Genomic DNA, 127,650 nt, shown 5'->3' with positions numbered 1-127,650 from the left:
GAAACGTGGGCGTGGCAGTGTCAAACAACAGGAATAACTTGGGAAACTCGTGATAGAGCAGTCAATGAGTTAAACAAAGAAATATCTGTCCGTCCGTCACCCTCAGCATTCCGGTGATGTCACTATCATTAAATGCACTCTGATATTAATTACAAGGCGTGCTCTGCTGACGCATAAGTGTGCCAGCAGGGCGGGGCAAAGAGAGGGGGCAAAGGGTGACGTCATAATATCGAGTCATACAGTATATAAGGGCCACGAGAGGGGGCGTCTATGCCCATAGCAAATCAGAACGGGCATAAACGGGCACATGTCCGAAAATCTTGGGGATTGGTGGATTGGTGTGTCTCACACGACATTTCAGCTAACCAGACTATAAAAGGGCCAATTTGCATTATTGGTCAACTTTCATGTGATGCTATAATATATTACTAGAAAGCGGGAAAAGCGGACACTAACCTCCATCCGTACGAGTAACGGGTAAGGAGCGGGTAAGGACCTAGTCCATATCGATCCGGAGATCCCTCTGTGTGTGTCTTTTTTAGTCTGTATGAGCTACACGAAAGGTTAAAATAGTAATTGCATCCATTAGCTCTTAGCTTTACTGGAAAAAAAACAGTAAGACATGTCTTATGGTCCTTCAAGCACCAACATGGGTCCTATTCCGTCCATCTGCCCCCATGCAGCTAAACTTACCAATGCACAGCATCACCTCAGTGGAGTTGCCAGTAACGATGGCATGGTCATCATTAATGCAGGGCCAAAGGTGTGCCCTGAGACCCACACAGATGGAAAAGCTAAAACCATGCAGTTGCCTATGAACGGATCAGCCCACGTTACTGGAGAACAAGATGGCTTCATGGTTACAAACGGATCATCCCACATGAACGAGGACAAACGTCAGAATGAGATGGAAAAAGGAAACGTGGCCATTGATGGTAGGGTGTGGATCCGCCCTGACTTGCCTAGCAGATGCACGTGGCGACTAGGCATGCCCATTTCTGAGTCACCCCATAGCCATCCAGTACGTACCAAAGCACCCAGTATCCTTCCCAACATCCTCAGCAGGATCGGAGACACACCGATGATCCGCATGAATAAGATCAACAAAGCCTTCGGACTCAAGTGCGAGCTTTTGGCCAAGTGCGAATACTTCAACGCCGGAGGAAGTGTGAAAGACAGGGTTGCCTTGCGGATGGTTGAGGACGCTGAGAGAGCTGGCACCCTCAAACCAGGGGACACCATCATTGAACCCACCTCCGGTAACACAGGCATCGGCCTGGCCCTTGCAGCCGCAGTCAAAGGCTATCGCTGCATCATCGTCATGCCCGAGAAGATGAGCACGGAGAAGGTGGACGTACTGAGAGCTCTTGGGGCGGAGATCGTGCGCACCCCTACTGCGGCAAGCTTTGATTCGGCGGAATCCCACGTGGGCGTGGCTTGGCGTCTGAAGAACGAGATCCCCAACTCACACATCCTCGACCAGTACCGTAACCCCGGCAACCCCCTGGCTCACTATGACACTACGGCCGAGGAAATTCTGGAACAATGTGACGGTAAAGTGGACATGTTGGTGGCTGGGGCTGGCACAGGGGGCACCATCACTGGCATTGCCCGCAAGCTGAAGGAGAGATGCGCCAACGTCAGGATCGTGGGAGTAGACCCCGAGGGCTCAATCCTGGCTCAACCGGAAGAGCTGAACAAGACGGATAAGACTCAGTATGAAGTGGAGGGCATCGGATACGACTTCATTCCCACGGTGCTGGATAGATCCGTGGTGGACCAGTGGTACAAGTCAAATGACGAGGAATCCTTCGCCATGTCACGCATGCTGATCAGGGAGGAGGGACTTCTGTGCGGCGGCAGCTCTGGCACCGCCATGGCGGCGGCCGTACGAGTGGCACAGGAGCTGAAGGAGGGGCAGCGCTGCGTGGTCATCCTGCCAGACTCCATCCGCAACTACATGTCCAAGTTCCTGAGTGACACGTGGATGCGTGAGAAAGGTTTCCTCAGCCCAGGTGACTCTAAAGGCCAGTCCTGACCCCAGTGCAACTGGCCTTTTGACCGTTGCAGTGGTCTGCATTGCGCCTGGTCACATGCTGGCACATGCCGTTGCATTGCATCGCAAGTGATTGTTCAATCGCAAGCATTTCTTTGCAGAAGCTATCAAACGTTTAACCATTCTGAGCGTGTACAACTCATACAGGGAAGAGGGAACACCCAATGTTAGCCCACTGTCAGCAAGTCGGAGGTGAATAGTGTCCAAGTACTGCTCTATCTATTCAACTGTCTTCAGCACAGTTGGCTTGGATTATGCTGAGGTGCGCGCTCACATCTAGAGTACACACCCATATTTGGAAATGTTGTATAACTGTTGGGGGGAGGGGGGCTTAACCAATCCTCACACCACTCTTCCATTGAACTCAATGGGGTTTTGGGTTTACAGAAAAGGTTACAGAAAGAAATTCATTGAATTCAATGGGCCTTTTGGGTCAGAAAAGGTTACAGGAAGAATCCAGTGCATTATCTGCTAAAATCTACTTCTAAAATTTCGCCATTTAAAATGTAGCTAAAATAATGTATTTATGCAGAATGTTTAATTATACATCATGCAAGTCTATTGAAAGTGGCTACAGAGCTAAACCTGTTCTAGGTCCTCATATGAATACATAAAAAACTAGACTGCACTCTGTCGAGGTGCCAACTTGCAACTTGTGCACTCGTGACCATATTATGGCCTACTTGTGCGCAAGCAGAACGCGCAAGTACTTCTTTAGGTGCTGTTTAATGCTGTCTGTCTGTATGTGGGTGGGCCAGTTGGCACCTCGGCGCCTTGTTATTTATATCAGGTTGTACTTGTTGGTGGTGACATTACCGAGAACGGTGCTCCCTCATTGGCTAAAGGCCCTGCCTTTGTACTGTCGACCGGATACAGACGCCAGTCACGGCACCAAAAGTAATACTTGGGCGCTACACTGGCGCAAAAATTATAATAATTTAAAGAAAATCACACCTCGTGTGAAGTGAGCCATGCTATTTATGTTGTGATGTCATAGTGATAAAATGTCCATCCTCAATCGTGATTGGACAAACAACATTCTGGTTTCAGAATGTAGGCCAGATCTAGGCCAAATGTAAGCCAGGTTTCAGAGCCTACAGCTGGCCAGGAGGGGTGCTATTCATGAGTTAAGCGTTTGTTAAGCGTCCCTCTAACCAATCACAACGTGTCGTGCAAAGCTTGGTCAATGGCGTACAAGAAACTTTGAGCCCTTGACATTTGACCGGACAACAAACAGTTTGTAAAAGGATGTAGGCCTGATGTATTTATTTATAAGTTAATGTCATTAAGCGTCCTGCTAAATTTACACTTCAATTTACATTTTTGAATGTACTGTATTTTCCCATTGGGCCCTCCACCAAACAAAGTAGCTCCTGTTCCAGGAGCACCGCTTAAAAATAAACATTTCTATGTGCATGAAATGACAAAAAGATGAATTCACCTGCTTGCCAGGTGAGATTGAGAGATAAAACAATTACAAATAAACACCATAAAAAGATTATACACACATTAAAACTCCCCAAAAAGGTATTACACATGATTCTAGGACAAGCAGGGGATTTATTTTACTTGTGTCAGCAAAGCGCGCAAGTAGGGTGATCGGTGCTGCCAGTATCCGGCCCCCATTAGCCAATGAGGGAGAAGCATTGGCAAAAACCAGCGTTGGCACCAATTATCCAATTGGCTAATTGGTGCCACATACAGACAGCACTCATCACCCTACTTGCGCACTCTGCTTGCGCACAAGTAGGCCATACATGGCTACGAGCACACGTTGTCACCTCAACAGATTGCAGTCTAGTTGTTATGGCGTTAAATGGCCATCTTGGATTAGCGTTAGCGTTAGAAGGAGTTCTACTTAACGTTAGTAATCATCCGGTCCAGGCTGGTCCACAGATAACAAATAGAATACAATTACAACAAATGCTAATCACCAAAACAAAGGTTGCTGTGGCGAGTTGAAAGCTTACTCTACTTAGTGACGCACTCTGGGCCCCCCACCACACGCCTAAAATACATTTCCCTGGGGCGAAATGAAAAATAATCTACCGGATGGGCTAACCCTCTACAATAATGTAGAGGGTTAGTCCAAATATCACTGAAACCTACCTCACTCGAATTGGAAACTTTGAACCCACAGCCATGAAACGTGATTACACACTCATGCTGAACATCTTTAACACTATGACTTGACCTCTGACCTTTAGATCTCCCACCATTTTGAATTATATGAAAAACAGATGATAATCTATTTCCTCCTGGGATTTTGGTGCAATGTGCGCAATACATAGCCTAGTTCCAGACCCTGAATCGCTAGCCACACCCCTTTAAAATGTTTTGGCGATTCAGGGGTCTAGAAGTGCTCTCATTGAAGAGTCCTCCCTCGGTTGAAAATCCGTACGGCGAATCAGCGTTGTGAATCAGTGTCTTGTGATCAGCGTGGGTGGGGGTTTCCCAGAACTCATGTGTGTTTCCAAGTACACCAGCGCTGCCGCCGTACCGTACCGCGCATCGCGTCGCGATAAAATGCGGTAAATTGCGGTAAAATGTGATCGTATCGATCTCGCTATGAAACACCAGTAGCAGGCATGTTATGTTGTGTTTGATTACTAGTTCGTAGTGCTCCTATTCTGACTGTTTCTTTGGTTAGCAAGTAGCACTAGCAAGCAACAGGCTAGCCACTAGCCAGCCACACTATGTCATGTGTTGGTCTGTGAACCAATCGCTGAAGACTGCCTCTTTTTGGCAACGCCCATCCCTGCAATCGCCTTGGGGGAAAGCACTTTCAGACTGAATAATGAAGTGAAACGAAATGTCAATTCAGGCTGAGTGTCAGGCTACGCAATACATGCAGACTCAAAATATTTTGAAATGTTGGAATACGGTAGAGGGTTATTCCAAATGTCACTGAAACCAGTCTTATTCCAATTGTCAAAAGGGGGGGGCGATATAGCAATCGTTTGAAATCCTTATATGGGAATAAGTCATGCCTCTTTTGGCTTAAAGCCATGCAACTTGCTTAAACGTGTGGCTTGACTCATAAGGAACACATCTGTCTCTTTGATCAGTAAGCTCTGCCCTTAGATTTCCACCATTTTGAGCAGCTTGAAAAACACTTAACCTTGTTTTTCTCCTGGCATTTTTGAGTGATTTGGTTAATGGAATTTTCTATTGACAGAGCTGTTGAGGGTGGTGAAAATATTTTCTATTCTAGCCAAAAAGTGTATTTTAGACGTGAGGTGCGGGCCCGGGCGGCTCCGAGTGTTGCCACTAAGGAAAGTAGGTCCGGGAGCTTGTGTGGCAGCTGTGCTTCTTTCAGTGCCATCTTTTTGTTTTGTTTTGTTTTGATTTGTTACTGCAAACAGATTTTAATAGATTTGCTGTTTGCAGAAATTACATTGGCCTGATAAGCTTCTTTTAAATATAATAATGATTGCGAACGTAGGTTGCATTTATTATGAAAACCTGCAGCTCCTGCATGTGTGTGAGTCACGACTCATGTCACGCTCCATAGACAGTCTCATGTGGTCTATGACGTCAGACATCTATGCTATCAGATGTCAGTCATCTCCATATTTGGGAAATTTGCTATGAAAACCTGCAGCTCCTGTGTGTGCGTCAGTCACGCTCCATACATGTCTTGCAAATCAAGACTGCTGACTATTATCTCTTGGATCTCCATATGAAGATCACGACACTGACCTCATCAAGCCAAACATGGAAACGACTGGATCATCATCACCTAGATCTCCATATATGGAGCTGGCCAATACCTCTACATCTGACCTCACGGACTCCAGATATGGATATAGCTGACCTGTTCTGACAACACAATGATGACTCGTATATTATTATTATTCTATAATTTATTTTGTTCCCTCGGTTGTCCCCTGGTGAATAGATCCATACTTAGAGCTGAAGTACAGTTGATTCACCTGCCATCGTACCTGGTACCTGATAACCTTTTGACTCCAAACACTGGCCCTGAAGCCGCCGTTTTACTTCTATGGATGAGCGGCATTCAGCGCTTGATCCAAGTCTTCAACGATGTCTGCCTCATCCTCCAGTCCCACAGACAGACGGATCAGCGTGTCGCAGATCCCCAGGGCAATTCTCTCTGCCTCTGGCACTGACGTGTGGGTCATAAGAGCCGGATGTTCCGCTAGACTCTCGTAACCACCAAGGCTCTCAGCGACCGCAAACAACTTGAGGTTGTTGAGGAAGAGGGTTGCATGCTCCAGCGTCCCCTTGATATAGATGGTGATCATTCCAGGGCAGCCCGTGCACTGTTGCTTCACCAGCTCGTGCTGAGGGTGCGAAGGCAGCCCCGGGAAGAGGACGCGGTCCACCCGCGGGTCCGCTTCCAGGAACTTGGCGGCAGCCATGGCGTTCTTGAAGTGGCGCTCCATCCTCAGGTGGAGCGTCTTCAGTCCTCGATTGACCAGGTAGCAGTCGAACGGAGAGGGCACTGCTCCCAGCGCGTTCTGTAGAAATTTCAGCCGCTCGTACAGATCCTCCCGGATAACCGATACCAGGCCCATGATCACGTCGCTGTGACCGTTCATGTACTTGGTGGCCGAATACATGCAGACGTCGGCTCCCAAAGCCAGTGGGCGCTGGAAGTACGCAGACATGAAGGTGTTGTCCACCACAACGACAATGCCCTCGTTGTGTTCGTGAACCAATTCGGCGCAGGCCTTGATGTCGACAACCTTCATGGTGGGATTTGTGGGGGTCTCGATCCACACCAGCTTGGTGTTGGGCTTGAGGGCGGCCTTGAGCTGCTCGGGTTTTGTGCAATCGGCGAAACCCACCTCCAGGACAAGAACGGCGATCTTTTGGAAGTAACGGTTGGTGCCTCCATACACGTCGTCCATGCACACGATGCCGTCTCCGGACTTTAGCAAGTGAGTGATGGTCATTGTGGCCGCCAGCCCAGAGGCCAGAGCGAGGCAGTGTTTGGCTCCGTCCAGGGCTGCCACAGACGTCTCCAGACAGTTTCTTGTCGGGTTTCCACTCCGACTGTATTCGAATCCAGCATGTTTTCCCGGTCCAAGCTGCTTGAACGTGGTGGAGAGGGAGATTGGCGGCACCACAGCCATGGATTTCCATTGCTCTGGCTCTTGACCAACGTGGATCGCCTCTGTCGCGAACGACTTGAAAGGCGTCTGAAAGCCGGCAAACACGTCGGCCTGCTCGCTCTGTTGTTGTTTATGTGTCAAGGAAGCCATAGCGTGTTTTAAATCCACCCGGATCCCTGGGAGTGCAGGATATGTATTTTGTACCGCTTTATGAAATCTAACATGGTGAAATTGGAGGAGTTATATAGGGGGGCAACATGCACTGATGTCAGACACAACATAAACCGTTGCCGAGCAACACTGACATTTTGTCCGCGGGCCCTGATAGCCTATGCCCATATATGGACGATGTAAGTGTGAGGCCTAGTTACAGTAAAGAACATAAGAACACATGGTCAGTATCATGTATCATGTATCTTGACAGCAGTGCTTAATTTGTAAATGAATAGGTGCCGGAGCTCTAATGGTTTCTCTTGCACACGCATTTGCGCGCGTGCTCGTGATTTGTGCGTGTGAAAAAAAAGTATTTTTTTTCTTCATGTTTTTTATTGGTTTTCTACAGTTTATTTTTTACAAAACCTCTCCACACACTGTGGACATTGTGGAGACAAATCACATCAGAGCCTAAATGGCCCACGCACACGCACAGTGGCCATGCCAGCATGACAGATTGCTTGTTTACCAACATTGATACTACAGTATATGTGCCGGATCTGTTCTGTTCCAGAACATATCCCCAAAACCAAAAGCACCCCTATACTTTTCCCGGTAATGACGGGCACGGTGGCGAGCCAACGTGACTTACACAAATAGATGAATTAGCTACATTACTTAGCTGATTTCTCATGAATTCATCATCCATTCTTCCACTTCATAATGTCGCTCACCAGCTAAATAAGCCTGGGTTTCTGAGGCTACTAACCAGCTGACCTGCTGAGTCTAACACAGCCTAAGCATTATATTTTGGATTGACTGTTTGAACATAATTATAAATAAACAAATGTGTGGGCCATCTTACAAATACAGTATTTAATTACAGACGTTACCATTTGCGCATTTGGTGAATGGTTTCTCAATAATCTGTTGCGTTTGAGAACACATTTCCTCACAAAAACAAACAAGCATGCAGCACAAAAATATGTACTAAGTTCAGATTTGTCTTTCATAGCGTAAAGTAATATATTGTAGTCTACTCACAAGTAAAAAATAAAAATAAGCTTTTTTTTTGTTGCTTATGTCAGCAGAAAACTACCTATAGGCATAGTCTTTCTGATGATTATTGTGCCTTGTTGTGCTGTATGTTATTTTGTAGTATATTGCTCCCAGTGTTTCCTGTCTGCTTGTTTGCTGTTACCTGCCTTGTCTCACCTCCCCGTATTAGTGTAACCCTAGTCACCTGTGCTCGTTTGCCTGTTAGCCTATCCCAGTGTTGGTTGTATGTTTGAGTTCACCTGTGTCTAGTTAGTCCTTGTCTATATATATGGCCCGTGTGTGTAGTTACCTTGACAGATTGTCATTCATTGTTTGTGTGTGTTCTTGTTCTGTGTTCTGGCTGCAAGCCATCCTGTCCTTGTTTTGCTTTCCCAGTTTCATGGGAAGTTTGTGTTCGAGAATTTAGATTCCTTTATTGTCCAAAGGGGGGGAAATCAGTTGCCCAGAGGCAGCACAGCAGTTTTAAAGAGGTGGTGCAATAGTTTTGTACTTTTTCTGTTTTTCATGTGTCTAGGAGGTTGAAAGTACTTCATTAGACCCCCTTATGTGTTTGCCAGACCCATGAAATGGGTAGGCCTACATAAGCAAATGTCGGTCTGTCCGGGTTTTCTATATAAAGGGTATATATGATGATGACATGATGATGACATGCCTACAAAAGGCATGATGTCATAAATGATGATGACAGACAGGGGGTTGGCAGAACCGGGGTCTGGCACAACCAGGTTGACCTGGTCTAGTTTTTTTTAGAAATGATGTATTCTCTTAGTATTTGTTTGTTTTCTCTTGGAGGCTGCACCTTGTTGTGAAAAGTGTCAGTTAAAAAACACAGATAAGATGACATCACAGAATCAACTCCTCCCCTATTTACCATTCATCCAACACTGTGGGGTGTGGCTATATCAGCTGGGTCACCACCCACCATGCCATCCATGCATACTTAATGAACTGGGGGTGTGTCCACATAAAAACCCAATTCTAACTCTTTCTGTATACTTTTTTAGAGTATAATCATAACACCTGATAATCATGTTTTATGGGGATGGGGGGGGGTGGGGGGGGGGGGGGGAATCATGGCACCACCTCTTTAAGGTTACAAGTTACAGTTAAGTAATAAAAAGACAAAGTAGCCTACTGAAAAAAGGAAGAACAAAAAAAGAATGTATACATAAAGTGTAAAAAAATCACAAAACAATATAAAAAGAAAATCATTCAACGCTCATAAGTGTCATGTCACACACAAATAGCAATACTAAAAGCACAACAGCACACAGTTTTGTTGTACTGCATTTGGGTCCTCTGAACTGCACGCATCCTGACAGCACTGGGAACTGATTTCCGTCTAAACCATTTATATATTAACTAGACTGCACTCTGTCGAGGTACTAACTTGCTCCTTGCACACTCATATATGCCATATATGACCTACTTGTGCGCCAGCAGAGTGCAGAGTATATTCTCTTCATTCTTACGTGACCAAAATCTCCTGCAGTTTTCAGGAGATTTTGATGACGTCATTGGCTGTCTATCTATTGACCAGCTTTGCAAGCTGGTAAAAAATACACAGACAGGCATACATACATCTCTATATATGGGCATAAAAGGGACACAGTTAAATCGCCACGGCAACTCCAGCTCAATATAGCGCAGTGTTGGGCAGTGTGCTTTCATTACGTCAGAGATGTGATGTAAGATATCACGTGTGGAGGAGACTTCAGGACAATTCCAAATATGATTTATCACTCTCTAATCTTCTCATTAATATAGGGAATCTATTTCTGATATTAGGTTAGCTTCAGCTAACAGTTGAATAAACAGTTGTCAAATAAGAACATATTAAAACAAGGCTTAATCGAAGATTAAATACATTATTTAGGACAATATTTCGGGGCTTAAAAGTAATATTTTCATTTTAACCGGCAACAGTAAAGGGGTCTCCTTTGACATGATGGCCGGTCTTTCCAGTTACGCTGTCCGCATGGCCCGTCTCAGTGGGCGCATTTTCGGGGATGTGGTGCGTCCGACTGACCCCAGGTCCATGAAGGTGGTGCAGCTGTTCAAGGAGCCCCCACTGGCCCAAAGGAAGGAGGTGTACGACTGGTACCCCCAGCACAGGATCTACTACGCCATGACCCAGAAGCTGAGGTTCATGGGACTGTTCAGAGACGAACACGAGGACTTCAAGGAGGAGATGCGTCGCTTGAAAAAGCTGAGAGGCAAAGGGAAGCCCAAGAAGGGCGAAGGAAAGCGAGCTTCTAAGAAGACATTTGAAGTGTAGTACGCTAAGGGCGAGAAGCGACCTTGCCCTTTGGGGAAAGGTCGCGCACATGGATTAGTATAACTCTGAAGAACCGTGTCGCTTGAGTGTCCTTCCGTAACCTCTGTGATGTCAGTGTGATGTCAGCGAGTTGTGACATCACTTCCTGTACGGGGCGGCTACACAAAATGTGGATAACACTATATATGGAGATAGTCCAGTCCATCATGTCATATGGGACTACCGTCATAGACAGTAGCCAAAAGAGAAGGATACACAAGACTAAGAAAGACAAAAAAAGGAGAAGGAGGATAAAGATACCAAAAGGAGAGAGAAGAAAGGGTGGATGAGGTACAATGTGTCTCAGAAAAGAAAAGGAGGTGGCCTAAACATGGAGAGTAAGAGTCTTACTTTGGCTACAGTGTGTGCAGCCACTTCTTAAAGACTATTAATGGGATCAACCTTGACCCAAAAAATTCACAGACCTAGTTGGTTGTTTAAGTTGGGCAAAATGTGGCCATATTTTCCCAAATATGGAGATGACATCATAGATGTTTGATGTCATAGACCACACGAAACTGACACAATATGTCCAAATATGGTCATTCCCAGTTATGGGCTTAATATTGATGACATCAGGGATCTCCATATACAGTATGGGCATGCACGCGACAAGGACGGAATTCATTTTCAAGTGTGCCAAAATTGCTTCAAACAAGTGGTTTGCCGTTGTGCTGCGGTGGAAGTATTTTGATATACGTCGGACTCTGCCCAGAAGCCAGGAGACCGTCGGTAGTTTGCCTAGCCATATGAGGACCAGTGTGGCTCTCATAAACTGCTCTCGTCCTTAGTACATGCAATAGAATCTCCCGATCCTCGCTAATATAACGTGCCAGCTTATAGTTACATAGGACTCTGTTCCGATTGAAGTCCATGCATCACATGTACTAGCTACACGACTGGCTTTACTCATTGATTTCATTATCACGGCTTTGGTTTCCTTGTAGAGTGAGGGTATTTCAGTATCAGTAAAGGTAGCTCTTGTCGGCAGGGGAAACAAGGGAAAATCCTATTAGAACTGAATTAGCATATAAGTATTAGGCCTATTTTGGTATCGGTCAGCACGCTGTGCAGCTACCCTTTCCCTTTCCTCCGCTCTTTGCTGCTCCTGCATGTGCCTCTCCTCCTCATGGTCCCTTGGTCCCTCAGGAACTCCAGGACATCTTCCTGGGTTCTCCTCCTCTTGGGGGGCTGTTGTTTCCCGGCTTCCCCTTTGTCAAGAGGAGAAGGGGTAGAGGTGGCTGCGCCACCTGAAGTGGCAGTGAGGCTGGATGCCACCGCCAGGGGGGCATTCACTGAGTGCTGCCCACACAGGGCAGCATCCATCTCATCGTACCACTTCCAGGTGGCTGCGGTGACGCTGCCTGTCGGTGGCTCTCTCAGCTCCTGAGAATAAGGTTCTGATTACTACTCTGAAAATGACTGTTTACATTGCCAAATAACACTTTTATTCAAGGAGTGCTGCATCTTTGTTGTAGTTCAGATTACCTCGTCTTTCAGGTTGTTCCATTTTTTGCCAGCCTATTTGGCTGACATGGACAGGCCAGAAGTCTTTATAAAGTCCCTGAGAGAGAAATAATTAATGATGGACACTGCCCAAATCTGACACCAACCACTGTGCAGATATATAAGGAATGATAGAAGCACACAATACTCACTCCCATCCGTGCATGTACGTGTGCTTCTTTCCTGTAATTCCTTTTCTTCCATTTAGGACCCACCAGTTGATGAGGGTCTGGGTTTCCTCATCTGTCTCTTGATTAATATTGAAATGGTGTAAATGCACATTAAATGCACATTAGTAGCAATAACAATGATAGGCAAATTGGACCAAAGGAACTCAAAGGCGGCAGAGAGGTACCACTTTAAAGATGGATACTACCGGTATACAGTATAATGTTATGAATCCTAACTTTACACTCAGTGCCTCAGCCAAACCGATTTCTCAACTTTGAGACAAAAATGCTGCATATATATCCTAACTTAGGATATCATTTGGAACTCTCGTTATAATACACCACAGACATATACAAGCCAACGGTTATTTACAAAAGCACTAATCAATGTAGTACATGAGCACCACAGGTCTGGTGGCATACCATAATGTTACGGTACCATCGCCTATGTAGGCTCTATCCTAATGAAACGACCAGATTTGCAATTTTAACAACCCTATTCTTAAAATACTTAAGGGAGTAGTTCACCCCCAAAATGACCTTTTCTCTATTGATTACTCATGCCATGGAGAGTAGAGTTCAATAATATTTTTTGTTTTTTGTCACATTCCTAAGACAAAAATGTGATAACAATAAATTTACCCCCATTCATTCCGGATGGTGACCCGTTTCGAAACGGGTCACCATCCGGAATCAATGGGGGTAAATTTACTCAAATCAAATTTTTGTCTTAGGAATGTGACAAAAAACAAAAAATATTATTGAACTCTACTCTCCATGGCATGAGTAATCAATATGTAACACCCGTCCCAGGTAGCTATGAGGTTTCTTGTGTAGTAGTACACTGGGCGGGGCCTGAGTTCGTTTTAATGAACTAGCGCGTCTACCTGTAGTCTAACTTATTAACTATTGAATTGGGTACTTAAGTAATTTTAATTCAACCGGCTGTGCCTCCATATAAACTTAGAGCATCAAATACTCCTCAAAAGTACTGTATGTAACTCTTGCTTTTAAACACCTTTTAAATTACTTATTTCCCAACATGAATTAAATAGTACCAAACATGAATTCTCTGTGAGCTAGTATGACACAACAAGGTTACTTTAAATATATAACTACCCAACGTAGGCAGGAATATTTATTACACAGAAAAGCAATAATAAAATAGTAGGACTCTCAATGCAGTATGACAAATAAAATAAAAAGGATTGCGAATGTGGATACAAATATCAACAGGTCACACAATAATGGGCCCCACTCACACTCTCACACACACACCTGACTGCAACGTGTAAGTCCTTTAGTGACCCTAACTGAACGCTCGTTGCAGGCCTGAGTCGTGGCTTGGGTGCGTTGAGGCCTACAAACTGTAGTGGCCGCTTCACTTGATCTCACAAGCAGAAAATAAAATGCACGTGCTCAATGTACAGTACTCACAACGCCATGGTTACGTAGGAGGTTACGTTTGGTGAGGGGTTACTGCATGATGGGGGGAATGCAGCAGAGGGAACAGCAACACAGGTCAGTGTCCAGAAGAATCAGTCCAGGAGAATCAGTCCAGAAGAAGAAACAGTAGGGACCTCACTCTACAGCTGGGCAAAGTGTTCCACGCTCACTTGCCAGTGTCCTGAAGCAAATACATCAGCTAAGCCACAAGTCCAAAATACTACATCATGAAGAGATAGTGGTAGCTTGTACTTAATCCAATGACTTAAAATGCCAAGCTATGCATTTACAACACAATACAAAGCTCTTTGATGTTGTGAAAGTGCAAATGGCTAATCACAATTTGCAAACACATTAACTGTTACACTCCAACATTTAGTTACAGCAACAGAAACAATACACAGGCATATATTTACCTCTTGCAGATCAATAATGTTCACACCAACAGGATAACTGGTCGTCAACCAAGGTTACAAACATTTATGTCTTGACACAGGCTTCACAGAACAAACTGTGACTTCACACTCTGGCTGTCTGGGTTGGAATGACTGATTAGAGAGAAAAGGACTGATCTAGTACACCTGTTCCCCTAGCAGCTAGCAGGATCTGAGAACCCACCCTTCAAACTGGAACTGGACTCATGATTGGCTGTCAATTAAGCACGAACAAATCAAAAACAAAAGAAACACAAGATTGACACATGCTGCTGCTCACAAGCTAGGCTGTGAGACTGCAACCATGTGCTGGGCATGTACACTTCAAACAAACTATGCCCTTCTGCATACATTATGAGGTTTTAACTCAAAAGACCATGAATTAGTTTCCCATTTTTTATACATGAAATCCTTCCATGTATTTCACCTTATTTTAACCCCATTCAAACAATATGAACTCAGTCTTTTTAATACAACGTTTTAAATGTTTTAATCCATTTATTTATTGCATGAATTAAAGCCAGTAGCCTAAATTAAATGGTGAATGAGATTTAGCCAGGGCTACAAATAGAAAAAAAGTCATTTTGGGGGTGAACTACTCCTTTAAAGCAAGAATTTCACAGCACAATAGCAGAAGTAATTCTTTCCAAACATACAAATGTGTTGTTGTTGTTGTTGCTGTCTGCCATTGTTGTTTTCTCACCTCTCGCTCAGTTCGCTGTAGCCTATGATGTATGCGCTAGATGCGTAAGAATGAACACAACCAGATGCTCTCATTTATGTGAAAGGCATTTATGTGAAAGGCATTGTGGGTAATTTGCTGTGAAAATGTCCGTGCAAGTCTGGTCCAGAGCAGACTTGGTAAAGTGGGATGATCAAGTCTACATCCGGGTATTTGGCCTCTACTTGCTCAGATGCAGACTTGAGGATTGGAAATAAATTTGGCACGGACTGATGACGTTTACAAGTTCGCGAGGATGGGAGTACAGTCTGCATATTCATAATGGGCCAATGACAACATGCCTCTCTGACACAGTCTGAAGTGGCTTCCTTTTAAAGGCCCCAATGCAAGCAGGTGCAAATCACAATTGCACTCAGGTGTGCAGGAAAGACCCCCCCTTATCAGTCAAGACCCCTCCCACCAGTCCAGAGCCCCTCCCACCTAGGACTGGGCAAGAGGGGATTTTGTACAGTTATCATAGAAATTAATAGAATGATCCTTGATTCGCTCCTTCACAATTCCATCAAATTGTGTTTTGCCAATGGCCTCCACAGATTGACTGTGGCTACCACTTCAACAGGCATGATGACTTTGGTGTCAAGCACATTCAAGTCGTTACTGTCTTCTCAGGGCCGGAGTGGGCCTGTCTAGGCCATAGGGACCCATACACCCTTCCAGGCCACCCTACCCAAACACTAGGCAACATGAAAACACATGAACGCGCCTGCCACCCGCACTCACACACATGTGACAGCCTTACAGAGTTTCAGTTCTGTTTGGTTGAGATGTTTCTTGTAAAACAAAACACATAAAAAACTAATATACTACCCACTGTAGGCCTACAGAAGTAGTCACTACAACACTCGCTTCTGTGCAGACAGTGCAGTATGTCACAGGAGCAATCATATGAAGACAACAGTTACAGCATTTTTCCTTTCCACATGGGCTAAGTAATCACTGAAAATCATTATTCCATATATACCAACAGTCACACTAGAAAGTGTTCTATATGGTATGCAATTAAATAAAAATATAGTATTATTTTGTCAGCAAAGCATTTAGATGTCAGCTTACTATATCAATATTATATGCAAACGCCAATGTTCAATGTAAAACTGTACAATCTAGTACTGTACTGTATTATCACTGAGTAGAGCTCTGCATGCACCTCTCCCCAGAATAATCTTATATTCAGTTAGAATCATCACTATCTGCTAGTAGTTCCATTCTGCTAGTAGTGCTATGGAACCTCCTATTCAGTTAGGAAGACATTGTGGAATAATTACTGGAACTAACAGGCACTGGCCTCCACCCTACAAACAACACCACATAGCTAGCTTACAGATTGTCTGTTTCAACAGCACAGCAGCTTCACATGTTTCTCTATCCCACAGACATCAATCAATCAGGTAGCCACATGTATCACAGTCAAGCTCAAACTATATATAAAATGACAACAATAGTGTAGAATATGCCTGAAGATGGTGTATGAAACTCCAACTCAGTACAATGTTTCCCATTTCTTAACTTCTGTCCATACATTAGCATAATCACTTAGTAGTGTGGTCTCAGGGATAGATAGCACCTTAACTCTGCAGCCGCACAGAGGCGCTCCAACACAAAATTGCACCAGTTATTTTAGAGTTGTGCATATTAGTATCCACCAAATGTTTCCTCCAAACCCTCAAGTGTAACTTGAGAGTCATTACAGACAGCAATTTGTGTTCATGCTATTAAAATGGTCTAACTTTGTTAGGGTACAAAATGGAACAAATTGTGTTCTTAATAATCCTAATAATGGCAATGAATTTATCTGGCCTAATGCTCCCCTAGGGATCCACATGCATGTTGAGAAACTTGAGAAGAACCAGTGTTTATATTGAAACAACTTACTTGTTGCTGCATCATTCTTACTAGAAGACTGCATGCTGAAGCTTTGAACATTTCAGTCAGTATAACATTTCCCCCCATCCTTCTCTCCCTTCAGCTCCATGTTTTCTCTTTTTCTTTGTGGGGCTATGCGGCTGGGGTTGGTGTCCATAATTTAACTATTTATTTATTTATTTTGTCGCCTTCTTCTCTCTGCTGTCTGGCCACTATCCTCAGTCAGACGTGTGTTTGTGTGCTGCCTTCCTTAGCCGGTCCGTCTGTCTGTGAGCACGCTTGTGGTAGGGCCTGGCCAGAAAGCTAAACTAACCAATCACGCATTGATTCTTCTAAAAAAGAAGTTGATTGCTGTCCTTTTTGACCAATCCCTTGGGGAGAAAACACACGTTGCTTTTCTGTTTAGAGAGGGGAGGGGGCGAGTAGCTGTCAGCACAGGCCAGCTGTGGTGTCAAGTTACACAGGCAGGGCTGCTGTATGAAGCCCTGCTGCTGCTGGCTATGTGGCCTGCGCAAAGGGGATCTTTTTATTTTTTTCAGGAGGCACCAGGCCAGTTTTTGCGTGGCGGCGGCGCAGTCCACCGGGAATCGTCCCCCTACTCCCTACTGTCAATCCGGGCCTGTGTCTTCTGAGAATGGATTCCCCAGCTTTTTGAACGTACTGATTGCATTATTGAGATCTGATGCTAAGGCTTTCTAGATACTAGGTAACTGCTCATGGAGGCGGACATCTGTCTCTGAAACTGGTCCTCAAACTCACTCAGGATCCTGGCTATTTTGGGACCAGCCACCAACCACCGGCGAAGAGCCCCCTCCACGATTCCGCCATCACCTTTCACAATAGTGTTCTGCTGTTCATGTATCTGATTGTGTGCCAAAGCAGAGTACTTGCGCGATGACTTCTGAGTTCCCCTTGACAAATTCACGATGAGTATCTAGGCATAGGGAATCATTTGATCGTTCAAGTTCCTGAAGGTCTGTTACATGCACTGTCAACCTTCTTGCGTAATGGTAGTGGTCCATGGCGAACATCCACTGAATGATGGCAGTAACTACCCACATAAAGCGGGTAGTTGGCTTTCCGTTGTGATCTTATGAATGCCAAGAGGAGACACTCCAACTGCAGGACCTTATTCCAGTAACACAACTGGGGGTGGTCTGTATCCATCTTATGGCACCAAAGATAGTGTGTTCTGGTGCTGTCCTTAGTTTGTAGCCCAATCTGGTTTTTGACCGAGGAGCACAGCTTTTTGCAAAGATCCACTGCCCTTTGTGCTTCCTCTCTGTTGCAGAAATTCAGTATGGCCTTCTGAGCTGAGGTGTCTGGGAAACCCTTAAGTGCCGTAACGGCGATGAATCTCTCTGCCTCCTCCTGGGAAACGTTCTGCTCAACCACAGTTCTAAACTCCTTCAGCTGGGGACCAACAGCCCACATCATACGGTTGGTAGTGGAAATAAGACTTTGTCCTTTATTCATGAATGCATTGAAGGAACCTGAAAGCTCTTCGGCGGAAACTGAAGGCCCTTGGGAAGTAAATATTCAATTGCACGTTTCCTGGTAGTCTTCATATGCCTTTCGCTGCAGAGTATACAGTGCTTAGGGACTTGATTATTAGGGTGTGTGTGCGCACACGTGTGTGTGTGTGTGTGTGTGTGTGTGTGTGTGTGTGTGTGTGTGTGTGTGTGTGTGTGTGTGTGTGTGTGTGTGTGTGTGTGCATGCATGTGTCTGTGTGTGTGTGTGTGTGTGTGTGTGTGTGTGTGTGTGTGTGTGTGCGTGCGTGCGTGCGTGCGTGCGTGCGTGCGTTTGATTGAAGAATTTATTAGGAGTTTGCAATAGAAAAAAAGTACAGTTTCATGACAGTACAAATCACTGGTACAAGGTCAACTAAAAGGAGATCCTAGAAAGCCGAGGCTTATTTCCACAGGAACCACACTTTAAGTATTTCATATAACATTGAAAGACAGACGGATAGAACATAGTACTTTATCTAGGATAATATCAGTTTCAAAAGCATAATGCGCGCACGTGTGTGTGTGTGTGTGTGTGTGTGTGTGTGTGTGTGTGTGTGTGTGTGTGTGTGTGTGTGTGTGTGTGTGTGTGTTGTGTGTGTGTGTGTGTGTGTTGTGTGTGTGTGTGTGTGTGTGATAAACTTTTAAACTTATAAACTTTGAAAGTAAATGGTCTAATACTGGGCGGACGTAAAGTAGTGGACCACCAGACTGAGACATGCTGGGGGTGAAAATAATTTATGTGATATATATTGTGTACATCATATTTACTGAACCGATTGACTTTGTGGAGTTGTTTTTGTCTGATGATTTGATCCAGCACTTGGTCGATCAGACTAACTTGTATGCCAATCAATCAGTGCCTTCAAACTATCCATGATAGTGAGAGTCTGCTGCTAAACCCACATTCCAGAACCCATGCATGGCATGATGTAGCATGATGGCATGATGTCAGTAGGAGAAATGAAAAAAAATAAAAATGGGTAGGCCTATCGTTCACAAGCCGGTACTTTCAATGTATTGGGTTCCCTAACCCTTGGTCTACAGATGAACCATTCACTACTCCCCATTTCAATAAAACCATGTGCCGCCCGTAACAGATATCAAATCATTTGGAGATTTCTTCATTTCACAGATAATCAGTCAACTGAGTGAAGCAATACTACTGACAGGCTTCAAAAAGTCTGCCCAGTGTTGGACCATTTACTTAAAATGTCAGGAAATGTTTCAGCCTTAATGCAAACATTTCCATCAATGAAGGAGTCTACAGTATGTGTGGAAGAATCAACTCAACTGTGGCGTGGGTGCCTGAGATTCAATGTTTATAAACCCCGAAAACCAATGAAGTACGACATCAAATCAATCAAATCCTGTGTGACTCCGAAACAGGGTATTTTGTAATATAATCGGCCAGATATTTATAGCCGTTAATATTGAATTATTAGTGTTTTGGTGCCCAGGTATCCACAGTTAAACCGGTCCCTAGCCACGGTCTAAGAGAAAAAATCTATAATTAAATGGCGATTCTCTGGTCGAAATCGAAAAAAACAAACACATTTTTTTGGGGGGTTTCATTTTATTAAGGGAATCAAAAGAATGAAAGATACACAGATCTTGCTCACCCTGTTGGTTTAAAAATAATGACAAAATATAAGACATATTTGCAATCAAGTATAACAACGGCTCTTTTGTGCTGAATAATCTCCTGCCAAACACTATCCCAAAGTTCATAGAATTGGATCCTATTGTCATGTCATGTAATGGAGGATCTAAACAACTTTATGTATGTACTTACAGTACATACTGATACAATTTAGTTATGATTATATTTTTGAACCAAATCTTTTCTCTGCTGTAAAGTGCAGCAGTGCATGAGCATTTAATTTACATTGCAGCTCATTATTGTAAATGATTGCATAAAGAATATTATAAATGAATGCATGCTATGATTGCAACTCAAACTGTCTCATAATAGAAATGAGTATATGATTTATACTGAATTAAAATACAACCCTTTTCCACACACATTTAAATGGTAACATTAAAAAGCTATTTTAATTACCTCACTGATTCTGTCTTTGTGTGACATATTCACTGACACACAAATATTTCTGTCAGTCTCTCAGCCTCTAAAATTTGAATCAATGAAGGGTCACAAACTAGAAAGCACACACACAAATATGGAATCAGCCTAGGCTAACCGGTTAGCATTTTTGACTAAATCACACATCTGTGAAAGGGTCCCAGTCATTGATCATTGTGCTACTACATTACACTGGAAGATTGGACAGCTATGTGTTTCCTCTTCTCTCCACCAGGGGGCAGCAATGACTGGCTGCATTTCTGAAAACACAAACGTTCAGTTAGATTCAGAATAACACATTGTCCTGTCAAACCAATAAGAATCACATTGTAAACTGTGTGTGGAAATTAAACCAGTTCAATTTTGAATTGATTGGATTGCCAATCTCAAACAGATTAACTCAGTTGTCTATCTGACTGACAACAACTGTCTGCAATGTTGAGATCATAATCTCACAACAAGTACACAGAAAGAACCTGGTGTGTTCAAATTTATTTGGCCACGTTTTCTTTTTTAAACAAATCATTCTAGTCTGATCTCTTTTTCAGGACTCGACCTGAGACGTTTGGGAACGACTGCTGTACAGTGTAGGCTATATGTGATTCCCCATGGTTCTACTCTTAAGTCCAAACTACTGCAGATGCCCACTCCTTCACTGTTATTGTTAAATCACAGGTTTACAGGCGTTAAAACTGTCTGACAACTTATGATTACGTTGTTATAATGCCTTTATGTCGTATTTGACCTGTAGGCCTATCACATTTTGTTATTAACCTGCTGTAGCCTAGGGGATATGTCTCACTTAAAGGGGAAGACCACCCATTTTCAATATTGAATTATGCCATTAATATACCTTAGAGGAGTTGTGTGGAAATAAAAACAAAGTTCCCCCCCCTTCTGTGTTGCCCAGAACTGGAGGATTGATTTTGGGGTTTGTATTGTAAATTACAATGTGTGATGTCATCAAGTTGTACTTTACAATACAAACCCCAAAATCAATCCTCCAGTTCTAGGCAACACAGAAGAGGGGGAACTTTTTTTTTTATTTCCACACAACTCCTCTAAGGTATATTAATGACATAGTTCAATATTGAAAATGGGTGGTCTTCCCCTTTAAGCCTAAAAGAAAGAGAAAAATAATCAGGATATAGGCTTATATTGCAGGATTTAGAACCGTTGAAGCAAGGTTGAGAAATAACTGTGTGTTCATATTTGATTATGCACTTGAACTTGAATTCTTGTTGGAATGGATAGCATCCTCTTTTAGTAGGCTACAGAGAAGTACAACTCCTGTAGTTCTCCTTTCACTTTTGATTAGATCAACGATACTATGGTTCCTTATCATAGTTTAATGTTTAATAAAGAGTGTGCCATATCATTATTTCATGTGCTGCTGCTTGAGCTGTCTGTCAGCCAGTGTTGTAAAGTAAAGTACTTTTGAGGTACTTTTACTTTAATGGAGTATTTCCAATTCTCCATAGGAATACTTTTACTTCTACTCCACTACATCTCAAGGCAAATATTGGATTTTTACTCCACTACATTCACGTGACAACTTTAGTTACTAGTTACTTTGCACATTTAAAAAATACATTAACCACTTTAGCCCTATTGTATACCTTACAAGCTCACAACGCGTCGCATCGCGACACGTTGTGAGCTTGTAGATCTGCTATTTTCAAAAATGTTGTACTTTTACTTTTGGTACTTTAAGTAGCTTTTGATGGCAATACTTTTGTACATTTTGTACATTCCGGACTTTTACTTGTAACGGAGCATTTCTAGATTGCAGGATTGATACTTTTACTTAAGTAAAACATCTGAGTACTTTTTCCACCACTGCTGTCAGCCCAGTAGTGTCCACTTTGGTGTGAGGGGACACATAGACGTCAAAGGGGGCTTGAGCCCCGCCCTTTTACTCGTCTGTAAAAAGTGCCCTCTCTCTCTGGACCGTGAATGCAGCTTTTTACTATGGTGAAACAAATGTAAATGCCCCCCTCTCCATGTCATACCCGAAGGCAGCAATCAATTGCCTTTAGCCAACTCTCATGAACTTGATTGAACATGAATTGCCTGCCCCGTCCACATATCAAGTGAAGGCTTTATTATACGTAGTTGAGCGTGGCGTCGTGCACTGAAAATAGGCAATCTACAAGCTCACAACGCAGTGCAGTGCGACATGTGAGCTTGTAGATCGGCTATTTTCACTACTTTTTTCACTGCCCTTTATAGAATTTCAGTCCCTGCCTTTAACATTCTCTGCACGTCCCTGGTAGCAACAGAACTAACAGAACATGGTCCGGTCTAGCTTGCTGTGTGCTCGTGTTAAGAGCTTCAGCGATCAGCATGTGTGTGTGTCTGTGTGTCCAGGGTTTCCTGCAGGAAAAAGTCTTGACCAGGGGGGATCTGATGGAGCACGCGCAAAGACATTTTTTGATAATTAATTAATTAATTCAAGTCATTAATTCACGTAGTTTTTAATATTAATTCTTATTTTTGCCCTATAAAAAAACACATGAATGTGCCCATGATGAAGGAAAAAACTGGCTACATGCTATCATTTATCATCCACATTTATTCAACATTGAATAAATACGTTTTTCACAGGACAGTGTAACTTCTTTTTTTCCCCCAGGTTAATCAACCAGCACTCGTGCCATATAAAGTCTACAGCACAGTAAAAAAAGAGAAAAAAAATAAACATTGGTGTAAAGTAGGGGTCAAACTAGGGGGTTTTAATTATTCTGAATCCATTGCAAGCAATTGTTTTGCATGAAAAACATTCCTTGGGCAAGAAATGGCCCCTCAAAATGATGGTTTAGTGATGAGTCATCAATTTTCACAGTCTTTTGGGGTCCGTTTTTAGCCCAAGGAATGTTTTTCATGCAAAACAAATGCTTGCAATGGATTCAGAATAATTAAAAACCCCTAGTTTGACCCCTCACATCCCACTTAAAGCAGATTTTCAAAACTTTGCCCCGATGGGATTCCTTGGGACTTTTTTTCCCTCACTAAGGACATAATGAGGATACAGAATCAGTTGAGTTTGCTACTATTGCAATTTGTTTTAGGTTTAGCCTAATTTTGGCCTAAAATTACTGGACTAAAGCTTGTTGTGAGCTTGACCTTTACTAACAGCGTACTTCTACATTGCAGTATTGATACTTTTACTTAAAAACATTTGAGTACTTTTTCCACCACTGCTTCGCTTCACCCCCACTCCACCCATCACGTCCTGACAGCCAATCAGCGTTGAGAGGTTGTCCGGAGACATTGAAATGTTTTTTAATGTTGATTCCAAAGTGAGTCGGGACATGATTTTTACCAACGCGGACCTGCTGAAGTGCCCCAGGGGGGCTCCGTAGTGAAGCGATAAGCGACTAGGATAGAAGAAATAGCGAACGGATGAACGCAGCGTGTTCTCATCTTGCATCGCGTCCGAACGGACACACGAGTGTCACTGTTGTTAGTTAGCATGTTGGCTAATAAGCTCCATGTATGTGTATGACAACGTGAGGTCTCTTTGCAAAGAATGGCTATGCACTGCGCGACTACGCGTACGCACCCATAACACACTGAAGTGCAGGCAGACAGCGCAGCACATGAGAATAAAAAAGAACAACTATGTAATGTAACACAAATGGTGTTAATGTGCGCTGATATGAAGCGCTGCGAGACAGCTAGGAGGAGCATTCCTGAACACATTCAAGAGCCGTGTCGCGTGTCGCGTGCCTGGCCTGTAAAGCGCTGCAGGAAACCCTGGTGTCTATGTGTGTCTCTCTGTGTCTCTGTGTGTGTGTGTGTGTGTGTGTGTGTGTGTGTGTGTGTGTGTGTGTGTGTGTGTGTGTGTGTGTGTGTGTGAGAGAGAGAGAGAGAGAGAGAGAAAGGAGGGAAGTGAATGTGGATGTGTGGGTCTGTCAGCCAGTGTTGTAAAGTAAAGTACTTTTGAGGTACTTTTACTTTAATGGAGTATTTCCAATTCTCCATAGGAATACTTTTACTTCTACTCCACTACATCTCAAGGCAAATATTGGATTTTTACTCCACTACATTCACGTGACAACTTTAGTTACTAGTTACTTTGCACATTTAAAAAATACATTAACCACTTTAGCCCTATTGTATACCTTACAAGCTCACAACGCGTCGCATCGCGACACGTTGTGAGCTTGTAGATCTGCTATTTTCAAAAATGTTGTACTTTTACTTTTGGTACTTTAAGTAGCTTTTGATGGCAATACTTTTGTACATTTTGTACATTCCGGACTTTTACTTGTAACGGAGCATTTCTAGATTGCAGGATTGATACTTTTACTTAAGTAAAACATCTGAGTACTTTTTCCACCACTGCTGTCAGCCCAGTAGTGTCCACTTTGGTGTGAGGGGACACATAGACGTCAAAGGGGGCTTGAGCCCCGCCCTTTTACTCGTCTGTAAAAAGTGCCCTCTCTCTCTGGACCGTGAATGCAGCTTTTTACTATGGTGAAACAAATGTAAATGCCCCCCTCTCCATGTCATACCCGAAGGCAGCAATCAATTGCCTTTAGCCAACTCTCATGAACTTGATTGAACATGAATTGCCTGCCCCGTCCACATATCAAGTGAAGGCTTTATTATACGTAGTTGAGCGTGGCGTCGTGCACTGAAAATAGGCAATCTACAAGCTCACAACGCAGTGCAGTGCGACATGTGAGCTTGTAGATCGGCTATTTTCACTACTTTTTTCACTGCCCTTTATAGAATTTCAGTCCCTGCCTTTAACATTCTCTGCACGTCCCTGGTAGCAACAGAACTAACAGAACATGGTCCGGTCTAGCTTGCTGTGTGCTCGTGTTAAGAGCTTCAGCGATCAGCATGTGTGTGTGTCTGTGTGTCCAGGGTTTCCTGCAGGAAAAAGTCTTGACCAGGGGGGATCTGATGGAGCACGCGCAAAGACATTTTTTGATAATTAATTAATTAATTCAAGTCATTAATTCACGTAGTTTTTAATATTAATTCTTATTTTTGCCCTATAAAAAAACACATGAATGTGCCCATGATGAAGGAAAAAACTGGCTACATGCTATCATTTATCATCCACATTTATTCAACATTGAATAAATACGTTTTTCACAGGACAGTGTAACTTCTTTTTTTCCCCCAGGTTAATCAACCAGCACTCGTGCCATATAAAGTCTACAGCACAGTAAAAAAAGAGAAAAAAAATAAACATTGGTGTAAAGTAGGGGTCAAACTAGGGGGTTTTAATTATTCTGAATCCATTGCAAGCAATTGTTTTGCATGAAAAACATTCCTTGGGCAAGAAATGGCCCCTCAAAATGATGGTTTAGTGATGAGTCATCAATTTTCACAGTCTTTTGGGGTCCGTTTTTAGCCCAAGGAATGTTTTTCATGCAAAACAAATGCTTGCAATGGATTCAGAATAATTAAAAACCCCTAGTTTGACCCCTCACATCCCACTTAAAGCAGATTTTCAAAACTTTGCCCCGATGGGATTCCTTGGGACTTTTTTTCCCTCACTAAGGACATAATGAGGATACAGAATCAGTTGAGTTTGCTACTATTGCAATTTGTTTTAGGTTTAGCCTAATTTTGGCCTAAAATTACTGGACTAAAGCTTGTTGTGAGCTTGACCTTTACTAACAGCGTACTTCTACATTGCAGTATTGATACTTTTACTTAAAAACATTTGAGTACTTTTTCCACCACTGCTTCGCTTCACCCCCACTCCACCCATCACGTCCTGACAGCCAATCAGCGTTGAGAGGTTGTCCGGAGACATTGAAATGTTTTTTAATGTTGATTCCAAAGTGAGTCGGGACATGATTTTTACCAACGCGGACCTGCTGAAGTGCCCCAGGGGGGCTCCGTAGTGAAGCGATAAGCGACTAGGATAGAAGAAATAGCGAACGGATGAACGCAGCGTGTTCTCATCTTGCATCGCGTCCGAACGGACACACGAGTGTCACTGTTGTTAGTTAGCATGTTGGCTAATAAGCTCCATGTATGTGTATGACAACGTGAGGTCTCTTTGCAAAGAATGGCTATGCACTGCGCGACTACGCGTACGCACCCATAACACACTGAAGTGCAGGCAGACAGCGCAGCACATGAGAATAAAAAAGAACAACTATGTAATGTAACACAAATGGTGTTAATGTGCGCTGATATGAAGCGCTGCGAGACAGCTAGGAGGAGCATTCCTGAACACATTCAAGAGCCGTGTCGCGTGTCGCGTGCCTGGCCTGTAAAGCGCTGCAGGAAACCCTGGTGTCTATGTGTGTCTCTCTGTGTCTCTGTGTGTGTGTGTGTGTGTGTGTGTGTGTGTGTGTGTGTGTGTGTGTGTGTGTGTGTGTGTGTGTGTGAGAGAGAGAGAGAGAGAGAGAGAAAGGAGGGAAGTGAATGTGGATGTGTGGGAGGAATCTAAAGATTCTCACCTTCACAGATCCTCGTTTGTCGTCGGCACCAGAACACGTCCTGATAGAAGAGATTAAAAAAGTATTAAATCGGTTATGATCAAAACGGAGGAAGAGACAGACAGACAGACAGTTCCATTATCTCTGATCCAGAGTCACTTCAGTGCCTTGCTGAACAGTTTGGGTCTAAACTCAACCTAACATCACCTCTATCTAATCAAACTCAACCTAGCAGTGGAGGTCGGTCAGGGCTAGCAAAGTACTCTATGAAGGTCCTAACCCTAACCCTGATGAAGAAATTTATATTTAATAATATATATTTATTTTTCATTCATTTATTTTGCTGCTTTCATTCTCTCTCTCACTCAGTCAGGCTGGACACACTGCTTCCACTAGGGGCGCACGTCTAAGAAAGCAATTCGTTTTTTTAACCAGTCAGGTGTTTTCTTGTGAACCCTCTGAACCTCCTTTAGAGTGCCTGCTGCCTTTGATTGGCTTTGAAGTGAATGGTTGTTGGGCACTGTATTGTTATTGGCTGGTTCTTTAACCAATCACAGCCCTCCTGGGCGCATTTTTTCAGATAGGGTCACCTTCTAGAGTGTTCCCATCTCTGAGAAGAAACATTGTCCAATCAGAGAAGGGAACTGCTGATATTCACCTCCCAGTCCTGGGAGGAAACCAATCAGAAAAGTGAATTGCTTCCTGCTTCACTTGTTGTTATAGTTTGAGCTGAGCAGAGCTTGAGAGCTAACATTTATACATTTACTCACAACAATTCACAAATAAAGAAACGAAAAATGGCGGAAGGAGGAGAAGAAACAGATATGGATTTACTGGACAATTTGTCAAACTTTTTTCGAGGACGTTTGGACACTTGAGCGAGTCGAGCGACCGTGGTTGTTAATCAGGAAACCTACCGGAGTGTCTGGCTAACACACCACCGGAGATTCGGGTAAGAGAAACAACACTCACGCTGTGTGTGCGCATTATGGAATATAACGTTTCAACACAAGATTTTGGGGCAAGACTTGTGCTGTCATTAATCTAGGCTAGTTGTCTTGATATTTTTTAATGCTGTTTTGGAAAAACATCAAAGTGTTTGTAGTGTGAAGTGGAGCTTCTCACTCACTGCGTTCTGCGCTCAGCAGTGGGTGGGTGTGTGTGCGTGCGTGCGTGCGTGCAGACTGCAAGTGTATAACTCTAGTCCCAGAAGCTTGGCTGGTATGTGATGAAGCCTGTTGAATCATGTGTGTATATCAACATATATTTTGCTTGCTTTCGTGTTGCTATATGAATGGCTGTTTGTGACTGAGTTTATTGTATTGGGCTCTGCTACTGGTGCAGGCAGCAGCACTCTGTAAGGCGCAATAAGTGTCAGATCGTGGCTACGCGAGGGCGTGTGCACGTGCGCGGGCGTGTGCACGTGCGCGGGCGTGTGCACGTGCGCGGGCGTGTGCACGCGCGTGCATATGCGCAGCAGCCATGGCGAAGGCCCGGGTATTGAACCCACGGTCCGCCACTGCAACCTAGCATCAACCTCAGTTTAATTACTTGCGCCAGCAGAGTGGGAAAGTACTGCGTTGGGTGTATGTGTCGCATCGTGTTTGTGTTTACGCCCGTAGTCAATCAGCAACCAGCATTCCTGGTGGTCACCATCAACAGCCAATGAGGGACCAGCATTATTGGTGACGTCACCATCAAAAGTGCGACCTGATATCTGTTTCCGCGAGAATTTACAGTAGAATTATCTGTGGGACACTTCCGGAGAACAGCAGACGTACAAGCTCACGTCGCGTCACAGATGCAACCTTGTGAGCTTGTAGATCACTCTCGGCTGCGACGCCGGAAAATGCCGCACAACTTCTGCGCAATGCACGATGGGGCGTTGGAAAGTTGTGGATAAATAACAAGGCACGCTCTGCTGGCACACAAGTAGGCCATACGTGGCATGAGTGCACAAGACGCAAGTTGGCACCTTGACAGATTGCAGTCTAGTTGAACTTGAAGTCAGTGTCTCTGTAAATCTGACCTTGTTTATTCTCCTATAGTAGATTAATTAATTAAACGTGTTAATTGACCTAGTTTCTTCCAGTCGTAGTAGATTAATTGATTAAACATGTTAATTGAACTTGTAGCACAGACCTCGTTTCTTCCAGTGGTAGTAGGCAAGTCCAGTCAGGAACAAGACCAGGCCCAGAACCAGACCTGAAGCTCCGATGGCGATCCTGTTCTTGTCCGCCTCTGGCATGGAATCATCTGACAATATAAGAACCAAACACAATTATTAGTGATTTGTGTAGTGTAGTGTAGTGTGTGTGTGTGTGTGTGTGTGTGTGTGTGTGTGTGTGTGTGTGTGTGTGTGTGTGTGTGTGTGTGCGTGTGTGTGCGTGTTTCAATTGCAACATCCTTTGTTTATGCTCATTCGAGTGTCCCCTATGCCCTAACGTTATTTATATTTTAGAACAAAGCCAATACTTCTATTTTACTGGTTTGATTGATTAATTGATTAATTGAATACTTTATTAATAGTATACAGATGTGCTGTTACAATAACACAAAGGATAACACAAAAAGTCCTGAGGGCTTGTATCGATTGTCATTCATATAAATGTACACCATAACATATAATTCAGTGTAACCGTCTTCAAATTAAATTAAATTAAATGTATTGTCATTATTAAACAATTGGTGTTACACTGAATGACTTTCAGTTACTTTGATTGAAGGAGAAGGATATGAGTTAAATAAATTAAATGTATAGCCTATACTTGAAACGTGACTGAATGCGCAGTCTGAGGTTTCACACTAACGGTGTGTTGCACTCCACCAATGAATGACACCCTGCACTAACTGGCCTGCGACTAACTGTATGTAGGCCTAATGCTCGATCAACCCTGACAGACTCTGACGCACTGGATTCACAACAGAACTAGTATACGTAGCGTGTTACATGATCATATCAAGCCCATGCCGGGTGCTGGGCTGATGGATAACTGCCTGGGCTGGAAAAAAGAAAAGATCATTTGACCTCTCTTTCTCTGTCAGATAAGTAGTTCTGTTAGGTGGCTCAATCCTCCTATACACATGGAATTATTAAACTGTGGAGAGAGTATTGATACAATAGAAAACTTTACGATAGACAGTGATTACAGTAGAGCAGTGGTTCTAAAACCTTTCAGGCTGCGACCCCCCAAAACAATCATAGTTGAACTGGAGACCCCGTAACCTGACGTAAGAACTTGACATTGTAGGAGTTGAGGCATTACATTTAGTTTGACTTGGTTCCACAAATAAAAATACTATTGTGAAAATATAGCTGATTTTCGAGGTGTTGTGAACTTGCAGATCAGCTATTTTCCCAATGTCCGCCTCTGTCTTATATTATCAGACAATTTGGCCAATGTTTGAGCAGATTACTTTTGATGCAGTAGTGGTCCTTTTTCTTGTCTTTCTTTCTTACTTTCTTTTCTTTGATATTAAAAGGTCTTTAAATTGTCACTTCACTATCATCCCCAACATCACGTGGAGGTCGTGACCCACAGGTTGAGAACCAATGAAGTAGAGCGGAGGTTCTCAACCAGGGGTTTGTGAACCCCTAGAGGTACTTGGTAGCACTGCAGGTTGGCTCACAAGATGATAAGTAAAATAGTGTTTTAATAATAATTTATTAATTGATGTCAGTGAATTGTGAGACTGAGTCTAAATAAGTGAGACCAGAGTAACCTATTCTACCTTTTTAAATGGAAATTATAACATTCATTCCTATTGAGAAAAAAATAGTACAGTACTACATAATGAACCATATTATGGAGACTTCAGTTCAGTGGGGTTCAGTGTTCAGGAACAGTTGAGAATCCAGCAAACACATCTAATACATTCCATTAAAAAAATATAATAATAATTAAGAAGTAGTGAAAATAGCCGATCTACAAGCTCTCAACGCGTTGCAAAAGCGACGCGTTGAGAGCTTGTAGACCGGCTATTTTCACCAGTTTGGGTCCCGGGTGAATGTTTAACTTATCTTTTAGGTCACAGGCTACAAGGTTCAGGAACCATTGGTATACAGTAGATACTATAGAGTAACTGACCCCAGTCCACCATGAGAGGCTCCCACAGGCTGGGATGTTCCACCATGCACGTGATCTTCTCTCCTGATCTGTAATACGCACGCACGCACGCACGCAGGCACGCACGCACGCAGGCACGCAGGCACGCACGCATGCATGCACGCATGCACGCACACAGTAACATAACATAACATAACATAACATAACATAACATAACATAACATAACATAACATAACACATCGTCACCTTATTAAGCTAATGGACTTGAGGAACATAAACATTGGTTCACATTGGTTTTGTGACTAGGGCCCCAAAACATGGCCTAATGCTGCATTCACACTGAGAGAAGCCAAGCTAATGGTTGGCTTGGTAATTCAATGTAATCTCTATGCAAACCAGCTTTCACATTTTCTGTGGATAAAAAAAAGGGGGGGGGGGGATTTTCTTTTCTATTATCATTATCATCAATATTGGCCATTGGCTGCGTTTCCCAAAGCGATTTTGAGTGCTCGTAAGCTCAGGTATGGTCGTAGAGACCAAAATCGTCCTTCGCAGCCAGCGCAGGCACCTGTCAATCAAGAGCAACGAGGGCTTTCAGGAAACCGGTCGTCTCGTACAATGGAATCAAATAGCGGTGATGACGGTTGAACGCACACCTCATACGAATGGCCATCGTAAGGAGAATTTTAGAAGCAAACACCTCTCCCGCAAGTTTCCCACGGGTGCTGCAGACGTGTCTGTACGAGTTTTTTTAAGGGTGCGCCGGGGCGCCCGTAAGCACCCTTCATAGAAAACTGAGCACTATATAACTAAGTATAACTACGAAAGTTTATTTAAAAAAGCTATCTAAGTCCTGTGGATGGTAGAGTAGGCTATTCTACATACATGCTATACAAAATAAACAAGTGAACTATATATTTAGACCTATATTTATATAATAAATAAATAAAACATACAAACGTGAACTATGTTTTATGTTATGCGTGTCGCTTGCTTTGATATAGGTCTATAGGCTACTGAGAAATAGCGCACCACAACACACACACTTACATAAAAAAGAACAAGCTTATATTATGCTGCCTCATTTGTTAAGTGGGTCCGTGGACCAGTGGGGGTCCCCTCTCCCCAGCTAAAAGGCATGCCGTGATGCGTGAAAGCGGTGAGAGAACTCGGACCATCCAGTCGGTAGTCCAACACACAAACCCTTGTGCCAACACTTCTCAGCGAGAGGCAGTTCGCTGCGCTCGTACAGTGTGCTGCACTCATCATCCTACACTCTGAGAGTTAGCCTATACATTTGTGAACCATTGGGTTCCTAACTTGCAAACTTCCAAACTAAAATATAACAGCCCTGCGCCTCTTTAGCCCCTCGTGCGTTGTGCCAACACAACACTGATGTAAAAAGACAGGGCTGTTATATTTTAGTTTGGACATTTGGAGTTAGGAACCTAATGGTTCCAAAATTTTACTCACAAGTTGAGAGTGTAGGATGATGACCGCCTGGCTCAGCCCACTGCTGAAATCAGGCTAGGATGATGAGGGTCCATTGGTTCATATAAATAATTGTAACCCTAAAATTATTTCAGCCAAGACGGGGCGGACATCAGCCTTTGAAACTGAACACAGAAGGCTTAATAGCATGACGAGTTGTGAGTTGGACTAATGATTGAGAGCCTCGGGTTCGACTCCCGCTTCAGCAGATCGATATAAACGATACAGAGTTCATTTTGAGAACCAATACTCTAGTCTACAATACTGTAGGCCTAGCCTATAAAATAAAAATATATATATTTTTAAGACGGGCAGTTAAATCCATTTGTGCAGTCAGTTATAAGCCTACCTACAGGCAACAGCGCTTTGCAGCTTTGCATGTTTCAAATTAAAACAAGGGGTTTGTGCGGTCAGTTAGCCTACCAACAGCTAAAAAGTGTGTTCATTTTCAGTTTTGTATGTTCTATTTATGGGCCGATACAATCACACAAGCCGCTGAAATTCATTTCGGAGCGCAGCTGCATGCTGACGTCCTATCAACCGAAGCCCAGAGCCATTCAAGGAGAGTTTCAGGGAGAGTTACATCATCTCCGTTCACATAGGGCCAGAGTTGGCAGAACTCTCTAATACAAGGCTCTGGCCAGTCTACTGGCGTGCGAAGGCTGTTTTGCGAGGGGTGCTTACAAGCGCGTTTGAGAAACGCCATAATCGTTAGGACCGCAGCCGAGCGAAGGCCCTCGCACGACCAGCGCTTTGGGAAACGCAGCCAATGTCTTCAGTTTCAAAGTTTATTCATGAAAAAATAGTTTTGCACAAAAGAGATACTATAGGCTACAAGCTTAAGCAAATAGCCTCTGTAAGATTTCATTACTATAACCAAAATAGACGGGCGTGTTCACTGTGTTGCCAAATTTTGCGAGAGGAATAAGCAACCAGGTCTATGAAAACAAGGCTTAAATAAGTGAATATAGGCCACATGAGGTCTTTAAACCTATATAAGTCGGCTATTTGAAAGTGGCCGAGCCGATCTACAAGCTCACCACCGCATCCAGCCTACAAGCAACTTTACATAAAAACAAGCTCAACGTGGCTTATAATAATCAGACATGGCAACACGCATCATGCGTTGTTCCTCCTACAGTCAGTCAGTAGTGGCGTTTCCATAAACGTAAGCGCATTAGGGAAGCGAATGATCAGAAATGCGCTTTAAGACAAAGCGAATTTAGCCCGTTTCCATTAAACTGGTGAAATGCGATTATTGGGAGATCCTGCCTGGGTCCGTCTGACCGACCTGCTGTAAACCCTTCCCGCGGGCTTGCACACATAACAGTGCACAGAGCTGGGATGGGGCTGACCTAGCTCTGGTCCATAGCGTTAGTGGAGTTAGGGAGAACTCCTCTAACGCTATGGACCAGAGCTAGGGCTGACAGAGACATTTATTCACTTGTCCCTCGGGGACGGGCGACATAAAGTCGGCGAAAATCTGTCTATCTGCAACACAAACGCACCGACGCATGCAAGCCGGCTGAGTCTCGTCTCTGTGATCAGCCACTTGCACACATAGATTAGACATAAAAGGGGGCATGATCCCCTGCCCTTTTATCCGTCTGTAAAAAGTGCCCTCTTCAGACCATGAATGATTTTTTTTTACATTGGTAAAATAAATTCAAATGTCCCCGGGCACTTTCCATATCATAACTGAAGGCTGCATTCAAGAGAATGCAGCATTCAGTTACATTTCTGTCTGCCCCTGCCTCTCTAATATTCTCTGCACGTCCCTGTCTGTGATTATTCTGACGGGCAGCCGAGCAGGAGGAGGAAACTTTTGTGATGAGCTGTGGTGTCACTGCCTGGACAGGTTTGTGTTTGTTGTGTGATGTCATGTCACAGTGATTGTTGAGCTAGGGACTGAGTTCAAGATTTTCTGCATAATGCACGGCTTTGCACGCACGGCATGCGTCGCAACTCTCCGCTGATGGCTCGCCTATTCTGAGAGGCGGGCGAGGTGCGCTCAGCGCCGCTCACTGCGCTGCTGCACTGTCAAGCGTCTGCTACTCTCAAAGTAGCCTAATATTGAAAAATAAGCATAATATAGCATCGGACAAAGACGCTGCAAGATCGGGTCCGTTTTCCCCGGGTCCATTTTAGGGTCGGGGCCAATTTAATTCGGCTCTGGGTCCAATTTAATTTAGCTCCGGTTCGGATCGGATCCAACCACTATCGGATCCATTTCAAACCTGTATTGAGTTTTAATTCCCATCGCAAGCAATCATGATACAACCTGGGCGGATGGATGTATGTGGACGGTATGAAAAGTGTGTGCGTGGGTGGCTGCGTGTACATGTGTGTGAGTGAGAGAGAGAGAGGGAGGGAGGGAGAGATGGAGGGAGAAAAAGAGAGAGAGAGAGATCTGTCGATCAGCAGCTGTCTTTCTCTGACGAAGGGTCACTCCGTGTGTAACAACCGGTTTGTTTTGTAGGCTAACGCTATACAATGGACGTTAATTAAGCGGCCGGGGAAAGTGTTATATAGGAGGACGATGGACCAGAACGTCATACTTTATTCGAATGTATTGTCTGACCCGTTTCCATTCACTTTTGCGTGTTTAGTTTATCCGATTAAGCCTCAAAATCCTCCTCCTCCAAGCGGATAATCTTTTTTGCGGAAAATGAAAGTTTATTCGCAAATTGAAGTGTTTCCATATAAACATTTTGCGTATCAGCCGTTAATGCGCAAAAAGTAGTCTTATGGAAACGCCACTATTGAGACTAGCGGGTGTCTGACACTCTGGCTGGGGGCTACGCTACGTTTGGCTTTGTTGCTTGCTAACGCTGCCTGCTATGGTCAGTCTAAAACAGTCTGTAATGATGTATGGGACTAACAACAACAAGCAGACTTCTCCTGGACTTGCTCTCCATGTTACAACAACTACAGTGTGTGCGCTCCGCACTGCACAGCTTAGCGACTAGCGAGAGAGAGAGAGAGAGAGAGAGAGAGAGAGAGAGAGAGAGAGAGGGAGAGAGAGAGAGAGAGAGACACACACACTGAACTCGTCTCGGTGCGTCCAACGGTATGAGAGAATGAAGACCTATGCTTCACATGAGCGTCACATATTGTGAAAACAAATCCCCCCTATTTTTTATTTTATTTTTTTCTCCTTGTCTTTGATTCGCGGGACATTAGTGCCGTTTTACAGGATGTAGGACAGACGGCCCATTTTCGGGACTGTCCCGCATCTGTGGTCACCCTATTACCAAGCCAACCGTTAGGTTGGCTTCTCTCAGTGTGAATGAGGCATAAGTCTTCATTCAGTAAGTCAGTAAATCATTTGGCGTAAATCAGGTTTAATCCTATATAATCATAATTATTTAACCCTTTATGTTACATAAATGACAGACTATTAATATTCATAAACTGTTATAAACGTTTTGGGTGAAATATCATATAGTTATGTTTTGGATGATTTTTTTATTATTATTATTATTTCTGAAAAAACGTTAAAAGAATGACTTGGGCCATTAGTTTAAGAAGGTGATGATATGAATTACTAGCCTGGCGGGGCCCGACGTCATACTGCGTTCACTCACTCATTCCTTCCACAGTATAACGTCTGGAAAAGTGGGCGGGAGTACTTGCCTTGACAGACAGACTCCTCTAACCAATCAGCGTAGCAAAACATCTCTCAGCCAGTCGGAAGAACGGCAAACAAACACTTCTTTTCGGCCGATAAACTCCACTAGCGCATCCTCCATGTTCCTTTTTAATTGTTGTAATCAAGGCAGGAATTTCAGGGAGGCCATGAAGGCCATGGCTACCATTGCCCCTCAGTTTGGCCTTGTGCCCCTCAAACCAATGGCAAGACTTGAGGCCACAGTGGCCTTAATGCCCAAGCAAACTGTACCACTTTCTCCTCTTTCTTGTCAATATGTAGACAGACACCGGTGTATCTTTCTTGTAATGTAGACACCAGTGTCTTTTGTTGAGATTCTGAAATCTTAACTCCCCCGAGTCCCCATCTTTAAACCAATCCAGTGACTTTGATTGGTGCAGGGCTGAGCATGGATCAGATTGTAAATACCATCATTTATCTATTTCACTGCAGATTAGGTTATCATCCCTAACACTTAAATTTAACAAATTCTTTCAATGGACTAAAATCTAGTTTTATTTGATGGCCTTCTGCCCTGGCATTTGGCCTTTGTGCCCTCAAAAGGTGGACAACACCAAAGGCCAAGTGGCCTTGCCCCTAAAATGATGAAATTCCAGGCCTGGTTGTAATTGATTCCAACTCTGAAATAACTGCACTTATTGCTTGTTTATATTGTTAGAGCGTTAACTGTTACACTTGTTGCATCGCGAGGGCAGCCATTGTTGTTTTGAAAATTCTGCAGCATGCATCTACGTCACCGTCTACACATGGACCAATCAGGGAAATCTTTTCACTTGTCAGGAAAGACAGCTACGTTTGTTGTGCGGAAGCAGTCACTGATTGGCCCCGATCAGAAAATAATCATAATACTCGCTGCCAATACCTGGAAGTCCAGACGTTATACTGTGGAAGGAATGAGTGAGTGAACGCAGTATGATGTCGGGCCCCGCCAGGCTAATGAATTACTTGTTTGTCCTTTCTTTAGTGTCAGCACTGGTCTGTACTGGTCTGTAATGGTGTGTACTGGTCTGTAATGGTGTGTACTGGTCTGTATTGGTCTGTACTGGTGTGTACTGGTCTGTAATGGTGTGTACTGGTCTGTATTGGTCTGTACTGGTCTGACTGGTGTGTATTGTTCGGTCCTGGTGTGTGTGCAGACTGTGTACTGACCTGGGTGTGTACTCCAGGAAGGACTGGTACTGGTAGTACCAGTAGAGGTGTGTATTTCTACAGTATGTCTAGGTGACAGGTGTCTATTAGGTGTGTACCTGGGTATGTACTCCAGAAAGGACTGGTACTGGTTGTACCAGTCTCCATCAGGCAGCAGATCAGTAGAGGTGACATCGGAGGTGGTCTCTTCTCCATCTCTCAGCCAGGTGATGATGATCGGTTTGGGATAGAAGCTGTAGGCGGTGCACCTCAACATGGCTGTGCGTCTTCCACCAGGGGGAGTCACTGAGGCCAGTCTCACATAGGGCTTCACTGCAATAACATGATGATGATGATGATTATTATTATTATTACCCTTATTATTGTTAGATGATCTAGATTAGAAGGTCTGAAATATTGGAAGGATCCAGACAGAGACATTTGTTATTTTACACATTAAAGGAATATTCATCTTTTTCTCTTTCTTTTTTTTTTCTTTTTTTCCCGAAAAACTGTTACAAATAAACGAGAAAACAAAGGAAAAAAAAAGAAAAAAGTTATCGAAAAAAACACGGCCTGCTCACGTATACGGAGGGTGTCAGGAGTCGGCAGAAAAAAAGACAGGTGTTTTCATTGAATCTATCATGGTTAAAATGGAGTTTGAAGTTACAATGGTTTGTATAGGGAAGGGGCAAATGGGGGAAATTAATATCAAATATCTAAATACTGAATCAAGCAATTCAAAAACTGTACTGTAATTTTTTTTTTGTGTAATTTTTTTTTTTATTGTATTATTATTATTTTTTTGCCACTGGGCGGCCCCCTAGCCTAGCGGCCCACCGGGCAAATGCCCGGTATGCCAGATGGCCAGTCTTCCACACAATCAATTGGTTGATCATTTAAATAAGCATGCTCTGAAAAGGCCCACCCATCTGATGCTTTTAAGCGGTTGAGGAATGGTTGAGAACAATTCATAACAGAATATCAACATTAACAACATTAACATTAACATTATCATTTCTGAATAAGAAATGATCTATGATTGCATGCTTCATGAGGTGATGAGTGTGTAGTGCTGTTCTGAGATCAGCCCACCTGTCTTATCCAGAACAGCGGCGTAGTCGATCCCGATGTTGTATTTGCAGAGTGTCTCTCGCTCTGCTCTCTTCGCAGCCATTTGTCTAGGGTCATTGTTCCAGCGCTCTGCCTGCTTCACACCATACTCAGTGTAGCCAACAAACTTCCCCACCCTGCTGTCATACCTGGCCAGCTGTTGTCTATTGAAATACTCTGATTGTATGTACTGTATGTCCTTCAGCTCAGTAGAGTTAAACACACACTCTACAACCGCAAATCTTAGAAATCCACCTGTAAATAGAAAAGTAAAGCAAAGTTATCAATGTTTATATTTATATTATATCTGCAATGTCAACACAGACATAAACGTGTGTATTATTCAGATATTAATTCAAGCTATACCTGCTCCTTGTATGCCAATGAAACACAGTAAACCACAGAGCCAGAGTTTAGTTGAAATCATGTTGATGAGTTCAGATGTTTCAGACTCAGAATTTAGTCAAAGTCGTGTTGATGAGTTGACATTCTGATGTGGAACTGAGCACAGATTCACTTCTCCAACAGTCTCAACCAAACAACAACCAATGAAAAGCCACTGTTCACTCTCATCACTTGTTACCAGGTAGACCTCTATCAACATTTATTGAAATTGCATTAGCTGTAACCTAGAAAACGATCTACACATGCATGTTTACCAAGATTCACACATATTTCACTATCGACAAACATGCATTATTTTGTGTTGTGAAAAGTCATATCCATGAAAATGCATAATTTGCAAATACTGTATGCATAACTTACTGTACATGTAATTCGATTCACTGCAAAAAAGGATATGTAAAGTCATACTTAATAGTAGACAAGGGGAAAACCTTCCCCAGCACCCGAGTGACATGTTTTTGTAACTAGTTTCTTTTAGGACCCTTGTGGTGTTTATAAGATTTTTTTCTTGTTGCCCTGGTCAACTAATGTCCCATTGGGTTCATTTTTAACCCTTTCCTAAACCTACTGTATCACCAACCTGAACCATAAGATGGAGATTATAGAACATACCATAACTCTTGAATAAACAACATACCGAAACAAATGAACACATTTTTAGTTTTTTACATATATGTTTGACCCAAGGAAAAGTGGTTATTCTTAAGATTCAAGCAGCTGGACTCTATTTCAGGGCAACAAAAGAAAAAGAACTAGAAGAAAAAAATATGTACAGCCACCCACCCCGCAGAGACACAACTTAACCCATTCCGAACGCACAGCTCTAAATTAACTCCAACGTAATAAAGACATTGTGATTAAAAGAGCAGATAAAGGAGGGGCAGTTGTTGTTTGGGATTATGACAAAAATGTCAAGGAGGCTCATCGTCAATTAGAAAACACGGAGTATTACACTGAACTCCATACTAGTAATCCTCTTCTTTATATGCAGGAGGAACTCACTACTCTACTGGACCGAGCTAAAGACAATGAATGGATATCCACCAGTGAACATGGTTTCCTGTCATGCGAACACCCTCGAGTTGCCGAAAGTGCACAAGGAACCTAAAGACAATCCCCCAGGCAGACCAATTGTGGCCGCCAATGGGACGCTCACAGAGCCCGCTTCACAATTTATTGATTACTTTCTAAAACCATATGTCCACAAGTTGCCCTCTTATGTTCGCGACACTACCGATGTCCTGAACAAATTGAGTCATATGGAGAGGACACTGTTTGGGATTTCTTGGTAACTATGGATGTAGAGTCGCTTTATACGAATATTGACCACGTAGATGGCCTTAGGGCAGTGAGTCACTATTTGTCAGATAGAGAAGGGCTAACGCCCCCTACTACCCAGGGGGCAAAGGAAGGTGTGCTGCATTTGCCCCGACATAAAAAGTTGTCCACCAGAAATATTATCTATGACCCAGTAGGATCACAACCTATATGGACAACCCGGTCAATTTGTACAACAAAGTCCAATATGGCCGCCTCAATATTAGCCCCTATTAGTTTTAATGGGGGGTGAATAGGGCAAAATTTTAAACTGAGGGATATTTCCACGAAACTTCACTAGTTGATCAATGGTATACATATGAACATTTTTTGTATTGCAAGTTTCCATGAAATCCAATATGGCCGCCACAATATGGCCGCCATAATGTAAGGACCCAGAAAATAGGTTTTGCCTCTAACTTCTGAACCAGATGACCTAGAAACGCAAACTTGGTGTCTATTTCATGGTGTCTGACCATGGGAGACTCAATGGAATAGCTAATTTTATTATTGGGTGTGTCTGGACCTTTATTGTGCATATTTGCAAGATGGTGGACTCCCAAAATAGAGCTTTAACATAATTTCTACCATGATTGTTGACTGCTTTTGCAAATACAATATGAATCCATTTGCTAAGATTTATGGCACAGAAGGGACTTATACCTGTATTATTCTTGAGTTTGCATGTTGTCAAAATGGCTGTAAAACGAGATATTATATTTCCTGTCCGATTCTACTGTATGTAGTTGTAGCAATGACTTCAGATAAAATCAGAGACCAAAACAATGTATCTTAGAAATTATTTTTTTTATTTAAAAAAATAAATAAAAAAAGAGAGAGATTATCTCAATGAAATGAATGCAACTGCCTTTTTGTGTCTTTCACACATAGACATGCACATGCTTTCCAACAACTTCAGCTTCAGGGAAATTATAATGAACACATGATTAAAACAAGCTGCATTATAATGCAAATAATTGCTAGTCACTATCACTGTCATGTGTACCTATCCTGCTGCATCTTGTCTCCAGTCCTTGGCAACACCCCAAGTAGCATGCAATTCCCTTCTTCGCACATGAAGTTCAATCACCCGAGAGAGACTTGGAGTAGAACCGCTGCTCCTTCACTTGGAAAGGAGTCAGCTTAGGTGGTTCGGGCATCTAGTACGGATGCCCCCGAGCGCCTTCCTAGGAAGGTCCTCGATGCACGTCCCACTGGGAGGAGACCCCGTGGCAGACCTAAGACCAGATGGAAGGATTATATCTCCAGACTGGCCTGGGAACGCCTCGGTATACTCCCGGAGGGAGTGGAGGAAGTTGCGCAGGATAAGGAAATCTGGAAGTCTCAGTTGGAACTGTTACCCCCGCGACCCGATTCCGGATAAGCGGTTGAAGATGGATGGATGGATGGATGGCACATGAACAGTTTTTCTGGCAGCCTTTGATACAGCTACATGATATTGCCTTGTCCATTGATATAGGCCGGGCTGGCTCTGTAGATGTACAGGGGACTGCCTTCCCATCACTGAGAGACCATCCATATTCAGTGAAGCAAGGGATGTCTGGCTTCGCAATGTGTGCAGTTTTATCTATTATGGCTGCAAGAGCAGCTCTTTTCAGGTGCAGGCCAAAGGCATTTTCTGTAGGTGGCAGCAGCTTCAACAGGGTTGATCGGTTATTTAGGAACTTGTACACTCTCAGCTTTGCCAGGTCAAAGTCCTCCGAATGGTCAGCTTTTGATGCATATACAGCTATTGTGAGGTCTCTAGTCTGATTCTTGACATCCTCTGAGAGGGAATAAGAGGAATTTTCACCAAACTCCTGAAGTGCAGGGAGATCTAGACCCATGCTGGTCTTGAACCATGCCTTCTTTCCAGGGAAAAAGGGATAGCTGGTGGTATCTCTGCCACTCAGGCTGTGAATAAAGGGCAGGGCACGACACTGTGCGAGTCCAAGGGCTGAGACCATGTGATGGATAGGAAGATATGCATCCTGCTCTGTTCTCACCCACAGCTCTGGAAGGTCTAGGTCAGGAGGTGGGTGGCAGCATGATATAGATGCCTATATCATGCTGCCGCCATGGGAAGGCAGTCCCCTGTCCATCTACAGAGCCAGCCTGGCCTATATCAATGGACAAGGCAATATCATGTAGCTGTATCAAAGGCTGCCAGAAAAACTGTTCATGTGCGAAGAAGGGAATTGCATGCTACTTGGGGTGTCGTTGCCAAGGACTGGAGACAAGATGCAGCAGGATAGGTACACATGACAGTGATAGTGACTAGCAATTATTTGCATTATAATGCAGCCTGTTTTAATCATGTGTTCATTATAATTTCCCTGAAGCTGAAGTTGTTGGAAAGCATGTGCATGTCTATGTGTGAAAGACCCAAAAAGGCAGTTGCATTCATTTCATTGAGATAATCTCTCTCTTTTTTTCTTTTTTTTTTAAATAAAAAAATCATTTCTAAGATACATTGTTTTGGTCTCTGATTTTATCTGAAGTCATTGCTACAACTACATACAGTAGAATCGGACAGGAAATATAATATCTCGTTTACAGCCATTTTGACAACATGCAAACTCAAGAATAATACAGGTATAAGTCCCTTCTGTGCCATAAATCTTAGCAAATGGATTCATATAGCTTGTATTTGCAAAAGCAGTCAACAATCATGGTAGAAATTATGTTAAAGCTCTATTTTGGGAGTCCACCATCTTGCAAATATGCACAATAAAGGTCCAGACACACCCAATAATAAAATTAGCTATTCCATTGAGTCTCCCATGGTCAGACACCATGAAATAGACACCAAGTTTGCGTTTCTAGCTCATCTGGTTCAGAAGTTAGAGGCAAAACCTATTTTATGGGTCCTTACATTATGGCGGCCATATTGTGGCGGCCATATTGGATTTCATGGAAACTTGCAATACAAAAAATGTTCATATGTATACCATTGATCAACCTGTGAAGTTTCGTGGAAATATCCCTCAGTTTAAAATTTTGCCCTATTCACCCCCCATTAAAACTAATAGGGGCTAATATTGTACAAATTGACCGGGTTGTCCATATAGGTTGTGATCCTACTGGGTCATAGATAATATTTCTGGTGGACAACTTTTTATGTCGGGGCAAATGCAGGTTTCCTAAAAAAAGTCTGGTTTGCCCCCTGGGTATACAGATTTCATTGTGGAACTCACCGAGTGGATAATGTGTTTTTGTTCCAAAATAGGAAGTTCAAACAATGCAAAGGTACGAGTATGGGTGCTTCCTTTGCACCTGAATATGCCTGTTTATATTTAGGACTGTGGGAAGTAGAATCTGTATTTGATGGTGTTAAAAATCCCTTCAAAGAGAATATTAAAATGTATTGTCGATTCATCGATGACATTTTCCTATTATTCAGAGGTAACCAAGCTGATCTGTTAGAGTTCCATAGATATCTTAATAACACCAACAGAAATATTAAGTTAACAATAGAGTACTCTAGAGAGAACATTAACTTTCTAGACCTCACGATCTATAGAAGTGAGGAAGGTAAAGTACACACTACTCTATTTAGAAAACCTACAGATCGAAATTCAGTGTTACACTATGGGTCCTTCCCATCCGTACCATCAGAAGAACAATATCCCTTATGGACAATTTCAAAGGGTAAAACGAATTTGTGACCAGGACTCTGATTTTGAATTACAATCTCAACAAATGAGTAAACGCTTCCTAAATAGATCCTATAATAAAACTATTATCACCACAGCTCGAAATAAAGCGAGCTCCCTAGAACGACAACAACTCTTATTACAACCCTCTAACAAAAAGAAAAAAGAGACAACAGGTGTATTCTTCTCTTTGTCCTATAGCAAACAGTCCTCACAAATCAAAAAGATCATTTGATCTAATTGGGATATTCTCAAAAGTGACCCCTCTCTAAATAGAGTATTTCAACTTCCTCCTACTTTTTGTCTGAAAAAAGCTCCTTCTTTAAAGGACAAACTCTCTCAGAGTTATTTACCAGCCAAGAGAGAGGGCCATTGGCTTAATAAACCAATAGGCACATATAAATGTTTACAAACTAACTGTAAACACTGTTTCAATGTTGTACAACAAAAGGAGTTTAAATACATCAAAACTATGGAAACTTTCAAGTGCAAACAGTTTATTAATTGCAACTCCACCTACATAGTGTACCGCCTTACATGCCCTTGTGGCTGTTTCTATATAGGGCGGACAAAGAGGAGATTAAAAGACAGAGTGGCTGAACATAAGTATGCCATTAGAACAAATAACGAAGATTACCCTATGGCACGTCATTTCCACAGTGTCCACAATGGTAATGACAGCCTCCTTAAAGTAGAGGGTATTGAACAAGTTGAACAAACACCAAGGGGTGGCAACAGATTACAGAGGTTACTGCAGAGAGAAACATACTGGATATTAACTTTTGACGCCATGGTCTGAATGGTCTGAATGAAGAAATTGATTTTAAACCATTTCTGTAAATGTGATTTATTTGTTTTTTACATATTGAAAATATGAGTTATGTATAATTTGTCATATATGTCTAAACTGTTGGCATAAGTGGGCAACATGAATGTAAAGACACAATACTTACTATGTATATGTGTTAACTGCTTACACTGAGACTGATGAGATGTATATGTACCTGCTATGATTGGTTCCCTTGGCCACAAGGACATATAAGAGGACATGCTCCTACGGTGCCATCCTCTTATAGCCACGCCCTGAAGAAGACACTCTGTGTCGAAACCGGTCGGCTTTATTGGCTTTTTATTGTTTTAATATGTAAAAGCCCTAAGTGTTAAATAAAGGCTTTTTAACTACGTTCCTTGGCTCTGAGTGTGCGAGAAGAACCTCCCGATGGGATCCCTTGCTGAAAAAAATATGTTCTCTTTATAAAACATACATTCTCCTTGTACTAAATATTCATGGTGTATTATTATTTTTTTACCATATGTTTTAGGCCCGTAATGGTGTCTAGTTAAAAATTCTATTGACGATTTCTTCTCATACAATCAATCAATCAATCAATCAATCAATCAATCAATCAATCAAGCAAGCAAGCAAGCAAACAAACAAACTTTATTGTCACTTCACAATTACAAGATAAAAGAGCAACATTTACTCAACATGTAAACACAGCCAAACAGACAATAATGAAAAACACCACACGTTATCCACCGGACCTGTTCATTCTTATGAAGGTCTTATTGCGACCGTCAGGTCGCATTTACTATCAAAACCTCCACCGCCTGTCTGTCCGTCTGTCAGTCAGTCAGTCAGTGTGTCTGTCACGTCACGTCACACTTTTGCCCTACTCATATCTCCGCCATTGTTGCCCCTATCCATGTGAAATTTTCCACACACACTCCTTGCCAGCCAAACCAACCTCTACCCCTCTTTTCTCAAAAGCCCCTCTTCTAGCGCCACCATGAGGACGGTTCTTGCAACACAGTTATGGACACAGCTCCTACAATTTTTGCCCTAAAAGTATGCAAATCGGTACACAGTATGTCTACACACATGTCATCAACATGGATCTCCTCTTTTCTCACATGCCCCTCTTTTAGCGCTACCTTGATGCCGGTTCTTGCGAAACACATTTATGGACACAGCTCCTACAATTTTTGCCCTACAATCACACAAATCGGTACACACTATGTCTACACTCATGTCATCAACATGGATCTGTCCCATTTAGCGCCACTCTCAGGCCGATTTTTTAAAACACATTTTTGGACACTGCTCCTACAGATGTTGCCCTAAAATCACGCAAATCGGTACACAGTAGGTCTACAGACATGTCATCAACATGGATCTCCTCTTTTCTCACATGCCTTCTAGCGCCACCTTGAGGCCGGTTCTTGCAAAACACATTCATGGACACAGCTCCTACAAATTTTGCCCTAAAATCACACAAATCCACAGTATGTCTACACACATGTCATCAACATGGATCTCTCCCATATAGTGCCACCATCAGGCCGATTTCTTAACACATTTTTGGACACTGCTCCTACAGATTTTCCCCTAAAATCACGCAAATCGGTACACAGTATACGTCTAAACTCATGACATCAACATTGATCTGTACCATATAGCGCCACCATCAGGCGGATTTTTTCAAACTCATTTTTGGACACTGCCCCTACAGATGTTGCCCTAAAATCATGCAAATCGGTACACAGTATGTCTAAACTCATGTCATCAACATTGATCTGTCCCATATAGCGCCACCATCTGGCCGATTTTTTCAAACACATTTTTGGACACTGCTCCTACACATTTTACCCTAAAATCACGCTGCGACCTGACGGTCGCTTATCTCCCGATTAGGGAGTCTTACTGGTAACTTAAGGTCTGTATGGTAATACTTAATAATGACTGGTCACTCCCACACTCATCTGGACAAGATCAGGTGTTTATTGTAAAGATCTGTCCCATTTAGCGCCACCTTCAGGCCGATTTTTTAAAACACATTTTTGGACACTGTTCCTACAGATTTGGCCCTCAAATCACGCTAAGCCGTACACAGTAGGTCTACAGTCACATCATCACCATGGATCTCTTTGCACACTCACTCCTTGCCTGCCACTTTACAACTGCGACTCTTTCTCAGGCACAGACAAAGGAGTTCCTCTACACTTCATCACAAAGGACTTCTGCAACACTTCATCAATGGCCCTGTTACTTTGCATCTTAATGCAAAAGGACGTGTCAAGTACCATCACACTTTTGCATCTGCATGCATGTGGAGGTGTCACGCACCATCACACTAACTTTGCACCCACTTGCTGTCTTCGTACAATTCGACATCTACAAAGGCCCAAGCTTCCACCCCCATCATGCCCGCACTGTGCCAATTCCGCCGCACACTTACAGGTGGATGAAGGCTGCCGAGGTCTGCACACGCACCCAAATCCCTCTTTGTCTGGCCTTCGCTATCACAATTCACAAGAGCCAAGGTTGGACTCGCGACAAAGTGCACCTTGACATCGGAACATCTGTGCACTCACTTAAGTTGGCTGTTCCAGAGTTACCTCCCTGCAAGGCTTGTGCCTCCATCCAGCAGATTTGCGCGCAAACGAGTGGGCGCGCTTCCAGAAGATCAACAACAACAAGGGGCACCAGGACCGCAAAGCGATTGACAAGGCCCTGGCCTGCAGTGAATGCATGCCACGCTGCTGCGCCACACTCTGCAACCCTAAATCTTAATGCTTCATTACTTTCTCTAGCCCATTCGGTTGCTCTGACTCTGCGCCTGCACAAAATCTCCTCTTCACTCTCACACAACCTAAACATATCCCGATCTCCTCTGTCTCTCTGCCTGCCTATATGTCTGCTTTAAAGGAAAACTTTAGTTTTTTACAACAAGGGTTCATATTTTAGATTGTAATTAAAGAATATAAAAGATGAGTGTTAAAATGATTTCATTTACTTATTTCTATTGTTTTAGAGAGTCTTATTTCAGTGGTTGGGGGCATGCGTACAAGTGGCTCAATAGGTCATTTTACACAATAAGCCCATTCAATGGAACCTTTCATGGTTGGATGTGACTTATGGGGGCTAGAAATGTTACTGTAAATAGCAATAAAGAAACTGCTGGCTTATTTTGTCTAAAAAGACATATTTAGCCACTTGTACGCATGCCCCCATGCGTACGCATGCCCCGCATTTTAGCAAGGTAAACGCGATAAAACAATAGAACGAAGCAAATGAAAACATTTTAACACTCACTTTTTCTTTTCTCTAATTACAATCTAAAATATGAACCCTTGTTGTAAAAAAACAAGGTTGTCCTTTAACTCTCATTTTGTTTCACAAACTTGCACAACTGCGACCCATATGTATGTCAGACACTCTGTGTCACACCTTGCATGCTTTGAACTAGAGGTCTGCGCGGGACTGATTTTTTGATCCCGCTCCCGCCCGCTCCCGCATAATTTCTGACCACTCCCGCCCGCCGCCGCAATGATTTTATTTGTGACCGCCCGCAGACAATTCCTCTCCGCCGCTCCCGCCCGCGAAAAACAAATTATGTGAATTTTGACCCGCGGACTCCCGCGGCGCACGTACCGCAGAACGTCCAACAGCCTCCCTCCCAAGAAGGCACATTGAAATGAGATCCAAAACCATTACCAAACAAAAAAGTGTGCCGTGTGCGCCATGCGAGGAGCATATTTGTGACGGACTGACAGTTGGTGAGAACAAGAAAGAGAGAGAGAGAGGGAGAGGGCGAGCGAGGGAGCCACGGCACGGAGTGAGAGAGCAAGAGGCGAGAGAGAGAGAGAGAGAGAGAGAGAGAGAGAGAGAGAGAGAGAGAGAAACTTGGCGGAGAGAAAGAGAGACGCATTCCACGTACTGTATCAATGTGGGTGCGTTGTCCTCACTCAGCAGGGAGAATTGCGTTCTCTATTCACTTGACTTGCTAAAGAAGGCACGTTGACGTTTGTATAATCCATTGAGAATTTGAGATCCAAAACCAACAGGACTAGTGAAGGCTACGTGCGCGAGAGAGGAGCATTTGTGAGGTTGTTAACAGAGGTAAAGTGTTTATATTGCGATTGGACATAGGCGATGGGACTATATTATAATAAATAGTTGTTATTTAGGCTAAATAGTGAGCGACAATGCCGCCGCAAATATCTGCCCACCGGTTAGCCGTTAACAGACGAGAGAGGGAGGGAGGGGGAGTTAGAGAGCGAGAGAGAGAGAAAGAGAAATTCCACGTGCTGTAGGTCCATGCGTTCTCCTCAGGCGCTCAGCAGGGGAAGTTACATTGATTCTCTACATATTCACACATCTTGCTAAAGTATAGATAAAAGCTTATTGCGGGAGAGTGCGGGATTTTGCGGCGCCGCCGAGTTTATTTTGACCGCCCGTCCCCTCCCGCAGGGATTAAACTACCGCCCGCGCCGCAATACATGGTGACGGGTCCTGCAGGTCCCGCGGGAGTGCGCTCCCGCTGCAGGGCTCTACTTTGAACTTATGTCTTTGCTGCCTTCTTTGCTACATGTCACTGCGCTATGTCAAGCTGACTCTTCTACAATAAACGCCATCTAAATGAATGCCTGTCTGCTTTCTCATCAATCACCCACTGTGCTCCCCACAACATAATCTGTGACTGTTATATTTCAACACAACACCTATGTTACACATTGGCAGCACCTACATAATTACATATCTCCTACGACATAAACGCAACCATGTCACTGCTAAACCCCACATTCTCTGCGCGAACCAACGCAATACATATGTCACACACATCCCCCTACACCCAGGAAGCAATGCCACTTACAGTCCTCTTTGTGTATACATGTGATCTGACAGTCGCTTATCTCCCGATTAGGGAGTCTTACTGGTTATAAGTCAGTATAAGTGGTCATTGGGTGCTTTAAAGGCCCACTGACACGCCCCAAAATTATAATCGTATGATACAGTAGGTCAGATGGTCTCTCTGAAAACTGTCTGAAATAGTCTGAACTCTGAAGCTCACATCACAGTGTAATCTGCCCCTCGCCCCCCAACAACAGCTGACCAGTACAGTAAGTACAGTCAATTAATTTGATTGGCTTATAATTGCGCATTCACACAATGACATCATAAAAATATTAACTCATATTTTAACACGATGACTGCCAGGGGCCACAAGAGGCCGCTAAAGTGCCAGACATTTCCCCATAGGGCTTCGCTATAACATCCGGGTACCCAGGCAGAAGTGCATTGGGATTTCACTGTGAACAGTGTTATGAACATGAACCGGATGAAGAGAGCTAACAGTTAGCTATCATTTTTATTTTTTTATTTTTTTGAAGACCAATTTGAGGCTATTTAGCCGCAAAAAAAAAAAAAGAAAAACGTTTTTGCTGCCAGAGCACAGTTCAGAGAAAAAGGTCTCTAAAGATGTGAGAATGTATTGGATTAGGCGGCGTGATGCGGCGGCGTTACCCGATTACGGGCCGGTGGAAAGAGCTTGCGGTTTTCGGCCTGGATCAACATTTAGACGGGGGCTTCGTTGATAGCCTGATACTTCAGTCCGCACATCACCACCCCCTGTTGGTGGGTGGTGTGTAGTGTGGACTGAACCCGCAGATATTTTATTTTATTTCAGGCTCGCCTGAAGAGCGGGCGAATTGAATGGGCCAATCAGGGTTGTATGCTTGGGGCACGTGGTTTGGCTGCTCCGGTCCCAGCCCCCTCCAAACAGAGCTCTTCTGCCCACGTCAGAGCAGTGTAGGCCCACGTGAGATTCACTAGTGGACTCTGATTGGTGTCCTCTGCCCACGTGAGAGTCTAGTGGACTCTGATTGGTCTGTGAAGACTGTCATGGCGGAGTCAGACTCGACTCGAATTCTTTTAATAAACTATACAATAGTGCCGTTTCATTACGTTTTAATACCATTTTGCACTAACGTAAACATGCAGTCATATAATATGTTATGAGAAATAACGTATTTTTGCAATGTCACGCCATGTCGCTGTCGGCGACACACGGGGCTGTGTGTGTGTGTGTGTGTGTGTGTGTGTGTGTGTGTGTGTGTGTGTGTGTGTGTGTGTGTGTGTGTGTGTGTGTGTGTGTGTGTGTGACGTCAATAGGCTTTACCCCGCCCCCGCTGAAGTAGAATCTCCGTCCCCAGGCTCAGACTCAATCCCAAAACAAAGTGTGTGATTGAGTCTGACGCTTGCAGTCAGGCTACTTCGTTGAGGCCTCCGATCAGATTATTTAATTCATTTTATTAAAGAAACCGGAATTGTTCGATTTCGGCACCTCGGATACGTCACGCAAAAATAGAGTTTTTTTGGGGGGGCTCTAAACTTTATTCTAAACCATTTTCAATTGAATAAATCGTCGGAACATGTAGAATGGCTCGTTGGAAAGCGATGGACAAGCCAGGACCACCCATGTCTCTACAAGCAGCTCAGGGTAAGTAAAATAGCAAAAAAAATATTGGATTGGATTGAAAAAAAGAACCGAAATTGTTCGGTTTTAGCACTAAAAGATGACTTTTTAGATGACTTTTTAAAGTACTCCGTACCCCTTTAAGTAAAGTAAAACAAAATGCATTACATTTATGCAAGAACACAAAAGGTTCTGCCTGCACTTCAGGACTGTAATTACTTGTTTTAAAGCACCCAATGACCCCCAGTTATCCACCAAGAATGTTTTTCTGAGTATGTTTGAATTTTTTACAACATATTGCAACATATTTGGAGCAGTGAGATGAAACACTCACTGTTTTCTTTTTTCTTTTTTGCGCTAGTGTTACATGTGGTGATGCTGAGAGTTGATTTTTTATTATTATTATTTATTTTTTTCAACTCGGGTGTTAAAATCACACTATAATGCATTTGTAATACATTAGAACATTATTATATACTGGGGTTTCAGGCCGCTATGTGGGCTGTTATATACAGCCCTCACATCTACGTTTTACTCACTGTTGCCAGATGTTCGATAATTATCGTATTTGTACGATCAATAATTCCTAAGATGCCCAAATGTACAATAACTTTGGCATATCACAAAAAAAAAGAGTGTTCATTTACTGAATTCCCTGGCTGCTGATCCGGGTTTGGCTTCTCAAAGTAAGTAAGGAAATCAGTCAATCTGATCCTAGATCTGTCTTTCCAGTCCAGTTTCAGGGTTTTATTTACCCCAAACCCTCCACGCAGCATAATGTGATGCGTTTTTGTCACATAGGAGTCTCAAAGAAGCTTGTTTCTTACCCTAAATATGCATTTTTTTGATTAAATTTACACTTGTGATTTCTCTTTTTTGGTTGTATACGATATAGTTTTCTTCCAAATACAATAATAAATAACGAACATTTCCCATCTGGCAACACTGGTTGCAGTGCCTATCCAACCCTTATTAGCCGGGGAGCCACAGGCCCAAAAGCTCAAAGAATAGGATGTTACCTGTGATGTCATGACATACTTTTAATTTTTGTTTTTTCTATTAATTTGGTCATCAAGGTCCACAGAATGAGAGGCCTGCTCTGCCGGAAATCATGCGAAAAAAAGTTATGGCCATTTGTATATTCACTCCATCGACTTCAATATAAAGGAAAGAAACACACAAAAAAAAAATATGCTTTAAGTAGCATGTGAGGGGTCAAACTAGGGATTCTTGATGATTCTGAATCCATTGCAAGCATTTGTTTTGCATGAAAAACATTCCTTGGGCTAGAAAACGGACCAAAATAACGGTGAAAAGTGATGACTCATCACTTTTCACAGGTTTGAGAGGCTGAAATCTAGCCCAAGGAATGTTTTTCATGCAAAACAAATGCTTGCAATGGATTCAGAATCATGAAGAACCCTTAGTTTGACCCCTCAAATGCTACTTTTTTTGGTGTGTTTTTTCCAGTATAGTGAAGTCAATGGGAAACTTTTTTTCGCAGGATTTCCGGCAGAGCAGGCCTCTCATTCTGTGTACCTTATTGACCAAATTAATAGGACAAACAAAAATTTGGAGTATGTCATGACATCACAGGTCCTCTCTCATTTTGGCCCAGTGGCTCCCCGGCTATATGCTCACGATGTGTGTAGCAATGTTCCTGGGGACATTTACATTTTACATGGGTTGCCTCCAAGTCATGCAGCTTTGAGTTTCATAGATTCAAAGAATTTGAATTCACACAAACATTTGACAGCCCCCCTGAAAACACAACTTGAAATTGTATTTTCTATAAAGCTTTTTTTTTAAACAACATAACTTACATCCTCTAGTTTAGATTCATAATTCATGACATGTTTTAGTTGCATTCATTTCCTTTGAGGAGGAAGAAGGTTCCCATGGCGACCCCCAGCAGACCCAGGGTCAGCCCCACACCACAGAACACAGCAGGACCCATGCTGGACTGGTCTTGGATCTCATAATCCGCATCTGAAGAGAACACACACACACACACACACACACACACACACACACACACACACACACACACACACACACACACACACACACACACTGTGACGTTGTTTGCCATTGTTTTCAATACATTTGTAACTTGTATGTACAGGTGATGTTTCAGTTACTGACTGAAACTAACAAACTGTAGTCTTTGAGCTCTGTTAGGCGCGGATTCCAAGCAATACTGTCATTAAGAAAGCTTGTATTTTAGTTTGGTTGCTATTTTAATGTCAGATAATGTTTCAAACGATGCAATATTGATGCTACTGAACAGACACCTCCAAGCCGGCTTGATATTGCCAAGTGTGGCCATCACCTTTTAATACAATCTACCGGTATATAGATCATGTAAATTGTATAGATGCCAGTGGCTCCTCACAAGTGTCTCCAATCACTTTTGAGTCTATTGATCACATATTTGTAGGCATCAATGTAGTTTGGAAATTGTTAAATTAAATTAGTAAATAAGTATCACATATAATGTGTGGTTTTGTGTGGGGGAAAATATAAGACAGGCTGTAGCACTCAAGGACAGTGTTCTTACCCCACACTCTGGTCTCAGGTGCAGTGAGTGATGGGTGGTTGACTGTACAGCTGTAGATGTCTCCCTGCTCTGGTGTGAACTTCACTCTGGAGATCTGGAAGAAGGTTATGTCATCCTTGAAGTAGGGGACGGTGTTAGTGATGTCAGTGGTCAGGTTGAGGTTGTTCCTGGTCCATGTGATGTGAACCGGGGCAGGATAGAAACCAGTCACGTAACAGATGAGAACGTTGTCCACCCCCAGTTCAACAACGTCTCTGGGGTAGATGGAGCTGCGAGGTTCTTCTGTTGACACATAAAATGCACAAAGACAAAGAGATGTTACATATACTGTACTGTACATCATCTAGCTAGCAGATCCAGGGTCAGCCCCACACCACACAAAAGCTGAGCTGCACGCTCTCTCTCTCTCTCTCTCTCTCTGTGTGTGTGTGTGTGTGTGTGTGTGTGTGTGTGTGTGTGTGTGTGTGTGTGTGTGTGTGTGTGTGTGTGTGTGTGTGTGTGTGTGTGTGTGTGTGAAAAGCATTTGAATATATATTCATATTTAAACTAATTTATGATTAAAATAAATATTGAAATATTCAGTGATATAAAATATGCTCAAAATTGGCTTTCTTAATAGTTAGAATAGTTTGAATTAGTATTTCTGTACCTTGTTCCACTGGTTGGTTCTTCAAGGCAGTGAGACATGATTTCAGGTTCTGTTTGCAGGTCTCCTGCGCAGCCAAGGCAAATTGATAAATTTCATGGTAGATCATTGGATCTATAAACTTAGGCTGAGGCAACACCCCCTTCCCTTTGTTGAAGTCTGCGTACCAAATCACCTCACCATCCAGTCCATACATGTGCTCCTTATCCGCGTTTTCATCTGTGCCTGAGCAGCCATAGACACAAATGTCCTTGTGTACAGCTGGAAAGAAAACAAACATGAAATTGAATTAACTTTGAACTAACACAAATTGAGAATGACAAATCACATCATCAGATGTGTTCCTAAAGTTGAATTTGAAGTGAAAGGTTGAATATTAGAAGTATCTTGTGTGAGGTATTTTATTCACAATGAAACAGACTCTAATGTTGCTGTTTAAAAAAAAATCATAGTCAGATTTTATTTTTACATTATTTAATTTTTTGTCTTGTTTTTAATTAAAGTGCCATAGTTTTGTACTTTTTCTGTTTTGTATGTGTCTATGGGGTTGTAGACCCCCAGGTGGGGTTATAATGTACAGATTTGTCTTCCCTGTGTATTTTTGGTTACTTCCTGAAAGCTGAAAGACTGGGCCTCTCAAAAGGCCCAGTCGAAAAACACAGATTAAATGACATCATAAACTCATCCCCTCTCCTTTTACCATTCACCCAACACTGTGGGTATGGCTAACCTAACCTCCTTCCTCCTAGTTTAATCATAATACCTGAGCATCATGTTTTGTTTTGTTTTTCAAGGAAATGCAGAACGTCTTTTTTATGCTATGTTTTGTCAGAAGACCTACGATGATATATGTTACATCAAAAATATCTATTCATACAGTGCGTGTAAGCTCGTAGATCTGCTATTTTCTAATTATTTTTTTATTTTTTGTAGTTTTTATTATTATTTTAATTTGGGAGGACAGGGTAATTGTGCCTATAAAGAAAACAACTATAACATGAGGAAACCTCTGTCTGTCATTGTGTCCTTGTCCATTTTTCTCCTCAGTGGTTTAACCACTCCATCTGAAATTTAACACAGTTTAATAATGCTGTGTTCAAGTCCAGCTAGATTGAGAGTGACAAAGCCAATTATTCACTTTTCCTAAATTTAAGCTATTTATTAGCTATTTATTTCATGAACGGTCCTTGCACGCAGTCCTTGCTAGAAATATCAGGTAATGTACTGTATTTCAACCTGTGTGCGGGTGTGAGTGCGTGCATGCATGCTTGCGTGCGTGCGTGCATGGGACTGTCTGGGGGTAAAGGGGCCTTTTACGTTTTATTTTTATTTTTTTCTCAGTGCAGTAGCTACAATGAGAGAGTCCGACAAGAGGAGGAGGAGAAGGGGAGGCGAGGATGGGAGGAGGAGGAGGAGGAGGAGAGGAGAGGAGAGGAGAGGAGAGGAGAGGAGAGGAGAGGAGGGGAGAGGAGGGGAGAAAGAGGTGAGGAAAAGCAGAGTAGATGAGGGGGGTAGGATGTGTGGGTCGAACAGGAAGGACCTCGTTATGATGTTGTTGTTGTTGTTGTTGTTGTTGTTGTTGTTGTAGTATGTTATTATTATTGTACAGATAGTTCCGACCAAGCAATCTGATGGTTGAAATCTCGACTCTTTCTTTCTCGTTCTCAAATGAAACTTATCCAAAAAGTCTGATGGAGGAGATGAGTGGCTAAGCCTAAGTGGCTACAGTTTGCATGCAGACTCAATAGCTAAATCTGTCATGAAACAAATTTGCATAACTTTTGAACTACAGTTCAAATAGATAAGATGCCCATAATGTACATTTCCTTCTTTATATACAAAATGAAATACACATACAATTAACACCAGCCAATAAAACATTTAAACACTGCAGCTACAGTATGAGCATGAATGCAGGACCTCAAAGACCTTGGGCCCTATCTGTGCACATTGCAGGTAGAGAATAAATGTATATTTTATATAATAATAGTAGAAATACCAATTGTACATTTTATATTTCATATAATAACTTTAGAAATATTGTATAGAAATTCAATGTACTTACCACCTGCTTTGACATGAAGCACGGAGGAGAGGATGAGGAGGGTGGCTGCAATCTTCATCACAGAGCAAACTGAACTGAACTGATCAGAATGATCAGATCAATAAACAGGTGTTTACGTCAAGAGAAGCTCTGGGGTCTGAACGAGAAGGAAGGAGGGTTTGTTCTGTAGTTTAGAAGAATCAGCCAATCAGATTAAAGATATCGTGTTGCATCATCTGTGTCCAGGAAGACGCTATTCCACACTTTTGAAGGTAAACCTAGTTAAAGAATAGAATAGAATAAAATAGAATAGAATAGAATAGAATAGAATAGAATAGAATAGTCCCCACTCCTTGGGGATTGTTTTTACCACATATCACATTATTGCGACCACCAGGTCGCAGTTACTATCAAAACCTCCACCGACTGTCAGTCAGTCAGTCAGTCAGTCAGTCAGTCAGTCAGTGTCTTGCCCTTCTCATATCTCCGCCACTGTTGCCCCGATCCATGCCAACATTTGCACACTCGTGTGCTGCCAAACCACGTGATGTGATTCTTGCAAAACACATTTTTTTTCTTGCAAAACACATTTTTGGACACTGCTCCTTAAGAAATTGCCCTAAAATCACGCAAATCGGTACACAGTATCTCTCTACAGTCATATCAGCAACATGCATCTGTCCCAACTAGCGCCACCATCAGGCCGACTTTTGCAAAACACTTTTTTTTTTACACTGCTCCTACAGATTTTGCTCTAAAATCACGCAAAGCGGAACACAGTACATGTCACGTCATCAACATGGATCTGTCCCATTTCCCATATTCCCTCCTGATTGCCTACCATTGCCTTCTAAAGTTTGTGTATGCAACCTGACGGTTGCTTATCCCCCGTTTTAGGGAGTCTTACTGGTTTGTATATATACACAGAGGTGAAATTTGTCCTCTGTGTTTAGCCATCCTATAACAACTAGGAGCAGTGAACTTTACAGAATAGAGCAGAGCCCCAACATTGTCTTTATCGACATTGTTCATAAATACCATCCCATCTAGCTTGCCAGCAGTCTAATGTAATAGTAAAAGAGTTTAAACTGATTAGTTAATTTTTATTTGTATGTGTGGTTAAAGCAGTTGAATTATATCAGGGGTCTTCAACGTTTTCAGGCCAGCAACCCCCAAACTGATGGGGAGATGGAGCAGGGATCCCCTAACTCGTAGGGTGGGGGTGGGGCTACAACATATATTGTATATTTATGTATCAAATTGTGTGTCATGTGTATAAACATACCATGTTAGTGTGCATTCAATACTATGGTATTAAAATGATAGATTAATGTATCATACTTTTATTTTAAACATGCATGTGCAAGTGGCTGTACTGCCATTTATAAACATACCTTATTAAAGATGGGGTGCCATGATTTCACCCCCTCCAAAACATGATTATCATGTATTATGATTATACTAGGAGGATTTTTTTTTCTCCAAAAAAGTGTACAGAAAGAGTTAAAATTAGGGGTTTCTTTTACAACAAATCTTAATTTTGAAATCGTTGTATACTCTGTTCTTTGTATATTTTGCTGCAGATGCTCATGTGTGTAGACAGTTTAACAGCTTACATGTGTGGAAACGTGTAGATTTAAGTGAAATGGACAGATCACTGAGATCAAATGCAGCATTTGACACACTGTAATAATAAGGGAAGTTACAACAAACACTCTATTGAGGAGTCAAATGTCTTCCAAAAAGTTGGTCATTTGAAACTCTGTTCTGTTGTGTTCATACGATATCAATCCAAGCCTCATTACATCTCCCTGCTGAAACCACTTCTTTAAAAACTGGCATTCATTCATGTGTGTGTGTGTGTGTGTGTGTGTGTGTGTGTGTGTGTGTGTGTGTGTGTGTGTGTGTGTGTGTATGCGTGCGTGCGCGCGCGTGCGTGCGTGCGTGCGTGCGCGGCATGTGGGTGTCTGTGTGCGCATGTCACCACCGAAGCTAACTGGAAACTTTAATTTCACCTCCTCATTTACAGCCAATCAGGAACATTTTGTTAAACATCACCAGAGATAGAGAGAGACAGTGTAATTGCGACCGAAGGTAGCATTTTCTGTCGCAATTACCTGAAAAACCTTGTCGCTTGAGTGTACGTACGTACGTATTCTGTACAGGAAGTGATGTCAGTGAGTCGTGACATCACTTTCTGTACGGGGCGGCTACACAAGACTAAGAAAGACAAAAAAAAGAGAAGGATACACAAGACTAAGAAAGACGAGTATAAAAGAAGAGTATAAAAGAAAAAAAGGAGGAGGAGGATAAAGATACCAAAAGGAGAGAGAAGAAAGGGTGGATGAGGTACAATGTGCTGTATCCTCCTCCGATCTGATACAGGGCGGCTGAACATAGATCACCTATGAAAGAATGTCCATCCACCTGGAGAAAAGAAAATGTAACAAGGAGGTGGCAACGGGCGGCCAGATAAAGTTATTAGGCCTGGATCCGACTTTAAGTCGACGCACAGGATTCCAGAAGTGTAGTGCTTAATCGCTCTTGTATCAAACCGGTACTCGAAACGTTCTTAGAATTTAACATATTTTCGAACGTAAATATGGGTGCGGCTGTGTTAAGAACGTTTCGTTGTCAAGCTCAACGTTGGGCATTTGGACCTATACATGGAGAAATGGAGCAAACCAGTTTGGCCTAAACATAGAGATGTGGAGAACACTATATATGCAGATAGTCCAGTCCATCATGTCATATGGGACTATACCGTCATAGACAGTAGCCATTGTTAGGCCGGAGTCAATGGCTGTCTGTCTGACTGTCTGTACAGGAAGTGATGTCACATGACATACTTTTTATGCCCATATATGACTCATTCTGTACCACATCTCCATGTTTAGGCAAACTCCACACAGAAAGGCCCTATCGCCAACCCCACCTAGGGTGTGGGCGATAGGGCCTTTCTGTGTGGAGTTTGTATGTTCTCCCCGTGTCTCCTAGGGTTGATACCCTCACAAAAAAACATGAACAAACTCCCCCCAGAATGACAACAACTAGAATCGTCAGAGAAACGCTGTGGTTGGCCAGATGGTCAAGAATTGGCGCGACCTCACCCTTTAGGGCGAGGTCGCATGTCACCCTGAGGTCGCAAGTCACCCTCAGGTGTCTTACTAGTGTTCAATAACTTTAATAATACTAATACTATTAATATTAATAATCATCATCATCACCATCTTCATCATCAAAGTTATAGCATATTATCCTGGGTATACTAGACAAATACAAAACCAATGTCTTTATTCACGTAAACAAACTTTAAAACACTGATATCTGTTCACACTCTGCCAGTAACATGCTGTCACATGTTCTGCTTCCAGGAGCTTCTGTTTGTGTAGGCAAACCCTGCTCAATAAAAGGTGGAATAATACTGCCACCTATTGGGTGAGTGGACACATATCATAACTCTAAAGAGTTATAGAGCTGTAAAGGTTTATTTGGAACCCCTGCAATGAAGCCTGGGTGTCCTGGGTGTTATAACTCTCAGTCGTTATAAAATACCAGGTAACCAGAGGCCTCTCGTGGCTTATTGCTTCAATAGCACACACTAATCCTAGTAGTTAGGATGGGTAAATGCAGAGGATGAAATGTTACATATAATAATAACAGTGGGTGACATTATGTTTATAACAGTAGGTGACATTATGTTAATAACAGTCAGTAGGTGACATTATGTTAAAGAGGTGGTGCCATAGTTTTGTACTTTTTCTGTTTTTCATGTGTCTAGGAGGTTGAAAGTACTTCATTAGACCCCCTGGTGTGTTATTTCTTTTTAGAAATGATGTATTTGTTTGTTTTCTCTTGGAGGCTGCCACCTTGTGGTGAAAAGTGTCAGTTAAAAAACACAGATACTAAGTGTGTCACAGTATCAACTCCTCCCCTATTTACCATTCACCCAACACTGTGGGATGTGGCTATATCAGCTGGGTCACCACCCACCATGCCATCCATGCATACTTAATGAACTGGGGGTGTGGCCACATAAAAACCCAATTTTAACTCTTTCTGTATACTTTTTTGGAATAAATCTTCCTCCTAGTATAATCATAATACCTGATAATCATGTTTTATACTGTTTAAAGGTGTATTCAGTGATAATGAAAGTGGCCGGGGGTCATCTTGTCCCTTATTGGCCTTACAGCGTGGAAATGTTTTTTCTTTACACCATTATAATGTTCTCCTTTTGATCATCAGACCCAATCACTGAATGTTGGTAGGCCTACGTCTCCAGCTTCAGGATATGTATGATACTGATTTACTACGAGACTGTGGCATTTTATGAGTTCAGTAGTTTACAATCTAGGCATTTAGCAGATGTTCTTAATTCAGAGCGACTGTGGTTCTCAAAACTTGTATTTTGACTATCATAACTAAACATCAACATAACTACGGCCATACTTTACCCTGATTGGTCGAGGACTGGCTGGCCACCTCTGAAAACCGAATCTAGCTATGCTCGTAACACGGGCTATGGTGGAAGTCCTTATATGGTCAGCACACATTCTAGTGAGGACAATGAATGGAAAATGTACCAATTTGAACTTTATTTGAATGAAATACAATCACTGAATATACCTTTAATAACAGTAGGTGACATTATGTTAGTCTTAGATACGGCAGAGAAAGGAAGAAAGGAGGAAACTACTACTAGCAGTAGACCCAATCACTGAATATCGGTAGGCCTATGTCTCCAGCTTCAGGATATGTATACTGATTTACTACGAGACTGTGGCATTTTATGAGTTCAGTAGTACAATCTAGGCATTTAGCAGACGTTCTTAATTCAGAGCGACTGTGGTTCTCAAAACTTTTATTTTGACCATCATAACTAAACATCATAACTACGGCCATACTCTACCCTGATTGGTCGAGGACTGGCTGACCACCTCTGAAAACTGAATCTAGCTATGCTCGTAACACGGGCCATGGTGGAAGTCCTTATATGGTCATCACACTTTCTAGTGAGGAGAATGAATGGAAATGTACCAATTATATTTTTATTTTTATGTTTTATTTTATGTTTTATTTAAAGTAAATGGTCTAATACTGGGCGGACGTAAAGTAGCGGACCACCAGACTGAGACATGCTGGGGGTGAAAATAATTTATGTGATTTTGTGTACATCATATTTACTGAACTATTTGATATTTTACTGTGATTTGCAAACATTGAGTCGAGGGAGGAACAGCCTAGGCCTAGTTCTCCATTTCCATCTGTCGCAGTAAAGGTAAGAACTTCTGCAAGTTACACTTACCACACAAATAAAACATTGTATTTTAATTTTATGACATGTATTTTATGACAATTATGTATTTCTATAATTTACAGGTCGTAGCAGGCCCGGTGGACCCCCTACAGCTCCAGATCCTCCTGGGTGGAATGATGAGAAGAACTGGCAACCAAAGGACCTTCCTTTTACTGCAAATCTGGGTCCTCAAAATGCAGCTGCTGACCTAGAAGCCGATCAACCGATTGACTTTGTGGAGTTGTTTTATCTGATGATTAGATCCATCACTTGGTTGATCAGACTAACCTGTATGCCAATCAATCAGTGACTTCAAACTATCTGTGATAGTGAGGGTCTGCTGCTAAACCCACATTCCAGAACCCATGACGTTACAGCAGGAAAAAAAAAGTCCAAGGACTGTTTTTCTTGACTGGTATCGTTCACAAGCCGATACTTTCAATGTATTGGTCTACAGATGAACCACTCTCTACTCCCTATTTCAATAAAACCATGTCTCGTAACAGATATCAAATCATTTGGAGATGTATTAATTTCACCGATAATCAGTGAAGTCAAGCAATTCTACTGACAGCCTTCAAAAAGTCTGGCCAGTGTTGGACCATTTACTTAGAAAATGTCAGGAAATGTTTCAGCCTTAATGCAAACATTTCCATCGATGAAGGAACTGTGGCGTGGGTGCCTGAGATTCAAAGTTTATAATCCCCCAAAAACAATCAAGTACGTCATCAATTCCTACATACCGTGCGACTCCGAAATAGGGTATTTTGTAATATAAAATATGAGTTGCTTCCAGACACCAACATGGGAAGTCGCATTCTTTTTCGCTGCTCCGGAACCAAAACAACAAAGGCTTGGTTCATCCCACACTTTCTACTATTCCTACTTTGGATCACGGATTTATGCTATAAATCACCACAGATCCTAACACCACCGGAATACGAGAAACAATTATGGGAAATGGACGTAACGGACAAAAAACACAGTGAGTTCTACCTTATGGGAAAAACGGTAGCCAAGCATCCAACCTTTGGTTTGAATGTAATACAGACGATGCTAACTACTAGCCGGAACAAAAGAAACAAACCCCTGAATGGTTACATGAGTAGATCTCTGATCTTCTTATTATTGCTGCTATCAGGAGATATAGAATTACATCCAGGGCCTGTAGCTACCCGACAGATGACCCGAAGACTAGCTGCTCTCGCCACTGCAGTTGGATTGACAACGGCAGACCCTTCTTTGTCAGTGATCAGCAAAGCTAACGATGCTAGCTTAACTAGCCCCTCACTGATGAATCCCCAGGGAACTAACAACGGACTACTCCAGCTGTCCTGACCAGTGGATCCCCGACGATCACTCGGCAGTCGCCTCCGCGGACTTACGGATCGTCGAAGGACCCCCTGGCTCACGGACCCCCTGCGAACCCTCGGAGATCGCCCCCGCATGACTAACTCAGCACGAGACCAACATCATCGACGCAAGTCACGCAACACCGGACCCCGGCGCCCCCCCCCGACCCACCCGACCTGCAGACGCACCCGGCGGACCCCTGCATGGACCCGACGGACCCCCTCGTGGACCCAGCACCCCAGAACAGAGTCTACATTAACTCTGCTCCACGCTGGCTAACCGAGAAGGCCCGAGCGCTTTTCTCAACCTGGGTTAAATCGGTCACCACGAGCCCCCACCACCTCCTCCCCCAACTCTACATGGAGACCCCTTTGTCCCCCTTGAAGCCCCCAGAGACTTCAACCAACCCCTCCTCCCCCACCGACGCCGATGCAAACACCACTTCCATGGACCTTGCCATGGACTTTGCCAGCCGCTTCGTGAAAAGAGGAATTCATATTATGCACTTAAACATTAACAGTCTGTTTGCTAAATATGAACAAATCAAGCATATGGTTCTCAAAGGTAAGGTCCATTTTCTAACCTTCTCAGAGACCAAACTTGATGCCTCTATCACTGACTCTCAGGTCGAAATTGACAACTACTCGGTCATCAGAAATGATAGAAACAGATCTGGTGGTGGTGTATGCATGTATGTTCATAACAGTATTAAGTATATCCCCCGCCCTGACCTACAACACAGCTCTTTAGAAACTGTATGGGTGGAAGTGATTCTTAAGAAAGCTAAAAACATACTAATTAGTGCCATCTATAGACCGCCCGACCAAAATGATTTCTGTGAGTTACTGGAGGAGAGCCTTGCACCGGTGGACAATGTTGAAAAATACATTATTGGAGATTGGAACATAGACATGCTTCTTAAAGAAGCTCCTCTATTCAAAAAATTCAATAAGCTATGTAATCAACAGGGTTTCACTCAGCTCATCACCAAGCCAACTAGGGTTACAGATAACTCTCAAACCACCATAGATCTCATTGTAACCACAGACAAATCTAAAGTCTCTGCGAGTGGGACTATTGAATGTGGTTGCCTAAGCGACCATGATATAATTTACTGCACCCGTAAAATACATAAGTCCAAAGCTGACGGACACAAAACAGTTGAAGCTAGAAACCTCAAAACCTACTCTAGCGAAGCCTTTAATCACAAACTGGAGAAATCTGACTGGTCCCCAGTACTAGCTAGCACTCAGGTCGATGAAGCCTGGCTGGGCTTTAAATCCATTTTCAACACTACCCTAGACGAAGTGGCTCCTTTGCGTAGGGTCAGGGTTAAAGCTCGCTCACAGCCATGGTGGAATTCGGAAATCTGTGAATCAATGAAACTCAGAGACAAAAAATACTCTGAGAAACGCAAATATAATCACAAACTCAAAAAAGGCCAATAAACACCTTGAAGCCAAATTAGAAATAGTCAGTTTAGAGGCTTATACACTGAGAAATCGGACAACCTCCTTAATCCTTTCTGCAAAAAAAAACTACTTGGATGAGAAAGTTGAGGAAAACATCCACAAACCACGACACCTATGGAAGCTATTTAAAACCCAGCTAGGCTGTGGTGCTAAACTTAGATCCATAGCCAGCAACAAATCCATCCAAACTCCCATAACCCTCCTCACTGACAGTCTTGATGTAGCCAAAAATCTCAACATCTACTTCACCTCCATGGCCAAAAATCTGGTCAATAAACTGCCCGCTCCATCTGGGCTGTTTGGTGTTAGGCACATCTTGAAATTCTACAGGAACCTTGGGGTATGCAAAGACAACTTTAAACTTGCCACGGTGACAACTGATGAAGTGTTTAAAAAACTGCGCACCCTACCTCAATTCAAGGCCGCTGGCCATGATAAAATCGCCCCCAAATTTCTCATAGACTCAGCTGCCACCATTGCCCCAATCATTACCCATATTATTAATCTCTCTATCAAGCAGGGTTATGTCCCCCAGGACTTCAAATTAGCTAAGGTAACCCCCCTGCACAAAAAAGGCAGTAAACTTGACCCTGGCAACTACAGGCCAATCTCAATCCTTAGTTCCATCTCTAAGGTAATGGAAAAAATTGTCTATGAACAGGTGGCTAAATATCTTGAAGAGAATAAACTGATCTACGAGTTCCAGTCTGGCTTCAGAGAGTCCCATTCCACAGATACATGCCTCATCTATTTGAATGATTACATCAAACGTGAAATTCACGATGGCAAATATTGCGGCATGGTCATGCTGGACCTCCAGAAGGCATTTGACACCGTCGATCATTCTATTCTGATTGAAAAACTCAAAGCTATTGGTCTTGATAGCACAGCAGTGAGATGGATGCACTCTTACTTGGTGGGGAGGGAACAGATGGTGGAAGTCAACGGAACCCTGCCCCCCCCCCCCCTCCCAGTAAACTGTGGAGTACCTCAAGGGAGTATACTAGGACCACTGTTGTTCTTAATATACGTAAACAACATGTCATCTGCTTGTGACTGCAATCTGTTTCTGTTCGCGGATGACTCGGCTCTCCTAGTCTCAGGCAGAGACATATCGCAGGTTGAAAAGGCCCTTAACTGTGAACTTAACAAGATCTGCACCTGGCTCAATGACAACAGACTCTCAATTCACCTATAGGCACAACTGAATGTATCCTCTTTGGATCTAGTCAGAAACTTAGCCTAGTTGAGAACTTCACAATTAAAGTAGGTGACACTGTGATAGAAAGAAAAAACTACATCTGCTACCTGGGTTTCATCCTGGAGGCTAACCTATCCAGTGAAAAAATGACCACCAAGGTAATCAATAAAGTCAACCAACGAATTCGCTTCCTGCAAAGGGTTGCCCGCTGATCAATATTAAATCCCGAAAGACACTAGGAGGTGCTCTTATTGGGCCCCTCATTGATTACGGAGTCCTTGTCTGGTATCGCGACGCCCCAGCTGCCTTAAAGTTAAAGCTCCAAACAGCCCAAAACAAACTAATTAGGGTTGTGCTTGGTCTCCCTCCTCAGACCCACCTTACCGATCATCACCACGAAAGCGTGGGATGGCTCAAAGTAGCTGACAGAGTCCAGCATCTTGCAATGGGCCTGGTGTACAAGATACACTACACCTCCAAGATTCCCATGTACCTGACAAACTACTTCTTAAAGGTCAAGGATGTTCACGATCACAACACCAGAGGCAGCTCCACTAATCATCATCAACGTAGATTTAACACTAAACAAGGCTCTAACTCGTTCTCCTACTACACCATCAACATGTGGAACGCCCTTCCACAAGCCCTAAAGGAGAGCAAATCCCTAGCCTCCTTCAAAATTGGTATGAAAAGTCACCTCCCCCCCCCTTTTTCTTTTTTTTCTGCCTTTGTATTTGATGTTATGCTTTTGAAACTGATATTATCCTAGATAAAGTACTATGTTCTATCCGTCTGTCTTTCAATGTTATATGAGATACTTAAAGTGTGGTTCCTGTGGAAATAAGCCTTGGCTTTCTAGGATCTCCTTTTAGTTGACCTTGTACCAGTGATTTGTACTGTCATGAAACTGTACTTTTTTCTATTGCAAACTTCTAATAAATTCTTCAATCAATCAATCAATCGGACACATATTTATAGCCATTGATATTGAATTATTAGTGTTTTGGTGCCCAGGTTATATCCACAGTTAATTCGGTTCCTACCCTGTTTCAGCCAATCCAAAGCAGCGGTCAAAATAAATGAATAAATGGCGATTCTCTGGTCGAAATCGAAAAAGGAAGAGTCAATTTTTTAGGGGGGCTTCATTTTATTAAGGGAATCAAATGATTCCCTGTTGGTTTAAAAATAATTATTACATATACGAAATTGCAATCAAGTATAACAATGGCTCTGTTGTGCTTTGCCAAACACTATCCCAGAGTTCATAGAATTTGATCCTATTGTTAACCTCTGTCATGTAATGGAGGATCCACACCAACTTTATGTATGTACTTACTGTACAGTGTAATACTGATACAATTTAGTTAGGATTAGATCTTTTAACTGCTGTAAAGTGCAGCAGTGGTATTAGCATTAGCATTAGCATTTATTTTTTGGCATTGCAGCTCATAACAAATATTATAAATGAATGCATGTTACGATTGCAAATCAAACTGTCACATAATATAAAGATTACATAGGCTACATGATTTATGCTGGATTAAAATACAACCCTTTTCCACACACATTTAAATGGTAACATTAAAAAGTTATTTTAATTTACCTCACTGATTCTGTCTTTATGTGACATATTCGCTGACACACAGGTATTTCTGTCAGTCAACAGAAATTTGAATCGATGAAGGGTCACAAACTTGAAAGCACACACACAAATATGTCATTAGCCTAGGCTAAGCGGTTAGTATTTTTTGTCTAAATCACACATTTGTGAAAAAGGTCCCAGTCATTGATCCTTGTGCTACTGCATTACCCTCTATTTAAGAGCAAGATTGGACAGCTATGTGTTTCCTCTTCTCTCCACCAGGGGGCAGCAATGACTGGCTGCATCTCTGAAAACACAAACGTTCCGTTAGAATAACACATTGTTCTGTCAAACCAATAAGAATCACATTGTATTAACTGTGTGTGGAAAATTAAACCAGTTCAATGTAAAATTGATTGGATGAACAAAAAAATAATAATGCCAATCTCAACCTGTACTGTGAACTGTACTGTCATGAAACTGTACTTTTTCCTATGCAAACCTCTTCTAATAAAGTCTTCAATCAATCAATCAAAACCAGATTATCTAGTGGTCTCACTGTGACAACTGCAATGTTGAGACCATAATCTCACAAAAAAACAGAAAGGTGTGTTCTGATTTATTTAGCCATGAACACAAGCGTTTTCATTTAATAAATAATTTATCTTGAAACCGTAGTCTGAACTACTTATTTTTTTTTACGAATCATTTTAGTGTCTGATACGTAGGCCTACACATCTAGTGATCTACAAGCTTGCTGCTAGAAGATCTACTATTTTTACTGGTTTGGGTCCTGAGCAAATGTCTAATCTCATTTTCAATTATTGTTAATGTCAAATCACATTAAAAACTGCCGAACAAAAACAATTAACTTATGACTTAAATTGCTATAATGCCTTGATGTCGTATTTGACCTGTCACATTTTGTTATTATCCTGCTAGGGGATGTGCCTCACAAAGGGAAGAAACATTTTACCCATTTAGGCCTAGAATTATTGAATGCTTTAATCAGTGAAAAATAGCAAATATACAAGCTCACAGCGCGGCACCGAGTGCCGCGCTGCGAGCTTGTAGATCTGCTATTTTTGAAAAAGTCATGAAAATGTGTGCAAATCTTTGAATATATGTATTTTCAAAGCAAACGGTTGTAACTCAAATTTTGCTTCTGGGTGGTCCCTGGAACTAGATATTTTGAGATGCGGGTCCGTGGCCAAATACACATCATTTTGGGGGTCCTTCACATGAAAAGGTTTGAGAACCACTGACATGGTAGTCTCTCAAGAACAGACTAACTGAGCTCCAGTTAAGTGAAAAGGACCTTTTCTTTGACGATGGCTGGCCAGATTGCTGACATATAGAAACATAGTTTTTTTCCAAAAATCTTAGAAGGATTCAAAAGACACTTATAGAATCGGGTCAAAATTCTAATTTTCACGATTTTTCAAAAATAGCAGATCTACAAGCTCGCAGCGCGGCACTCGGTGCCGCGCTGTGAGCTTGTATATCTGCTATTTTTTTTATATTTAAAGCATAAAATATTGCGTCATAATGTGTTCAGGCCTAAATGGGTTAAATAAGCAAATAGAGAATTGCTACAGAAGGCCTACCATCAGGATAGGCTTATATTGCTGCATTTAGAGCCGTTACTCAATTATCATTGAAACAAGACAAATTGAAGCAAGCTTGAGAAATAATTGTGTGTTCTTATTTTAGTAGTGCTTGAACTTGAATTCTTGTTGGAATGGACTTTCTTGTTTAGAAGGCTACAGAGAAGTACAACTCATGTAGTTCTCCTTTCACTTTTGATTAGATCAACGATTCTATGGTTCCTTTAATCATAGTTTAATGTTTAATAAAGAGTGTGCCATATCATTATTTTACGTGCTGCTGCTTGAGCTGTGCTGTCAGCCCAGTGTCTATTTTGGTGTAACAGGATCTCTGGGTCGCTGAGATCATGGCAACCATGTGCACACATAGACGCCCTTTTACTCGTCTGTAAAAAGTGCCCTCTCTCTCTGGACCGTGAATGCAGCTTTTTACTACTTGGTGAAACAAATGTAAATGACCCCCCTCTCCATGTCATATCCCGAAGGCAGCATTCAATTGCCTTTAGCCAACTCTCATAAACTTGATTGTACATGAATTGCCTGCCCCGTCCACATAAGTGAAGGCTTTATTATATGTAGTTGAGCGGCGTTATGCACTGAAAATAGGCGAGGTACAAGCTCACAACGCAGCACAGCACGACATGTTGTGAGCTTGTAGATCGGCTTTTTTCACTACTTTTGCCAAAAGTGCCCTTTAAGGAATTTCAACCCCTGCCTCTCTAACATTCTCTGCACGTCCCTGTTGGCAACAGACACAGTAAACGGTCCAGTCTAGCTTGCTGTGTGCTCGTGTTACGAGCTTCATCGATCGGCACGTGTGTGTGTGTGTGTGTGTGTGTGTGTGTGTGTGTGTGTGTGTGCGTGCGTGCGTGCGTGCGTGCGTGCGTGCGTGCGTGCGTGCGTGCGTGCGTGCGTTCTTGCGTGTGTGAGAGAGAGAGAGAGAGAGAGAGAGAGAGAGAGAGAGAGAGAGATGAGGGAAGTGAATGTGGATGTGTGGTAGGAGTCTAAAGATTCTCACCTTCACAGATCCTCGTGTGTCGTCGGCACCAGAACACGTCCTGATAGAAGAGATAACAAATATTAAGGCGGTTATGATCAAAACGGATGAAGAGACAGACAGACAGACAGGCAGACAGTTCTATTATCTCTGATCCAGAGTCACTTCAGTGCCTTGCTGAACAGTTAGGCATGGGTCTACAACCTAACATCGCCTCAATCTAATCAAACTCAACCTAACATCAACTCAATCTAATCAAACTCAACCTAACATCAACTCAATCTAATCAAACTCAACCTAACATCAACTCAATCTAATCAAACTCAACCTATAGCATCACCCTCAATTACTCGCACCAGCAGAGTGCACAAGTACTGCGTTCGGTTCATCGCGTCCTCTGTTTGTGTTTACGCCCGAAGCCAATCAGGGACCAGCATTCCTGGTGACGTCACCATCAACAGCCAATTAGGGACCAGCATTCTTGGTGATGTCACCATCAGCAAGTGCGACCTGATATAAATAACAAGGCGCGCTCTGCTGGTGCACAATTAGGCCATACATGGCCATGAGTGCACAAGACGCAAGTTGGCACCTCAACAGAGTGCAGTCTAGTTCAACTTGAACTCAGTGTCTCTGTAGATCTGACCTTGTTTATTCACCTGGTAGAAGATTAATTAATTAAACATGTCAATTGACCTTGTTTATTCACCTGGTAGAAGATTAATTAATTAAACATGTTAATTGACCTCGTTTCTTCCAGTGGTAGTAGGCGAGTCCAGTCAGGAACAAGACCAGACCCAGGACCAGACCTGAAGCTCCGATGGCGATCCTGTTCTTGTCTGCCTCTGGCATGGAATCATCTGACAATAGAAGAACCAAACACAATTATTAGTGATTGGTGTGTGTGTGCGTGCGTGCGTGCGTGCGTGTGTGTGTGTGTTTTTCAATTGCAGCATCCTTTATTTTGTATTTGTAAAAGGATAACACAAAAGGTCCTCAGGGCTTGTATCCATTTGTCATTCATATGAATGTGCACTATATCATACAATGCAGTGTAACTGTCTTTAAATTAAATCATGACCATTTATTATTATTTTTATTATTAAACAATTGGTGTTACAATAAATGACTTTCAGTTACTTGAGTTAAATAAATTAAATTAATTGTATAGCCTATACTTGAAACGTGACTGAATGCCCAGTCTGAGGTTTCACACTAACAGTGTTGGACTCCACCAATGAATGCACACCCTGTGCTGTTAATGGCCTGCGACAGGTAATGCAACTGTATGCAATGCTTGATCAACCCTGATAGTCTCTGACGCACTGAATTCACAACAGAACTATATACGTAGCGTGTTACATGATCATATCAAGCCCATGCCGGGTGCTGGGCTGATGGATGACTGCCTGGGCTGGAAAAAAGAAAAGATCATTTGACCTCTCTTTCTCTGTCAGATAAGTAGTTCTGTTAGGTGGCTCAAACGAGTCAAACCTCCTGTACACATGGAATTATTCAACTGTGGAGAGAGTATTGATACGATAGAAAACTTTACGATAGACAGTGATTACAGTAGAGCAGTGGTTCTAAACCTTTTCTGGCCGCAACATCCCAAAACAATCATATTTTAACTGGAGACCCCGTAAAATGACAAGAACTTAATATTGTAGGAGTTGAGGCATTACATTTAGTTTGACTCGGTCCCACAAATAAAAATAATAAGAAGTAGTGAAAGTAGTGAAAATTGCCGATACAAGCTCTCAACACATCGCTTTTGTGACGCGTTGAGAGCTTGTAGATCTGCTATTTTCACCAGTTTGGGTACCGGGTGAATGTTTAACTTATCTTTTAGGTCACAGCCTACAAGGTTTGGGAACCATTGGTATATGGTAGATACTATAGAGTAACTGACCCCAGTCCACCATGAGAGGCTGCCACAGGCTGGGATGTTCCACCATGCACGTGATCTTCTCTCCTGATCTGTAACATGCACGCACACACACACACACACGCACACGCACACACACACACGCACGCACGCACGCACGCACGCACGCACGCACGCACGCACGCACGCACGCACACACACACACACACACACACACACACACACACACACACACAGACAGTAATATAACATAACATAACATCAGCTTCTTAAAGTAATGGCTATAAGAGGAACATTGGTTCACATTGGATTGTGAAGGCAGGGGTCTTCAACGTTTTCATGTCAAGGACTCTTTAGTTGAGAGAGAGATGAAGCAGGGACCCCCACAACCTGTTCATAGATTCCATATACAGTAGTGTCATTGTTTGACAGCACAATTGTATTTTTGATTCATGTCAATTTGTGTTTTCAGATATTTAACCACAATACTTACTCTGTAATTAGTCTGCTCTTTTCCCCTCTGCAACAAACCAGATCTACAAGCTCACAACGCCTCGCTCTGCGAGGCGTTGTGAGCTTGTAGATCTGCTCTTTTTGGCCAAAGTTATCAGAATATGGACGCTAGTGTTGAAGTGGTTAATATAAAAAAGTTTCTATTACACAAAGATTTGGAGGACCCCCTGTAGTAACTCTGAGGAACCCCTAGGGGTCCTGGACCCCCTTTTGAAGACCCTTGGCCTAAGTCTTCAGTAAGTTAGTAAATAATTTGGCCTAAATCAGGTTTAATCCTATGTAATCCTATTTTAAGGGGGGCACACACCGGGTTGCGGGCAACTGCACAGCATCGCAGTATTGCCGCTTGTGAAGTGCCGTGCGTAAGCACCAACTGGATGCGGCTATAAAACTAGGGGAGAGTGTTTTTTGCAGGTTGTTCAGTCCGAGTGTATCAAAGGATGCGTTCGGAAATGCGCACCGGGTGTGTGCTCAGTGTAGTGAGTGCAGTAACCTCAGTAAAAGTATACCTAAACCTAACCCTAACCCCTAAACCGAACCTTAACCCTAACCCTAACCTCAGTAAAACTATGCCTAAACCTAACCGAACGCACCCTTTGATACACTCGGACTGAACGACCTGCAAAGAATACTCTCCCATAAAACTAGAACAGTGGCGTATCCGGGCGAGGCGTCAGACCCACGCCTGCATGCACACATCTGACGCCGCCGGTGTGGGTATGTTGATTGAACATAATGGGGATGGCTGTTTTGACGCACGCCTTACATGGCCTGTGTGTGTTCCCCTTAACCCTTTTATGTTACAGTACATAACTGACAGACATTGTATTGGTCTGTACTGGTGTGTGTACTGACCTGGGTGTGTACTCCAGGAAGGAGTGGTACTGGTAGTACCAGTAGAGGTGTGTATTTCTAAGTCTAGTGTCTATTAGGTGTGTACCTGGGTGTGTACTCCAGGAAGGACTGGTACTGGTAGTACCAGTCTCCATCAGGCAGCAGATCAGTAGAGGTGACATCAGAGGTGATTTCTTCTCCATCTCTCAGCCAGGTGATGATGATCAGTTTGGGATAGAAGCTGTAGGCGGTGCACCTCAACATGGCTGTGCGTCTTCCACCAGGGGGAGTCACTGAGGCCAGTCTCACGTAGGGCTTCACTGCAATAACATGATTTATTATTATTATTAGGTCACAGTTTAGTATGTGAACAGTCACAGCTTGTCCGTATCTCTGTCTATGACACTGTGGTTTCCCTGACACACCACTGTTACATCACATGTGACATCACTGAGTGTCAGGGGAACCACTCTAACATAATGGGTTTGCTGCTCTGACATCACACTCTGACTTCACTGTGATGTCAGGGGAACCACACTAACATCATCACTATTAATCCCATATCTAACAGGACTTCATATGGGATTGCCCACATATGGAGGCCACATCGGTGCAAGGGCCATGAGATGAGGATATCGCAGGTTTTTTCAAGATTTTCAATTATTGTAAAGAAGGGAAAAAGGAAAACACTATGGGGGGGGGTTCATGTCATTTTTCATGTATTAATTTCTTCTCTTAATAGTAACTTATTTAGTATACAGTAGTTCCATTCATCCAAGCTGGAACACAATCAATTTGCTGATCATTAAAATAAACATGATCTGATAATACACCCGGCCCACCCATCTGACCACTTAACACGTTGTGTGGGCGGCAAACACTTTAGAAATGTTCAAGTGGTTGAGGTGTATGGTTAAGAACCAATGCATTACAGAATGTCAATGCAAACGTCATTATTCATTTCTGAAAAGACATGATCTATGATTGCAAGTTTCATGAGGTGATGAGTGTTTAGTGCTGTTCTGAGATCAGCTCACCTGTCTTATCCAGAACATTGGAGTAGTCGATCCCGATGCTGGGTTTGCAGTATCTCACTCGGTCTGCTTTCATCCCAGCTATTTGTCGAGGGTCATTGTTCCAGTGCTCTGCCTGCTTCACACCATACTCAGTGTAGCCAACATACTTCCCCACCCTGCTGTCCCACCTGGCCAGCTCTTGTCTATTGAAATACTCTGATTGTATGTACTGTATGTCCTTCAGCTCAGTGGAGTTAAACACACACTCTACAACCAAAAAGTTTAGAAATCCACCTGTAAATAAAAAAGTAAAAATATCAATGTCCATACAAGCCTATTATCTCTATATTGTCAACACAGACATAAAAGTGTGTATTATTCACTAATTAAATAAAGCTTACCTGCTCCTTGTATGCCAATGAAACCCAGTAAACCACAGAGCCAGAGTTTAGTTGAAATCATGTTGATGAGTTGAGATGTTTCAGAGTTTAGTCAAAGTCGTGTTGATGAGTTGACATTCTAATGTGAAACTGAGAGCACTCGTTCACTTCTCCCACAATTTCTATCATACAGCAACCAATGAAAAGCCACTGTTCACCCTCATCACTTGTTACCAGGTAGACCTCTATCAACATTTATTGGAATTGCATTAGCTGTAACCCAAAGCTATCTACACATTTACCATGATTCACACACATTTCACTATCCACAAACATGTATTATTTTGTCATATATGAAAATGCATAATTTGCAAATACTGTATGCAAATGCATAATTTGCAAATGCTGTATGCATAACTTACTGTACATGTAAATAGATTCACTGCAAAAGGAGATATAAAGTCATACTTAAATAGTAGGGCAGGGGAAAGGCTTCCCCAGCACCCTTGCGGTGTCTATTAGATTTCTTCTTGTTGCCCTGGTCAACTAATGTCCCATCATGGGGTTAATTTTTAACCTTGTCCTAAACCTACTGTATCACCAACCTGAACCATATAGTGTGGGCTATGTCCAAAATACAGCTCCCGTAGGATTTTTGTGCCAAAATTGATTTTTCTGCAGATTTTGGTTCTATAGGGTCCAAACTATCAGAAAATGATGGGGGTCAAATTTTCCGACCCCTCCCTTATTTCCTGGGGGCGGGTCACTTCAGTTTTGGAGAAGTAGACATGTGTTAGGCCAGGAGACTGCTTGAGTATTTCTCAAGGGACAGTTCTTTCATGCTCTTTGTCATATATGATACCTTCATCAAGGGACATGATTTTGAGGAGGTGCACACATCGAAGAGGCTGCTGACACCGACGTCCAATTGCCCTGAGCCCTGAGCTTCCACCAATTGAAGAGAATTGGTGGAATTCAGAGAGTGGAGGGTATGTTCCAGTCAGGTGTCTTGCCCTCCCTGCTCCAAAGGCAATACTTGAGCTCATCACATGTGGCTGCAAAGCAGGTTGCAAGGGACAGTCAGTCTCTGCAAGTGCTATGGCACTGGACTGGAGACTTTGCCAACAGTATAAAGGCCCATTCCCACTGGACCAGATTAACAGATAAAGAAATATCTTTCTCCATTCAAGTGGATGGTAAGACACAGATAAAAAATCAAACCTCGGTTCGAAGTGAAGCGGTGAATCTTAGTATAGAATTGTCTGGAGAGCCTGTATGACAGCCGGTATAATAGGTTTTAAAAAATATATAAAAAACCCTGCTTGCTGGTCTCTTAGTTGTTTGTCAACTGCATCCCTCTATAATTATTTCAGTTTACCAGGTCTGTTATCTGGCCCTGTTATCTTTTTGGCCTACTACATTTTTCACTGCACCTTGGATACTTTGAGGATTACTTTGAAGTATCCAAGGACTGCACCTTGGATACTTTGAGGATTGGTCAAGCTTCACATGACAATTCGGCCCTCCAGATAAAATCATTAATTCATTCAGAATATAAAGAATGAGAGTTCATAACTCTAGAACACATACCGGTAGAATAAAAGTTCACCGCTTCACTTCGAACCGAGGTTTGATTTTTACCATTCTGTTGGCATCTGTATATTCTTAGTGTGCCTTTGCTTTTGCTCTTGTGCGGCTATTTGTCACTGCTGCTTTCTTCTCTTTTCTTACTAATCTTTTGTTGGGTTTCTATAGATATCCACTCCTTTTGTTGATAATATTCTACATGTACAGGACAGATAAAACCTCTATTCTGAATTGTTATTTGAATAAGGTTTTTATAGTAGCATTAGTTGTGGATGCAGTAGGTGAGACCTATTGCATGTATAGGACAGATAAAACCTGAAGGCCAAATTATCATGTGAAGCTTGACCAATCCTCAAAGTATCCATTCATCTGACCGGGAGGGATACTACACACATATTCTGGACGTACAGGACAGATAAAGCCTATTCATTCTGAACTAAAATGGCCATATATGGACATGGGACACACATTTTGCTTTTTGAAAAAGCCTATTCATTCTGGACTGATATTCTGGACGTACGGGACAGAAAAAACCTGTTCATTCTGGCCTGGAGTGACCATATATGGACATGAGGTGACATACATTGTGTTTTTGAAAAACCCTGTTCATTCTGGACTGAGATCACCATATATGGAAATTAAACACACATTTTGTTTTTGAAAAAACCTGTTCATTCTGGACTGATATACGGGCGTGGGACACACAAAGCCACTCATAGGAAGCGGTTTTCACCGCTTCAAAAATATATGTGACAGATATTTTCTTTTATCTGTATCTTACCATCCACTTGAATGGAGAAATATATTTTTGTATCTATTTATCTGGCCCAGTGGGAATGAGCCTTATGGGAGGACATAGATAACAGTGATGACTAGTAAGACTCCCTAATCGGGAGATAAGCGACCGTCAGGTCGCAGCGTGATTTTAGGGCAAAATGTGTAGGAGCAGTGTCCAAAAAATGTGTTTGAAAAAATATATGGGACAGATCCATGTTGATGACATGAGTGTAGACATACTGTGTACCGATTTGCGTAATTTTAGGGCAAAATCTGTAGGGGCAGTGTCCAAAAATGTGTTTGAAAAAGTCGGCCTGATGGTGGCGCTATATGGGACAGATCCATGTTGATGACATGAGTGTACACATACTGTGTACCGATTTGCGTGATTTTAGGGCAAAATCTGTAGGAGCAGTGCCCAAAAATGTGTTTGAAAAAATGGGCCTGATGGTGGCGCTACAGTATATGGGACAGATCCATGTTGATGACATGAGTGTAGATGTACCGATTTGCGTGATTTTAGGGCAAAATCTGAAGGAGCAGTGTCCAAAAATGTGTTTGAAAAAATGGGCCTAATGGTGGCGCTATATGGGACAGATTCATGTTGACGGCTCTCTTGGCGCCGCCGAGGCGGGTGCGTGGGTGCCGGCCCCGGCTCTCCTGGTCGCTCCTAGCCCGAGTTACGGCATTTTATGTGCGCTGCAGTGGTGGGGGTGCGACCACTTTTGCATCCATTCTGGAGCACCAGGAGTCGGTGGTCCCTGAGAATTCCCTGTGAACAGCCCCGTTGGGGTGGTCATTGGTCATTTTAGCACTTTTTGGCGGCGGCGACAGGGGGTCCCTGGGGGTCCCTGGAGGGGTGGAGGTTGTAGATTGGGGCAACGGTGGCGGAGATATGAGTTGGGGAAAAGTGTGACATGACGGACAGACTGACAGACTGACGGACAGACTGACGGACAGACAGCCTGTCGAGGTTTTGGTAGTAACTGCGAACTGTATTTGACAAGAATAATAACAGGTCGGAAGTATAAATGCTACCCCATCCTCCTCACTTGAACTGTTCCTACCTAAACTATTGAATAGCCTCAGAATATACCGTGAAGTTGTTTATAAAGTACTGTAAAGTACTCCCTCTCTTGAAGTAAACAACATACCGAAACAAATGAACACATTTTTACATATATTTTTGACCCAAGGAAAAGTAGTTATTCTTATTCAAGCAGCTTGACTCTATTTCAGGGCAACAGAAAAAGAAAATATGAAGAAATATTTTCTCTTTATAAAACATAAATTCTCTTTGTACTAAATATGGTGTACTATTTTTTTTACCATGTTTTAGGGCCGTAATCAGTGCTGGGCAAGTTACTGAAAAATAGTAACTAATTACCGTTACTATTACTTCATTTCAAAAGTAACTCATTTACTTTACTGATTACTCACACCAAAAAGTAATGCGTTACTTTTGCATTTTTATTACAGTAATTTTTAATAATGACCTTATAGCTTGGTTAAACTTTATAGCTTGTAACCCAAAAGAGAAATTAGACATTTGCCCGTGACCCAAACTAGTGAAAACTGCAGATGTACAAGCTCACAACGCATCGCTTTGTGCTGCCTTGTGAGCTTGCAGATTTTTCACTATTCTTAAATATTTGTGTTCTAATTTATGGAATTTCTTCAATTTTATTGATAATCTATTCATAGATTTTATTTTTAATGTGCAAGTAATGTAGGCTACAAAAAAACAATAACAATTTTCCATTTATGAAATAATGTGCAATGCCTTAGCCTACAAGCAAAAAACTTGAGGGAAAATTAATTACCTACAGTATAGGAAGTTTATAAGCAATGCCTTACAAGCAAAAAACTTTTATTAATTACCTTATGACCACAGGAAGTTTAAGCTTTCTTTCTCTAACAACAATATCATGGTTTGATGAGCCTTAACGAAATAGACCCGACAACAGATTTTACAGCGAGTTGGGACCATGGAGTTATACAGTATAGCCTAATAGTTCGACGGGACACGCATGCATGGATTTACAATATGTTGTCAATCATCTCATCAATAACGCACAGCTGTCCACCACTCGCAGCGGAGACGGGAGAAGTCAGCTACTGTAAGTGACCGCATTCTATCATATTGTACCTAGTGCGGGCTATCTATAGTCACGTTTGCAGTCTGTATGTCTGCACTAGTCTGTTGGTAAAGCACAAACATGCCCAGTGCACCACAGCGCGTCTCAGCGCGGCTCTGTCTGGCATTCGTGTCGTTGTCTCCCTCCCCTCAACCTCCTTGTGAGTGACAGAGGAAGATTCAGCTCAGCTTTAGGTGCATAAAATAACGCAAAAGAACGGAGGAACGCACCGTGTAGTAACGGTAACTGAGTTACTGAATTTAAAAAAGAACGCGTTAGAGTACTCGTTACTGAAAATAATAACGGCGTTACGGATTACTTTGTAACGCGTTAGTCCCAACACTGGCCGTAATGGTGTCTAGTTAAAAATTCTATTGACAATTTCTTCTCATACAATCAATCAAGCAAGCAAGCAAACAAGCAAGCAAAGCAAGCAGGCAAGCAAGCAAGCAAGCAAGCAAGCAAGCAAGCAAGCAAGCAAACAAACAAACAAACAAACAAACAAACTTTATTGTCACTTCACAATTACAAGGTAAAAGAGCAACATTTACAAGATAAAAGAGCAACATTTACTCAACATGTAAACACAGCCAAACAGACAGGCAACAGAAACCTTAATTTTAGTAATGAAAAACACCACACGTTATCCACCGGACCTGTTCATTCTTATGAAGGTCTTATAAGGTCTGTATGGTAATACATAATAATGACTGGTCACTCCCATACTATTTCTTCTGGACAAGATCAGGTGTTTATTGTAAAACAGTATAATAAGTATATAATACAATATATTCACTATTATAATGCACTGTGATTATACGTCAGTATAAGTGGTCATTGCTTTAAGTAAAGTAAAACAAAATGCATTACATTTATACAAGAACATAAAAGGTTTCTGCCTATACTTCAGGACTGTAATTACTCGTTTTAAAGCACCCAATGACCCCCAGTTATCCACCAAGAATGTTTTTCTGAGTATGTTTGAATTGTTTACAATGGGAGTGCAACATATTTGGAAATCCCAGCAGTGGGATGAAACAATCAGTGTTTTCTTTTATTCTTATTATTCTTATTATTATTTAATTTTGTTGCGCTTGTGTTACATGTGGTGATGTTATCGGCTTGCTGAAAGCTGTCTTTTTTATTTTTTTAGTCAATCTGATCCTAGATCTGTCTTTCCAGTCCCGTTTCAGGGTTTTATTTGTGTAAGCTCCAGGGTGTTTCCTGCCTCCAGCCCTCCACGTGGCATAATGTGATGTGTTTTTGTCACATACTGTAGGAGTCTCAAAGAAACTTGTTTCTTACCCTAAATACGCATTTTTTGGTTAAATTACTTATTTACACTTGTGATTTCTCTTTTTTGGTTGTATACGATATAGCTTTCTTCCAAATACAATAATTTGAAGCCTCCAGTACGATAATTCAACATTTCCTATCTGGCAACACTGGTTGCCAGATAACTGGTCGTTATGCTCACATGGTGTATGGGCGTATCAGGGACATTTACATTTTACATATCTATGGGTTGCCTCCAAGTCATGCAGCTTTGAGTTTCATAGATTCAAAGAATTTGAATTCACACAAACATTTGACAGCCGCCCTGGAAACACAACTTGAAATTGTATTTTCTATAAAGCTTCTTTTTTTTTAAACAAAATGACATTTACATCCCCTAGTTTAGATTCAAATGTCATGACATGTTTTAGTTGCATTCATTTCCTTTGATGAGGAAGAAGGTTCCCATGGCAACCCCCAGCAGACCCAGGGTCAGGCCCACACCACAGAACACAGCAGGACCCATGCTGGACTGGTCTTGGATATCATCGTCCACATCTGAAGAGGAACACACACACACACACACACACACACACACGCACACGCACACACGCACGCACGCACGCACACACACACGCACGCACACACGCACGCACACACTGTGACACTTTGATCAGTTTAAGTTGTTTGCCATTGTTTTCAATACATTTGTAGGCATCTCTGTTAGGCACGGATTCCAAGTAATACTGTCATTAAAAAAGCTTGTATTTGAGTTTGGTTGCTATTTTAATGTCAGATGATGTTTCAAACAATGCAAAATTGATGCTACTGAACAGACACCTCCAAGCCGGCTTGATAGTGTCCTTCGGGCATTTATCCCCTTTTCATGCAAAACATCCCATACCTGCCAAGTGTGGCCATTGCCTTTTAATACAATCTATATAGATCATGTAAATTGTATAGATGCCAGTGGCTCCTCACAAGTGTCTCCAATCACTTTTGAGTCTATTGATCACATATTTGTAGGCATCATTGTAGTTTGGAAATTGTTAAATTAAATTGAGTATCAAATATAATGTGTTGTGTGGTTTTGTGGTGGAAGATATAAGACAGGCTGTAGCATCAGATTACATTCACTCAAGGACAGTGTTCTTACCCCACACTCTGGTCTCAGGTGCAGTCAGTGATGGGTGGTTCACGGTACAGCTGTAGATGTCTCCCTGCTCTGGACGGAACTTCACTCTGGAGATCTGGAAGAAGGTTTTGTCATCGTTGAAGTAGGGGACACTGGTAGTGATGTCAGAGGTCAGGTTGAGGGTGTTCCTGGTCCATGTGATGTGAACCGGGGCAGGGTAGAAACCAGTCACGTAACAGATGAGAATGTTGTCCACTCCCAGTTCAACAACGTCTCTGGGGTAGATGGAGCTGCGAGGCTCTTCTGTAGACACATAAAATGCACAAAGACAAAGAGATGTTACATATACTGTACTGTACATCATCTAGCTAGCAGATCCAGGGTCAGCCCCACAAAAGCTGAGCCTCTCTCTCTCTCTCTCTCTCTCTCTCTCTCTCTCTCTCTCTCTCTCTCTCTCTCTCTGTGTGTGTGTGTGTGTGTGTGTGTGTGTGTGTGTGTGTGTGAGTGTGAGTGTGTGTGTGTGTGTGTGTGTGTGTGTGTGTGTGTGTGTGTGTGTGTGTGTGTGTGAGAGTGTGAGTGTGAGTGTGTGTGTGTGTGTGTGTGTGTGTGTGTGTGAGTGTGAGTGTGTGTGTGTGTGTGTGTGGTGTGTGTGTGTGTGTGTGTGTGTGTGTGTGTGTGTGTGTGTGTGTGTGTGTGTGTGTGTGTGTTGCATGTGTGTGAAAAGCATTTGAATATATATTCATATTTAAACTTGTTCATGATTAAAATAAATATTGAAATATTCAGTGATATAAAATATGCTCAAAATTTGCTTTCTTCCTAATTATTGTTATATTAATAGTTATAATTAGTATTTATGTACCTTGTTCCACTGGTGGGTTCTTCAAGGCAGTGCGACGTAGGTTCAGGTTGTGTTTGCAGATCTCCTGCGCAGCCACAGCAAATGGATAAGCTCCATCGTAGGTTATTGGATCTATAAACTTAGGCTGAGGCTCCACCCTCTTCCCTTTGTTGAAGTCTACATAACACATCACCTCACCATCCAGTCCATACATGTGCTCCTTATCAACGTTATCATCTGTGCCTGAGCAGCCCATGACCAAAATGTCCTTGTGTACAGCTGGAAAGAAAATAAACATGAAATTAAATTAACTTTGACTTGACACAAATTGAGAATGACAATCATCAGATGTTTGTTTCTTAAGTTGAATCTGAAGTGAAAAGTTGAATATTAGAAGTAGCTTGAGTCACAGATTTTGTATATTCTGTTTTTTTTTCTTTTAGTTTTTTATTATTATTTTAATTGTGTGCCTATAAATAAAACTCCTATAACATGAGTAAACCTCTGTCTGTCATTGCGTCCTCATCCATTTTTCTCCATTAACCACTCCATCTGAAATTTAACACAGTTTAATAATGCCGTGTTCAAGTTCAGATAGATTGAAATTGACAAAGCCAAATATTCGCTTTTCCCATATTTAAGCTATTTTTTAGCTTAAATAAACCTAACCCTTTTTCAGTGGAGTAGCTACAATGAGAGAGTCCAACAAGAGAAGAGGAGGAGGAGAGGGGGGGAGGAGGGGAGGAAGAGGACAGGAGGAGGGGAGAAGGAGGAGGAAGAGGTGAGGAGGAGAGGGAGGGAAGGAGGAGAGGAGGGGAGAGGGGGGGGAGAAAGAGGTGAGGAAAAGCAGTGTAGATGAGCGGGGGGAGGGGGGGTGTAGGATGAGTTGGTTGAACGGGAAGGACCTTGTTATGTTGATGTTGTTGTTATTATTACTATTATTATTATTATTACCCGTATTAATATACAGTTAGTTCCAACCAAGCAATCTGATTGGTTGAAATATGCTCTCGACCCTAGCCGTGCTCAAGCACACCTTGAGCACGTTCTCAAATGAAACTCATCCAAAAAGACTTTATATACAAAATGAAATACACATACAATTAACACCAGCCAATAAAACATTTAAACACTGCAGCTACAGTATGAGCATGAATGCAGGACCTCAAAGTCCCCCTTGGGCCCTATCTGTGCACATTGCAGGTAGAAAATGAATGTATATTTTATAAAATAATAGTAGAAATACATAATTGTACATTTCATATCTGTGAAAACATAAATGTAAGTTTCATAAAATAACATTAGAAATATTGTATATAAATTCAATGTACTTACCACCTGCTTTGACATGAAGCACGGAGGAGAGGATGAGGAGGGTGGCTGCAATCTTCATCATCACAGAGCAAACTGAACTGAACTGATCAGAATAACCAGAACCCAATAATCAGATCAATAAACAGGTGTTTACGTCAAGAGAAGCTCTGGGGTCTGAACGAGAAGGAAGGAGGGTTTGTTCTGTAGTTTAGAAGAATCAGCCAATCAGATTAAAGATATCGTGTTGCATCATCTGTGTCCAAGGAAGACGCTATTCCACACTTTTGAAGGTAAACCTAGAAGAAAGAAAGTGCTTCATTTAGAATAGAATAGTCCCAAGTCACACTCCCTGGGGAGTTTTGTGTCACATTATATGTATATATAGACAGAGGTAACATTTGTCCTCTGCATTTAGCCATCCTATAACAACTAGGAGCAGTGAACTTTACAGAATAGAGCAGAGCCCCAACATTGTCTTTATCGACATTGTTTATAAATACCATCCATCTAGCTTGCCAGCCAGTCTAATTAATCCAAGAGTTTAAACTGATTAGTTTATTTGTATTTTTATGTGTGGTTAAAGCAGTTGAAGTATATCAGGGGTCTTCAACGTTTTTCCCAAACTGATGGGGAGATCATACCTCGTAGGGTGGGGGTGGTGCTACAACATATATTGTATATTTATTAGGGCTGGGATGCAATTAAAAAATGTAATCTAATTAATTACAGGCTCTGTGATTAATTAATCGCAATTAATCGCATTTAATCGCACATCGATATTTGACCTGAGAAGCATTTTTTTTCAACTAAAACACATTTTGTTGTATGAGTGAATCAACGAGTGAGTTTTTTTAATCTAAATTTTGCATCCACTGAACCAAGCAAATCGCTCTGATCGGCTACTTCTCCCTTTGCGTTTGTTGTCTCTTCTTGGTTGGTGCATCGCTATGATCGGTATGCCCGAAACTGAAGGTTCTGTGGTGCAAAAACTAAGTGTGATTAAAATGCGTTAATTTTTTTAATCGTGTTACATTTCTGTAATTAATTAATCGCAATTAATCAGTTAAAGTCACAGCCTTAATATGTATGTATCAAATTGTGTTTCATGTGTATAAACATACCATGTTAGTGTGCTATGCTGTTATATTTATAATATGTCTTTGTGTACATCACTAGTCGAGCTTGAGGACATTCAATGTTGACAGAAAAGAACTGTGTGTGTGTGTGTGTGTGTGTGTGTGTGTGTGTGTGTGTGCGTGCGTGCGTGCGTGCGTGCGTGCGTGCGTGCGTGCGTGCGTGCGTGCGTGCGTGCGTGCGTGCGTGTGTGTTTGGAACACCAAACACTGTATTGAGGAGTCAGCAAATGTTTAAAAAAAAACTAGCTGGTCATTTGAAACTCTGTCTGTCGTGGTCATCAATCCAAGCCTCATTTCATCTCACTGCTGAAACCATCACATCTTTAAAAACAGGCCTTCTAATCTAAATTTTAATGATTCAAAATGAGGGCTGGAAGACAAACAGACAGACAGACAGACAGACAGACAGACAGACAGACAGACAGACAGACAGAGAGGAGATAATACGAATAGAAAAAAAAAGAAGACAAAGAAAATAATAACTAAACAGCTGTAATAAATAAATGCATAAACATATTGTGTACTAATAGTGTATCAACAGTCGAGCTTGAGGACACCATTCCAAGTAATAAGGCGACAGAAACAAACAGAACAGGTGTGTGTGTGTGTGTGTGTGTGTGTGTGTGTGTGTGTGTGTGTGTGTGTGTGTGTGTGTGTGTGTGTGTGTGTGTGTGTGTGTGTGTGTGTGTGTGTGTTGGTCATGTGATTAAAGTGTCACAGCAGAGGTGTGGGTTCAAACTTGGAACTGGGAACAAACACACGCACACTTAAATTTCACTTCCTGATTCACTCGGCAGAGTCAGTAACAGTCAGTTCTAGACCATTCCAATTATATTTATATAGGAAATATAAAAATAACAGAATTGGCCAAAGTGTGTTACAGTGGAAATATAAAAAAGACACTATATGTGAACACACAAAGTGTAGTGTAGCAGAGTTGTAGCACGAGGTTGCGAGTTCCATTCCCTGGTGGCTGTTGTTCACTGCTCCTTATGGGTTTGATGCACAAGGCAGGAACGTGCAGAGAATGTTAGAGATGCAGGGGCTAAAACTTCTAAAAGGGCCGTTTGGTGGAGATATTGTGATATTGTGGTGCATGATACCGCACTACACACTAAGCATAATCAAGGAAATACTGGAGATGGCGTACAGAATGGATTTCTACGGAGAGGGCAATTATTTTAACATACAATCCTGCATTCAAGTTCAGGAGATTTTGGACAAGGCATTTCTCTTGAATGCTGCCTTCAGGTATGGCATGGAAACAGGGCATTTGCATTTCGTTCACCATAATAAAAACTGCATTTATGGTCTGGAAAGGGTACCTTTTACTGTCATATATAAGGGCACTTTTTTCTGACAGATATATGGGTCAAATCAAATCAAATCAAATCAAATCAAATCAAATCAAATCAAATCAAATCAAATCAAACATCTTTCAGAATGACAGCTGAAAGCAGAGGGTTGTCAAAGGGAGTGAGGACCAGTTGCCAGCTCCTGCCTTCGTCGTGCCCTTTTGTTATGGCTGTGTGCAACACATACTTGTGTGACGTTCCCGTATGTGGATGTGTCACATTCCTGGCAGATTTTAGAAAGGCTCACACACACACACACACACACACACACACACACACACACACACACACACACACACACACACACACACACACACACACACACACACACACACACACACACACACACACACACACACACCACACACACACACACACACACACACACACACACACTATGTTGATGTTGTTCGAATATGATCATGTTTTTTTTGTTTTTTTTACAATAAATCTTAGTTTAGAAATAGCATGTCAGTGTCTGTTCTTTGAATATTTCGCTGTAGATGCTCATGTGTAGACACAGTTTAACAGCTTACGTGAAAAATGTGTGAAGTGAAAATGTCAGGTCAAATTTAACTTGGCGCTGTAATAAAAGTTTTGAGGAGTCAGCAAATGGTCATTTGAAACTCTGTTCCATCGTTCAAATGATATCAATCCAAGCCTCATTACTTCTCACTACTGAAACCACTTCTTTAAAAACAGGCGTTCATGTGATCAAAGTGTCATGTTGTGTGTGTGTGTGTGTGTGTGTGTGTGTGTGTGTGTGTGTGTGTGTGTGTGTGTGTGTGTGTGTGTGTGTGTGTGTGTGTGTGTGTGTGTGTGTGTACTTACTGGAAATCCCCAAAATTAATTTCACTTCCACATTCACAGCCAATCAGAAACATTTGTTAAACATCACCAGATAGAGAAAGAGACAGTGTAATGTTCTATAACTTTAATAATAGGCCTACTAATCATCATCATCATCATCATCATCATCATCATCATCATCATCATCATCATGATCATGGATCATCACTACCATCTTCATCATCACAGTTATAGCATATTATTCTAGGTATAGGCCTACCTACAAAACAAAACCAATAACTGTATTCACATAAACAAACTTTAAAACACTGATCTCTATTCACATGCTTCCAGTAACGTGCTGTCACATGTTTTGATTCCTGGAGCTTCTGTTTGTGTATGTATGCCAACCCTGCTCAATAAAAGGTGGAATAATACTGCCACCTACTGGGTGAGCGGACAAATATCTAGACTACACAGATTTCATTTATCTGCTAAATACTAGTTACTATATCGATTTTAAATAATTGAATTAAATCGTATCGTATCGCCATGAATGAACCAATATAGTTATAACATATATGATATCGTTATCGTGATGCGTATCGTATCGCTGTTACTTTACTGTCTCTGAAACCCACTGAGCATATCAAAACTCTGAGTATTATTATGCATTCTGCTTAGAAATATATAGTATCTCCATAATCCAAAGTAAGTTGTATTGTCAAAGCCGGCTTAAAGGGGTATTTCACTTTCAAAAAAACTTTTGGTAATTTTATCATCTAATCAGGCTTTTATGAACACCCTGAACAGTTTTTAATTATAGCTTGATTGAATATTTAGATATTTGATGTAAATGTTACCAGGCCCTCCAGGCCATGGGCCTCTCCCCACACACACCCATTGTAACTTCAAACTTCATTTAAACCATGATAGATTCATTAAAAACACACATTAGTTTTTCTGGTGTCTCATACTACCCTCCTAATATGTGAGCAGGCCGTGTTTTTTCGATAACATTTTTCATTTATTTTTAATAATAATTTTTTTGTATTTCATTTTTTCCATTTTTCCAAATAATTATTAAAAATAAATGAAAAAAAGTTATCAAAAAAACACAGCCTGCTCACATATTAGGAAGGTAAAATGAGTCTCCAGAAAAAATAATGTGTGTTTTTAATGAATCTATCATGGTTAAAATGGAGTTTGAAGTTACAATGGGTGTGTATGTGGAGAGAAGCCCTACCACTGCTCCCTGTTGAAAGTGGAATATCCCTTTAATAAAAATCAATAACTGAAATAATTGAATTTAAAAGTGGTGTTCATAATCAGCTTTATTGTCACATCACAGCTTTACAGAAAAGTGAATGAACCTTTTTTGCAAATTAAATTGTTTTTCCATTGAAAAAAAATAAAGGGAAGAAGAACTGGGGAGGGGGCATGGGGGAAAAGAGATCAATCAAAGAAAACAATCAAACTATCTACATATTTACACATAGTATACTTGAGATATGATGCCAAAACTTCACACGTCCAAGACAGTTGATTTTTAGGGGATTTGCAGAACATTGAGCATGTAGATGCAGTACATGCGGGATTCATGGGGCGGCAGTAGCACAGGGGTAGAGAAACCGTCATTAGAATACAGAGGGTTCCCGAAGGGTTCCCAGTTCGATCCCGGGCTCCCCCAGAGTTAGTGTAGAACCCTAGTTGCTCCCGGGGTGCATGTTGGTGCCTTGCATGGTTTCCACCACCATCAGTGTGTGTGTGTGAATGGGTGAATGTAATGCACAGTCTCTGTAAAGTGCCTTGGATAAAGGCGCTATATATAAAATGCACTCCAGTCTCTCAGTCTACAGGTTTATCACTCCACGCTCTGGACTTCCTCTTCGCCATTTCCATCCAAGATGGCTGACCAGGGGTGGGCGGGGTCACCGGCGTCAGAACAGAGCTGGAAGAGGATGATGATGATGATGGTGGTGGTGGTGGTGTTGAGGAAGGCTGGGGCACGGGGCAGGGGAGCGGCGGTGATGAAGAGGAGGCTTGGTTCTTTCTCTACGAAGGGAAGAAGTACATTGTGATCCACTTAAAGCTATACATGTAGGCCTACTATGTAACAGACAGTGGTTCACAAACTTTTCAGGACGAGACCCAAAAGAGAGTTTAGACGTTTAAGGCCTTTGCACACAGGGTGCATTTTCCGCACTGAAAAAAAGTGCACAATAAATGAACACATGCAGCTATATTTTCGTTTTTCGTCCATGCCTTGCCATTTTTTTTACTATTTTGAAAAACATTTTAAAATACTTCATGTAGCCGATCTACATCGACACCTTGTGAGCTTCTAAATCAGCTATGTGATATAAAAAAAAAGAAGAAAAATGTTTTTCAAAATAGTAAACAATTTTTAGGGATAAGGGGTAAGGCATGGACGAAAATAGAGCCCATGTGTTTCTATGACCTCATGCACACCGGGTCAAAATTTGTCCACATTCTGACAATATTGGCAGTTTTTCTGATGATATCTTCTGCATAGTACTATCTGTCTGTCATTCAATGTTAAATGTAAAAAAAAAGGATCTCGATGTAAATAATTCCTGAGTTTATCCTTTTAGTTGACCTTGTACCAGTGAACTGTACTGTCATGAAACTATAACTTTTCCTACGCAAACTTCGAATAAATACTTCAATCAGCAACTTTAACTTGTTTGGTGAGGTTGACCAGGATGTATCAATCTATACCAGTGGTTTTCAACCAGTGTTCCGGGGACCACCAGTGGTCCTTGAGGGGGTTCCAGTTGGTCCCCGGCAAAATGATGGAGAGTTAGTAACCAAATGCACCCTTATAGATCGTTAACCCCTCCGGGTCCTTTAGGTTTCATTGTACACTCTCGAGAGTTAAATTATTGTTAAACATCTGCATTACTTCATTAGACAATGAATGTAGATTGTTTTTTTTTTTTTAATGTTGATGTCATGATACATTTTCCCTGTTATATCTCTTATGGTACCAACGTCAATACAGCATGGAACTGTGCACAAAATCCTATCCAACGATAACAAAATATTCTACGTTTTGGGTCTGAGATCAAATGCTAGTCCGTGGCTCCATTCAAATAACGGACCTTGACATGAAAAATGTTGAGAACCACCGATCTATAATACTTAAACTGGAGTGCAGTGGTGCAGGGACGTGCTGGCCATTGGGAAAAGCGGGACAACTCCCGAACGGCCAGTTCATTCCCGGCCGTTCCAGGCCGGCCATTAGGGAAAAAAATTAAATAAAATGTCGGCCTTCGTTCCATGTTGGGGGCTGGGCGGCCAACAAATTAAATCGTCACTGTCGGGCAGAATCCACAGAATCCACAGAATCGTCACTGTCGGGCAGAATCCACAGAATCCACAGAATCCCAAAGCCTCGCGGTGCGAGGCTTTGTGTGCTTGTAGATCGGCTGTTTTCACTATTTTAAAATTTTTTTGAAATGATAAATACAAAACAAACGGTTTTGGACGAAATATAACTCATGTACAGTAATTGTCCCACTGGCTTGCCACTTGTCATGATCTGAAATGGCAAATCTTTGAGTAGCAGCAGCAGCGCTATAGAGAGAGATCTCTCTCTATAGCGCGCAATGAGGGCCTCTCCAACTCTTTTTCCCGGGCTGAATCAGGGGCTCAGCACGTCCCTGCAGTGGTGTCTAGTACCTTGTCCACCACTGTATCCTGATGAGCTGCAGTCTGCGCCCCGGGAGGAGGCTGTGGATCTGTGCTGCTGCTGGAGCGTTGGTGCTGCTGGTCTCGCTGCATCCTGGCTCTGTCGCTGACCGGCGTCTGCCCGCCTGCTGGAAGAGCAACGGCAGTACAGGAGGATGCTGCTTAGTCAAGGTCAGGACCAGGGACGAGCAGAGAATGTTAGAGAGGCAGCGGCTGACATTAAAGAACATTTCTAAAAGGGCCTTTTGGTGAAAATATCAAAACTAGCAGACCTCCAAGCTCATAACACGTTGCAGCGCAACACGTTGTGAGCTTGGAGGTCGGCTATTTTCGGTGCACTGAACTATGCATAATCAAGTGAATACTGGAGATGTGGCGTACAGCATGGATTTCTATACACAGAGAGGGCAATTCTTTCAACATAAGATGCTGCATTCATGTTCAGGAGAGTTTGGACAAGGCAATTCTCTTGAATGCTGCCTTCAGGGAGGCATTTGTTTCTTTCACCATAGTAAAAACTGCATTCATTATATGAATAACACAGAGACTTAAAGACTGTGTGTTGGGAGAAATCGATTGGCATAGTGACCAAGTTTGGGGAGAAAAGGGGGGGTAAATAGAAAAACATTATTTTTTAAAATCATTTATCAGAACAATGGCTTCTACTTAAGCACGCTAAATTGTCGTATTTTAACTCATTTAGTGCTCCTGACTTTAACGGGTTAAAATGTCCAGAGCGCCGCCCGCCCTGGTTCCATTCACTTGCGTTCTCTTATTTTGAAGGCCAGAAGTGCTGCGCGTGCACGCTCCCGGTCCGACGCACGCGCGTCACGTAGACACGCTTCCCTTCTGTCTGTGTGTTTGGTTAATGGCGGATCAGGCACACACAGCGTGTGCTGTGTGTGCCAGCGTCTACTGCCGTCTCCCCTCTGAAAGTGTTGTTTTGAGATAATGGACATTAAAGATGAGATCGGCCCGTCCACCTCAATGTTATGGGATTACTATTTTGTGCTCGTGGAGACGTGATGGGGAGAAATCAGCGCATCCGGGCACTTCCAGACATCCGGGCACTTCTACTCGGTAATGTACTCAACGTTACAGTAATAGATTACTTTTCACGTGTGTACGCGTGAACGGCACTCTGAGTATACTCGAGTACTTTTACCGCGTATACGCGGGATCGGCGCTAAATGGGTTAAGACTACATACCTTTCAGCGTCGTTGACCTCTGTTTGACCTTTTCTGTGCATCCGTCATCCTGTGTGGGCGGGGTCACCGATGCCGGGCCCTTCCTCAAAACCCGATTGGTTAACAGCCCAGCTCTGCCCTTCGACCCGGAGTCATCGTCTGCCAGGATTGGCCGAGCCTCTCCCGTGGGAGCCAGGATGGCCTCGGCGCTGTGCCGCTTCATTCTGTTATCCGATTGGACGGTTTTCGTGTGGTGTTTGAGCGACTGGGCGGTGGGCCGGAGCTTCACGCCGAAAGCGTTCCTCCTCTGCACCTCCTCCTCTTCTCTCTCTCCTCTTCTGTCCGTCCCTTCATTCCTCTCTCCTTCTTCTCCTCCTCCTCTGTCTTCTTGTTTATTTCCTCCTTCTCTCCTGTCTTCCACCACTCCTTTCTGTCTTTCTGCTTTAACGTCCATCCTAGGTCGTCTGAGGCCCTTCGAACCCTCTAGTGCCCTGTCAGAAGACAAAGGTGGTTTCAGTGTAACTTCAGGAGGACATTCGGGACCTTCTAGTGCTCTGTCAGAAGGTGCGTGTGGTTTGGAAAGACCTTCAGCTGGAGGAAGACACTTTGAACCTTCTTGACATCTGTCAGAAGACACAGGTGGTTTGAAAGGACCCTCTTTAGCAGGAGGACACTTTGGACCTTCTAGGTGTCTATCAGAAGATGCAAGTGGTTTGGATGTGCCCTCAGGAGGGCATTTTGAACCTTCTGGTCCTCTGTCAGCAGACGCAGGTGGTTTCAATGTACCTTCATTAGCAGGATGACATTTTGAACCTTCTGGACGACTGTCAGAAGATACAGGTGGTTTGAATGGACCTTCAGGAGCAGGGGGGCACTTTGTAGTCGGCTGTACGGGAGCCTGAGAAGCAGCTTTCACAGGAACTTGAACTGTATTTCCGAGAAGCTTTGTTCTACTCTGTGTCGTACTGGATGTAGAGGGCTTCGTAGTATCCTGTATTGTCTGAGATGTAGAAGGCTTGGTAATTATCTGTGTAGTAGTAGAAGTAGAATGCTTTGTAGTTCTCTGTGTCGTACTAGATGGAGAGGTCTTTGAAGTACGCTGTGCAGAACGTGATGTAGTAGTATGTGTGGGATTGTGAACAGCGGTTTTACTCGCCGGTGGTTTAGAAGGTTGGTACCTGGTTGTACCTCCATGGACATCTGTCTGATCAACAGTAGATACTACAGCTTTAGAACCAACTGTAGAATTAACTGCATAATCAACAGTGGATCTAACTACGGAACCAATAGTAACACCAGCAGTAGAACCAACTGTAGGTTCAACTGTAGAACAAGATCCAACTGTAGTATCAACAGTAGAACCAACAGTAAATCCAGCTTTAGAACCAACTGTAGAATCAACAGAAGATCTAAGTGTAGAACCAAGATTAGCACCAGCACCAACAGTAGATCCAACTGTAGTACCAACAGTGGAACCAACAGCAGAACCAAAAGCAGGTCCAACTGTAGACTCAACGGTAGAATTGTCAGTTGTAAGGACCTGGGAGGTGTGAGTGGTGCTGGTGAAGGGGTGAGTGTCAGACAGAAGGAGAGGCGCAGCGTTGGAGGGAAGGGTGGAGTTGGGAGAGGTGTTTGGTTGTGGGAGAACAGAGGGTTGAACTAACTCTATCTCACCAGAAGAGGGAGACAAAGACAACAGCTTCAACTTGGTCTCCACTGTAGATGAAAAAGGAAAGTGTTTAATAGTTTTACCTTCAAAAAGTATATTTAAAAGTATACCGTCTGCCTTGAACACACACCCACACACGCATGCACACACCACACACATGCCACACACACACACACACACACACACACACACACACACACACACACACACACACACACACACACACACACACACACACACACACACACACAATATTCAATTAGTATTAAAGCTGCAATATGAACTTATTTTAATTTCTAAAACTGTATTTGTTAATACTAGTAGTTGAAGTTCTTATTATGATAATTAGGTGTTTAGGGTGTGTCTCACCTGTGTCATTGAGAACAGGGTGTTTGTGAACAGGACATGTTGTGTCTCTGTCTCTCTGCTTGTCTCTCTCTTTCACTTCTGTCCCCTCCTCCCCCTCTCTCTCGGACACGTCCATCTCCGCATCACTCAGGAAATCTGACGGCGGTTGGCTGGTCGCCTGGGAACCACAGACCATAATAGTACACTTGTTGAGAGCTGAAAATTATGTTTTAATGGTACAGTAAATGATGATTCAACTGTTTCAAACATAATGGAGGGCGGGAAAATGTATTCATTTGTACAAATGTAACTTGAATGAATGTTCTAAAATCATTTTAACACCCACAAATCTTGTATGGTGGGTTCCCTGGCACAAACATATTCAGATGGGGGGTCCCGTGGCCAAGAAAAGGTTTCAGAACCAGATTTCGGTGTGTCAATGAGCAAGCATTAACAGCAGTATTGTCAATGCTTGCACATTGACACACCTAAATCTAACACTGTGCGCTTACATCATGGTATACTATATGGGGTCGGCCTGTCATGTCTTTACAACAAATTCACACTCCCAAGTCTTAAAAAGTAAAACCAATCGTTGAACATTGAGTCAGGCGAAGCAAACGTTTGGCATGGCGACTCGCTCGCCCAATGGCTTGCTCGGCAGTGCCTCTCGTGAATCAAGTCCACTTTAGACGCTTTGCCTTTGTTGTTATAACATTACTATTTTTATCCTTTTAGGTATTGGGTTTGATAACGGCCCTTTAGCATTCCTGGAGTGTGGAAGTGATGGAGACAAAAACAGAAGGTTTTCCACTTTCCCGATGCGCTTCCCAATTCCACAGCCAGCTAGAAATGATGGGTGCTTTCTACATTTAAGGTCACATGAATGATACTGGCCTGGCTCCAGCCAATAGACCCGCCCACTCTCTGAGTGAACTGCTTCTCTTGGTCTGGTTTTGTCATATGACACGTCTCTTTCTACCGAAACCGACCGAAACCGACCAATGAAATCAATGCAATACGGAGGAGGGGTGCGTCTAACTTTTGAAAATCAACAGAAACAGTGGAGGGAGGGGTGGCTCACCAGAGTTCTAGAATGATACCACATCAGTACATTTCACTAGATACAGGAGAGTGGCCATACTTAGCCACTGGGTTATCTTACCCCGTTCATGGTTCTTGGTGCTGGTCCTGTGGTTCTTGGTGCTGGCTCTCTGGTTCTTGGGTTTGACAGATAGGCGGTGTTTGGCAGCGGAGGAGTCCAGACTGGGGAGGAACTGGACAGGCTGGTTTAGATCCACTGCTGAGGGGAGACAGGTTACGTTAGAGCAGTGGTTCTCAATAATTTGGGGACCCCCAGATGATTAACTTAATGTGCAACACTGTTTTCTCACTCAACAGTAAACAAACCGACATAAAGTTTAATGTATATGGGTATGCACATCCATAAAGTGAATGGCAGATTGAGTGGCAAATGTATGGGCTGTCAAAGCCAGGAGTATTTTTTGCCGCTTAGTAGGCGTCCTGCATAATCTCTGGGTATGATGATGATGTCACACGCATACCCTCTATAGCACATTTCTAAAGTGACAATTTAAAGCTATACTGTGTAAGTTGCTCAACTAGTGGTCAGTAGCTCTATAGCAAACCGCAGTCGCGTCCCCGTCTTTTCGTTTTTCGCTGCGGACCGGGCCTCACACCCCCGCGTCTTTGATTGATTGATTGAAGACTTTATTAGAAGTTTGCATAGGAAAAGGTACAGTTTCATGACGGTACAGTTCACTGGTACAAGGTCTACTAAAAGGAGATCCATGAAAAGACTAAGCTTATTTCCACAGGAAACCATTAAAGTATCTCATATAACATTGAATGACAGATATGTAAAGACAAAAAAATGGTAGAACAAAAAAAGAAAACAGTAAGTCTAAACAAACAGTAAGTATATACAAAGAAGGGGCAGGGGAGGGTAGGGTTGGGCTAGGTTAGTTTTTTTTTTACCAGTTGCGAACGGCTGCTGCCTGTAAGTGGTTTTTCAGGGCAATTTTAAAGGATGCTAGTGATCCACACTCCTTTATGGCCTTCGGTAAGGCTTTCCACGTCTGCCTCCACCTCGCCGAGATCTATCTTTAGAGGGGTCCCTGGTTCCTGTGCGTTCAGGCATTCCGGAGAAACGGACTCCTTCACCCGAGTATAGAGCAAGGAAGATCAAAGAAGGAAGGGACACCGACGTCATTTTAGGCTCCATGGCCATCCGCCATGACACTTTGGATGGCGGAAGTGGCACCGGAGGTTCGGTGAATAACATTGCGTCTATGAGCTTCGGCTGGGACAGCTCATGAACAAAAAATAATTCTGAACGATAGAGACCTTTATAAAACACTCAGCTCAGGAATATAAAAGAAAACATGTGCTGTGTTGCTTTTCGGTGAGTACACTGTATAACATTATAGAGGCATCTAAAGAGCACAATTTACGTTTCTGAACTAGATAGTATCGCGAGACTCTCCACCATTCCCTGCCTGGAATCCAAATCTCGCGATAGCTCAGAGACAGAAACGGACGCCGCCGCTGTTTAGCTGCCTCAATAACATCATGTAGCGTGCACATCGAAAAGCAAGTGAATGTAAAAATACCTGTGATATGTCTTCTTTTATATTCCTGGAGCGATTATACAACAAAGGTCTCAATCGTTCAGAATTATTTTTTGTTCATGAGCTGTCCCAGCCGAAGCTCATGACGCCAATGTTATTCATCGAGCTGCCGTTGCAACTTCCGCCACCCAAAGTGTCATGGCGCATGGACCGTGGTGTGGGCGTGACTTCTCCTTCTTTGGATACTTCTTGGTATAGAGACACACGGGCGCCTACAAATATGGCCGCCCTATTGTGATAGCGACCCCACTTCAAGATGCGCTGTGATTGGCCGGCAGTGTATAACCCTCGCTGCGATTGGCCGGTAGTGTATGATGACGTAATTTTTCCGCGAAAAATGGGCCCCGGTCAGGATCATAGAAAACATATAAAGAGAAGGCTTTAGAAGCTGAAAATAACAGAGTGGGTGTTCTAAAACTTTAGCGATTTAACAGTTATTTAACAGACAATTTTAAGATTTGTTTTATAAAAAAAGTTACATGGTATAACTTTAAGGACTTTTTAATACCTCTGAAATGACAAATTAAACATTGGCCAAATTGTCAAATATTAGTGGAAGAAATTGTGAAAATAACCGATATACATGCTCACAACACCTCGTGTTTGTAGAACAGCCATTTTCACAATAGAACCGTGTTATACAAAATGTAATTCCTCAACTCTTAGTGCTCGTCAGGATGGGGGGGGGGGGGGGGGGGGGGGGGGGGGTCCCCAGTTAAAATAGTATTATTTTGGGGGTTGCAGGCTGAAAAGGTTGCAAACCACTGCGTTAGAGTGCTGTCCTTTGCATGCACACACGCAGCACGCACCTCACACACACACACATACCGTACACACACACACACACACACACACACACACACACACAGCGTTGGCAGGCATGTTGTTACCTGTTTCTGTGCGGTGAGGTGTGAAGAAAGGTGATGAAGGGGAGAGAGGACGAGAGGAGGGGCCTGACGACCACTGTGGGAGAGAGGAAGGAAAATAACTCTGGTCACAAATAATTTGGTGTCCGGGACCCCTGTCCACACCTTGTTGTTTAGACCATACAATCACTCTTCATTTTGTGGACAAGTGGAGTCGTCCACGTCTAAGACACTTCTTCAATGGCTGCACTTTCACACACATAATAACACACACACACACACACACACACACACACACACACACACACACACACACACACACACACACACACACACACACACACACACACATAGTATGCCGGCATGGATGCATGCACGTAAGCACAAACACATGCAGGCATTCGTGCCTACACGTACACACACATGCAGGTACAGTGCAGTTTGCACTGCATACTGCACTATGCACATACAAACACGCATCCATGCACACCACACACACACACACGCACACACACACACACACACACACACACACACACACACACACACACACACACACACACACACACACATGGACCCACCTGGTCCTCTTCTTCACTGAGGCTCAGAGGACTCTGGTTTCTTGGACAGTCTGGGAACTACAGAGAAAGAGAAAGAGATAGCGACATTCATAACTAATTACATTCATCTATTATTGTAATGTTTTTGTTGCGGCTATCAAAAGCCCCACCTTATAAGGTGTTTCCTGTGCCACGTCCTGATCAGACAGGTGTGGGGGGCTTTGGGGCAAACCATCGTCCTCAGAGGTTGCCCCGGACTCTTCCATTCTCTTGGCGGCGGGGATCAGCAGCTATTGTTGTGCTGGTAGCTCTTGTCGGCAGCTTATATGGGCTCAATTGTTTTCAGTATGTGGCGAAACCCTGCATCTGCTGCCACTGAATATGGCTGTAGATCCTTCGCTATGAAGCATGCCACAGAACGTGTGATCCTCTTCGCCCTGACAGAGTGGGACAGCAAAGTTCCCAGCGTATCGTACATTTCACTAATAAGAGACCACACCTCTGCTCAAGTTGAACACGTTTATTAATCAAAGTGAATATGGATGTTGAGGTGTATGTGGTGTGATGATGATGGAGCCCGGTGTAGGGTGAGACTCAGTATTGGGGTAGCCTCTGGAGCGACGGCACAGATGCCTTAGTGTTTTTTCGTGCTAATCAGTCTAAAAATGAAAACATCAGGGATCTCCATATACTGTACAGTATGGGCATAAAAGGGACAAGGACGAAATGAATTTGCAACATCATTGTGATGTCAGAACAGGTCAGCTAAATCCTTAAGTCGCGCCAATTCTTGGCCATCTGGCCAGTGATGTATATGGGACCAGTTACTCATATATGGAGACCCCTTCATGAGAGTTATGTTATGTCAAAATATGCCCATATATGGATATTACCAAATATGAGCATTCCCATATTTATGTCCTTAATATTGATAACATAATATCCTTAGTAATGTTCTTAATATTGACAATATAGGAATCTTCATATATGGGCATAAAACGTAGGGCCTTGGTTTGATGCCTGTGGATCTCCATATATGGGCATAAGGGGGTACCGTAACATTCTCATTTTCGGCCTCCATTTTATACAATGTCACGTCTCACGTGACATCCCTTTTATGCCCATATATGAGTCATTCTGTACCACATCACTGTGATCAACTTTCGCTTTGCCATGCAATAAACTTGATGTGATGCAGTGATGTGGCACAGAGTGACAGTGAGTCACAGTGATGTGGTATATGGTACAACTTCCCAACAGTGCCCGAAGGCGTTGACATTGAACTGGCATTTTGTCATGTTTTGGAACAAACAGTGCAACTCCTTGGTGTTGCCTTTCTTCTCAGCCTCTTGGAAAACAGTCTGTGGTGCGAGTGACACGTCGGCCTGACTAAAGCCCCTGATACACAAAGCAACTTCTAAATCAATATCAACCAGCAACGGCAATGATCAACGTTGACTTTTCATTTATCTATTGAGAAAGGGTCATCCTCTACTATCTGAAAAAGGTCTTTGGCTGCATCGCACTATGGGTTTGGGAACAATAATAATGCGGCCTGTCCTGGACAGGTGTCACCGGACATAAAAATCAACAACAACTGACAACTGGCTAAATTCTGCCGTTAAGAGCTATCCAGGCAAGTGCTTTCCTCACTTTAAGGTCTGCACAGTATACAGCACAATCAGTAAAACAAAATATTAAATAACATTCTAACAATAACAACAATATAATAGCATTTCAGAGTGGTTTTGATGTGTTTCATGAACATGTCTCATCAGTGAGTGGCAGCTTTTAGCAGCATCAGCTACCACCAGATTCAAAGTGTGGGCACCGCAAGCAACAAAAAGGCCCTTGAGTTCTGCTGAAGCAGCATAGCCCTTCATGTTGGCATCATTGTCATAGGATTGCCCTCTGCAGTCATCAAAAGGGATATTAAGCGCTTCTGACTTTTTGATGAGGACTGTCAAACCTCCTGTTGACTCGTCAGCCACAAAGAAGCCCCTGACATGTTCTTTAATTTGTGGTGTGTCTTCTAGTGACACAATCCTGGCAATGGAGGTGGAAAGTGGAGGCCAGCTCCACTTTCCACCCTACCAACATGTTTCCTCCAAATTTGGCCACAAGCGCCACGTCAACAGAAGACCAACGCGCTTCAGCTGGAGGACTTCATATGTATTCTCATACGACGGAAGCTGATTATTGGCAGGTATGGAGGAGACCTTGCTCTTCACCAAAGTCCTACGGAGAGCTGAGACAGAGTATAAGAAGATTAGTATTTGCTTCGGGGAAGATTCTGTTCCTCTTGTGGAAAAAAGTGGATCTGTGCCTGGTTGGGGAATCCAAGTGGAGGCACAGCTAACACCCCAGAGGCAAACTCAGAGTGCTTGTTTTATCTGCTTTGTGCATTTTGTCTTATCACAAAAATCCAAACCTTGGACCTTTTTGCTTTTTATTGTATTTTTCAACACACATAATGAATATAATCACAAGTACTGTATTATACCATTTTCTATTAAAGAATACAGTGGCTCTCCGAACTAGCAAGGTACACTTTGTAGTAGTCATCATCTGTTGGAGAAGATTTCCCTTAACAATGTCTTTCTCCAGTCTCTCTAATATAACATTTTAGTGGCGTAAATGCTGAAATGAAATTAAAAGTAAATTTCAATATATTTTAAAATCTACATGCATAATTACAATTACAAAAATTAAACTACATATTTGTCAAAAAGAAATCAACATATTTTAAAATCTACATGCATAATTACAATTACAAAAATTAAACTACATATTTGTAAAAAAAAAACTGTCATAGCGTTACTTACTTGGAAGCACAACCACATTGGAAATGTTTCAAATTTTTCGTCTTTTTGGAACCTTTGGAATATAGCCCTATACACTTGATGTGTACCCAGCGGCTGCAGTCAGCACACACAACTGTCATTTTGTTGTGTACATCAGGGGGTGGTTTGAGATGATAAACAAACACCATTGCACATCTGGCCAAACAGCAATCACTTCTGCTTCGGGGCGTTTTGGACGTCAAAGCTGTCTGTTTTAACGGTCAGGGGGAGGTACACACACACACACACACACACACACACACACACACACACACACACACACACACACACACACACACAAACAAGGGAAAATCCTATCAGAACTAAAATAGCATACAAGTATTAGGGTATCGGTCAGCACGCTGTGCAGCTGCCCTTTCCCTCTCCTCCGCTCTTTGCTGCTCCTGCATGTGCCTCTCCTCCTCACGATCCCCTTGATCCCTCAGGAACTCCAGGACATCTTCCTGGGTTCTCCTCCTCTAGAAGGGTAGAGGTGGCTGCGCGCACCACACCACCTGAAGTGGCAGTGAGGCTGGATGCCACCACCAGGGGGGCATTCACTGAGCGCTGCCCACACAGGGCAGCATCCATCTCATCGTACCACTTCCAGGTGGCTGCGGTGACGCTGCCCTCCTCTGCCCCTTTGCCCGTCGGTGGCTCTCTCAGCTCCTGAGAATAGGGTTCTGATTACTACTCTGAAAATGACTGTTTACATTCCCAAATAACACTTTTATTCAAGGAGTGCTGCATCTTTGTTGTAGTTCAGATTACCTCGTAACGGTCCTTCATGTTGTTAAATTTTTTGCCAGCCTGTTTGGCTGACATGGACTGACATGGACTGGCCAGAAGTCTTTATAAAGTCCCTGAGAGAGAAATAATGAATGATGGACACTGCCGAAATCTGACACCAACCACTGCCCAGATACTGTTTATAAGGAATGATAGAAGCACACAATACTCACTCCCATCCGCGCATGTACAGTAAGTGTGCTTCTTTCCTGTAATTTATTTTCTTCCATTTAGGACCCACCAGTTCTGGGTTTCCTCATCTGTCTCTTGATTAATATTGAAATGGTGTAAATGCACATTAGTAGCAATAACAATGATAGGCAAATTCGACCAAAGGAACTCAAAGGCGGCAGAGAGGTACCACTTTAAAGATGGATACTACCGGTATACAGTATAATATTTTGAATCCTAACTTTACAGTCTGTAAAGTTAGGATTCAACTTTATAGTGCCTCAGTCAAACCGATTTCTCAACTTTGAGACAAAATGCTGCATATATATCCTAACTACAGACATATACAAGCCAACGGTTATTTACAAAAGCACTAATCAATGTAGTACATAAGCGCCACAGGTCTGGTGGCATACCATAATGTTACGGTACCATCGCCTATGTAGGCTCTATCCTAATGAAACGACCAGATTTGCAATTTTAACAACCCTATTCTTAAAATACTTAAAGCAAAAATTTCACAGCACAATAGCAGAAGTAATTCTTTCCAAACATACAAATGTGCGTCTTCTCGGGAGGAGGATTGTTGTTGTTGCTGTCTGCCATTGTTGTTTTCTCACCTCTCGCTCAGTTCGCTGTAGCCTATGATGTATGTGCTAGATGCATAAGAATGAACACAACAAGATGCTCTCATTTATGCCGTGATGCGGTGATAGGCATTGTGGGTAATTTCCTGTGAAAATGTCTGTGCAAGTCTGGTCCAGAGCAGACTTGGTAAAGTGGGAGGATCAAGTCTACATCCGGGTATTTGGCCTCTACTTGCTCAGATGCAGACTTGAGGATTGGAATAGAATTTGGGCACGGACTGATGACGTTTACAAGTTCGCGAGGATGGGAGTACAGTCTGCATATTCATAATGGGCCAATGACAACATGCCTCTCTGACACAATCTGAAGTGGCTTCCTTTTAAAGGCCCCAATGCAAGCAGGTGCAAATCACAATTGCACTAAGGTGTGCAGGAAAGACCCCCCCCCCCCCCCCCCCCCCCCCTTATCAGTCAAGACCCCTCCCACCAGTCCAGAGCCCCTCCCACCTAGGACTGGGAAAGAGGGGATTTTGTACAGTTATCATAGAAATGAATAGAATGACTCTTGATTCGCTCCTTCACAATTCCATCAAATTGTGTTTTGCCAATGGCCTCCACAGATTGACTGTGGCTACCACTTCAACAGGCATGATGACTTTGGTGTCAAGCACATTCAAGTCGTTACTGTCTTCTGAGAATGGATTCCCCAGCTTTTCGAACGTACTGATTGCATTATTGAGATCTGATGCTAAGGCTTTCTAGATACTAGGTAACTGCTCGTGGAGGCGGACATCTGTCTCTGAAACTGGTCCTCAAACTCACTCAGGATCCTGGCTATTTTGGGACCAGCCACCAACCACCGGCGAAGAGCCCCCTCCACGATTCCGCCATCACCTTTCACAATAGTGTTCTGCTGTTCATGTATCTGATCGTGTGCCAAAGCAGAGAACTTACGCGATGACTTCTGAGTTCCCCTTGACAAATTCACGATGAGTATCTAGGCCTAGGGAATCATTTGATCATTCAAGTTCCTGAAGGTCTGTTACATGCACTGTCAACCTTCTTGCGTAATGGTAGTGGTCCATGGCGAATATCCACTGAATGGTGGCAGTAACTACCCACATAAAGCCGGTAGTTGGCTTTCCGTTGTGATCTCATGAATACCAAGAGGAGACACTTCAACTGCTGGACCTTTTTCCAGTAACAAAACTGGGGGGTGGTCTGTATCCATCTTATGGCACCAAAGATAGTGTGTTCTGGTGCTGTCCTTAGTTTGTAGCCCGGCGGCAACTTATCCAGTGCGGTGTTCAACTGGCCAACCCAGTCCGCCTCAAAGAACAGCCCAATCTGGTTTTTGACCGAGGAGCACAGCTTTTTGCAAAGATCCACTGACCTTCCTCTCTGTTGCAGAAATTCAGTATGGCCTTCTGAGCTGAGATGTCTGGGAAATCCTTAACACAATTACTGCCTTTTAATCTGAAGGGATGCTTGGTGCCTTGGTGCCGTGCCGTTAACTCTGTAGGCTGCCACTATTATTTTGAAGGGCCGGAAGGGGGTTGTTTTTGTTTTTTTGGATTATCACTTGACGGCAACGATTACGTCATCTAGTCACATGACAGTGTGAGCCCAGAAGAGAATCATGGCTGCGCCCAGCCGAGTGTATTTGTGGACATTATACAGGCCATGTATGTATGTCCATTGTGGCATCACGAGGGGACAGGTTGTAGATGGGTGCTATATTCCCTCTCACAAAATGGCCGAAATGAAGACTACATCTCCCAGGGTGCCTCAGCACACAGACAGGTGCAGGTGTGTGAGGCACCTAATTGAGGCAGAGCTGGGAGATTACATGAGAGAACAAACAGACAGAGGACACAGAGAAGAGAGGACAAAGAGGAACTGGAAGGAAGGGATTGGACCCCAGGCCTCAAAGCGGTCAAGATTATAATTTTGTTGAGTATTATTACGGACTTTGCTTTTGGGACTTGAAAGACATTATTCTCCCTTTGGGAAAGCTTTATGTTCTATTATGAAGTTGCCTGATGTTGGCCTGACCTGAGTTATTCAAGTAAACTTTATGCATTGGAATCCTGGAGTTTGTTTGTTTGTTCTGCACTGCCTCACACTAGCCCGCTCTATACCTCTCATGACATTACACCATGTACAATGTCTCTTTTGGAGTAAATGAAGTCTCTTTATGGACCTCTCAATGGATTTACTATGGAGGACGTTCACTTCGCGTGCACGCCCGGCGTGCGTTGTAAACAAATCGCGGACATTACCGATGCGGGCGCGACCGGAGCGACGTACAGTAAGTAATTATACCTTTACTGTATACAGTAAGATTGACAGTCCTCACCGTCAACGGCACCATGGTTTTAACCCTTTCAATGACGGTGAGGACTGTCAACTGCAGCAGAACAGTTAAGTGCCGTAACTGCGATGAACCTGGAAAAGGTTCTGCTCAACCACAGTTCTAAACTCCTTCAGCTGGGGACCAACAGCCCACATCATATACAGTTGGTAGTGGGAATAAGACTTTGTCCTTTATTCTTGAATGCATTGAAGGAACCTGAAAGCTCTTCGGCGGAAAGTGAAGTCCCTTGGGAAGTAAATATTCAATTGCATGTTTCCTGGTAGTCTTCATATGCCTTTCGCTGCAGAGTATACAGTGCTTAGGGAATGAAGTCCCTTTTGGGTGTGTGTGCGCACACACGTGTGTGTGCATGCATGTGTGTGTGTGAGTGTGTGTGTGCGTGCGTGCGTGCGTGCGTTTGATTGATTGATTGAAGAATTTATTAGGAGTTTGCAATAGAAAAAAAGTACAGTTTCATGACAGTACAAATCACTGGTACAAGGTCAACTAAAAGGAGATCCTAGAAATCCGAGGCTTATTTCCACAGGAACCACACTTTAAGTATTTCATATAACATTGAAAGACAGACGGATAGAACATAGTACTTTATCTAGGATAATATCAGTTTCAAAAGCATAATGCGCGTGTGTGTGTGTGTGTGTGATAAACTTTTAAAGTTATAAACTTTGAAAGTAAATGGTCTAATACTGGGCGGACGTAAAGTAGTGGACCACCAGACTGAGACATGCTGGGGGTGAAAATAATTTATGTGATATTGTGTACATCATATTTACTGAACCGATTGACTTTGTGGAGTTGTTTTTGTCTGATGATTTGATGCAGCACTTGGTCGATCAGACTAACTTGTATGCCAATCAATCAGTGCCTTCAAACTATCCGTGATAGGTAGAGTCTGCTGCTAAACCCACATTCCAGAACCCAGTAGGAGAAATGAAAAGAATGGGTAGGCCTATCATTCACAAGCCGGTACTTTCAATGTATTGGTCTACAGATGAACCATTCCCTACTCCCTATTGTCTCGTATATCAAATCATTTGGAGATTACTTCATTTCACAGATAATCAGTCAACTGAGTGAAGCAATACTGTTGACAGGCTTCAAAAAGTCTGCCCGGTGTTGGACCATTTACTTAAAATGTCAGGAAATGTTTCAGCCTTAATGCAAACATTTCCATCAATGAAGGAGTCTACAGTATGTGTGGAAGAATCAACTCAACTGTGGCGTTGGCGCCTGAGATTCAGTGTTTATAAACCCCCAAAAACAATCAAGTATGGCATCAAATCAATCAAATTTTGTGTGACTCCGAAACAACGTATTTTGTAATATAATCGGCCAAATATTTATAGCCGTTGATATCGAATTATTTGTGATTTGGTGCCCAGGTATCCACAGTTAAACCGGTCCCTACCCTGTTTCAGCCAATCAAAAGCCACGGTCTAAAATAAAAATTCTATTAACTCATTTGCCGCGATGCCCGTAGCGCCCGTAAATTTTTCGCTGTACGGCCCTGCCATGCCCGTAAATCCCGTAAATGTGCTTTTAAATTATGTAATGCTAAATTACACTCTTCCCCAGCCCCTGAAAAAGTTTGAGCCTTCTGTCGTATAGGGAACCCAAAATATCACACATCAAAGTTAGTGTGTTTGAAAACAAGAGTGTAATAAATGTATAAATCTCAATAAAAGTGTCTAATTCTCCCCATAACCTACAGTGAAGGTACAGTGAAGGCATATCGCACATATGCTGCAGCCTCCAGCACACAGAATGCGTCTTTTTTTTTCAAGCGTTTTTTTTTTTTTCCAAGGCGCTCACTCCAACATGCATGCCATTCACACACACCCCCATTCCAACACCAATGCTCTTGCCCTACTATGTTAGTGTCGCCAGAAGTCAATCTGAATGGCAGCACGTCAGAAGTTTTTTTTTTTTTTTTCCAGGCGTGCATCCCCTCACTCCAACATGCATGCCATTCACACACACCCCCATTCCAACACCAATGCCCTTGCCCTACTATGCAAGTGTCACCAGAAGTCAATCTGAATGACAGCATGTCAGAAGCCCCCCAAGCGGAGGCTAGCCTAACAGTTCAGCTCGATGAGACCGTTCTTCATAAATCAAACAAAATCCCGTGACATTTTCACTTCAAAAGCCATAATCTGCTATGGGCATACACAAGACAAAGTCTCCACAACAAACTATTGTCCAGATTTGCAGCCAACAACCAAAATAAACCATCACAAACACAATATATAACACATCTAAACCTCACCTCACGTCAGCGGGGGTCCCCTCGACCAAATCCCGATCATAAGGCACTGCTCGCGGGAGAGAGTAGATGTCCCTGACTCCCCCCGTGCCCTGGTCAAGCGACCAATGTCCTCTGTGTCGTGTCCGGAGGCTGACCACAAACTCCTCCATTCTCCATTCGCGTCGGTAAAACTTATAAGACATCCTCGTCGTCAAGCGTTAGCCTTGTCTTCTCCGTGTCTGCTCCAGCTGTCCGAAACAAGTGGATCCCACCAGGAACAGTGGAGTAAGAAGACTAAAGTTTTGTTTTCAACCATTCCATTCCTAAAGTTGTCCTTCCCCACACACAGCATGTCGGCTTACGTGCATGCAAGCGCAATCACGCACGCAACGCATGTGCATGTGCATGTGCACAGACTGAAAAGAAAGTGAATATCGATCCATCGCGCGCCTGCATCTCCCCATGAGCGTGTTGTGTTCAGCATGTTCGATCAGCTGTCTTGCGGATACTCAAGCTTGTACAAGTTCCTGTCCCCCCCGAGCCCCCTGTGATTGGCTGAACCGGAAGTAGGGAGCGCTCCATTTTAGTCACTTGGACCGCGCAGAGGACCTGATCACTGCACACTCAGTGAGTAACGTGATCCCAAACGATTCAATTCGGTGGAGCTTTATTGGCATGAGAAAACACAAAGTACAAAAGAACTGTTTGCTGGGTTCTCGCCAAAGCAAGTGTCACAAATAAAATAAAAACTGTTGAAAATGGGTAACATATAGGCCTAGATACAGTTGGAGGGGGTATCATTCCCCATGCTTTTACTACTTAGCAATATATATAGACCTATATTTATATATATATATATATATCTGCTATTATGTACATGTGTGTGTGTATAGCCTACAGTATAGTGTGTGTGTGTGTGTGTGTGTGTGTGTGTGTGTGTGTGTGTGTGTGTGTGTGTGTGTGTGTGTGTGTGTGTGTGTGTGTGTGTGTGTGTGTGTGTGTGTCCTTTTAGTAGACCTTGTACCAGTGAACTGTACCGTCATGAAACTGTACCTTTTCCTATGCAATCTTCTAATAAAGTCTTCAATCAATCAATCAATCAATCAATCAAATGTGTGTGTGTGTGTGTGTGTGTGTGTGTGTGTGTGTGTGTGTGTGTGTGTGTGTGTGTGTGTGTGTGTGTGTGTGTGTGTGTGTGTGTGTGTGTGAGGAGGTACTGCAGAGTAGACCATCGTGGGCCCGTCGGAGTCCAATATAAAAAGCGTATTTCTCTTAGTGTGAAGTAAGATGCCCTAAGGGCAAGAGGTGACCTATTACAGCACTATTACACAATTCCAGTTATACACAATTACACTTATTACACTCATCTGATAAGGCCTGAGGTCATAAAGAGAGATATCAAGTGACTTATCTGCTTGAAAATAGACCATTCACAAAAACCTAAATAACTCCATTTCATTTGATTTTCAAGCTCGGAAAATCAAAAAACAAGGGTTTTGAAATGGCTATAACTATAGAATGGTACATCGTAAATACAAAATTATATTTTTGGGTGAAACTAGAGCTTGTCTTCTTTCATTTTCATTACTGTATGACATTGTCATGCAAAAACAGAATTTAGGAAAAATGTAAATATAAAAAAAATATCCATTATACAAAATGGCAGAAAAGCCTTACAGTACAATGTTAAAATGGCAGCAAATGAGTTAAAGAATGGCTGTTCTCCGGTCGAAATTGAAAAAAACATAAAAAACAAAAGGAGGAGTCAAATTTTTTAGGGGATTTCTTTTTATTAAAGAAATTAAATGACGAAAGATACATGGATCTTGCTCTCCCTGTTAAGACATTGCAATCAAGTATAACAACGGCTCTGTTAAGCTGAATAATCTCTTGCCAAACACTATAGGTACACAGTTCATAGAATTTGAACCTATTGTTTACCCCTGTCATATAATGGAGGATCAAAACCAACATTATGTATGTACTTACATACTGATTCAATTTAGTTAGATTTGATTTTTAACCAGTTTCTCTCTGCTGTAAAGTGCAGCAGTGCATGAGCATTTAATTGTGACATTGCAGCACATTATTGTAAATGATTGCATAAAAAATATTATAAATGAATGCATGTTATGATTGCAACTCAAACTGTCTCATAATAGAAATGATTATATATGATTTATACTGAATTAAATAAAATACAACTCTTTTCCACACACATTTAAATGGTAGGCTAACATTAAAAAGCTATTTTAATTGACCTCACTGATTCTGTCTTTGTGTGACATTCACTGACACACAAGTATTTCTGTCAGTCTCTCAGCCTCTAAAATTTGAATCGATGAAGGGTCACAAACTTGAAAGCACACACAAGAATATACCATCAGCCTAGGCTAACCGGTTAGCATTTTTGTCTAACAATTGATTATTGTGCTACTGCATTACACTGGATTTTTAGAGCTGATTCGACAGCTATGTGTTTCCTCTTCTCTCCCCCAGGGGGCAGCAATGACTGGCTGCATCTCTGAAAACACAAACGTCCAGTTAGAATATATTGTCCTGTCAAACCAATAAGAATCACATTTTATTAACTGCGTGTGGAAATTAAACCAGTTCTGTTCACGGTTGAATTGATTGGATTGCCAATCATAAACAGGTTAACTCAGTGGTCTGACTGTGACAACTGTCTGCAATGATGAGACCATAATCTCACAACAAGGGCAGAGAAAGAAACCCGGTGTGTTCAGATTTATTTGGCCATGTTAACACAATAATCTGTCTGAACTCTTTGTTTTTATCAAATCATTTTTGTCTGATACGTATATAATCATTTTAGACATTTTAAAACAAACAAACATACAAATCTAATGACCTCCATGAATTAAAAAATATATAGGCTACAGTATAGCCGATCTACAAGCTTGCTGTTAGTACAGTAGATCTGCTATTTTCAGCCTGGTTCCCGGGTAAATCTCTTTTTCGGGTCTCGACCTGAGTGACCTATCACATTTTGTTATTAACCTGCTGTGGCCTATAGGGGATATGTCTCACTTAAGCAGAAAAAAAAAGGTTGAGAAATAACTGTGTGTTCATATTTTGATTATGCACTTGAACTTGAATTCTTGTTGGAATGGACAACATCTAGTCCAGTAATTTTAGGCCAAAATTAGGCTAAACCTAAAACAAATTGCAATAGTAGCAAACTCAACTGATTTTGTATCCTCAATATGTCCTTAGTGAGAGAAAAAAAGTCCCAAGGAATCCCATCAGGGGAAAGTTTTGAAAACGACCTGCCTACCTTCACTTACTATACACTACAATATAAAGGAAAATATGACTCCCAAAAAATCTGCTTTAAGTGGGATGTGAGGGGTCAAACTAGGGGTTTTTAATTATTCTGAATCCATTGCAAGCATTTGTATTGCACGAAAAACATTCCTTGGGCAAGAAATGGCCCCTCAAAATGATGGTTTAGTGATGAGTCATCAATTTTCACAGTCTTTTGGGGTCCGTTTTTAGCCCAAGGAATGTTTTTCGTGCAAAACAAATGCTTGCAATGGATTCAGAATAATTAAAAACCCCTAGTTTGACCCCTCACATCCCACTTAAAGCAGATTTTTTGGGAGTCATATTTTCCTTTATAGGTAGGTAGGTCGGGTTAGGGTTAGGAGACAATGAGGATACAGAATCAGTTGAGTTTGCTACTATTGCAATTTGTTTTAGGTTTTTTCATATAATGACTGGACTAATCCTCTTTTAGTAGGCTACAGAGATGTACAACTCCTGTAGTTCTCCTTTCACCTTTGATTAGATCAACGATTCTATGGCATCAATGTTTAACAGTTTTACTGCCAGATGTTGTTGTTTATTTATTGGGTTTTGTGCCAGCAAAAGCACCTTACCTTTGCGATGTTATAGACAAAGATGTATTAATTCTTTTTTCATCATTATTATTTTCTTTTCTCCTTAAATAGGTGTACCTTGGCTATACGAGCAGTAGAGGGCAGCCTCATGCAAGAATTAATGTGAAAATGGCCGCGGTAGGCTCCCGTCCGTCAAAACAGCTCAATCGCTACAGAGCAATAGATCGAGAGAAAATAACAAGGAAGAGTGATTTTCACTACTTGTGCCAAAAGTGCCCTTTAAGGAATGTCAGCCCCTGCTATTCTCTGCACATCCCTGGTGGCAACAGCACTAACAGAACACGGTTCAGTCTAGCTTGCGGCGTGCTCGTGTTAAGAGCTTCAGTGATCGGCGCGTGTACGTGTGTGTGTGTGTGTGTGTGTGTGTGTGTGTGTGTGTGTGTGTGTGTGTGTGTGTGTGTGTGTGTGTGTGTGTGTGAGAGAGAGAAAGAGAGAGAGAGAGAGAGAGAGAGATGAGGGAAGTGAATGTGCATGTGGATGTGTGAGAGGAGTCTAAAGATTCTCACCTTCACAGATCCTCGTTTGTCGTCGGCACCAGCACACGTCCTGATAGAAGAGATTAAAACATAATAAAGCGGTTATGATCAAAACGGATGAAGAGACAGACAGACAGACAGACAGACAGACAGACAGACAGACAGACATTGTTGTTAGTAGGTTAAACTCTAATCAAGTATTAACTCTGATCCAGACAGAGTCACTTAAGTGCCTTGCAGAACAGTTAGGCACGAGTCCTAAACTCATTCTAGCATCGATCTAATCTAATTAAACTCAACCAGGCATCACCCTCAGTTTAATTCAACTTGAAGTCAGTGTCTGTAGATCTGACCTCGTTTATTCACCTGGTAGTAGATTCATTAATTAAACATGTTAATTGACCTCGTTTCTTCCAGTAGTAGTAGGCGAGTCCAGTCAGGAACAAGACCAGACCCAGAACCAAACCTGAAGCTCCGATGGCGATCATGTTCTTGTCCGCCTCTGGCATGGAATTATCTGACAATATAAGAACCAAACACAATTATTAGTGATTAGTGTAGTGTAGTGTAGTGTGTGTGTGTGTGTGTGTGTGTGTGTGTGTGTGTGTGTGTGTGTGTGTGTGTGTGTGTGTGTGTGTGTGTGTGTGTGTGTGTGTGCGTGCGTGCGTGCGTGTTGCAACATCCTTTATTTAGTATTTGTTTATGTTCATTCAAGTGTCCCCTACACCCTAACATTATTTATATCCTATAGAACAAAGCCAATACTTCTATTTTACTGTTTTGATTGATTCATTGATTCATTGAATACTTTATTAATAGTATACAGACTTGTGGTTATACAATAACACTAAAAGGATAACACAAAATGTCCCGAAGGTCATTTAATGACAATAAATGGCCATAATTTAATTTAAAGACGGTTACAACAGAATTGCATTATATAGTGCACATTAAACAATTGGTGTTGCACTGAATGACTTTCAGTTACTTTGATTGAAGAAGAAGGGTATGAGTTAAATAAATTAAATTAAATGTATATACTTGAAACGTGACTGAATGCCCAGTCTGAGGTTTTACACTAACAGGACTCCACCAATGAATGACACCCTGCACTGTTAATGGGACGCGACAGGTAATGCAACTGCATGTACCGCTCGATCAACCCTGACAGACTCCGACGCACTGGATTCAGACTAACTGGAACGGAACTAATATACGTAGCGTGTTACATGATCATATCAAGCCCATGCCGCGTACTGGACTGATGGATGACTGCCTGAGCAGAAAAAATTAAAATAAAATGATAATTTGACTCTCTCTGTCAGACATTGTTCTGTTGTTCAGCTATTTTCCCCAATTTCTGCCTCTTTCTTATATTATTAGAACATTTGGCCAATGTTTGACCAGATACCTTTTGATGCAGTTGTCTTTCTTTCTTACTTTCTTTTCTTTGATATTAAAAGGTCCTTAAATTGTCACTTCAATATCATCTCCCAACATCATGTGGAGGTCGTGACCCACAGGTTGAGAACCAATGAAGTAGAGCTGGGGTTCTCAACCAGGGGTTTGTGAACCCCTAGAGGTACTTGGTAGCACTGCAGGTTGGCTCACAAAATGATAAGTAAAATAGTGTTTTAATAATTGATGTGAGTAAATTGTGAGACTGAGTGCACGAGATGGTGCACCTCAACATGGCTGTCCGTCTGCCACCAGGGGGAGTCACTGAGGCCAGTCTCACGTAAGTGAGGCCAGAGTAGCCTATTCTACCTTTTTAAACAGAAATTATAACATTCATTCCTATTGAGCAACAAATAGTACAACATAATGAACCTTGGAGACTTCAGTTCAGTGGGGTTCAGTGTTCAGTAACAGTTGAGAACCCAGCAAACACATCTAATAAATTCCATAAATAAAACATAATAATAATTAAGAAGTAGTGAAAATAGACGATCTATAAGCTCTCAACGCGTTGCAAAAGCGACACGTTGCAGAGAGCTTGTAGATCGGCTATTTTCACCAGTTTGGGTCCTGGGTGAATGTTTAACTTCTCTTTTAGGTCACAGGCTACAAGGTTTGGGAACCAGTGGTATAGATACTATAGGGTGTGCCAAATGTAGTTCTAAGAGCGGCCATTTCTTGTGACAACACAGCCTTACACAGGTGTTCTGATTAGACTATAGCATTAGTTCTATGCAATCAAACAATTGAAACAACTGTGTTTTGTCACAAGAAATGGCCGCTAAGGACTACAATGACGTAGCCGCTGGCACACACTATAGAGTAACTGACCCCAGTCCACCATGAGAGGCTCCCACAGGCTGGGATGTTCCACCATGCATGTGATCTTCTCTCCTGATCTGTAACACGCACACACACGCACGCACGCACGCACACACACACACACACACACACACACACACACACACACACACACACACACACACACACACACACACACACACACACACACACACACACAGTAATATAACACCAGTAAGACTCCCTAATCGGGAGATAAGCGACCGTTGGTCGCTTATCTCCACAAATAGGCCAAAAGTTTGTTTTACCAATTATTACACTCTATGTGAACATTTACATCAACAAATCCCAAGTACTATGCAGAACGACCCATTTCAAGTTTTTAATGTACAACAATATTTAGAAAATAGGTCTACAAGCTGACAGTCCTCGTCCCTTATATTCCCATAGGTTATATGGAGATCTCAGTGTTTGTCAGTCCTTGTTCATTTATGCCCATATATGGACATCTCTATATCTACTGTAACAGTCCTTGTCCCTTTATGCCCATATATGGAGATCTCTTAACTGTAAGTCCTTGTCCCTTTTATGCCCATATATGGATATTCCTGATGTCATCAGTATATGAACATATATGGGCTTTCTGATATGCCCATATATGGAGATCTCTTAACTGTAAGCCCTTGTCCCTTTTATGCCCATATATGGATATCCCTGATGTCATCCGTATATGCCCATATATGGGCTTTCTAATATGCCCATATATGGAGATCTCTGTATCTCTATATATGGGTATAAAAGGATACTTCAGGTCTGACATCAGGTTTGTTTATATTGGGTTGCTAGGTTTGACATCACAAACTCTATGGGCCATCTGACCTAGAAATCTATATTTGGGCATAGATGACTCATCGTGACCTCATCACACGTCGACCGCACGTGTGACGTGCGGTCGACCGCACGTGTGACCGACGGACGGCCGGTGGAGGTTTTCATACTAAACTGCGACCTTACGGTCGCAATAACATAACATCAGCTTCTTAAAGTAATGGCTACAAGAGGAACATTGGTTCACATTGGATTGTGACTTAGGGCAAAAAATCTTCAACGTTTTCAGGCCAAGGACCCCTTAGTTGAGAAAGAGATGAAGCAGGGACCCCCACAACCTTTTCATAGATTCCATATAGTTTCATTGTTTGACAGCACAAGTGTATTTTGGATTCATGTCAATTTGTGTTTTCAGATATTTAACCATAATACTTACTCTGTACTTAGTCTGCTCTTTTCCCCTCTGCACCAAACCTCTTTGCCGAAAATAGCAGATCTACAAACTCACAACGCCTCGCCTCGCTCTGCCAGGCGTTGTGAGCTTGTAGATCTGCTCTTTTTGGCCAAAGTATATGGACGGAATATGGACGCTAATGTTAAAGTGGTTAATATAAAAAGGTTTCTATTAAACAAAGATTTGGAGGACCCCCTGCAGTAACTCTGAGGACCCCCTAGGGGTCCTGGACACCCTGTTGAAGACCCTTGGCCGTCTTCAATAAGTCAGTAAATAATTTGGCCTAAATCAGGTTTAATCCTATGTAATCCTATTTTAAGGGGGGCACACACCGGCTGCGGGAAACTGCGCAGCATCGCAATATTGACGCTTGTGAAGTGCCGTGCGTAAGGCGTCTAGTGGATACGCAAGGCGGTTTAGGACCCAAGCTTGTGATTGGCTGAACTGGAGGTAGGGAGCGCTCCATTGTAGCCACTTGGACTGTGGCAGAGGTGCACCAACACCTAACCCTAACCTTAACCTTAACCTTAACGGAGCTATAGTCAACTTTTTCTTGTAAAACAGATGCTAAATTAAAAAATAATGTCTCAATATGCCTCATATATGTGTTTCTGTTAAAAAATGTCCACAAAAAGCATAAAATAATGATAAAATAATCACTTTGGCAATTGTCAGGCTGACACTTTGTTTACATCCACCATATTGAAGAATAGACTAGGATGTAAACAAAATGTCGGTCTGACAAATGCCAAAATGATTATTTTATCATTATTTTATGCTTTTTGCGGACATTTTTGAATAGCAACACATATATGAAGTATATTCTTTTTATAAAATATTTTCGAACATTATTTTTAATTTAGCATCCGTTTTTCAAGAAAAAGTTGACTATAGCTCCTTTAACCTTAACCCTAACCCTAACCACAGTAAAACTAACGCTAGCGAATGCTAACCTGGTGAAATGATAACCTGCCGACGCTGGTGAAAACAAGCGCTCTATCCCCCAGTTAACCTAGAGTTTCTAAACGTGCGTCCTAAACCGCCTTGCATATCTGCTTGACGCGTGCGTAAGTACCAACTGGATGCTGCCCGCTAATAGCCGCTATAAAACTAGAACAGTGGCGTATCCGGGTGAGGCATCAGACCCACGCCTGCATGCACACATATCTGACGCCGCCGGTGTGGGTATGTTGATTGAACATAATGGGGACGGCTGTTTTGATGCACGACTTCCGAGGCCTGTGTGTGTTCCCCTTAAACCTTTTATGTAACTGTAAAACTAGTCCCAGTGTGGTGTGAGTTCAATAATCAGGCAGGTATGGCGAAGTCTAGTTTTAATAAAGTTCCAACATAGAGAGCATACATACACAGTGGCCTGACCGGCTAACTACTAGTGCGCTGCATGAATAGGGGCTGTCCTAATGCATGCCGGTTCCTGGTTGCCCAGGGAGGTACGGCGGCTTCGCTTGGACAAGATTAAACACAATCATTTAGTTAAATGATCTACATCCCTTTCCTTTAGTTTGCTCTTCTCAAATTAAACAAAGCATGTTTAACTGTCTAAACACATTTCTTTTTTTCAACAATAATAATAACAGCATGCACAGGTGTTCTTAAATGTCAGTATCAACATCTCTTAGCAACATCCAAAAATATCAACAGTCAACTTCTTTCTTTTTTTTTTTTTTTTTTTTTTTTTTTAAGAACAGTCCAAGAAATAACAAAACATAAACAATGCAGTCCCCCTTTTTTTTTTTTCAGAACAGTCCCAGAACAGTCCACAGGGCACTTAAGCAAGCCCAAAAGAATGTGCACCTGTGTGCACGCATGTGTGTAAGTCCACAAGGCCGCTAAAGTGTCACTGCATGTATTTTGGGTTTGGCCTGCAAACACGGCCAGAGCGTGTTGTGTATGCATCACAGTCCCCAGCGGGTGGGCGTGCCACGGGTGTTGGGTGGGGCTGGCGGGCAGGGGATGGGTGCTGTGACTGAATGTCGAATGGCTCAGGTGTTTGTGGTGGTGTAGGTGGGAGACTGACCGTTGTGGGGGGGCTGGCAGGGGGGGTGTCTGGGTCGGCTGCGTTGAGCTGCAGTGGTGGTGGCTCAGCGACTGGAAGGATGTGGCGGCGGTTCCTCCTGTACATCCCTCCATTGGATTGGATGACGTAGGAGCGTGGCTCCCCGCAGACCTCTTTCACAGTCCCGAGACGGTTGTATCCCTTAGTGGTTTGCATGCGGACCACCTGGCCCTCTGCTAAAGGTGGCAGAGGGCTGCTGGACTTGTCGTAGTGGCGCTTGACGGCAAGCCTCTTGTCGAGGAGACGGGCGCTGACGAGTCGGGTGTCCTTCGCGGCTGGTTCCAGTAGTCTCTTGCACACGGGGATGGCTGCACGAGTCTGTCGCGACATCAGGCGTTCAGCAGGGGAGCCGAGCGTGGGATCGCGGGGGACATTTCTGAGGTTTAGGAGATTAAGGAAAGCGTCTGTACCATCTCTGTAGGATGTTTCTAGTAGCTGTTTGGCGCTTTGGACCGCTCTCTCTGCGAGCCCGTTAGACTGGGGATATTCAGGGCTGCTGGTGGCATGAATAAAGTCCCATTGTTTGGCAAAAATCCCTGAAATGCTGACTGCCGTACTGTCTGGCGTTGTCCGAAAACAGGATGTGGGGTGTCCCATGAACTGAGAAGTGCCTCTTCAGTTTGGCGATCACTGTCGATGATGTGATGTCAGGGAGGAGGTCTACTTCGAACCACCCCGAGTACGAATCCACCAGTACTTGGTAGTGTTTGCCATGCCAGTCGAAAATGTCTGTGGCCACTGTGGACCACGGAAGGTCAGGGACTTTGTGGAGCAGGAGGGGCTCCTTTTGCTGGTGAGGCCTGGTGCTGTTGCACACTGCACATGAGACCAGCTGTTCAGTGATATCTTTCGCCATTGACGGCCAAAACACAACTCCTCTAGCTCTGCGCTTGGTTGCCTCGACGCCTGGGTGGCCATTGTGTACTATGCCGATGTAGGCCTTGTGAAGAGACTGTGGGATGACTGCCTTGTGGCCTTTCATGATAACACCGTCCTCTTCAGTCAGTTCATCCCTGTAAGGGAAGAAGACTCTGAGTGAGGGCTGAAGCTGGCCCTGTCTGTCCGGCCACCCTCGGAGTATGACTGCACTGAGGGCCTGTAGCACCTCATCTTTCGCTGTGTGTTGCCTGAGTTCCTCCAGGCGGGTTGTGGAGATGTAACTGACCGACATGACGTCAAAAGAGTTGTGGTCTTTGGGGCTCTGGGGAGCGCGTGGGTCTGGAGCTCTTGACAAGGTGTCCGCCAAGTACATGAGTTTTCCCTTCTTGTACACCAGGCTGATGTCATAGCTTTGCAGCTGAAGCAGCATCCTCTGGAGACGGGCAGGGGCGGTGTGAATGGGTTTTTTCAGTATGGTCACCAGGGGCTGGTGGTCGGTCTCCACAACTATGGGCTTGCCATATACATAGTCTCTGAATTTTGTGCAGGCGAACACGACAGCAAGGAGCTCCTTCTCTATTTGAGCGTACCGTGTTTCCGTGTCTGTGAGGGTACGGGATGCAAACGCCACGGGCCTGCCATTTTGCAAACATGCAGCACCCAGGCCATAGCAGGATGCGTCGCAGGTGAGTGTGACTGGCTCCTTGACATTGTAGTACGCCAGCACCGCTGGGCTGGACAGGCATGACTTGAGTTGGTCAAACGCAGCCTGATGCTACTGGAACCAGCACCACGCAGTCTCCTTGTGGGTTAGCTTTCGCAGTGGTGCTGCGATGTCACTCAAGTTTGGGATGTATTTACTGAGGTAATTTACCATTCCGAGGAAACGTTGCACAGCAGTGACATCTGTGGGGACTGGCATGTCAGTGATTGCTGCTGTTTTAGAGGGGTCTGCCTTTAGGCCATCGCTGGTGAAGATGTGGCCCACATAGCAAACTTGGTCAAGGCGAAATTTGCACTTTGCTGGATTTAGCTTGAGGTTGACCTCCTTCACACGGTCGAGCACCCTTTTCAGGTTGGCATCGTGTTCAGCTGTGTCACGGCCACCGATGATGATGTCATCAACGATGACTGAGCACGGATAACCTGCAAACAGCTGTTCCATGGAGCGCTGGAACACCTCACTTGCGGAGCTGATGCCAAACGGCATCCGAAGGAATCTGTAGCGGCCAAATGGGGTGCTGAACGTGGTCATTAATGAGGACTTCTTGTCGAGGGGTATTTGCCAAAAAGAATTCTTCGCATCTAGCACAGAGAAAACTGTTGCCCCTGCCATTTGAGCTGCCACCTCCTCTACGCTGCGCATGGGGTGATGGGGCCTTTTCAGTGCTGTGTTGAGGTCTTTTGGGTTGATGCACAGTCTGATCTCCTCCTTGCCTTTTTTGTGTGCAGCAACCATGGAGGAGACCCAGTCAGTGGGCTGAGAGACTGGTGTGACGACACCTATGCGTTGCATGCGTTCAAGTTCAGCCTTTACCCTTCCTTGCATTGCAACGGGGATGCGGTGAGCTGGTCGAACGACAGGTTGTATGCTGGGATCCACAGTCATGGAGTATGTGATTGGGAGTTCCCCAAGCTCATCACAGAACAGGTCTTTGTATTGAGACAGGATGTGGGCACTGAAATCGTCCTCCGTGGTGACATGGTGGACGTCGGGGCTCATGTGGACGATGGCCATGTCCTTGCATGCACGAAATCCTAGCAGCGGCTGCACCCCCTTGTCCACAATGAAAAAGGGCAGAAAATGACATTGTTCTTGTAGATAACATGGCAGTGTGGTTATACCGCTTGTTTCAATTCTAGTGCCCCCATAAGCAACCAGGTTAGCAGCTTTACTTTGCTTGATGAGGCGCTCACTATCGGCCACCCGCTTGAAAGTCTCTAGTGACATGACATTGCATTTTGCTCCAGTGTCTACCTTCATTTCAGTGGGCTTGCCATTGATGTGCAATGTGACAAATCCTTCATCATTGTCACCTTGGGGGCTGACATAGTCCACATAGTTGTCAACATCGACACCATCAACATGAAACGTGTCATCCTCACATGCTGGGGTATCGTCAACCTCCACTTCATGAACTGTCTGTCTAAATGTCCTTCTGCTTGTGTTGCTCTGGCCCACTGGTCTAGATCTGCAGCAGCTCTTGAAATGATTTAACTTTCTGCAATAATGACACTGCTGTCCAAAGGCTGGGCATTTCTCCCGCTCAGCTGCGTGATTCCCGCCACAATTGTTGCAGGCTGTGGTCGTTTGTGGAAATGGTGTGCGTTTCTGTTGTGGTCTGTTTAAAACAGGCTTTACAGCATAGACACTGGTGGCTTGCGTGGCTAGTGTCTTGCTGCTCTCCTCCGTCATTTCGTGAATGCGGCAGGTTGAAATGGCCTTAGCAAGTGTCAGGTCACAGTCTCTCAACAGGGATTTTTTCAGAGCGTCACTTGTAATGCCACATACTATACGGTCACAGATTAGCTCGTCAGTTAGTTCTCCAAAACGGCATGTCTTGGCTTTGATCCTTAGATCACTGATGAATGATTCCATGCTCTCACCTGGTCTCTGATTTCTTGTGTGAAACTTGTGTCGCTCCAACGTTTTGTTGTTTTGGGGGTTGCAGATTTCTCTAAACTTTGCTTTCAGGCATTCCGGGTCTTCCCTGGACTCCGCAGGGGTGATTATTGCGCCCGGTGCGTCATCATCCCCCGGCGGGCCGCGCACCTCGGCTGCGTAAACAAAGGAACGTTCCCGCTCAATGGCTTCAGGTCCGGCGATGTTGAGAAGGATGTAAGCCCTCGTCCTGGCCGGCTTGTCGTAGTGCGCTGCGGCGATAAAAATGTCATACTCCCTCTCGAAAATCCGCCAGTTCTCGGCGACATTTTCATTGAAAAGCAGAGGGTCTGGTCTGCGAAACCCCTCCGCCATTTTCCAAACAGCGCGCCCCGGCTGTGCACCGCTCACTCAGGAGGAAAGGACAAACAAAAGTAAAACGGCAGCTCCACCGTTAAAAAAAACAGTTCCTTGCAGGCGACGGGTCCGTGCCGTACTCTGACACCATGTAAAACTAGTCCCAGTGTGGTGTGAGTTCAATAATCAGGCAGGTATGGCGAAGTCTAGTTTTAATAAAGTTCCAACATAGAGAGCATACATACACAGTGGCCTGACCGGCTAACTACTAGTGCGCTGCATGAATAGGGGCTGTCCTAATGCATGCCGGTTCCTGGTTGCCCAGGGAGGTACGGCGGCTTCGCTTGGACAAGATTAAACACAATCATTTAGTTAAATGATCTACAGTAACATAACTGACAGACATTGTACTGGTCTGTACTGGTGTGTGTACTGGACCTGGGTGTGTACTCCAGGTAGGACTGGTACTGGTAGTACCAGTCTCCATCAGGCAGCAGATCAGTAGAGGTGACATCAGAGGTGATTTCTTCTCCATCTCTCAGCCAGGTGATGATGATCAGTTTAGGATAGAAGCTGTAGGCGGTACACCTCAACATGGCTGTGCGTCTGCCACCAGGGGGAGTCACTGAGGCCAGTCTCACGTAGGGCTTCACTGCAATAATATGATTTATTATTATTATTAGGTCGCAGTTTAGTATGTGAATTCTCACAGCTTGTCCTTTTCTCTGTCTATAACACCTGATCAATATTAAGCCCATATCTAACAGGACTTTATATGGGAATGTCCATATATGGAGGCCACATCGGTGCATGGGCCATGAGATGAGGATATCGCAAGTTTTAGTTATTTGTGTCCAAATAAATACAATTTTCAATTATTCTAAAAAAGGGAAAAAGGTAAACAGGGAAAAAGGAAAACACTATCGGGGGGGGGGGGATTATTTTTTGAGAACCAATGTTAACACCATTAATCATTTCTGAAAAGACATGATCTATGATTGCATGTTTCATGAGGTGATGAGTGTTTAGTGCTGTTCTGAGATCAGCTCACCTGTCTTATCCAGAACATTGGAGTAGAAGACCCCGGTGTTGGGTTTGCAGCGTGTCTCAGGGTCTGCTCTCATCGAAGCCATTATTCTAGGGTCATTGTTCCAGCCCTCTGCCAGCTTCACACCATACTCAGTGTGGCCAACAAACTTCCCCACCCTGCTGTCCCACCTGGCCAGCTCTTGTCTATTGAAATACTCTGATTGTATGTACTGTATGTCCTTCAGCTCAGTGGAGTTAAACACACACTCTACAACAAAAAAGTTTAGAAATCCACCTGTAAATTAAAAAAAAAAAGTAAAAATATCAATGTCCATACAGGCCTATTATCTTTATAATGTCGTCAACACAGACATAATGTGTGTATTATTCACTAATTAAATAAAGCTTACCTGCTCCTTGTATGCCAATGAAACCCAGTAAACCACAGAGCCAGAGTTTAGTTGAATTCATGTTGATGAGTTGAGATGTTTCAGATTTTAGTCTAAGTTGTGTTGATGAGTTGACGTTGCAGACGTTCTGATGTGGAACTGAGCACTGATTCACTTCTCCAACAGTCTCTAGCATACAACAACCAATGAAAAGACACCGTTCACTCTCATCACTTGTTACCAGGTAGACCTCTGTGTACCATGATTCACACATATTACACTAGCCACAATGTATTATTTTGTGTTATGCAAATATGCATAACTTACTGTAAATCTGTAAATGTAAATAGCTTCACCGCAAAAAGGGGATGTAAAGTTGTATAAGTTAATGTTTTTTATATCCATTTCTAGTACATGTTAAATATGTTTAGCATATTTGTGGATGTTTGGGGCAACATGCCATTTTTGTACAGATCTGTAGCAAAGGGTCCACAAATTGCAGGGGTTTCTCCACCACCAGTCTAGGGATTTGAAACCACCACGCTGCATTTGTATAACATATTTGGTCAAGTTCAGGGGAGGGAAGTGGAGCGGCGAGGGTGTTCTCCATCATATTGAGACTATCAATTTCTCTCCACCCAACATATTTATATGGAATGACCGCACCTCACTTGTGATTAAGACACACCAGGTGACCTGGCATGCACAGTATAAGGCCCAGGTGTGCGTGATCACACATACCAAAATAGTTAAAAACAGGAAGCTATCTGCATGTTACAGCACCACTAAAGCCCCTTTTCGACTGCAGTTTTAGCACCACACCACACCACACTACACCACACCACACCACACCACACCGCACCACGTAAAAATATCTACATTTTCCATTGCAAAAGTACCCCTATCGGTAAGAAACAAATTGACCCTTTTAACTGTGATTATAATACAATATACATTTGTATTACAACTATCCTAATTATAATGCACTGTAATGGATTATAACTGTGATTATAATACATTATAAAGTATTAATGTATTACTATGATAATTAAAATACACTATAATAGATTATAATAGAATCAATAGAATCTATTATCATGTATTACAACTATATCCTGGTGGTCTAAATGAAACGTCAGTGAGTGATCAGTCATTATGAAGTGTTTGGCCCTATTTGGCCTAGCTCAGACCTACTCTAGAGTGGATACTTTTTAGTACCCTGTTTAGTACCACTTTCACACCACTCTACCCAGGTCCTTGTAGTGGAAAACCTGGCACAAGTGGGCGGAGTGGTGTGGAGTGGTGTGGAGTTGGGCCAGTGGAAAATGGGCTTAAGAGGACGATTTGAATTACTTTGGATAAGTCATAATGCCATTTCAATTAAATAATAATGTAGCGTGACCGCGAGGCAACAACCGGGAGCGAACCCGGGCCGCTACTTCTCGTACATAGGTAAAGGCCTTGTATAAGCCCTTTGGGCTTCTTGCCTCTTCCTGGCACTTTAATTGTTTTTTTATTTTGGTGTATTATTTTATTGTATTGTTTTAAAGAAATGTGCTAAATAAAATAAAATAAAATAAAATACTTAACAGGGCGCGTACGTTAACCAGTCAGCCAAATAGCTGAGCTTGTTGGCGAGTGACAAACGCGCTACCCCGGAGCCTACAGTCGTCCCCTCTGGAAGCGCGGCCATGCCGGCCAAGGTCAGGAGCTAAGCTCGACTTTGAAACCGGGGGGTTCAAACGCAACCAGGGATGAAGGATCGACACCTCCTCCTACCACGACTCCGTCCAGTCTTTCACGGCACTGCCCGGCAACCGTAGGGACCACTGCCACCAATGTGACCACGAGGCAACAACCGGAGGCTACTTAACAGGGCGCGTACGTTAACCTGTCAGCCAAAGAGCTGAGCTTGTTGGCAAGTGACCAACGCGCCACCCCGGAGCCTACAATAATATAATGCATCACACCTTGTGTGTAGAGCGGTGCTATTTATGAGTTTATTTCATTAAAGAGATATTTAACTTGGTCATTTTATTGTCTAATCAGGGTTTTATGAACACCCTGGAAAAATCTGAATTAGCTTGAGTCAGTATTTAGATATGTGAATCTTGCCAGGCCCTCCTCCTACTGGGCCTCTATTCATACACAACCACCAGTGTAACTTCAATGTTTTGAATTAATTAGAAAACCAGATAGAATAATGGATGTTTTTAATGAATCTATCATGGTTAAAATTGAGTTTGAAGTTACAATGGGTGTGTATTGGGAGAGGCCCATGAGGAGGAGGGCCTAATAACATTTACATCAAATATCTTTTTCAAATCTGTCCAGGGGTCGCTTACGTTTCGCCGACACCTTGAGTCACTGCGCAAGAAGCTAACAACACATGTGGCATTGATGAGGCAACTAGTTGGGTCAGGCTGGGGAGCCGGTGGAAGAACTTTGCGTACGGAAGCCCTGGCCCTTGTTTACTCATCTAGCGATTACTGCGAATCACAGTGCTCACTCACCTCATCGATAAGCCCATCAACTAAGCCTTGCACATTGTGACAGGATGCCAGCGTCCCACTCCTGTGGACAACCTCCCCATCCTTGCAGGCATCCAGCCCGCTGGGCTTCACCGCAAGGGAACCACAGTCTTACAAGCTGGAGCTCAATCATTCTGTGACAGCAGAGCAACCTTAACGGGAGCACACACTGGACGCGGGCGGCTGTGCAGCGTCACTGTATCGACGCACGTGAAGTGCCGCGCGGTAACCCCAACTGGATGCGGCGCGCTGCCACTCAGTACATCCATTTCCCCCGGTGGGGAGAACCATGGGAGAACATGTTCACCGCGCGGCAACACTGGAAAAATACAACAGCGGCGTATCAGCGCGGCAGACAAGGCGGCAGACCCGCAGCTGCGCGTGTCTGACGCCGCCGGTGTGGGTTAGTTCATTGAAAATAACGGGCCTGTATTTTTACTTACTTTACTTTACTTTATTTATTTATTTGGACAGGACAGTACCAGTTATTGGACACATTGACATTGACATGTTGCATAATAAATACAAACATACAAAAATCTCAGTGTAAACCAGCCGGAGTTAGCTTAATAAATACAAACATACAAAAATCTCAGTGTAAACCAGCTGGAGTTAGCTTAGAGCTAAATTTCATCCGTTGTCCTCACATAAAACAAGAAGCAAAACAAGACTAACAATAACAAGAACAGAACAGTACAGGGCGAACAAAACACAACAAGAACAAGGTGCTTGGCGCAACAGAGTGCCTAGTGCGACAAAGTGCTTAGTGCCAGAAGTAAGCTAAAAACCATACAGGAGAAACTAGCCTGGCAGAGTAATTCGTACCGGCATCAAAGAGTTCTTATAGTTCTTACGTTTTTACTAAAAGTAGTTTTTCTAAAATCAATTTCACAGTCTCCCCTGGATGTTGACCTAGTACTGCGTCCAATATCCCTCTTCTTATGGATGAATTCCATAAGAGGAGGGGGAGCCAGATCATTAAGGCATTTATATATTAGACATGCATTTTTAAATTTCCTAAAATTTTCAAAGCTGAGAAGGTGATACTTTTCTAGGATGTTACAGTGGTGATAGGAGTTTGGTTTTTTGTCTAGTATTTTAATAGCCCTTTTAAATACCTGTTCAATGGGTTTGATGGTTGTTGTATTAGCAAAAGACCAGTTTGTAAAACAGTATTCCATGTGAGAGAAAATCATGCAATGAAGGTACGTTTTGGCAGCTTCTATTGTTAGGTAGGGTCGAATTTGTTTGAAGTTTCGCAGATTGTAATTAATAGTATTAGTTACTTTTTTTTATGTGCTTCTTGAAGGTAAGATTGGAGTCCAAGATCACACCGAGATACTTGAAATGTGACACATACTCCAATTCCACCCCCTTGGAGAATACACCAGATCTCACAATGGTGACTGGTCTCTTGCTGAACAACATAAACACTGTTTTCTTCACATTAAGCATGAGGCAGGCGTTGCCTAGCCAGGTGTGTACCCTGTCAAGTGCACTAGTTAGACTCTCAGAGATTTGCTCAGTGGTCTTGCCATGGACAGTGATGACGGCGTCATCGGCATACATTTGTACATTGCAATCTGGGCACACATCCGGTAAATCATTGATATATAAAGAAAACAATAAAGGGCCTAAGATGGATCCCTGCGGAACTCCTACTGGATTATCAACAAACGGGGACCGGACACCGTTTATCACCACACACTGTTTACGGTTTGATAAGTATGATTGTATCCAGTTAATTGAATTTATGGAGAAGTTGAAGTATGATAATATTGTGAGGAGGACGTGGTGATTTACGGTGTCAAAAGCCCGTCTGAAGTCCAGAAACACAGCACCTACATAATGGTTTGTGTCCAGACTCTTCTTAGTCCTTTCAATGAAAACACTATTTGCCGTTTCAGTTGAGTGTTGTGTTACTTCACGAACGTCACAAATGTTGAACGACGTCCATTGAACCCCATGACAGACCCCTGTGGCCCTCCCACCTGCAGTTCCAGCTTCAATATTTATAAGCCGTTCTGGGGGCTTGAGAGCAACACTGGACCCCCCAGACCAGCTCTTCAAGGAACAGAGACTACTTACACACATAGCAAGAACAGTAACTGTGTGTAGTTTACACAACCCCCCTTTCCCCAGGTTAGACCCCAAAATTGTCAAAAAATAGTAACTGTGTGTTAGTAAAAAATACACAATTCCCCCAGTTAGACCCAACAGTAAGTACTCAATATGATGTTGGGGTGTCGGGTTCCCAATGTCTGTGGATGACGATCCAGTGATGTGGCTGCTGGAGGTGTGCCCAGACATATAGCCCGGGTGACCCCCCCACCCCCAGGCCGGGATGGTAAAAGGGGCTAGTCCCAGTTGTCCTACGCCCAGTTGTCCTACGTCCCAGTTGTCCTACTGTGTCCCAGTTGTCCTACTGTAGCCTGGCTGTATGGGCTAGTCCGCGAACAGACTCTAAAGCAAGCGATCTTCATCCCATTCATGCGTTTATCGTGCGCTTGCCCAGGCCTTACGACCTGGGCATAAATATAGCGATTGCATTCACCACGGCTTCGTAACTCGCGCGGCCGGCGCCCTGGCCGCTGGCCTTCGCGCCGCTTGCAATGTCGTGGACAATAATTACAGCAGTAGGACGGCGAATTTTCGGCGAGAGCTGTACACTACTTCAACTTGAGTAGCTGTACGAATGCTGAGGTGGGGGTAGGCTACATGTAGCTACTGGCTACAGTAGGACAACTGGGACACAGTAGGACAACTGGGACGTAGGACAACTGGGTGTAGGACAACTGGGATTTTCCCGGTAAAAGCTGATGGATAAGATGGATAGCCTAACCCAAACGACAGAGACACGCTCGCACGCACGCACACACGCATGCACGCACACACGCACGCACCATGGCTACCACAACATTCAGCAGGGACTTAGTGGGGCCTTCATTCGTTTTAACAAGCAAATTACCCCAAACACACCTCTCCCTCTTGTTCTTTTTGGCAAGGCACACCGTTGTACTATGGACTACAGAGTATAAACTAGAAGCAGTGCTCTTCCGAGCACAGGTCTCCACCAGGCCAGGCGTCCCGGTGGTGTTATAATAGGCCAATGTAAAAAGGGTGGCATGTGTTCTTCGCCAATCTTAGACCTTTC

General features: G+C 42.9%; 5 protein-coding genes across 6 annotated transcripts; 2 read left to right on the top strand and 3 right to left on the bottom strand.

Annotated features, from left to right (window-relative positions):
• Positions 1 to 649: 649 nt before the first annotated feature.
• Positions 650 to 2,038, top strand: LOC308306262 (cystathionine beta-synthase-like; the record flags this gene model as incomplete). Its single annotated transcript, XM_080751162.1, has 1 exon — positions 650 to 2,038. The coding sequence occupies one exon, from the start codon at positions 650 to 652 to the stop codon at positions 2,036 to 2,038; it is 1,389 nt and encodes a 462-aa protein (XP_080607288.1).
• Positions 2,039 to 6,060: 4,022 nt separating this feature from the next.
• LOC308306261 (cystathionine gamma-lyase-like) lies at positions 6,061 to 7,287 on the bottom strand (the record flags this gene model as incomplete). Its single annotated transcript, XM_080751161.1, has 1 exon — positions 6,061 to 7,287. The coding sequence occupies one exon, from the start codon at positions 7,285 to 7,287 to the stop codon at positions 6,061 to 6,063; it is 1,227 nt and encodes a 408-aa protein (XP_080607287.1).
• Positions 7,288 to 10,294: 3,007 nt separating this feature from the next.
• On the top strand, positions 10,295 to 10,627 carry LOC308306260 (small ribosomal subunit protein mS33-like; the record flags this gene model as incomplete). The annotated part of the gene is made up of 1 exon (XM_080751160.1): positions 10,295 to 10,627. One exon carries the CDS (start codon positions 10,295 to 10,297, stop codon positions 10,625 to 10,627), a length of 333 nt encoding a protein of 110 aa, XP_080607286.1.
• A 9,925-nt stretch (positions 10,628 to 20,552) lies between these two features.
• On the bottom strand, positions 20,553 to 74,460 carry LOC308305739 (H-2 class II histocompatibility antigen, E-S beta chain-like). 2 transcript variants are annotated; one of them, XM_080750589.1, is made up of 7 exons: positions 74,356 to 74,460; positions 73,976 to 74,248; positions 73,045 to 73,258; positions 30,924 to 30,991; positions 28,978 to 29,091; positions 26,857 to 26,896; positions 20,553 to 20,679 (listed from the first exon to the last, which is right to left on the bottom strand). In XM_080750589.1, the coding sequence occupies exons 1-6, from the start codon at positions 74,414 to 74,416 to the stop codon at positions 26,859 to 26,861; spliced, it is 768 nt and encodes a 255-aa protein (XP_080606715.1). In that variant the 5' UTR covers positions 74,417 to 74,460; the 3' UTR covers positions 20,553 to 20,679; positions 26,857 to 26,858. The 2 variants fall into 2 exon arrangements, with proteins under 2 accessions (XP_080606715.1, XP_080606714.1); XM_080750588.1 differs by lacking the exons at positions 20,553 to 20,679; positions 26,857 to 26,896; positions 28,978 to 29,091; positions 30,924 to 30,991 and adding exons at positions 66,702 to 67,406; positions 69,725 to 69,764; positions 70,450 to 70,563; positions 71,616 to 71,683.
• Positions 74,461 to 80,538: 6,078 nt separating this feature from the next.
• On the bottom strand, positions 80,539 to 83,548 carry LOC308306415 (H-2 class II histocompatibility antigen, A-U alpha chain-like; the record flags this gene model as incomplete). The annotated part of the gene is made up of 4 exons (XM_080751394.1): positions 83,423 to 83,548; positions 82,109 to 82,366; positions 81,268 to 81,549; positions 80,539 to 80,669 (listed from the first exon to the last, which is right to left on the bottom strand). Exons 1-4 carry the CDS (start codon positions 83,481 to 83,483, stop codon positions 80,539 to 80,541), a joined length of 732 nt encoding a protein of 243 aa, XP_080607520.1. The 5' UTR covers positions 83,484 to 83,548.
• Positions 83,549 to 127,650: the final 44,102 nt, after the last annotated feature.

The sequence above is a fragment of the Nannobrachium achirus genome, assembly GCF_963921795.1.
Source record: "Nannobrachium achirus genome assembly, chromosome: 20".
In the NCBI taxonomy this organism is placed as follows: Eukaryota; Metazoa; Chordata; class Actinopteri; order Myctophiformes; family Myctophidae; genus Nannobrachium; species Nannobrachium achirus.
Note: the sequence above shows the minus strand (reverse complement) of the source record. Positions and strands in the feature narration are given on the sequence as shown.

Bases quoted from the DNA above. Each gene is read 5' to 3' on its own strand.
- LOC308305739 (XM_080750589.1), bottom strand. From the start codon at position 74,416: ATGATTTCAACTAAACTCTGGCTCTGTGGTTTACTGGGTTTCATTGGC. The intron at 74,249-74,355 runs GTAAGCTTTATT...TTTTATTTACAG, and splicing joins CATTGGCATACAAGGAGCAG to GTGGATTTCTAAACTTTTTG. The intron at 73,259-73,975 runs GTGAGCTGATCT...ATGTTATTGCAG, and splicing joins CAATGTTCTGGATAAGACAG to TGAAGCCCTACGTGAGACTG.